Source organism: Electrophorus electricus, chromosome 14, assembly GCF_013358815.1.
Source record: "Electrophorus electricus isolate fEleEle1 chromosome 14, fEleEle1.pri, whole genome shotgun sequence".
NCBI classification, from domain to species: Eukaryota; Metazoa; Chordata; class Actinopteri; order Gymnotiformes; family Gymnotidae; genus Electrophorus; species Electrophorus electricus.
Genome location: NC_049548.1, coordinates 17753836 through 17898014, shown reverse-complemented (window position 1 = coordinate 17898014; position 144179 = coordinate 17753836). Strand labels below are relative to the sequence as shown.

At 41.9% G+C, this 144179-nt stretch overlaps 6 protein-coding genes and 8 non-coding genes across 22 annotated transcripts in view; 10 read left to right on the top strand and 4 right to left on the bottom strand.

The window, feature by feature from the left end:
* Nucleotides 1–4094: 4094 nt before the first annotated feature.
* trnal-caa lies at nt 4095–4205 on the top strand. Its single transcript has 2 exons — nt 4095–4132; nt 4160–4205. It is a non-coding gene; the product is annotated as a tRNA-Leu (tRNA).
* Nucleotides 4206–8616: 4411 nt separating this feature from the next.
* On the top strand, nt 8617–8727 carry trnal-caa. Its single transcript has 2 exons — nt 8617–8654; nt 8682–8727. It is a non-coding gene; the product is annotated as a tRNA-Leu (tRNA).
* A 4999-nt stretch (nt 8728–13726) lies between these two features.
* trnal-caa lies at nt 13727–13837 on the top strand. The gene is made up of 2 exons: nt 13727–13764; nt 13792–13837. It is a non-coding gene; the product is annotated as a tRNA-Leu (tRNA).
* A 4681-nt stretch (nt 13838–18518) lies between these two features.
* trnal-caa lies at nt 18519–18629 on the top strand. The gene is made up of 2 exons: nt 18519–18556; nt 18584–18629. It is a non-coding gene; the product is annotated as a tRNA-Leu (tRNA).
* Nucleotides 18630–21188: 2559 nt separating this feature from the next.
* On the top strand, nt 21189–21299 carry trnal-caa. Its single transcript has 2 exons — nt 21189–21226; nt 21254–21299. It is a non-coding gene; the product is annotated as a tRNA-Leu (tRNA).
* Nucleotides 21300–23460: 2161 nt separating this feature from the next.
* trnal-caa lies at nt 23461–23571 on the top strand. The gene is made up of 2 exons: nt 23461–23498; nt 23526–23571. It is a non-coding gene; the product is annotated as a tRNA-Leu (tRNA).
* Nucleotides 23572–28095: 4524 nt separating this feature from the next.
* trnal-caa lies at nt 28096–28205 on the top strand. The gene is made up of 2 exons: nt 28096–28133; nt 28160–28205. It is a non-coding gene; the product is annotated as a tRNA-Leu (tRNA).
* Nucleotides 28206–43403: 15198 nt separating this feature from the next.
* On the top strand, nt 43404–43514 carry trnal-caa. The gene is made up of 2 exons: nt 43404–43441; nt 43469–43514. It is a non-coding gene; the product is annotated as a tRNA-Leu (tRNA).
* Nucleotides 43515–50773: 7259 nt separating this feature from the next.
* Nucleotides 50774–67525, top strand: vps35l (VPS35 endosomal protein sorting factor like). 2 transcript variants are annotated; one of them, XM_035533228.1, is made up of 30 exons: nt 50774–52159; nt 52432–52531; nt 53493–53678; nt 54317–54433; nt 54534–54558; nt 54860–54936; nt 55109–55237; nt 55348–55432; nt 57213–57269; nt 57572–57668; nt 57785–57832; nt 57998–58091; nt 58181–58381; nt 58498–58544; nt 59165–59321; nt 59614–59730; nt 59838–59891; nt 60008–60088; nt 60340–60402; nt 60605–60690; nt 60929–61009; nt 61148–61211; nt 61314–61412; nt 61707–61784; nt 62032–62146; nt 62322–62461; nt 62569–62734; nt 65732–65850; nt 66112–66258; nt 66444–67525. In XM_035533228.1, the coding sequence occupies exons 1-30, from the start codon at nt 52143–52145 to the stop codon at nt 66540–66542; spliced, it is 2946 nt and encodes a 981-aa protein (XP_035389121.1). In that variant the 5' UTR covers nt 50774–52142; the 3' UTR covers nt 66543–67525. The 2 variants fall into 2 exon arrangements, with proteins under 2 accessions (XP_035389121.1, XP_035389122.1); XM_035533229.1 differs by having other exon boundaries at nt 50844–52159; nt 59210–59321.
* On the bottom strand, nt 67409–72470 carry get4 (guided entry of tail-anchored proteins factor 4). 2 transcript variants are annotated; one of them, XM_027018642.2, is made up of 9 exons: nt 72281–72470; nt 71508–71586; nt 70765–70846; nt 70406–70570; nt 70140–70278; nt 69716–69856; nt 69450–69525; nt 68818–68890; nt 67409–68524 (listed from the first exon to the last, which is right to left on the bottom strand). In XM_027018642.2, exons 1-9 carry the CDS (start codon nt 72421–72423, stop codon nt 68436–68438), a joined length of 987 nt encoding a protein of 328 aa, XP_026874443.1. In that variant the 5' UTR covers nt 72424–72470; the 3' UTR covers nt 67409–68435. The 2 variants fall into 2 exon arrangements, with proteins under 2 accessions (XP_026874443.1, XP_026874444.1); XM_027018643.2 differs by having other exon boundaries at nt 70406–70555.
* Nucleotides 72471–73285: 815 nt separating this feature from the next.
* On the bottom strand, nt 73286–86449 carry zgc:174164 (uncharacterized protein LOC570656 homolog). The gene is made up of 22 exons (XM_027018645.2): nt 86355–86449; nt 85011–85120; nt 84841–84917; nt 84662–84740; nt 83972–84048; nt 83561–83750; nt 83405–83467; nt 83241–83312; nt 82818–82987; nt 82400–82490; nt 82046–82179; nt 79379–79550; nt 79088–79177; nt 78218–78413; nt 77612–77717; nt 76839–77022; nt 76369–76455; nt 75631–75736; nt 75127–75268; nt 74789–74888; nt 74151–74188; nt 73286–73824 (listed from the first exon to the last, which is right to left on the bottom strand). Exons 1-22 carry the CDS (start codon nt 86443–86445, stop codon nt 73713–73715), a joined length of 2487 nt encoding a protein of 828 aa, XP_026874446.2. The 5' UTR covers nt 86446–86449; the 3' UTR covers nt 73286–73712.
* Nucleotides 86450–87379: 930 nt separating this feature from the next.
* Nucleotides 87380–92644, top strand: c14h10orf88 (chromosome 14 C10orf88 homolog). Of its 3 annotated transcripts, none has more exons than XM_027018647.2 (6): nt 87380–87854; nt 88017–88214; nt 88444–88516; nt 88995–89186; nt 90896–91233; nt 91702–92644. In XM_027018647.2, the coding sequence occupies exons 1-6, from the start codon at nt 87709–87711 to the stop codon at nt 91877–91879; spliced, it is 1125 nt and encodes a 374-aa protein (XP_026874448.2). In that variant the 5' UTR covers nt 87380–87708; the 3' UTR covers nt 91880–92644. The 3 variants fall into 3 exon arrangements, with proteins under 3 accessions (XP_026874448.2, XP_026874447.2, XP_026874449.2); XM_027018646.2 differs by having other exon boundaries at nt 88992–89186; XM_027018648.2 differs by lacking the exon at nt 88995–89186.
* Nucleotides 92645–97285: 4641 nt separating this feature from the next.
* htra1b (HtrA serine peptidase 1b) lies at nt 97286–117047 on the bottom strand. 2 transcript variants are annotated; one of them, XM_027018635.2, is made up of 9 exons: nt 116395–117046; nt 111748–111850; nt 110492–110696; nt 99743–99937; nt 99623–99655; nt 99166–99280; nt 98920–98977; nt 98679–98774; nt 97286–97861 (listed from the first exon to the last, which is right to left on the bottom strand). In XM_027018635.2, the coding sequence occupies exons 1-9, from the start codon at nt 116852–116854 to the stop codon at nt 97693–97695; spliced, it is 1434 nt and encodes a 477-aa protein (XP_026874436.1). In that variant the 5' UTR covers nt 116855–117046; the 3' UTR covers nt 97286–97692. The 2 variants fall into 2 exon arrangements, with proteins under 2 accessions (XP_026874436.1, XP_026874435.1); XM_027018634.2 differs by having other exon boundaries at nt 99623–99937; nt 116395–117047.
* Nucleotides 117048–125947: 8900 nt separating this feature from the next.
* Nucleotides 125948–144179, bottom strand: part of plekha1b (pleckstrin homology domain containing, family A (phosphoinositide binding specific) member 1b) — an 18976-nt gene continuing 744 nt past the window's right edge. The window contains exons 2-13 of one of the 4 annotated variants that reach the window (XM_035533740.1): nt 137539–137699; nt 136314–136370; nt 136110–136155; nt 135239–135336; nt 133755–133883; nt 133220–133360; nt 133026–133094; nt 130239–130303; nt 129953–130016; nt 129698–129787; nt 128911–128951; nt 125948–127090 (exon numbers count right to left, since the gene is read on the bottom strand). In XM_035533740.1, the coding sequence (XP_035389633.1) occupies nt 126883–127090; nt 128911–128951; nt 129698–129787; nt 129953–130016; nt 130239–130303; nt 133026–133094; nt 133220–133360; nt 133755–133883; nt 135239–135336; nt 136110–136155; nt 136314–136370; nt 137539–137679 (1149 nt within the window). In that variant the 5' untranslated portion in view covers nt 137680–137699 and the 3' untranslated portion in view covers nt 125948–126882. The remainder of the gene's footprint in view (nt 127091–128910; nt 128952–129697; nt 129788–129952; nt 130017–130238; nt 130304–133025; nt 133095–133219; nt 133361–133754; nt 133884–135238; nt 135337–136109; nt 136156–136313; nt 136371–137538; nt 137700–144179) is intronic. The other 3 variants (XM_035533741.1, XM_035533742.1, XM_035533743.1) reach the window with 3 other exon arrangements.

The window sequence follows — 144179 nt, the reverse complement described above, 5'->3', positions numbered from 1 at the left end:
GTATCAAGTAGTATTTAAATTTGCGAAAAGATCATCCAAATGCTCCTTAAAGAAGATGCTAGTTGGATAGACAAAATAATCTCTTGGAACGTATTAATTTTAGGAGTATTTCTGGTCACTTGACAGAAGTATTTCATCATATTCCACTTCTTCACATGACATATATAACTGAAAAAAGAGCATGATCACATGTGTATGCTGTATTGTCTTGGGAACAATCTTTTAAGGATTACGTTAACACCACAAAAAAAATTATGTTCCCGAGAAAAAATACAATATCTATAATGTTGGAATTGATGCATCTATAACGACATGAGAAAGAAGATGCTAGTTAGAAAGACAAAAAAATCTCTTGGAATGTATTAACTTCATGAGTATTTAGAGTCACTAGAGAGAGGTGTGTAATCACATAGCACTTCTTCACATGACATTTATGAGTGAGAAAATAACATGATCAGATTTGTATGCTGTATTGTCTTGGGAACAATCTTTTATGCCCTATGTTTACACCACAAAAACTTGAAATTGGAAAGTAACTCACTATGTCCCCCTTAAGAAGTACAATATCTATAATGTTGGAATTGATGCATTAATAACTACATGAGAAAAAGAATATTTGAGTAGAAAGATCAATTCTCTACCTTTCCAAGCATGTAACACGTGTAGAATTTATAAACTATACTGGTTGACAGACATATTTGACATAATGCCTTGATGATAATAAAAAAGGTCTACAATAGTTAAAAAGCAGTAAATGTGGTGCAGAACAGTCAAACAGACTAATCTGCCAAGCTCAAAAGCAACAACAAATCTCTACAACAGATAAAAAGAAGTTAATTTGGTTCTGAACATTGGAGGAATCAGACGAGCTAATCTCAAAATGTACTTACAAGAAGGTATGTAAAGTTTTGAAATAAAGGACTATTCTCTCAATTTAACATAGGACCCGTCAGACAGTTGCTTTTCAAAGACAAAATGTATCAAGTAGCATTTAATTTTGCGAAAAGATCATCCAAATGCTACTTAAAGAAGATGCTAGTTAGATACACAAAATAATCGCTTGGAACATATTAACTTTAGGAGTATTTCTGGTCACTTGACAGAGGTGTTTCATCATATTCCACTTCTTCACATGACATATATAACTGAAAAAAGAGCATGATCACATGTGTATGCTGTATTGTCTTGGGAACAATCTTTTAAGGATTATGTTAACACCACAAAAAAAATTATGTTCCCCAGAAAAAATACAATATCTATAATGTTGGAATTGATGCATCTATAACGACATGAGAAAGAAGATGCTAGTTAGAAAGACAAAAAAATCTCTTGGAATGTATTAACTTCATGAGTATTTAGAGTCACTAGAGAGAGGTGTGTAATCACATAGCACTTCTTCACATGACATTTATGAGTGAGAAAATAACATGATCAGATTTGTATGCTGTATTGTCTTGGGAACAATTTTTTATGTCCTACGTTTACACCACAAAAACTTGAAATTGGAAAGTAACCCACTATGTCCCCCTTAAGAAGTACAATATCTATAATATTGGAATTGATGCAACTATAACAACATGAGAAAAAAGAATATTTGAGTAGAAAGATCAATTCTCTACCTTTCCAACCATGTAAAAAGTGCAGAATTTATAAACTATATTGGTTGAGAGTCATACTTGACATAATGCCTTGATGATAATAAAAAAGGTCTACAATAGTTAAAAAGTAGTTAATGTGGTGCAGAACAGTCAAACAGACTAATCTGCCAAGCTCAAAAGCAACAACAAATCCCTACAACAGATAAAAAGAAGTTAATTTGGTTCTGAACATTGGAGGAATCAGACAAGCTAATCTCAAAATGTACTTACAACAAGGTAGGTAAAGTTTTGAAATAAAGGACTATTCCCTCAATTTAACATAGGACCCTTCAGAGAGTTGCTTTTCAAAGACAAAATGTATCAAGTAGTATTTAAATTTGGGAAAAGATCATCCAAATGCTCCTTAAAGAAGATGCTAGTTGGATAGACAAAATAATCTCTTGGAACGTATTAATTTTAGGAGTATTTCTGGTCACTTGACAGAGGTGTTTCATCATATTCCACTTCTTCACATGACATATATAACTGAAAAAAGAGCATGATCACATGTGTATGCTGTATTGTCTTGGGAACAATCTTTTAAGGATTACGTTAACACCACAAAAAAAATTATGTTCCCCAGAAAAAATACAATATCTATAATGTTGGAATTGATGCATCTATAACGACATGAGAAAGAAGATGCTAGTTAGAAAGACAAAAAAATCTCTTGGAATGTATTAACTTCATGAGTATTTAGAGTCACTAGAGAGAGGTGTGTAATCACATAGCACTTCTTCACATGACATTTATGAGTGAGAAAATAACATGATCAGATTTGTATGCTGTATTGTCTTGGGAACAATTTTTTATGTCCTACGTTTACACCACAAAAACTTGAAATTGGAAAGTAACCCACTATGTCCCCCTTAAGAAGTACAATATCTATAATGTTGGAATTGATGCATCTATAACAACATGAGAAAAAAGAATATTTGAGTAGAAAGATCAATTCTCTACCTTTCCAACCATGTAAAAAGTGCAGAATTTATAAACTATATTGGTTGAGAGTCATAATTGACATAATGCCTTGATGATAATAAAAAAGGTCTGCAATAGTTAAAAAGTAGTTAATGTGGTGCAGAACAGTCAAACAGACTAATCTGCCAAGCTCAAAAGCAACAACAAATCTACAACAGATAAAAAGAAGTTAATTTGGTTCTGAACATTGGAGGAATCAGACAAGCTAATCTCAAAATGTACTTACAACAAGGTAGGTAAAGTTTTGAAATAAAGGACTATTCCCTCAATTTAACATAGGACGCTTCAGAGAGTTGCTTTTCAAAGACAAAATGTATCAAGTAGTATTTAAATTTGGGAAAAGATCATACAAATGCTCCTTAAGTAGGATGCTGTATTGTCTTGAGAACAATCTTTTATGCCCTACGTTTACACCACAAACACTTGAAATTGGAAAATAACTCACTATGTCCCCCTTAAGAAGCACAATATCTATAATGTTGGAATTGATGCATCTATAACTACATGAGAAAAAGAATATTTGAGTAGAAAGATAAATTCTCTACCTTTCCAAGCATGTAAAACGTGTAGAATTTATAAACTATACTGGTTGACAGACATATTTGACATAATGCCTTGATGATAATAAAAAAGGTCTACAATAGTTAAAAAGCAGTAAATGTGGTGCAGAACAGTCAAACAGACTAATCTGCCAAGCTCAAAAGCAACAACAAATCTCTACAACAGATAAAAAGAAGTTAATTTGGTTCTGAACATTGGAGGAATCAGACGAGCTAATCTCAAAATGTACTTACAAGAAGGTATGTAAAGTTTTGAAATAAAGGACTATTCTCTCAATTTAACATAGGACCCTTCAGACAGTTGCTTTTCAAAGACAAAATGTATCAAGTAGTATTTAAATTTGGGAAAAGATCATCCAAATGCTACTTAAAGAAGATGCTAGTTAGATAGACAAAATAATCGCTTGGAACGTATTAACTTTAGGAGTATTTCTGGTCACTTGACAGAGGTGTTTCATCATATTCCACTTCTTCACATGACATATATAACTGAAAAAAGAGCATGATCAGATGTGTATGCTGTATTGTCTTGGGAACAATCTTTTATGTCCTACGTTTACACCACAAAAACTTGAAATTGGAAAGTAACTCACTATGTCCCCCTTAAAAAATACAATATCTATAATGTTGGAATTCATGCATCTATAACAACATGAGAAAGAAGACTATTTGAGTAGAAAGATCAATTCTATACCTTTGCAACCATGTGTCAAATGTCTATAACATATAAAAAGAAGGTAATTTGGTTCTGAACAATCGAAAAATCAGACGAGCTAATCTCAAAATGTAGTCCCTGCAATTAATGCAAAGCTTTGAAATAAAGGACTGTTCTCTCAATTTCTTCATGAAAAACTTTTGCTTTGAATTATTAATGATAATTAGTCTGGCTGGTTTTAAACTATAACCGTGAGCTCCAGTCAGAATGGCCGAGCGGTCTAAGGCGCCAGACTCAAGAGGATTATTCTTCCCTATAGTGGAGCTTTCTGGTCTCCAAATGGAGGCGTGGGTTCAAATCCCACTTCTGACAGTTGCTTTTCAAAGACAAAATGTATCAAGTAGTATTTAAATTTGCGAAAAGATCATCCAAATGCTCCTTAAAGAAGATGCTAGTTGGATAGACAAAATAATCTCTTGGAACGTATTAATTTTAGGAGTATTTCTGGTCACTTGACAGAAGTGTTTCATCATATTCCACTTCTTCACATGACATATATAACTGAAAAAAGAGCATGATCACATGTGTATGCTGTATTGTCTTGGGAACAATCTTTTAAGGATTACGTTAACACCACAAAAAAAATTAGGTTCCCCAGAAAAAATACAATATCTATAATGTTGGAATTGACGCATCTATAACGACATGAGAAAGAAGATGCTAGTCAGAAAGACAAAAAAATCTCTTGGAATGTATTAACTTCATGAGTATTTAGAGTCACTAGAGAGAGGTGTGTAATCACATAGCACTTCTTCACATGACATTTATGAGTGAGAAAATAACATGATCAGATTTGTATGCTGTATTGTCTTGGGAACAATTTTTTATGTCCTACGTTTACACCACAAAAACTTGAAATTGGAAGGTAACCCACTATGTCCCCCTTAAGAAGTACAATATCTATAATGTTGGAATTGATGCATCTATAACAACATGAGAAAAAAGAATATTTGAGTAGAAAGATCAATTCTCTACCTTTCCAACCATGTAAAAAGTGCCGAATTTATAAACTATATTGGTTGAGAGTCATACTTGACATAATGCCTTGATGATAATAAAAAAGGTCTACAATAGTTAAAAAGCAGTTAATGTGGTGCAGAACAGTCAAACAGACTAATCTGCCAAGCTCAAAAGCAACAACAAATCTCTACAACAGATAAAAAGAAGTTAATTTGGTTCTGAACATTGGAGGAATCAGACAAGCTAATCTCAAAATGTACTTAAAACATGGTAGGTAAAGTTTTGAAATAAAGGACTACTCCCTCAATTTAACATAGGACCCTTCAGACAGTTGCTTTTCAAAGACAAAATGTATCAAGTAGTATTTAAATTTGGGAAAAGATCATCCAAATGCTACTTAAAGAAGATGCTAGTTAGATAGACAAAATAATCGCTTGGAATGTATTAACTTTAGGAGTATTTCTGGTCACTTGACAGAGGTGTTTCATCATATTCCACTTCTTCACATGACATATATAACTGAAAAAAGAGCATGATCACATGTGTATGCTGTATTGTCTTGGGAACAATCTTTTAAGGATTACGTTAACACCACAAAAAAAATTAGGTTCCCCAGAAAAAATACAATATCTATAATGTTGGAATTGACGCATCTATAACGACATGAGAAAGAAGATGCTAGTTAGAAAGACAAAAAAATCTCTTGGAATGTATTAACTACATGAGTATTTAGAGTCACTAGAGAGAGGTGTGTAATCACATAGCACTTCTTCACATGACATTTATGAGTGAGAAAATAACATGATCAGATTTGTATGCTGTATTGTCTTGGGAACAATTTTTTATGTCCTACGTTTACACCACAAAAACTTGAAATTGGAAGGTAACCCACTATGTCCCCCTTAAGAAGTGCAATATCTATAATGTTGGAATTGATGCATCTATAACAACATGAGAAAAAAGAATATTTGAGTAGAAAGATCAATTCTCTACCTTTCCAACCATGTAAAAAGTGCCGAATTTATAAACTATATTGGTTGAGAGTCATACTTGACATGATGCCTTGATGATAATAAAAAAGGTCTACAATAGTTAAAAAGCAGTTAATGTGGTGCAGAACAGTCAAACAGACTAATCTGCCAAGCTCAAAAGCAACAGCAAATCTCTACAACAGATAAAATGAAGTTAATTTGGTTCTGAACATTGGAGGAATCAGACAAGCTAATCTCAAAATGTACTTACAACAAGGTAGGTAAAGTTTTGAAATAAAGGACTACTCCCTCAATTTAACATAGGACCCTTCAGACAGTTGCTTTTCAAAGACAAAATGTATCAAGTAGTATTTAAATTTGGGAAAAGATCATACAAATGCTCCTTAAGTAGGATGCTGTATTGTCTTGGGAACAATCTTTTATGCCCTACGTTTACACCACAAAAACTTGAAATTGGAAAATAACTCACTATGTCCCCCTTAAGAAGTACAATATCTATAATGTTGGAATTGATGCATCTATAACTACATGAGAAAAAGAATATTTGAGTAGAAAGATCAATTCTCTACCTTTCCAAGCATGTAACACGTGTAGAATTTATAAACTATACTGGTTGACAGACATATTTGACATAATGCCTTGATGATAATAAAAAAGGTCTACAATAGTTAAAAAGCAGTAAATGTGGTGCAGAACAGTCAAACAGACTAATCTGCCAAGCTCAAAAGCAACAACAAATCTCTACAACAGATAAAAAGAAGTTAATTTGGTTCTGAACATTGGAGGAATCAGACGAGCTAATCTCAAAATGTACTTACAAGAAGGTATGTAAAGTTTTGAAATAAAGGGCTATTCTCTCAATTTAACATAGGACCCTTCAGACAGTTGCTTTTCAAAGACAAAATGTATCAAGTAGTATTTAAATTTGGGAAAAGATCATCCAAATGCTACTTAAAGAAGATGCTAGTTAGATAGACAAAATAATCGCTTGGAATGTATTAACTTTAGGAGTATTTCTGGTCACTTGATAGAGGTGTTTCATCATATTCCACTTCACATGACATATATAACTGAAAAAAGAGCATGGTCAGATTTGTATGCTGTATTGTCTTGGGAACAATTTTTTATGTCCTACGTTTACACCACAAAAACTTGAAATTGGAAAGTAACCCACTATGTCCCCCTTAAGAAGTACAATATCTATAATGTTGGAATTGATGCATCTATAACAACATGAGAAAAAAGAATATTTGAGTAGAAAGATCAATTCTCTACCTTTCCAACCATGTAAAAAGTGCCGAATTTATAAACTATATTGGTTGAGAGTCATACTTGACATAATGCCTTGATGATAATAAAAAAGGTCTACAATAGTTAAAAAGCAGTTAATGTGGTGTAGAACAGTCAAACAGACTAATCTGCCAAGCTCAAAAGCAACAACAAATCTCTACAACAGATAAAAAGAAGTTAATTTGGTTCTGAACATTGGAGGAATCAGACAAGCTAATCTCAAAATGTACTTACAACAAGGTAGGTAAAGTTTTGAAATAAAGGACTATTCCCTCAATTTAACATAGGACCCTTCAGACAGTTGCTTTTCAAAGATAAAATGTATCAAGTAGTATTTAAATTTGGGAAAAGATCATACAAATACTACTTAAGTAGGATGCTGTATTGTCTTGGGAACAATCTTTTATGCCCTACGTTTACACAACAAAAACTTGAAATTGGAAAGTAACTCACTATGTCCCCCTTAAGAAGTACAATATCTATAATGTTGGAATTGATGCATCTATAACTACATGAGAAAAAGAATATTTGAGTAGAAAGATCAATTCTCTACCTTTCCAAGCATATAACACGTGTAGAATTTATAAACTATACTGGTTGACAGACATATTTGACATAATGCCTTGATGATAATAAAAAAGGTCTACAATAGTTAAAAAGCAGTAAATGTGGTGCAGAACAGTCAAACAGACTAATCTGCCAAGCTCAAAAGCAACAACAAATCTCTACAACAGATAAAAAGAAGTTAATTTGGTTTTGAATATTGGAGGAATCAGACGAGCTAATCTCAAAATGTACTTACAAGAAGGTATGTAAAGTTTTGAAATAAAGGACTATTCTGTCAATTTAACATAGGACCCTTCAGACAGTTGCTTTTCAAAGACAAAATGTATCAATTAGTTTTTAAATTTGGGAAAAGATCATCCAAATGCTACTTAAAGAAGATGCTAGTTAGATAGACAAAATAATCGCTTGGAACGTATTAACTTTAGGAGTATTTCTGGTCACTTGACAGAGGTGTTTTATCATATTCCACTTCACATGACATAGATAACTGAAAAAAGAGCATGATCAGATGTGTATGCTGTATTGTCTTGGGAACAATCTTTTATGTCCTACGTTTACACCACAAAAACTTGAAATTGGAAAGTAACTCACTATGTCCCCCTTAAAAAATACAATATCTATAATGTTGGAATTCATGCATCTATAACAACATGAGAAAGAAGACTATTTGAGTAGAAAGATCAATTCTATACCTTTGCAACCATGTGTCAAATGTCTATAACATATAAAAAGAAGGCAATTTGGTTCTGAACAATCGAAAAATCAGACGAGCTAATCTCAAAATGTAGTCCCTGCAATTAATGCAAAGCTTTGAAATAAAGGACTGTTCTCTCAATTTCTTCATGAAAAAGCTTTTGCTTTGATTTATTAATGATAATTAGTCTGGCTGGTTTTAACTGTAACCATGCGCTCCTGTCAGAATGGCCGAGTGGTCTAAGGCGCCAGACTCAAGAGGATCATTCTTCCCTCTAGTGGGGCTTTCTGGTCTCCAAATGGAGGCGTGGGTTCAAATCCCACTTCTGACAGTTGCTTTTCAAAGAAAAAATGTATCAAGTAGTATTTAAATTTGCGAAAAGATCATCCAAATGCTCCTTAAAGAAGATGCTAGTTGGATAGACAAAATAATCTCTAGGAATGTATTAATTTTAGGAGTATTTCTGGTCACTTGACAGAGGTGTTTCATCATATTCCACTTCTTCACATGACATATATAACTGAAAAAAGAGCATGATCACATGTGTATGCTGTATTGTCTTGGGAACAATCTTTTAAGGATTACGTTAACACCACAAAAAAAATTATGTTCCCCAGAAAAAATACAATATCTATAATGTTGGAATTGATGCATCTATAACGACATGAGAAAGAAGATGCTAGTTAGAAAGACAAAAAAATCTCTTGGAATGTATTAACTTCATGAGTATTTAGAGTCACTAGAGAGAGGTGTGTAATCACATAGCACTTCTTCACATGACATTTATGAGTGAGAAAATAACATGATCAGATTTGTATGCTGTATTGTCTTGGGAACAATTTTTTATGTCCTACGTTTACACCACAAAAACTTGAAATTGGAAAGTAACCCACTATGTCCCCCTTAAGAAGTACAATATCTATAATGTTGGAATTGATGCATCTATAACAACATGAGAAAAAAGAATATTTGAGTAGAAAGATCAATTCTCTACCTTTCCAACCATGTAAAAAGTGCAGAATTTATAAACTATATTGGTTGACAGACATATTTGACATAATGCCTTGATGATAATAAAAAAGGTCTACAATAGTTAAAAAGCAGTTAATGTGGTGCAGAACAGTCAAACAGACTAATCTGCCAAGCTCAAAAGCAACAACAAATCTCTACAACAGATAAAAAGAAGTTAATTTGGTTCTGAACATTGGAGGAATCAGACAAGCTAATCTCAAAATGTACTTACAACAAGGTAGGTAAAGTTTTGAAATAAAGGACTACTCCCTCAATTTAACATAGGACCCTTCAGACAGTTGCTTTTCAAAGACAAAATGTATCAAGTAGTATTTAAATTTGGGAAAAGATCATACAAATGCTCCTTAAGTAGGATGCTGTATTGTCTTGGGAACAATCTTTTATGCCCTACGTTTACACAACAAAAACTTGAAATTGGAAAGTAACTCACTATGTCCCCCTTAAGAAGTACAATATCTATAATGTTCGAATTGATGCATCTATAACTACATGAGAAAAAGAATATTTGAGTAGAAAGATCAATTCTCTACCTTTCCAAGCATGTAACACGTGTAGAATTTATAAACTATACTGGTTGACAGACATATTTGACATAATGCCTTGATGATAATAAAAAAGGTCTACAATAGTTAAAAAGCAGTAAATGTGGTGCAGAACAGTCAAACAGACTAATCTGCCAAGCTCAAAAGCAACAACAAATCTCTACAACAGATAAAAAGAAGTTAATTTGGTTCTGAACATTGGAGGAATCAGACGAGCTAATCTCAAAATGTACTTACAAGAAGGTATGTAAAGTTTTGAAATAAAGGGCTATTCTCTCAATTTAACATAGGACCCTTCAGACAGTTGCTTTTCAAAGACAAAATGTATCAAGTAGTATTTAAATTTGGGAAAAGATCATCCAAATGCTACTTAAAGAAGATGCTAGTTAGATAGACAAAATAATCGCTTGGAATGTATTAACTTTAGGAGTATTTCTGGTCACTTGATAGAGGTGTTTCATCATATTCCACTTCACATGACATATATAACTGAAAAAAGAGCATGATCAGATGTGTATGCTGTATTGTCTTGGGAACAATCTTTTATGTCCTACGTTTACACCACAAAAACTTGAAATTGGAAAGTAACTCACTATGTCCCCCTTAAAAAAGACAATATCTATAATGTTGGAATTCATGCATCTATAACAACATGAGAAAGAAGACTATTTGAGTAGAAAGATCAATTCTCTACCTTTGCAACCATGTAAAAAGTGCAGAATTTATAAACTATATTGGTTGACAGACATATTTGACATAATGCCTTGATGATAATAAAAAAGGTCTACAATAGTTAAAAAGCAGTTAATGTGGTGCAGAACAGTCAAACAGACTAATCTGCCAAGCTCAAAAGCAACAACAAATCTCTACAACAGATAAAAAGAAGTTAATTTGGTTCTGAACATTGGAGGAATCAGACAAGCTAATCTCAAAATGTACTTACAACAAGGTAGGTAAAGTTTTGAAATAAAGGACTATTCCCTCAATTTAACATAGGACCCTTCAGACAGTTGCTTTTCAAAGACAAAATGTATCAAGTAGTATTAAAATTTGGGAAAAGATCATACAAATGCTCCTTAAGTAGGATGCTGTATTGTCTTGAGAACAATCTTTTATGCCCTACGTTTACACCACAAAAACTTGAAATTGGAAAATAACTCACTATTTCCCCCTTAAGAAGCACAATATCTATAATGTTGGAATTGATGCATCTATAACTACATGAGAAAAAGAATATTTGAGTAGAAAGATCAATTCTCTACCTTTCCAAGCATGTAACACGTGTAGAATTTATAAACTATACTGGTTGACAGACATATTTGACATAATGCCTTGATGATAATAAAAAAGGTCTACAATAGTTAAAAAGCAGTAAATGTGGTGCAGAACAGTCAAACAGACTAATCTGCCAAGCTCAAAAGCAACAACAAATCTCTACAACAGATAAAAAGAAGTTAATTTGGTTCTGAACATTGGAGGAATCAGACGATCTAATCTCAAAATGTACTTACAAGAAGGTATGTAAAGTTTTGAAATAAAGGACTATTCTCTCAATTTAACATAGGACCCTTCAGACAGTTGCTTTTCAAAGACAAAATGTATCAAGTAGTATTTAAATTTGGGAAAAGATCATCCAAATGCTACTTAAAGAAGAAGCTAGTTAGATAGACAAAATAATCGCTTGGAACGTATTAACTTTAGGAGTATTTCTGGTCACTTGACAGAGGTGTTTCATCATATTCCACTTCTTCACATGACATATATAACTGAAAAAAGAGCATGATCAGATGTGTATGCTGTATTGTCTTGGGAACAATCTTTTGTGTCCTACGTTTACACCACAAAAACTTGAAATTGGAAAGTAACTCACTATGTCCCCCTTAAAAAATACAATATCTATAATGTTGGAATTGACACATCTATAACGACATGAGAAAAAAGATGCTAGTTAGAAAGACAAAAAAATCTCTTGGAATGTATTAACTTCATGAGTATTTAGAGTCACTAGAGAGAGGTGTGTAATCACATAGCACTTCTTCACATGACATTTATGAGTGAGAAAATAACATGATCAGATTTGTATGCTGTATTGTCTTGGGAACAATTTTTTATGTCCTACGTTTACACCACAAAAACTTGAAATTGGAAAGTAACCCACTATGTCCCCCTTAAGAAGTACAATATCTATAATGTTGGAATTGATGCATCTATAACAACATGAGAAAAAAGAATATTTGAGTAGAAAGATCAATTCTCTACCTTTCCAACCATGTAAAAAGTGCCGAATTTATAAACTATATTGGTTGAGAGTCATACTTGACATAATGCCTTGATGATAATAAAAAAGGTCTACAATAGTTAAAAAGCAGTTAATGTGGTGTAGAACAGTCAAACAGACTAATCTGCCAAGCTCAAAAGCAACAACAAATCTCTACAACAGATAAAAAGAAGTTAATTTGGTTCTGAACATTGGAGGAATCAGACAAGCTAATCTCAAAATGTACTTACAACAAGGTAGGTAAAGTTTTGAAATAAAGGACTATTCCCTCAATTTAACATAGGACCCTTCAGACAGTTGCTTTTCAAAGATAAAATGTATCAAGTAGTATTTAAATTTGGGAAAAGATCATACAAATACTCCTTAAGTAGGATGCTGTATTGTCTTGGGAACAATCTTTTATGCCCTACGTTTACACAACAAAAACTTGAAATTGGAAAGTAACTCACTATGTCCCCCTTAAGAAGTACAATATCTATAATGTTGGAATTAATGCATCTATAACTACATGAGAAAAAGAATATTTGAGTAGAAAGATCAATTCTCTACCTTTCCAAGCATGTAACACGTGTAGAATTTATAAACTATACTGGTTGACAGACATATTTGACATAATGCCTTGATGATAATAAAAAAGGTCTACAATAGTTAAAAAGCAGTTAATGTGGTGCAGAACAGTCAAACAGACTAATCTGCCAAGCTCAAAAGCAACAACAAATCTCTACAACAGATAAAAAGAAGTTAATTTGGTTCTGAACATTGGAGGAATCAGACAAGCTAATCTCAAAATGTACTTACAACAAGGTAGGTAAAGTATTGAAATAAATGACTATTCCCTCAATTTAACATAGGACCCTTCAGACAGTTGCTTTTCAAAGACAAAATGTATCAAGTAGTATTTAAATTTGGGAAAAGATCATCCAAATGCTACTTAAAGAAGATGCTAGTTAGATAGACAAAATAATCGCTTGGAACGTATTAACTTTAGGAGTATTTCTGGTCACTTGACAGAGGTGTTTCATCATATTCCACTTCACATGACATATATAACTGAAAAAAGAGCATGATCAGATGTGTATGCTGTATTGTCTTGGGAACAATCTTTTATGTCCTACGTTTACACCACAAAAACTTGAAATTGGAAAGTAACTCACTATGTCCCCCTTAAAAAATACAATATCTATAATGTTGGAATTCATGCATCTATAACAGCATGAGAAAGAAGACTATTTAAGTAGAAAGATCAATTCTATACCTTTGCAACCATGTGTCAAATGTCTATAACATATAAAAAGAAGGTAATTTGGTTCTGAACAATCGAAAAATCAGACGAGCTAATCTCAAAATGTAGTCCCTGCAATTAATGCAAAGCTTTGAAATAAAGGACTGTTCTCTCAATTTCTTCATGAAAAAGCTTTTGCTTTGATTTATTAATGATAATGAGTCTGGCTGGTTTTAAACTATAAGCATCAGCTCCAGTCAGAATGGCCGTGCGGTCTAAGGCGCCAGACTCAAGAGGATCATTCTTCCCTATAGTGGAGCTTTCTGGTCTCCAAATGGAGGCGTGGGTTCAAATCCCACTTCTGACAGTTGCTTTTCAAAGACAAAATGTATCAAGTAGTATTTAAATTTGCGAAAAGATCATCCAAATGCTCCTTAAAGAAGATGCTAGTTGGATAGACAAAATAATCTCTTGGAATGTATTAATTTTAGGAGTATTTCTGGTCACTTGACAGAAGTGTTTCATCATATTCCACTTCTTCACATGACATATATAACTGAAAAAAGAGCATGATCACATGTGTATGCTGTATTGTCTTGGGAACAATCTTTTAAGGATTACGTTAACACCACAAAAAAAATTATGTTCCCGAGAAAAAATACAATATCTATAATGTTGGAATTGATGCATCTATAACGACATGAGAAAGAAGATGCTAGTTAGAAAGACAAAAAAATCTCTTGGAATGTATTAACTTCATGAGTATTTAGAGTCACTAGAGAGAGGTGTGTAATCACATAGCACTTCTTCACATGACATTTATGAGTGAGAAAATAACATGATCAGATTTGTATGCTGTATTGTCTTGGGAACAATCTTTTATGCCCTATGTTTACACCACAAAAACTTGAAATTGGAAAGTAACTCACTATGTCCCCCTTAAGAAGTACAATATCTATAATGTTGGAATTGATGCATTAATAACTACATGAGAAAAAGAATATTTGAGTAGAAAGATCAATTCTCTACCTTTCCAAGCATGTAACACGTGTAGAATTTATAAACTATACTGGTTGACAGACATATTTGACATAATGCCTTGATGATAATAAAAAAGGTCTACAATAGTTAAAAAGCAGTAAATGTGGTGCAGAACAGTCAAACAGACTAATCTGCCAAGCTCAAAAGCAACAACAAATCTCTACAACAGATAAAAAGAAGTTAATTTGGTTCTGAACATTGGAGGAATCAGACGAGCTAATCTCAAAATGTACTTACAAGAAGGTATGTAAAGTTTAGAAATAAAGGACTATTCTCTCAATTTAACATAGGACCCTTCAGACAGTTGCTTTTCAAAGACAAAATGTATCAAGTAGTATTTAAATTTTGCGAAAAGATCATCCAAATGCTACTTAAAGAAGATGCTAGTTAGATACACAAAATAATCGCTTGGAACATATTAACTTTAGGAGTATTTCTGGTCACTTGACAGAGGTGTTTCATCATATTCCACTTCTTCACATGACATATATAACTGAAAAAAGAGCATGATCAGATGTGTATGCTGTATTGTCTTGGGAACAATCTTTTAAGGATTATGTTAACACCACAAAAAAAATTATGTTCCCCAGAAAAAATACAATATCTATAATGTTGGAATTGATGCATCTATAACGACATGAGAAAGAAGATGCTAGTTAGAAAGACAAAAAAATCTCTTGGAATGTATTAACTTCATGAGTATTTAGAGTCACTAGAGAGAGGTGTGTAATCACATAGCACTTCTTCACATGACATTTATGAGTGAGAAAATAACATGATCAGATTTGTATGCTGTATTGTCTTGGGAACAATTTTTTATGTCCTACGTTTACACCACAAAAACTTGAAATTGGAAAGTAACCCACTATGTCCCCCTTAAGAAGTACAATATCTATAATGTTGGAATTGATGCATCTATAACAACATGAGAAAAAAGAATATTTGAGTAGAAAGATCAATTCTCTACCTTTCCAACCATGTAAAAAGTGCAGAATTTATAAACTATATTGGTTGAGAGTCATACTTGACATAATGCCTTGATGATAATAAAAAAGGTCTACAATAGTTAAAAAGTAGTTAATGTGGTGCAGAACAGTCAAACAGACTAATCTGCCAAGCTCAAAAGCAACAACAAATCTCTACAACAGATAAAAAGAAGTTAATTTGGTTCTGAACATTGGAGGAATCAGACAAGCTAATCTCAAAATGTACTTACAACAAGGTAGGTAAAGTTTTGAAATAAAGGACTATTCCCTCAATTTAACATAGGACCCTTCAGAGAGTTGCTTTTCAAAGACAAAATGTATCAAGTAGTATTTAAATTTGGGAAAAGATCATACAAATGCTCCTTAAGTAGGATGCTGTATTGTCTTGAGAACAATCTTTTATGCCCTACGTTTACACCACAAAAACTTGAAATTGGAAAGTAACCCACTATGTCCCCCTTAAGAAGCACAATATCTATAATGTTGGAACTGATGCATCTATAACTACATGAGAAAAAGAATATTTGAGTAGAAAGATAAATTCTCTACCTTTCCAAGCATGTAACACGTGTAGAATTTATAAACTATACTGGTTGACAGACATATTTGACATAATGCCTTGATGATAATAAAAAAGGTCTACAATAGTTAAAAAGCAGTAAATGTGGTGCAGAACAGTCAAACAGACTAATCTGCCAAGCTCAAAAGCAACAACAAATCTCTACAACAGATAAAAAGAAGTTAATTTGGTTCTGAACATTGGAGGAATCAGACGAGCTAATCTCAAAATGTACTTACAAGAAGGTATGTAAAGTTTTGAAATAAAGGACTATTCTCTCAATTTAACATAGGACCCTTCAGATAGTTGCTTTTCAAAGACAAAATGTATCAAGTAGTATTTAAATTTGGGAAAAGATCATCCAAATGCTACTTAAAGAAGATGCTAGTTAGATAGACAAAATAATCGCTTGGAACGTATTAACTTTAGGAGTATTTCTGGTCACTTGACAGAGGTATTTCATCATATTCCACTTCTTCACATGACATATATAACTGAAAAAAGAGCATGATCAGATGTGTATGCTGTATTGTCTTGGGAACAATCTTTTAAGGATTACGTTAACACCACAAAAAAAATTATGTTCCCCAGAAAAAATACAATATCTATAATGTTGGAATTGATGCATCTATAACGACATGAGAAAGAAGATGCTAGTTAGAAAGACAAAAAATCTCTTGGAATGTATTAACTTCATGAGTATTTAGAGTCACTAGAGAGAGGTGTGTAATCACATAGCACTTCTTCACATGACATTTATGAGTGAGAAAATAACATGATCAGATTTGTATGCTGTATTGTCTTGGGAACAATTTTTATGTCCTACGTTTACACCACAAAAACTTGAAATTGGAAAGTAACCCACTATGTCCCCCTTAAGAAGTACAATATCTATAATGTTGGAATTGATGCATCTATAACAACATGAGAAAAAGAATATTTGAGTAGAAAGATCAATTCTCTACCTTTCCAAGCATGTAAAAAGTGCAGAATTTATAAACTATATTGGTTGAGAGTCATACTTGACATAATGCCTTGATGATAATAAAAAAGGTCTACAATAGTTAAAAAGTAGTTAATGTGGTGCAGAACAGTCAAACAGACTAATCTGCCAAGCTCAAAAGCAACAACAAATCTCTACAACAGATAAAAAGAAGTTAATTTGGTTCTGAACATTGGAGGAATCAGACAAGCTAATCTCAAAATGTACTTACAACAAGGTAGGTAAAGTTTTGAAATAAAGGACTATTCCCTCAATTTAACATAGGACCCTTCAGAGAGTTGCTTTTCAAAGACAAAATGTATCAAGTAGTATTTAAATTTGGGAAAAGATCATACAAATGCTCCTTAAGTAGAATGCAGTATTGTCTTGAGAACAATCTTTTATGCCCTACGTTTACACCACAAAAACTTGAAATTGGAAAGTAACCCACTATGTCCCCCTTAAGAAGCACAATATCTATAATGTTCGAACTGATGCATCTATAACTACATGAGAAAAAGAATATTTGAGTAGAAAGATAAATTCTCTACCTTTCCAAGCATGTAACACGTGTAGAATTTATAAACTATACTGGTTGACAGACATATTTGACATAATGCCTTGATGATAATAAAAAAGGTCTACAATAGTTAAAAAGCAGTAAATGTGGTGCAGAACAGTCAAACAGACTAATCTGCCAAGCTCAAAAGCAACAACAAATCTCTACAACAGATAAAAAGAAGTTAATTTGGTTCTGAACATTGGAGGAATCAGACGAGCTAATCTCAAAATGTACTTACAAGAAGGTATGTAAAGTTTTGAAATAAAGGACTATTCTCTCAATTTAACATAGGACCCTTCAGATAGTTGCTTTTCAAAGACAAAATGTATCAAGTAGTATTTAAATTTGGGAAAAGATCATCCAAATGCTACTTAAAGAAGATGCTAGTTAGATAGACAAAATAATCGCTTGGAACGTATTAACTTTAGGAGTATTTCTGGTCACTTGACAGAGGTGTTTCATCATATTCCACTTCACATGATATATATAACTGAAAAAAGAGCATGATCAGATGTGTATGCTGTATTGTCTTGGGAACAATCTTTTATGTCCTACGTTTACACCACAAAAACTTGAAATTGGAAAGTAACTCACTATGTCCCCCTTAAAAAATACAATATCTATAATGTTGGAATTCATGCATCTATAACAACATGAGAAAGAAGACTATTTGAGTAGAAAGATCAATTCTATACCTTTGCAACCATGTGTCAAATGTCTATAACATATAAAAAGAAGGTAATTTGGTTCTGAACAATCGAAAAATCAGACGAGCTAATCTCAAAATGTAGTCCCTGCAATTAATGCAAAGCTTTGAAATAAAGGACTGTTCTCTCAATTTCTTCATGAAAAAGCTTTTGCTTTGATTTATTAATGATAATTAGTCTGGCTGGTTTTAAACTATAATCATGAGCTCCAGTCAGAATGGCCGAGCGGTCTAAGGCGCCAGACTCAAGAGGATCATTCTTCCCTATAGTGGAGCTTTCTGGTCTCCAAATGGAGGCGTGGGTTCAAATCCCACTTCTGACAGTTGCTTTTCAAAGACAAAATGTATCAAGTAGTATTTAAATTTGCGAAAAGATCATCCAAATGCTCCTTAAAGAAGATGCTAGTTGGATAGACAAAATAATCTCTTGGAACGTATTAATTTTAGGAGTATTTCTGGTCACTTGACAGAAGTGTTTCATCATATTCCACTTCTTCACATGACATATATAACTGAAAAAAGAGCATGATCACATGTGTATGCTGTATTGTCTTGGGAACAATCTTTTAAGGATTACGTTAACACCACAAAAAAATTATGTTCCCGAGAAAAAATACAATATCTATAATGTTGGAATTGATGCATCTATAACGACATGAGAAAGAAGATGCTAGTTAGAAAGACAAAAAAATCTCTTGGAATGTATTAACTTCATGAGTATTTAGAGTCACTAGAGAGAGGTGTGTAATCACATAGCACTTCTTCACATGACATTTATGAGTGAGAAAATAACATGATCAGATTTGTATGCTGTATTGTCTTGGGAACAATCTTTTATGCCCTATGTTTACACCACAAAAACTTGAAATTGGAAAGTAACTCACTATGTCCCCCTTAAGAAGTACAATATCTATAATGTTGGAATTGATGCATTAATAACTACATGAGAAAAAGAATATTTGAGTAGAAAGATCAATTCTCTACCTTTCCAAGCATGTAACACGTGTAGAATTTATAAACTATACTGGTTGACAGACATATTTGACATAATGCCTTGATGATAATAAAAAAGGTCTACAATAGTTAAAAAGCAGTAAATGTGGTGCAGAACAGTCAAACAGACTAATCTGCCAAGCTCAAAAGCAACAACAAATCTCTACAACAGATAAAAAGAAGTTAATTTGGTTCTGAACATTGGAGGAATCAGACGAGCTAATCTCAAAATGTACTTACAAGAAGGTATGTAAAGTTTTGAAATAAAGGACTATTCTCTCAATTTAACATAGGACCCTTCAGACAGTTGCTTTTCAAAGACAAAATGTATCAAGTAGTATTTAAATTTGGGAAAAGATCATCCAAATGCTACTTAAAGAAGATGCTAGTTAGATACACAAAATAATCGCTTGGAACATATTAACTTTAGGAGTATTTCTGGTCACTTGACAGAGGTGTTTCATCATATTCCACTTCTTCACATGACATATATAACTGAAAAAAGAGCATGATCAGATGTGTATGCTGTATTGTCTTGGGAACAATCTTTTAAGGATTACGTTAACACCACAAAAAAAATTATGTTCCCCAGAAAAAATACAATATCTATAATGTTGGAATTGATGCATCTATAACGACATGAGAAAGAAGATGCTAGTTAGAAAAACAAAAAAATCTCTTGGAATGTATTAACTTCATGAGTATTTAGAGTCACTAGAGAGAGGTGTGTAATCACATAGCACTTCTTCACATGACATTTATGAGTGAGAAAATAACATGATCAGATTTGTATGCTGTATTGTCTTGGGAACAATTTTTTATGTCCTACGTTTACACCACAAAAACTTGAAATTGGAAAGTAACCCACTATGTCCCCCTTAAGAAGTACAATATCTATAATGTTGGAATTGATGCATCTATAACAACATGAGAAAAAAGAATATTTGAGTAGAAAGATCAATTCTCTACCTTTCCAACCATGTAAAAAGTGCAGAATTTATAAACTATATTGGTTGAGAGTCATACTTGACATAATGCCTTGATGATAATAAAAAAGGTCTACAATAGTTAAAAAGCAGTTAATGTGGTGCAGAACAGTCAAACAGACTAATCTGCCAAGCTCAAAAGCAACAACAAATCTCTACAACAGATAAAAAGAAGTTAATTTGGTTCTGAACATTGGAGGAATCAGACAAGCTAATCTCAAAATGTACTTACAACAAGGTAGGTAAAGTTTTGAAATAAAGGACTATTCCCTCAATTTAACATAGGACCCTTCAGACAGTTGCTTTTCAAAGACAAAATGTATCAAGTAGTATTTAAATTTGGGAAAAGATCATCCAAATGCTAATTTAAAAAGATGCTAGTTAGATAGACAAAATAATCGCTTGGAACGTATTAACTTTAGGAGTATTTCTGGTCACTTGACAGAGGTGTTTCATCATATTCCACTTCACATGACATATATAACTGAAAAAAGAGCATGATCAGATGTGTATGCTGTATTGTCTTGGGAACAATCTTTTATGTCCTACGTTTACACCACAAAAACTTGAAATTGGAAAGTAACTCACTATGTCCCCCTTAAAAAATACAATATCTATAATGTTGGAATTCATGCATCTATAACAACATGAGAAAGAAGACTATTTGAGTAGAAAGATCAATTCTATACCTTTGCAACCATGTGTCAAATGTCTATAACATATAAAAAGAAGGTAATTTGGTTCTGAACAATCGAAAAATCAGACGAGCTAATCTCAAAATGTAGTCCCTGCAATTAATGCAAATAAAGGACTGTTCTCTCAATTTCTTCATGAAAAAGCTTTTGCTTTGATTTATTAATGATAATTAGTCTGGCTGGTTTTAAACTATAATCATGAGCTCCAGTCAGAATGGCCGAGCGGTCTAAGGCGCCAGACTCAAGAGGATCATTCTTCCCTATAGTGGAGCTTTCTGGTCTCCAAATGGAGGCGTGGGTTCAAATCCCACTTCTGACAGTTGCTTTTCAAAGACAAAATGTATCAAGTAGTATTTAAATTTGCGAAAAGATCATCCAAATGCTCCTTAAAGAAGATGCTAGTTGGATAGACAAAATAATCTCTTGGAACGTATTAATTTTAGGAGTATTTCTGGTCACTTGACAGAAGTGTTTCATCATATTCCACTTCTTCACATGACATATATAACTGAAAAAAGAGCATGATCACATGTGTATGCTGTATTGTCTTGGGAACAATCTTTTAAGGATTACGTTAACACCACAAAAAAAATTATGTTCCCGAGAAAAAATACAATATCTATAATGTTGGAATTGATGCATCTATAACGACATGAGAAAGAAGATGCTAGTTAGAAAGACAAAAAAATCTCTTGGAATGTATTAACTTCATGAGTATTTAGAGTCACTAGAGAGAGGTGTGTAATCACATAGCACTTCTTCACATGACATTTATGAGTGAGAAAATAACATGATCAGATTTGTATGCTGTATTGTCTTGGGAACAATCTTTTATGCCCTATGTTTACACCACAAAAACTTGAAATTGGAAAGTAACTCACTATGTCCCCCTTAAGAAGTACAATATCTATAATGTTGGAATTGATGCATCTATAACAACATGAGAAAAAAGAATATTTGAGTAGAAAGATCAATTCTCTACCTTTCCAAGCCATGTAAAAAGTGCAGAATTTATAAACTATATTGGTTGAGAGTCATACTTGACATAATGCCTTGATGATAATAAAAAAGGTCTACAATAGTTAAAAAGCAGTAAATGTGGTGCAGAACAGTCAAACAGACTAATCTGCCAAGCTCAAAAGCAACAACAAATCTCTACAACAGATAAAAAGAAGTTAATTTGGTTCTGAACATTGGAGGAATCAGACAAGCTAATCTCAAAATGTACTTACAACAAGGTATGTAAAGTTTTGAAATAAAGGACTATTCCCTCAATTTAACATAGGACCCTTCAGAGAGTTGCTTTTCAAAGACAAAATGTATCAAGTAGTATTTAAATTTGGGAAAAGATCATACAAATGCTCCTTAAGTAGGATGCTGTATTGTCTTGAGAACAATCTTTTATGCCCTACGTTTACACCACAAAAACTTGAAATTGGAAAGTAACCCACTATGTCCCCCTTAAGAAGCACAATATCTATAATGTTGGAACTGATGCATCTATAACTACATGAGAAAAAGAATATTTGAGTAGAAAGATAAATTCTCTACCTTTCCAAGCATGTAACACGTGTAGAATTTATAAACTATACTGGTTGACAGACATATTTGACATAATGCCTTGATGATAATAAAAAAGGTCTACAATAGTTAAAAAGCAGTAAATGTGGTGCAGAACAGTCAAACAGACTAATCTGCCAAGCTCAAAAGCAACAACAAATCTCTACAACAGATAAAAAGAAGTTAATTTGGTTCTGAACATTGGAGGAATCAGACAAGCTAATCTCAAAATGTACTTACAACAAGGTAGGTAAAGTTTTGAAATAAAGGACTATTCCCTCAATTTAACATAGGACCCTTCAGACAGTTGCTTTTCAAAGACAAAATGTATCAAGTAGTATTTAAATTTGGGAAAAGATCATCCAAATGCTAATTTAAAAAGATGCTAGTTAGATAGACAAAATAATCGCTTGGAACGTATTAACTTTAGGAGTATTTCTGGTCACTTGACAGAGGTGTTTCATCATATTCCACTTCACATGACATATATAACTGAAAAAAGAGCATGATCAGATGTGTATGCTGTATTGTCTTGGGAACAATCTTTTATGTCCTACGTTTACACCACAAAAACTTGAAATTGGAAAGTAACTCACTATGTCCCCCTTAAAAAATACAATATCTATAATGTTGGAATTCATGCATCTATAACAACATGAGAAAGAAGACTATTTGAGTAGAAAGATCAATTCTATACCTTTGCAACCATGTGTCAAATGTCTATAACATATAAAAAGAAGGTAATTTGGTTCTGAACAATCGAAAAATCAGACGAGCTAATCTCAAAATGTAGTCCCTGCAATTAATGCAAAGCTTTGAAATAAAGGACTGTTCTCTCAATTTCTTCATGAAAAAGCTTTTGCTTTGATTTATTAATGATAATTAGTCTGGCTGGTTTTAAACTATAATCATGAGCTCCAGTCAGAATGGCCGAGCGGTCTAAGGCGCCAGACTCAAGAGGATCATTCTTCCCTATAGTGGAGCTTTCTGGTCTCCAAATGGAGGCGTGGGTTCAAATCCCACTTCTGACAGTTGCTTTTCAAAGACAAAATGTATCAAGTAGTATTTAAATTTGCGAAAAGATCATCCAAATGCTCCTTAAAGAAGATGCTAGTTGGATAGACAAAATAATCTCTTGGAACGTATTAATTTTAGGAGTATTTCTGGTCACTTGACAGAAGTGTTTCATCATATTCCACTTCTTCACATGACATATATAACTGAAAAAAGAGCATGATCACATGTGTATGCTGTATTGTCTTGGGAACAATCTTTTAAGGATTACGTTAACACCACAAAAAAAATTATGTTCCCCAGAAAAAATACAATATCTATAATGTTGGAATTGATGCATCTATAACGACATGAGAAAGAAGATGCTAGTTAGAAAGACAAAAAAATCTCTTGGAATGTATTAACTTCATGAGTATTTAGAGTCACTAGAGAGAGGTGTGTAATCACATAGCACTTCTTCACATGACATTTATGAGTGAGAAAATAACATGATCAGATTTGTATGCTGTATTGTCTTGGGAACAATCTTTTATGCCCTATGTTTACACCACAAAAACTTGAAATTGGAAAGTAACTCACTATGTCCCCCTTAAGAAGTACAATATCTATAATGTTGGAATTGATGCATTAATAACTACATGAGAAAAAGAATATTTGAGTAGAAAGATCAATTCTCTACCTTTCCAAGCATGTAACACGTGTAGAATTTATAAACTATACTGGTTGACAGACATATTTGACATAATGCCTTGATGATAATAAAAAAGGTCTACAATAGTTAAAAAGCAGTAAATGTGGTGCAGAACAGTCAAACAGACTAATCTGCCAAGCTCAAAAGCAACAACAAATCTCTACAACAGATAAAAAGAAGTTAATTTGGTTCTGAACATTGGAGGAATCAGACGAGCTAATCTCAAAATGTACTTACAAGAAGGTATGTAAAGTTTTGAAATAAAGGACTATTCTCTCAATTTAACATAGGACCCTTCAGACAGTTGCTTTTCAAAGACAAAATGTATCAAGTAGTATTTAAATTTGGGAAAAGATCATCCAAATGCTACTTAAAGAAGATGCTAGTTAGATACACAAAATAATCGCTTGGAACATATTAACTTTAGGAGTATTTCTGGTCACTTGACAGAGGTGTTTCATCATATTCCACTTCTTCACATGACATATATAACTGAAAAAAGAGCATGATCAGATGTGTATGCTGTATTGTCTTGGGAACAATCTTTTAAGGATTACGTTAACACCACAAAAAAAATTATGTTCCCCAGAAAAAATACAATATCTATAATGTTGGAATTGATGCATCTATAACGACATGAGAAAGAAGATGCTAGTTAGAAAAACAAAAAAATCTCTTGGAATGTATTAACTTCATGAGTATTTAGAGTCACTAGAGAGAGGTGTGTAATCACATAGCACTTCTTCACATGACATTTATGAGTGAGAAAATAACATGATCAGATTTGTATGCTGTATTGTCTTGGGAACAATTTTTTATGTCCTACGTTTACACCACAAAAACTTGAAATTGGAAAGTAACCCACTATGTCCCCCTTAAGAAGTACAATATCTATAATGTTGGAATTGATGCATCTATAACAACATGAGAAAAAAGAATATTTGAGTAGAAAGATCAATTCTCTACCTTTCCAACCATGTAAAAAGTGCAGAATTTATAAACTATATTGGTTGAGAGTCATACTTGACATAATGCCTTGATGATAATAAAAAAGGTCTACAATAGTTAAAAAGTAGTTAATGTGGTGCAGAACAGTCAAACAGACTAATCTGCCAAGCTCAAAAGCAACAACAAATCTCTACAACAGATAAAAAGAAGTTAATTTGGTTCTGAACATTGGAGGAATCAGACTAGCTAATCTCAAAATGTACTTACAACAAGGTAGGTAAAGTTTTGAAATAAAGGACTATTCCCTCAATTTAACATAGGACCCTTCAGACAGTTGCTTTTCAAAGACAAAATGTATCAAGTAGTATTTAAATTTGGGAAAAGATCATCCAAATGCTACTTAAAGAAGATGCTAGTTAGATAGACAAAATAATCGCTTGGAACGTATTAACTTTAGGAGTATTTCTGGTCACTTGACAGAGGTGTTTCATCATATTCCACTTCTTCACATGACATATATAACTGAAAAAAGAGCATGATCAGATGTGTATGCTGTATTGTCTTGGGAACAATCTTTTAAGGATTACGTTAACACCACAAAAAAAATTATGTTCCCGAGAAAAAATACAATATCTATAATGTTGGAATTGATGCATCTATAACGACATGAGAAAGAAGATGCTAGTTAGAAAGACAAAAAAATCTCTTGGAATGTATTAACTTCATGAGTATTTAGAGTCACTAGAGAGAGGTGTGTAATCACATAGCACTTCTTCACATGACATTTATGAGTGAGAAAATAACATGATCAGATTTGTATGCTGTATTGTCTTGGGAACAATCTTTTATGCCCTATGTTTACACCACAAAAACTTGAAATTGGAAAGTAACTCACTATGTCCCCCTTAAGAAGTACAATATCTATAATGTTGGAATTGATGCATCTATAACAACATGAGAAAAAGAATATTTGAGTAGAAAGATCAATTCTCTACCTTTCCAAGCATGTAACACGTGTAGAATTTATAAACTATATTGGTTGAGAGTCATACTTGACATAATGCCTTGATGATAATAAAAAAGGTCTACAATAGTTAAAAAGCAGTAAATGTGGTGCAGAACAGTCAAACAGACTAATCTGCCAAGCTCAAAAGCAACAACAAATCTCTACAACAGATAAAAAGAAGTTAATTTGGTTCTGAACATTGGAGGAATCAGACGAGCTAATCTCAAAATGTACTTACAAGAAGGTATGTAAAGTTTTGAAATAAAGGACTATTCTCTCAATTTAACATAGGACCCTTCAGACAGTTGCTTTTCAAAGACAAAATGTATCAAGTAGTATTTAAATTTGGGAAAAGATCATCCAAATGCTACTTAAAGAAGATGCTAGTTAGATACACAAAATAATCGCTTGGAACATATTAACTTTAGGAGTATTTCTGGTCACTTGACAGAGGTGTTTCATCATATTCCACTTCTTCACATGACATATATAACTGAAAAAAGAGCATGATCAGATGTGTATGCTGTATTGTCTTGGGAACAATCTTTTAAGGATTACGTTAACACCACAAAAAAAATTATGTTCCCCAGAAAAAATACAATATCTATAATGTTGGAATTGATGCATCTATAACGACATGAGAAAGAAGATGCTAGTTAGAAAAACAAAAAAATCTCTTGGAATGTATTAACTTCATGAGTATTTAGAGTCACTAGAGAGAGGTGTGTAATCACATAGCACTTCTTCACATGACATTTATGAGTGAGAAAATAACATGATCAGATTTGTATGCTGTATTGTCTTGGGAACAATTTTTTATGTCCTACGTTTACACCACAAAAACTTGAAATTGGAAAGTAACCCACTATGTCCCCCTTAAGAAGTACAATATCTATAATGTTGGAATTGATGCATCTATAACAACATGAGAAAAAAGAATATTTGAGTAGAAAGATCAATTCTCTACCTTTCCAACCATGTAAAAAGTGCAGAATTTATAAACTATATTGGTTGAGAGTCATACTTGACATAATGCCTTGATGATAATAAAAAAGGTCTACAATAGTTAAAAAGCAGTTAATGTGGTGCAGAACAGTCAAACAGACTAATCTGCCAAGCTCAAAAGCAACAACAAATCTCTACAACAGATAAAAAGAAGTTAATTTGGTTCTGAACATTGGAGGAATCAGACAAGCTAATCTCAAAATGTACTTACAACAAGGTAGGTAAAGTTTTGAAATAAAGGACTATTCCCTCAATTTAACATAGGACCCTTCAGACAGTTGCTTTTCAAAGACAAAATGTATCAAGTAGTATTTAAATTTGGGAAAAGATCATCCAAATGCTAATTTAAAAAGATGCTAGTTAGATAGACAAAATAATCGCTTGGAACGTATTAACTTTAGGAGTATTTCTGGTCACTTGACAGAGGTGTTTCATCATATTCCACTTCACATGACATATATAACTGAAAAAAGAGCATGATCAGATGTGTATGCTGTATTGTCTTGGGAACAATCTTTTATGTCCTACGTTTACACCACAAAAACTTGAAATTGGAAAGTAACTCACTATGTCCCCCTTAAAAAATACAATATCTATAATGTTGGAATTCATGCATCTATAACAACATGAGAAAGAAGACTATTTGAGTAGAAAGATCAATTCTATACCTTTGCAACCATGTGTCAAATGTCTATAACATATAAAAAGAAGGTAATTTGGTTCTGAACAATCGAAAAATCAGACGAGCTAATCTCAAAATGTAGTCCCTGCAATTAATGCAAAGCTTTGAAATAAAGGACTGTTCTCTCAATTTCTTCATGAAAAAGCTTTTGCTTTGATTTATTAATGATAATTAGTCTGGCTGGTTTTAAACTATAATCATGAGCTCCAGTCAGAATGGCCGAGCGGTCTAAGGCGCCAGACTCAAGAGGATCATTCTTCCTATAGTGGAGCTTTCTGGTCTCCAAATGGAGGCGTGGGTTCAAATCCCACTTCTGACAGTTGCTTTTCAAAGACAAAATGTATCAAGTAGTATTTAAATTTGCGAAAAGATCATCCAAATGCTCCTTAAAGAAGATGCTAGTTGGATAGACAAAATAATCTCTTGGAACGTATTAATTTTAGGAGTATTTCTGGTCACTTGACAGAAGTGTTTCATCATATTCCACTTCTTCACATGACATATATAACTGAAAAAAGAGCATGATCACATGTGTATGCTGTATTGTCTTGGGAACAATCTTTTAAGGATTACGTTAACACCACAAAAAAAATTATGTTCCCCAGAAAAAATACAATATCTATAATGTTGGAATTGATGCATCTATAACGACATGAGAAAGAAGATGCTAGTTAGAAAGACAAAAAAATCTCTTGGAATGTATTAACTTCATGAGTATTTAGAGTCACTAGAGAGAGTTGTGTAATCACATAGCACTTCTTCACATGACATTTCTGAGTGAGAAAATAACATGATCAGATTTGTATGCTGTATTGTCTTGGGAACAATCTTTTATGCCCTATGTTTACACCACAAAAACTTGAAATTGGAAAGTAACTCACTATGTCCCCCTTAAGAAGTACAATATCTATAATGTTGGAATTGATGCATTAATAACTACATGAGAAAAAGAATATTTGAGTAGAAAGATCAATTCTCTACCTTTCCAAGCATGTAACACGTGTAGAATTTATAAACTATACTGGTTGACAGACATATTTGACATAATGCCTTGATGATAATAAAAAAGGTCTACAATAGTTAAAAAGCAGTAAATGTGGTGCAGAACAGTCAAACAGACTAATCTGCCAAGCTCAAAAGCAACAACAAATCTCTACAACAGATAAAAAGAAGTTAATTTGGTTCTGAACATTGGAGGAATCAGACGAGCTAATCTCAAAATGTACTTACAAGAAGGTATGTAAAGTTTTGAAATAAAGGACTATTCTCTCAATTTAACATAGGACCCGTCAGACAAGTTGCTTTTCAAAGACAAAATGTATCAAGTAGTATTTAATTTTGCGAAAAGATCATCCAAATGCTACTTAAAGAAGATGCTAGTTAGATAGACAAAATAATCGCTTGGAACATATTAACTTTAGGAGTATTTCTGGTCACTTGACAGAGGTATTTCATCATATTCCACTTCTTCACATGACATATATAACTGAAAAAAGAGCATGATCAGATGTGTATGCTGTATTGTCTTGGGAACAATCTTTTAAGGATTACGTTAACACCACAAAAAAAATTATGTTCCCCAGAAAAAATACAATATCTATAATGTTGGAATTGATGCATCTATAACGACATGAGAAAGAAGATGCTAGTTAGAAAGACAAAAAAATCTCTTGGAATGTATTAACTTCATGAGTATTTAGAGTCACTAGAGAGAGGTGTGTAATCACATAGCACTTCTTCACATGACATTTATGAGTGAGAAAATAACATGATCAGATTTGTATGCTGTATTGTCTTGGGAACAATTTTTTATGTCCTACGTTTACACCACAAAAACTTGAAATTGGAAAGTAACCCACTATGTCCCCCTTAAGAAGTACAATATCTATAATGTTGGAATTGATGCATCTATAACAACATGAGAAAAAAGAATATTTGAGTAGAAAGATCAATTCTCTACCTTTCCAACCATGTAAAAAGTGCAGAATTTATAAACTATATTGGTTGAGAGTCATACTTGACATAATGCCTTGATGATAATAAAAAAGGTCTACAATAGTTAAAAAGTAGTTAATGTGGTGCAGAACAGTCAAACAGACTAATCTGCCAAGCTCAAAAGCAACAACAAATCTCTACAACAGATAAAAAGAAGTTAATTTGGTTCTGAACATTGGAGGAATCAGACTAGCTAATCTCAAAATGTACTTACAACAAGGTAGGTAAAGTTTTGAAATAAAGGACTATTCCCTCAATTTAACATAGGACCCTTCAGACAGTTGCTTTTCAAAGACAAAATGTATCAAGTAGTATTTAAATTTGCGAAAAGATCATCCAAATGCTCCTTAAAGAAGATGCTAGTTGGATAGACAAAATAATCTCTTGGAACGTATTAATTTTAGGAGTATTTCTGGTCACTTGACAGAAGTGTTTCATCATATTCCACTTCTTCACATGACATATATAACTGAAAAAAGAGCATGATCACATGTGTATGCTGTATTGTCTTGGGAACAATCTTTTAAGGATTACGTTAACACCACAAAAAAAATTATGTTCCCGAGAAAAAATACAATATCTATAATGTTGGAATTGATGCATCTATAACGACATTAGAAATAAGATGCTAGTTAGAAAGACAAAAAAATCTCTTGGAATGTATTAACTTCATGAGTATTTAGAGTCACTAGAGAGAGGTGTGTAATCACATAGCACTTCTTCACATGACATTTATGAGTGAGAAAATAACATGATCAGATTTGTATGCTGTATTGTCTTGGGAACAATCTTTTATGCCCTATGTTTACACCACAAAAACTTGAAATTGGAAAGTAACTCACTATGTCCCCCTTAAGAAGTACAATATCTATAATGTTGGAACTGATGCATCTATAACTACATGAGAAAAAGAATATTTGAGTAGAAAGATCAATTCTCTACCTTTCCAAGCATGTAACACGTGTAGAATTTATAAACTATACTGGTTGAGAGTCATACTTGACATAATGCCTTGATGATAATAAAAAAGGTCTACAATAGTTAAAAAGCAGTAATGTGGTGCAGAACAGTCAAACAGACTAATCTGCCAAGCTCAAAAGCAACAACAAATCTCTACAACAGATAAAAAGAAGTTAATTTGGTTCTGAACATTGGAGGAATCAGACGAGCTAATCTCAAAATGTACTTACAAGAAGGTATGTAAAGTTTTGAAATAAAGGACTATTCTCTCAATTTAACATAGGACCCGTCAGACAGTTGCTTTTCAAAGACAAAATGTATCAAGTAGTATTTAATTTTGCGAAAAGATCATCCAAATGCTACTTAAAGAAGATGCTAGTTAGATACACAAAATAATCGCTTGGAACATATTAACTTTAGGAGTATTTCTGGTCACTTGACAGAGGTGTTTCATCATATTCCACTTCTTCACATGACATATATAACTGAAAAAAGAGCATGATCAGATGTGTATGCTGTATTGTCTTGGGAACAATCTTTTAAGGATTACGTTAACACCACAAAAAAAATTATGTTCCCCAGAAAAAATACAATATCTATAATGTTGGAATTGATGCATCTATAACGACATGAGAAAGAAGATGCTAGTTAGAAAGACAAAAAAATCTCTTGGAATGTATTAACTTCATGAGTATTTAGAGTCACTAGAGAGAGGTGTGTAATCACATAGCACTTCTTCACATGACATTTATGAGTGAGAAAATAACATGATCAGATTTGTATGCTGTATTGTCTTGGGAACAATTTTTTATGTCCTACGTTTACACCACAAAAACTTGAAATTGGAAAGTAACCCACTATGTCCCCCTTAAGAAGTACAATATCTATAATGTTGGAATTGATGCATCTATAACAACATGAGAAAAAAGAATATTTGAGTAGAAAGATCAATTCTCTACCTTTCCAACCATGTAAAAAGTGCAGAATTTATAAACTATATTGGTTGAGAGTCATACTTGACATAATGCCTTGATGATAATAAAAAAGGTCTACAATAGTTAAAAAGTAGTTAATGTGGTGCAGAACAGTCAAACAGACTAATCTGCCAAGCTCAAAAGCAACAACAAATCTCTACAACAGATAAAAAGAAGTTAATTTGGTTCTGAACATTGGAGGAATCAGACTAGCTAATCTCAAAATGTACTTACAACAAGGTAGGTAAAGTTTTGAAATAAAGGACTATTCCCTCAATTTAACATAGGACCCTTCAGAGAGTTGCTTTTCAAAGACAAAATGTATCAAGTAGTATTTAATTTTGCGAAAAGATCATCCAAATGCTACTTAAAGAAGATGCTAGTTAGATACACAAAATAATCGCTTGGAACAGTATTAACTTTAGGAGTATTTCTGGTCACTTGACAGAAGGTGTTTCATCATATTCCACTTCTTCACATGACATATATAACTGAAAAAAGAGCATGATCACATGTGTATGCTGTATTGTCTTGGGAACAATCTTTTAAGGATTACGTTAACACCACAAAAAAAATTATGTTCCCCGAGAAAAAATACAATATCTATAATGTTGGAATTGATGCATCTATAACGACATGAGAAAGAAGATGCTAGTTAGAAAGACAAAAAAATCTCTTGGAATGTATTAACTTCATGAGTATTTAGAGTCACTAGAGAGAGGTGTGTAATCACATAGCACTTCTTCACATGACATTTATGAGTGAGAAAATAACATGATCAGATTTGTATGCTGTATTGTCTTGGGAACAATTTTTTATGTCCTACGTTTACACCACAAAAACTTGAAATTGGAAAGTAACCCACTATGTCCCCCTTAAGAAGTACAATATCTATAATGTTGGAATTGATGCATCTATAACAACATGAGAAAAAAGAATATTTGAGTAGAAAGATCAATTCTCTACCTTTCCAACCATGTAAAAAGTGCAGAATTTATAAACTATATTGGTTGAGAGTCATACTTGACATAATGCCTTGATGATAATAAAAAAGGTCTACAATAGTTAAAAAGTAGTTAATGTGGTGCAGAACAGTCAAACAGACTAATCTGCCAAGCTCAAAAGCAACAACAAATCTCTACAACAGATAAAAAGAAGTTAATTTGGTTCTGAACATTGGAGGAATCAGACTAGCTAATCTCAAAATGTACTTACAACAAGGTAGGTAAAGTTTTGAAATAAAGGACTATTCCCTCAATTTAACATAGGACCCTTCAGAGAGTTGCTTTTCAAAGACAAAATGTATCAAGTAGTATTTAAATTTGCGAAAAGATCATCCAAATGCTCCTTAAAGAAGATGCTAGTTGGATAGACAAAATAATCTCTTGGAACGTATTAATTTTAGGAGTATTTCTGGTCACTTGACAGAAGTGTTTCATCATATTCCACTTCTTCACATGACATATATAACTGAAAAAAGAGCATGATCACATGTGTATGCTGTATTGTCTTGGGAACAATCTTTTAAGGATTACGTTAACACCACAAAAAAAATTATGTTCCCGAGAAAAAATACAATATCTATAATGTTGGAATTGATGCATCTATAACAACATGAGAAAGAAGATGCTAGTTAGAAAGACAAAAAAATCTCTTGGAATGTATTAACTTCATGAGTATTTAGAGTCACTAGAGAGAGGTGTGTAATCACATAGCACTTCTTCACATGACATTTATGAGTGAGAAAATAACATGATCAGATTTGTATGCTGTATTGTCTTGGGAACAATCTTTTATGCCCTATGTTTACACCACAAAAACTTGAAATTGGAAAGTAACTCACTATGTCCCCCTTAAGAAGTACAATATCTATAATGTTGGAATTGATGCATTAATAACTACATGAGAAAAAGAATATTTGAGTAGAAAGATCAATTCTCTACCTTTCCAAGCATGTAACACGTGTAGAATTTATAAACTATACTGGTTGACAGACATATTTGACATAATGCCTTGATGATAATAAAAAAGGTCTACAATAGTTAAAAAGCAGTAAATGTGGTGCAGAACAGTCAAACAGACTAATCTGCCAAGCTCAAAAGCAACAACAAATCTCTACAACAGATAAAAAGAAGTTAATTTGGTTCTGAACATTGGAGGAATCAGACTAGCTAATCTCAAAATGTACTTACAAGAAGGTATGTAAAGTTTTGAAATAAAGGACTATTCTCTCAATTTAACATAGGACCCGTCAGACAGTTGCTTTTCAAAGACAAAATGTATCAAGTAGTATTTAATTTTGCGAAAAGATCATCCAAATGCTACTTAAAGAAGATGCTAGTTAGATACACAAAATAATCGCTTGGAACATATTAACTTTAGGAGTATTTCTGGTCACTTGACAGAGGTGTTTCATCATATTCCACTTCTTCACATGACATATATAACTGAAAAAAGAGCATGATCAGATGTGTATGCTGTATTGTCTTGGGAACAATCTTTTAAGGATTACGTTAACACCACAAAAAAAATTATGTTCCCCAGAAAAAATACAATATCTATAATGTTGGAATTGATGCATCTATAACGACATGAGAAAGAAGATGCTAGTTAGAAAGACAAAAAAATCTCTTGGAATGTATTAACTTCATGAGTATTTAGAGTCACTAGAGAGAGGTGTGTAATCACATAGCACTTCTTCACATGACATTTATGAGTGAGAAAATAACATGATCAGATTTGTATGCTGTATTGTCTTGGGAACAATTTTTTATGTCCTACGTTTACACCACAAAAACTTGAAATTGGAAAGTAACCCACTATGTCCCCCTTAAGAAGTACAATATCTATAATGTTGGAATTGATGCATCTATAACAACATGAGAAAAAAGAATATTTGAGTAGAAAGATCAATTCTCTACCTTTCCAACCATGTAAAAAGTGCAGAATTTATAAACTATATTGGTTGAGAGTCATACTTGACATAATGCCTTGATGATAATAAAAAAGGTCTACAATAGTTAAAAAGTAGTTAATGTGGTGCAGAACAGTCAAACAGACTAATCTGCCAAGCTCAAAAGCAACAACAAATCTCTACAACAGATAAAAAGAAGTTAATTTGGTTCTGAACATTGGAGGAATCAGACAAGCTAATCTCAAAATGTACTTACAACAAGGTAGGTAAAGTTTTGAAATAAAGGACTATTCCCTCAATTTAACATAGGACCCTTCAGAGAGTTGCTTTTCAAAGACAAAATGTATCAAGTAGTATTTAAATTTGCGAAAAGATCATCCAAATGCTCCTTAAAGAAGATGCTAGTTGGATAGACAAAATAATCTCTTGGAACGTATTAATTTTAGGAGTATTTCTGGTCACTTGACAGAAGGTGTTTCATCATATTCCACTTCTTCACATGACATATATAACTGAAAAAAGAGCATGATCACATGTGTATGCTGTATTGTCTTGGGAACAATCTTTTAAGGATTACGTTAACACCACAAAAAAAATTATGTTCCCGAGAAAAAATACAATATCTATAATGTTGGAATTGATGCATCTATAACGACATGAGAAAGAAGATGCTAGTTAGAAAGACAAAAAAATCTCTTGGAATGTATTAACTTCATGAGTATTTAGAGTCACTAGAGAGAGGTGTGTAATCACATAGCACTTCTTCACATGACATTTATGAGTGAGAAAATAACATGATCAGATTTGTATGCTGTATTGTCTTGGGAACAATTTTTTATGTCCTACGTTTACACCACAAAAACTTGAAATTGGAAAGTAACCCACTATGTCCCCCTTAAGAAGTACAATATCTATAATGTTGGAATTGATGCATCTATAACAACATGAGAAAAAAGAATATTTGAGTAGAAAGATCAATTCTCTACCTTTCCAACCATGTAAAAAGTGCAGAATTTATAAACTATATTGGTTGAGAGTCATACTTGACATAATGCCTTGATGATAATAAAAAAGGTCTACAATAGTTAAAAAGCAGTTAATGTGGTGCAGAACAGTCAAACAGACTAATCTGCCAAGCTCAAAAGCAACAACAAATCTCTACAACAGATAAAAAGAAGTTAATTTGGTTCTGAACATTGGAGGAATCAGACAAGCTAATCTCAAAATGTACTTACAACAAGGTAGGTAAAGTTTTGAAATAAAGGACTATTCCCTCAATTTAACATAGGACCCTTCAGAGAGTTGCTTTTCAAAGACAAAATGTATCAAGTAGTATTTAAATTTGGGAAAAGATCATACAAATGCTCCTTAAGTAGGATGCTGTATTGTCTTGAGAACAATCTTTTATGCCCTACGTTTACACCACAAAAACTTGAAATTGGAAAGTAACCCACTATGTCCCCCTTAAGAAGCACAATATCTATAATGTTGGAACTGATGCATCTATAACTACATGAGAAAAAGAATATTTGAGTAGAAAGATCAATTCTCTACCTTTCCAAGCATGTAACACGTGTAGAATTTATAAACTATAATGGTTGACAGACATATTTGACATAATGCCTTGATGATAATAAAAAAGGTCTACAATAGTTAAAAAGCAGTAAATGTGGTGCAGAACAGTCAAACAGACTAATCTGCCAAGCTCAAAAGCAACAACAAATCTCTACAACAGATAAAAAGAAGTTAATTTGGTTCTGAACATTGGAGGAATCAGACGAGCTAATCTCAAAATGTACTTACAAGAATGTATGTAAAGTTTTGAAATAAAGGACTATTCTCTCAATTTAACATAGGACCCTTCAGACAGTTGCTTTTCAAAGACAAAATGTATCAAGTAGTATTTAAATTTGGGAAAAAATCATCCAAATGCTACTTAAAGAAGATGCTAGTTAGATAGACAAAATAATCGCTTGGAACGTATTAACTTTAGGAGTATTTCTGGTCACTTGACAGAGGTGTTTCATCATATTCCACTTCTTCACATGACATATATAACTGAAAAAAGAGCATGATCAGATGTGTATGCTGTATTGTCTTGGGAACAATCTTTTATGTCATAAGTTTACACCACAAAAACTTGAAATTGGAAAGTAACCCACTATGTCCCCCTTAAGAAGTACAATATCTATAATATTGGAATTGATGCAACTATAACAACATGAGAAAAAAGAATATTTGAGTAGAAAGATCAATTCTCTACCTTTCCAACCATGTAAAAAGTGCAGAATTTATAAACTATACTGGTTGACAGACATATTTGACATAATGCCTTGATGATAATAAAAAAGGTCTACAATAGTTAAAAAGCAGTAAATGTGGTGCAGAACAGTCAAACAGACTAATCTGCCAAGCTCAAAAGCAACAACAAATCTCTACAACAGATAAAAAGAAGTTAATTTGGTTCTGAACATTGGAGGAATCAGACGAGCTAATCTCAAAATGTACTTACAAGAAGGTATGTAAAGTTTTGAAATAAAGGACTATTCTCTCAATTTAACATAGGACCCGTCAGACAGTTGCTTTTCAAAGACAAAATGTATCAAGTAGTATTTAATTTTGCGAAAAGATCATCCAAATGCTACTTAAAGAAGATGCTAGTTAGATACACAAAATAATCGCTTGGAACATATTAACTTTAGGAGTATTTCTGGTCACTTGACAGAGGTGTTTCATCATATTCCACTTCTTCACATGACATATATAACTGAAAAAAGAGCATGATCAGATGTGTATGCTGTATTGTCTTGGGAACAATCTTTTAAGGATTATGTTAACACCACAAAAAAATTTATGTTCCCCAGAAAAAATACAATATCTATAATGTTGGAATTGATGCATCTATAACGACATGAGAAAGAAGATGCTAGTTAGAAAGACAAAAAAATCTCTTGGAATGTATTAACTTCATGAGTATTTAGAGTCACTAGAGAGAGGTGTGTAATCACATAGCACTTCTTCACATGACATTTATGAGTGAGAAAATAACATGATCAGATTTGTATGCTGTATTGTCTTGGGAACAATTTTTTATGTCCTACGTTTACACCACAAAAACTTGAAATTGGAAAGTAACCCACTATGTCCCCCTTAAGAAGTACAATATCTATAATGTTGGAATTGATGCATCTATAACAACATGAGAAAAAAGAATATTTGAGTAGAAAGATCAATTCTCTACCTTTCCAACCATGTAAAAAGTGCAGAATTTATAAACTATATTGGTTGAGAGTCATACTTGACATAATGCCTTGATGATAATAAAAAAGGTCTACAATAGTTAAAAAGTAGTTAATGTGGTGCAGAACAGTCAAACAGACTAATCTGCCAAGCTCAAAAGCAACAACAAATCTCTACAACAGATAAAAAGAAGTTAATTTGGTTCTGAACATTGGAGGAATCAGACTAGCTAATCTCAAAATGTACTTACAACAAGGTAGGTAAAGTTTTGAAATAAAGGACTATTCCCTCAATTTAACATAGGACCCTTCAGAGAGTTGCTTTTCAAAGACAAAATGTATCAAGTAGTATTTAAATTTGCGAAAAGATCATCCAAATGCTCCTTAAAGAAGATGCTAGTTGGATAGACAAAATAATCTCTTGGAACGTATTAATTTTAGGAGTATTTCTGGTCACTTGACAGAAGTGTTTCATCATATTCCACTTCTTCACATGACATATATAACTGAAAAAAGAGCATGATCACATGTGTATGCTGTATTGTCTTGGGAACAATCTTTTAAGGATTACGTTAACACCACAAAAAAAATTAGGTTCCCCAGAAAAAATACAATATCTATAATGTTGGAATTGACGCATCTATAACGACATGAGAAAGAAGATGCTAGTTAGAAAGACAAAAAAATCTCTTGGAATGTATTAACTTCATGAGTATTTAGAGTCACTAGAGAGAGGTGTGTAATCACATAGCACTTCTTCACATGACATTTATGAGTGAGAAAATAACATGATCAGATTTGTATGCTGTATTGTCTTGGGAACAATTTTTTATGTCCTACGTTTACACCACAAAAACTTGAAATTGGAAGGTAACCCACTATGTCCCCCTTAAGAAGTACAATATCTATAATGTTGGAATTGATGCATCTATAACAACATGAGAAAAAAGAATATTTGAGTAGAAAGATCAATTCTCTACCTTTCCAACCATGTAAAAAGTGCCGAATTTATAAACTATATTGGTTGAGAGTCATACTTGACATAATGCCTTGATGATAATAAAAAAGGTCTACAATAGTTAAAAAGCAGTTAATGTGGTGCAGAACAGTCAAACAGACTAATCTGCCAAGCTCAAAAGCAACAACAAATCTCTACAACAGATAAAAAGAAGTTAATTTGGTTCTGAACATTGGAGGAATCAGACAAGCTAATCTCAAAATGTACTTAAAACATGGTAGGTAAAGTTTTGAAATAAAGGACTACTCCCTCAATTTAACATAGGACCCTTCAGACAGTTGCTTTTCAAAGACAAAATGTATCAAGTAGTATTTAAATTTGGGAAAAGATCATCCAAATGCTACTTAAAGAAGATGCTAGTTAGATAGACAAAATAATCGCTTGGAATGTATTAACTTTAGGAGTATTTCTGGTCACTTGATAGAGGTGTTTCATCATATTCCACTTCACATGACATATATAACTGAAAAAAGAGCATGATCAGATGTGTATGCTGTATTGTCTTGGGAACAATCTTTTATGTCCTACGTTTACACCACAAAAACTTGAAATTGGAAAGTAACTCACTATGTCCCCCTTAAAAAAGACAATATCTATAATGTTGGAATTCATGCATCTATAACAACATGAGAAAGAAGACTATTTGAGTAGAAAGATCAATTCTCTACCTTTGCAACCATGTAAAAAGTGCAGAATTTATAAACTATATTGGTTGACAGACATATTTGACATAATGCCTTGATGATAATAAAAAAGGTCTACAATAGTTAAAAAGCAGTTAATGTGGTGCAGAACAGTCAAACAGACTAATCTGCCAAGCTCAAAAGCAACAACAAATCTCTACAACAGATAAAAAGAAGTTAATTTGGTTCTGAACATTGGAGGAATTAGACAAGCTAATCTCAAAATGTACTTACAACAAGGTAGGTAAAGTTTTGAAATAAAGGACTATTCCCTCAATTTAACATTGGACCCTTCAGACAGTTGCTTTTCAAAGACAAAATGTATCAAGTAGTATTAAAATTTGGGAAAAGATCATACAAATGCTCCTTAAGTAGGATGCTGTATTGTCTTGAGAACAATCTTTTATGCCCTACGTTTACACCACAAAAACTTGAAATTGGAAAATAACTCACTATTTCCCCCTTAAGAAGCACAATATCTATAATGTTGGAATTGATGCATCTATAACTACATGAGAAAAAGAATATTTGAGTAGAAAGATCAATTCTCTACCTTTCCAAGCATGTAACACGTGTAGAATTTATAAACTATACTGGTTGACAGACATATTTGACATAATGCCTTGATGATAATAAAAAAGGTCTACAATAGTTAAAAAGCAGTAAATGTGGTGCAGAACAGTCAAACAGACTAATCTGCCAAGCTCAAAAGCAACAACAAATCTCTACAACAGATAAAAAGAAGTTAATTTGGTTCTGAACATTGGAGGAATCAGACGATCTAATCTCAAAATGTACTTACAAGAAGGTATGTAAAGTTTTGAAATAAAGGACTATTCTCTCAATTTAACATAGGACCCTTCAGACAGTTGCTTTTCAAAGACAAAATGTATCAAGTAGTATTTAAATTTGGGAAAAGATCATCCAAATGCTACTTAAAGAAGATGCTAGTTAGATAGACAAAATAATCGCTTGGAATGTATTAACTTTAGGAGTATTTCTGGTCACTTGACAGAGGTGTTTCATCATATTCCACTTCTTCACATGACATATATAACTGAAAAAAGAGCATGATCACATGTGTATGCTGTATTGTCTTGGGAACAATCTTTTAAGGATTACGTTAACACCACAAAAAAAATTAGGTTCCCCAGAAAAAATACAATATCTATAATGTTGGAATTGACGCATCTATAACGACATGAGAAAGAAGATGCTAGTTAGAAAGACAAAAAAATCTCTTGGAATGTATTAACTTCATGAGTATTTAGAGTCACTAGAGAGAGGTGTGTAATCACATAGCACTTCTTCACATGACATTTATGAGTGAGAAAATAACATGATCAGATTTGTATGCTGTATTGTCTTGGGAACAATTTTTTATGTCCTACGTTTACACCACAAAAACTTGAAATTGGAAGGTAACCCACTATGTCCCCCTTAAGAAGTGCAATATCTATAATGTTGGAATTGATGCATCTATAACAACATGAGAAAAAAGAATATTTGAGTAGAAAGATCAATTCTCTACCTTTCCAACCATGTAAAAAGTGCCGAATTTATAAACTATATTGGTTGAGAGTCATACTTGACATGATGCCTTGATGATAATAAAAAAGGTCTACAATAGTTAAAAAGCAGTTAATGTGGTGCAGAACAGTCAAACAGACTAATCTGCCAAGCTCAAAAGCAACAACAAATCTCTACAACAGATAAAAAGAAGTTAATTTGGTTCTGAACATTGGAGGAATCAGACAAGCTAATCTCAAAATGTATTTACAACAAGGTAGGTAAAGTTTTGAAATAAAGGACTACTCCCTCAATTTAACATAGGACCCTTCAGACAGTTGCTTTTCAAAGACAAAATGTATCAAGTAGTATTTAAATTTGGGAAAAGATCATACAAATGCTCCTTAAGTAGGATGCTGTATTGTCTTGGGAACAATCTTTTATGCCCTACGTTTACACCACAAAAACTTGAAATTGGAAAGTAACTCACTATGTCCCCCTTAAGAAGTACAATATCTATAATGTTGGAATTGATGCATCTATAACTACATGAGAAAAAGAATATTTGAGTAGAAAGATCAATTCTCTACCTTTCCAAGCATGTAACACGTGTAGAATTTATAAACTATACTGGTTGACAGACATATTTGACATAATGCCTTGATGATAATAAAAAAGGTCTACAATAGTTAAAAAGCAGTAAATGTGGTGCAGAACAGTCAAACAGACTAATCTGCCAAGCTCAAAAGCAACAACAAATCTCTACAACAGATAAAAAGAAGTTAATTTGGTTCTGAACATTGGAGGAATCAGACGAGCTAATCTCAAAATGTACTTACAAGAAGGGATGTAAAGTTTTGAAATAAAGGGCTATTCTCTCAATTTAACATAGGACCCTTCAGACAGTTGCTTTTCAAAGACCAAATGTATCAAGTAGTATTTAAATTTGGGAAAAGATCATCCAAATGCTACTTAAAGAAGATGCTAGTTAGATAGACAAAATAATCGCTTGGAATGTATTAACTTTAGGAGTATTTCTGGTCACTTGATAGAGGTGTTTCATCATATTCCACTTCACATGACATATATAACTGAAAAAAGAGCATGATCAGATGTGTATGCTGTATTGTCTTGGGAACAATCTTTTATGTCCTACGTTTACACCACAAAAACTTGAAATTGGAAAGTAACTCACTATGTCCCCCTTAAAAAAGACAATATCTATAATGTTGGAATTCATGCATCTATAACAACATGAGAAAGAAGACTATTTGAGTAGAAAGATCAATTCTCTACCTTTGCAACCATGTAAAAAGTGCAGAATTTATAAACTATATTGGTTGACAGACATATTTGACATAATGCCTTGATGATAATAAAAAAGGTCTACAATAGTTAAAAAGCAGTTAATGTGGTGCAGAACAGTCAAACAGACTAATCTGCCAAGCTCAAAAGCAACAACAAATCTCTACAACAGATAAAAAGAAGTTAATTTGGTTCTGAACATTGGAGGAATCAGACAAGCTAATCTCAAAATGTATTTACAACAAGGTAGGTAAAGTATTGAAATAAAGGACTATTCCCTCAATTTAACATAGGACCCTTCAGACAGTTGCTTTTCAAAGACAAAATGTATCAAGTAGTATTTAAATTTGGGAAAAGATCATCCAAATGCTACTTAAAGAAGATGCTAGTTAGATAGACAAAATAATCGCTTGGAACGTATTAACTTTAGGAGTATTTCTGGTCACTTGACAGAGGTGTTTCATCATATTCCACTTCACATGACATAGATAACTGAAAAAAGAGCATGATCAGATGTGTATGCTGTATTGTCTTGGGAACAATCTTTTATGTCCTACGTTTACACCACAAAAACTTGAAATTGGAAAGTAACTCACTATGTCCCCCTTAAAAAATACAATATCTATAATGTTGGAATTCATGCATCTATAACAGCATGAGAAAGAAGACTATTTGAGTAGAAAGATCAATTCTATACCTTTGCAACCATGTGTCAAATGTCTATAACATATAAAAAGAAGGTAATTTGGTTCTGAACAATCGAAAAATCAGACGAGCTAATCTCAAAATCTAGTCCCTGCAATTAATGCAAAGCTTTGAAATAAAGGACTGTTTTCTCAATTTCTTCATGAAAAAGCTTTTGCTTTGATTTATTAATGATAATGAGTCTGGCTGGTTTTAAACTATAACCATCAGCTCCAGTCAGAATGGCCGAGCAGTCTAAGGCGCCAGACTCAAGAGGATCATTCTTCCCTATAGTGGGGCTTTCTGGTCTCCAAATGGAGGCGTGGGTTCAAATCCCACTTCTGACAGTTGCTTTTCAAAGACAAAATGTATCAAGTAGTATTTAAATTTGCGAAAAGATCATCCAAATGCTCCTTAAAGAAGATGCTAGTTGGATAGACAAAATAATCTCTTGGAACGTATTAATTTTAGGAGTATTTCTGGTCACTTGACAGAGGTGTTTCATCATATTCCACTTCTTCACATGACATATATAACTGAAAAAAGAGCATGATCACATGTGTATGCTGTATTGTCTTGGGAACAATCTTTTAAGGATTACGTTAACACCGCAAAAAAAATTATGTTCCCGAGAAAAAATACAATATCTATAATGTTGGAATTGATGCATCTATAACGACATGAGAAAGAAGATGCTAGTTAGAAAGACAAAAAAATCTCTTGGAATGTATTAACTTCATGAGTATTTAGAGTCACTAGAGAGAGGTGTGTAATCACATAGCACTTCTTCACATGACATTTATGAGTGAGAAAATAACATGATCAGATTTGTATGCTGTATTGTCTTGGGAACAATTTTTTATGTCCTACGTTTACACCACAAAAACTTGAAATTGGAAAGTAACCCACTATGTCCCCCTTAAGAAGTACAATATCTATAATGTTGGAATTGATGCATCTATAACAACATGAGAAAAAAGAATATTTGAGTGGAAAGATCAATTCTCTACCTTTCCAACCATGTAAAAAGTGCAGAATTTAAAACTATATTGGTTGAGAGTCATACTTGACATAATGCCTTGATGATAATAAAAAAGGTCTACAATAGTTAAAAAGCAGTTAATGTGGTGCAGAACAGTCAAACAGACTAATCTGCCAAGCTCAAAAGCAACAACAAATCTCTACAACAGATAAAAAGAAGTTAATTTGGTTCTGAACATTGGAGGAATCAGACAAGCTAATCTCAAAATGTACTTACAACAAAGTAGGTAAAGTTTTGAAATAAAGGACTATTCCCTCAATTTAACATAGGACCCTTCAGACAGTTGCTTTTCCAAGATAAAATGTATCAAGTAGTATTTAAATTTTGGAAAAGATCATCCAAATGCTACTTAAAGAAGATGCTAGTTAGATAGACAAAATAATCGCTTGGAACTTATTAACTTTAGGAGTATTTCTGGACCACAAAAACTTGAAATTGGAAAGTAACTCACTATGTCCCCCTTAAAAAATACAATATCTATAATGTTGGAATTCATGCATCTATAACAACATGAGAAAGAAGACTATTTGAGTAGAAAGATCAATTATATACCTTTGCAACCATGTGTCAAATGTCTATAACATATAAAAAGAAGGTAATTTGGTTCTGAACAATCGAAAAATCAGACGAGCTAATTTCAAAATGTAGTCCCTGCAATTAATGCAAAGCTTTGAAATAAAGGACTGTTCTCTCAATTTCTTCATGAAAAAGCTTTTGCTTTGATTTATTAATGATAATTAGTCTGGCTGGTTTTAAACTATCACCATGCATTCCAGTCAGAATGGCCGAGTGGTCTAAGGCTCTAGATGCAGGAGGATCATTCTTTCCTATAGTGGGGCTTTCTGGTTTCCAAATGGAGGTGTGGGTTCAAATCCCACTTTTGACAATCTCTTTTCAAAAACAAAATGTATCAAGTAGTATTTAAATTTGGGAAAAGATCATCCAAATGCTCCTTAAAGAAGATGCTAGTTAGATAGACCAAATAATCTCTTGGAACGTATTAATTTTAGGAGTATTTCTGGTCACTTGACAGAGGTGTTTCATCATATTCCACTTCTTCACATGACATATATAACTGAAAAAAGAGCATGATCACATGTGTATGCTGTATTGTCTTGGGAATAATCTTTTATGTGCTACGTTAACACCACAATTCCTAAAATTGGAAAGTAACTCACTATGTACTCTTTAAGATAAGATCCCTTATAGAAAGAAAATCTGCAGATACTATGCCATTTTCATTTTGTTTAATTCTGTTTATGTGTTGCTGTTCATATCCATGGATTTCTGTTGTTCCCAAATGCCCAATCAGATAAACAGGATTATTTTTCTCTTCTGTCCCGAGCTTGATTGTGAGATATTTTACACCGAAGTCTGCTGAAGCCTACCTATAATCCTTTGTAGACACCTGCAAAGGCCTCTACAGAGGCCTCTGCTCTCTACACAAATCAGTGTGAAAGGACTCAGAATCTCTGTATTACCTTTTGTTTTGTTTTATTAATATTTCAAACTCAATGTTTAAACCTTTTTCCTGTAAACACTTTTTATTATCTCAGTATATTTCTCAGACTGTCAAGTCCCTTTGAATGTTATTAATATCTGCCTTTGATATTTCTATGCTTGATATGCAGAACACTATGCAGCGTGAACATAAGACCCAGACGCTGAGAGGAGCAAGATTTATTATTGGTAAATTCAAAGTCAGGGTCATTTAGGCAGTCCATAGTCATAGAACCGACTCGAATAGATCCAGGATACATTGTACACAGAAAACAAAAAAACCCACAAAAACTACAAACACTCATAATGAAAGAAACACAACTGATAATGTACAAAACAGGCTAGGAAAGGCAAGCTAGGGCAAATAGTCGCTACATACAGTGACCTGCAACAAGACTAGGGAAACACAGGGTATAATTACACAGCATGTGCTTTGTTTGCTTTGGTTTGTCTCTTTGGATTATCATCTGGTTGGTTAAGGTAGGCTCCAAGTTCACTTACTTTTGCCTTAGATTCTGTGAAATTCAAGGCTTGTTGTCTAAACCTAGTTGTTAGTTGCTTGGTAGCAGTAATTACTCAATACAGGTATAGTTTCGCCCTGACCTTAGGTGTGAATTGAGGGGTGGGCTCAGCACTTATTGAACTGACTTAAATTAGGACGACTCCGCTATGTCTGTAGCGGTAATCAACATCTGGAGGAGGTTTGGTGGTGTTCTCAATCAGTTCATCTACATCTCACCTACAGGACTTCACAAACTCAGCTAAGTATCTTCTCATATTATCTCAATCCTTTATCTCATACATCCACAAATCGAGCATCTGAAATGTGCTTCACAATTCCTGTCCACATATCCCACAGATCTCCTCGACACAATCATAGACGTTGCAATCTCAGCAACCTCACTGACTCACAACGCTTCACACCATCACATATCGTGGTGGCAGGAGGGCTCTGGAACTGCCAATCTGCTGTCCAGAAATCTGACTTCATCTCAGCATTAGCATCCCTCCACTTCCTACACTTCCTGGCTCTAGCAGAAACATGGATCACCCCTGAGAACTCGGCGACTCCGGCTGCCCTGTCCTCTGCCTTTTCATTTACCCATTCTCCGAGGCGTCTCGGCAGGGGTGGTGGCACAGGTTTACTAATGTCTCGAGAGTGCCGTTTCACTCCAGTTTCCTTCTCTACACTTTCCATCTCTTCTTTTTTTTCCATCTCTTCTTTTGAATTTCATGCCATTAGTGTCTTTCCCCACTAAACGTCTTATCCTTGTGCCTAGATCACTTTCAAGTTTCAAGTTTGGTTTATTTGTCACATACATAGTCATACACAGTATAACTCACAGTGAAATGCTGCTAAAGCTGCCAAACAGTCATCTGTTTTGATTCTTCTAGACCTTTCAGCAGCCTTTGACACAGTGAACCACAACATTCTTCTCTCTGTTCTTTCCAGGCTTGGTGTGACTGGCTCTGCTTGGAGATGGTTTCAGTCCTATCTGGTTGGCAATCCTATCAGGTGACATGGAGAGGATCCACATCCAAACCGTGTAGACTCTCCACTGATGTTCCACAAGGCTCAGTATTGGGCCTCCTTCTCTTCTCTTTGTATACTCGTTCTCTTGGTGATGTAATATCTTCTCATGGTTTCTCCTACCATTGCTATGTCCATGACAATCAATTATTTATTTCTTTTCCACCCCGACACGCAGGTCTCCAGACGTATCTTGGCATGCTTGACTGACATCGTGTCATGGATGACAGCCCACCACTTGAAGCTTAACCCCAGTAAAACTGAGCTTCTGTTCATCCCAGGTACTCCCAACCCTTACTACGACCTTACTGTTTCCTTTGAGAACTCCCTGGTATCACCATCCGAAGCTGCCCGTAGCCTGGGCGTAACTTTGGACAACCAGTTGTTGTTCTCAACTCATGATTCTAATCTAACCCAGTCTAGCAGATTCCTCCTTTGTAACATACGAAGGATTCGACCCTTTCTTTCGCAAGAAGCTACCCAGGTGCTTGTGCAGTCTCTTGTTATCTCAAAGCTAGACTACTGCAACTCGCTACTTGCTGGTCTTCCTCTAAGAGCCATCAAACCTCTACAACTTGTCCAGAATGCAGCAGCACGACAGGTCTTCAATCTTCCAAAGTTCACACGTTACTCCACTGCTGCGCTCCCTTCATTGGCTCCCTGTAGCTGCACGCATCAGATTCAAAACCTTGATGCTTGCCTACAAAGCCAAAAATGGACCAACCCCTTCATACATGAGGTCAATGGTCAAAGCCCGATCTGTACCTCGAGTACTTCGAACCTCAAGAACCTTGGCTTGAAATACCTTGCTTCAGGTCTCATGGACGACAAGCATCGAGACTATTTTCTGTCCTGGCTCCAAGATAGTGGAAAGAACTCCATCTTGCTGTCCGGACAGCAGAGTGACTTGCAGTCTTCAAACGCAGACTGAAGACCCATCTATTTGCACAATATTTAAAGGACAACTGACACTGCTCCCTTATTGACTGACTAATTTAGTAGTTATTGTATGGCATTATTTATACTTTTTAACAAACGCTAGTACTTATTGTTTATAGCACTTATCATTGCTTAAGATAGACCTTATATATTTTGCACTTCTAGGTATCAGCATTCATCCCTGTATTCTAGTGTTCTAGTTCATTGGTATGTTTAATTCTAACCTACTGTACTGTGCTTGGATATAGTCTATGAATAAATGACAAAGCACTTTTGTAAGTCGCGTTGGATAAGAGCGTCTGCTAAATGCCGTAAAGGTAAATGTAAATGTAAGCATAACAAGGGATAACTAGAGGGAAACTAGAAACAGATTAAACTAATGACACAGCAAAAACCAGAACAACAACATACAACATGAAACAAGAGTGGAGACAGAGACGGGTCAACCATTACAACAAAAAATGAGAGGGCTTTCTTTAGTGCTGACAAAAAGCAATCTAAGAACTCTTCGATCAACATGCAGAAAATGAACGAAGTCAATAAAATTCAACGTCTGGTAAATAATAAAATACAATCATGTACAGGTGTATAATGTTCACCTATATTTGGCCTTGGGAACATCCCTGTTCAGTGTTCAGTGATGGTCAGCCAATAGAGAAGCTCCACTTTCCTTGGTACTGATTAGGCCTATTATACACAATGATATGCAAGTATAATCAGTTGTAGATAGTGAACATATTTGTGCTAACTAAGTAGTCAGCACTTTCCTAAGTCACGTACTCGCTACTTGCGTACACGTGCTATTTACATGGAGATGTAAAAATACTGGGGGAAAGTATTCTAAGTAGCCAAATTCTAGATAAAAATATTGTATTTTAGAGCATTTTTTAATGAAAATGACTAATGGTCAAAATAACAAAACAGTTACAGAAATTTCAGACCACAAATAATGCGAAGAAAACAAGCTCATATTCATTTATAAACAATACAATACTAATATCTCAACTTAGGATGAGTCAAGAAATCAATATTTGGGGGAATAACCTTTATTTTTCATCACAGCTTTCATGCCTCTTGGCATGTTTTCCACCAGTCTTTCACATTGCTCTTGGGTAACTTTATGCCACTCCTGGCACAGAAATTCCAGGAGGTCAGCTTTGTTTGATGGCTTTTGACCATCCATCTGCCTCTTGATCACATTCCAGAGGTTTTCAGTGGGGTTCAGGTTTAGAGATTGGCCTGGCCATGATAGGGTCTTGAGCTGGTGGTCCCTCATCCACACTTTGATTGACCTGGCTGTGAGAAATGGAGCATTGTCCTGTTGAAAAACCAATACTCAGAGTTGGGGAACATTGTCAGTGCATAAGGAAACAAGTTTTCTTCCAGCACAGTTTTGTAAGTGGCTTAATTCATGCGTGCTCCACAAAGACAAATCTACCCAATTCCAGCCCAAACACCCCCAGATCATCACCGATCCTGCACCAAATTTCACAGTGGGTGCGAGACACTCGCTTGTAGGCCTCTACAGGTCTCCATCTAACTATTACACGACCAGGTGTTGGCCAAAGCTGAAAATTGCACTCATCAGAGAAGATGACCTTACTCCAGTCCTCTACAGTCTAATCCTTATGGTCTTTCGCAAACTTCAATCTGGCTCTTCTTTACTAATCATTGATGAAGGGTGTTTTTCTAGCTTTGCACAACTTCACCCCTGCCTCCAGAAGCCCGTTTCAAACCGTCCTCGCTGTGCAATTCACCCAGTTGCTGCATGCCATTCTTTTTCTAGGTCACTTGTTGTCATCTTATGGTTGTTAAGTGACATTTGAACGAGGTGGCGATCGTCACGGTCGGTCGTTTTCGACCTCTGCCAGTCTGTAGCTGTTGTTGTCCCATGCGTTTGCTGCTTGACCTTGTTCTTATGAACCGTCGTTTTTTTAATTGTCAAGATAGAAGCAACCCGACGCTCACTGTATCCCTCTGCCACTAAAGCTACACCTGAACCCTTCTTTTCCTCATTAAGAACTTCTCTTTTCATCTCTTTCGGCATGGTCTGGAGCTGTATTTTGACTACACAAACCTTTTGGGTAGTGCCAGCGCTGCTTTTCCCATCCGGCTGGTTCTATAACAAGAGAATTGTGATGACAGCAGCAGTGGTTTTTTTGAACTTGCAAAAGTACCCTCTTTCAAAACAATTCTTAAAATTACAATTAGTTTACAAAGTAAATGTAACCGAGTATATGTCACGTGTTACTACCCAAATCTGGTTCCTACATTGTTTGGTCAGAACCACTACATGATACTGTATTTTCAATTTTAAAAGCTATGCTATCGTAGTCTCACCACTGCTAGAATGCTAATACACACCTTGTTGCCCAGTGTATTCTCCATGCTGGTCAGGACACACAAACACGCAGTAAGCCATAATCAAAACAGTTCATTGGCTAGGCTACGTTTAAATATGCTTGAAGTTATATAAATCCATCCGAACTATCCCTGTGGAGTATGAGGTAGGCTAGGCTAGTTATATGTTCATGACAAGTTAGGCTGTATCTTCCCAAACTCACCATTTTCTAGACTACATGTGGTCCTACATTCATCTGTTTTTGAAATAACGCTATTTGAAATTAATACTTATTTCAAATCTAAATTGCTGTAATTAACATGTTATCTATTATATGTGTTAGCCACTGTAAGAAACATCAGCCAGAAAGGACAAATATTGAGCAAACTAGCTTTTCAGCTGCAAGGCAAAGATGTTCATAACTTTACATTCACAAATATACTGTCAAAGTGCATTGCTTTGAAATGATAAATGTAATTAAAGTAACGTGATATCAAGACATGATTATTTAGGCCAAAACCTACCAAATTTTGATGACATTTCAGATACAACAAAAACTGTTGTAAAAAAACAAAAACAAAAAACCTCATTAGATATCTACACAACAAACACCCATTAGATAGCTACACACCCAACACCCATTAGATAGCTACACACCCAACACCCATTAGATAGCTACACACCCAACACCCATTAGATAGCTACACACCCAACACCCATTAGATAGCTACACACCCAACACCCATTAGATATCTACACAACCAACACATATTAGATATCTACACAATAAACACCCATTAGATATCTACACAACCAACACCTATCAGATATTTATACAATAAACACCCATTAGATATCTACACAACCAACACCTATCAGATATCTACACACTAAACACATATCAGATATCTACACACTAAACACACATCAGATATCTACACACTAAACACACATCAGATATCTGCACAATAAACCCACCTCAGCAGGCCCATGTAAACCCAGATAGTTTAAAGATAGTTTTATAGGTAGAACAAGCAGTGCCCAAACACAGCCCATGTAACCATGCCAACTGGAGATCAACTGTTGCCCTGCCCAGTAAACCCAGATAAATCCCACATGGGGCCTACTCACACATGCTGACTGGGTCAATTGTAATCCAGATGAATCTGATGACTTTTAAGGATGTTGAATACTTTTGCAGCCTCATGTATAGTTTCACTGTCTATCATGTATATTTGATGAATTCCATAAACTTTATTCACTTTCCAATTCAGGCCTGATGTCCTGCACGTGTGCAGTACAAGGATCCCTGGTCATGCAGCCAGTCTTCTCCAGCCTATCTACAAAGTTAAATACAACTTTGGTTGTATTTAAGTATGTAGTTAGGCTGCCAGATTAATTGTATGAACAATGCGCATGCGCATAGGTCAGCTCATGTGAAATCTTTATGCGTCAATTTCTTTGACAACGTCAACTATTTTACATACATTAGAAGCTGGCCCTTTACGAACATTGCTAATTTGGACGATTTGAAAAGACTTTTATTGTGGTAGGTAATCTTGCTTCCCCCTCCCCCACCCTATTTGGGATTTCCGTGTTGCTCATATGACACTGATTTGAAGATGGTTTCTGTTCCATGGTGAGAAATGTTTTTTCCTTGTCGTGATGAGTTCCTTTAAATCACATTCTTTGCAATAACTTTGTCTTTTTTTGTGGTACTATCAGCTGACACACAAATTTAACGCGAGCGATTAGTGACACTTCTCACGACTATTGTAGCCTCTGCTTTGGCGGTTAAAGAAAAGCTAGCTGGGATACTTATCAAATGGTAAAACGCAAAGTGCAGAAATGGTAAAAGTCACACTATAAGTCGGTGGTCCTCTTTTCTCATGTCCTCGTCCTGCCTTGCAGGCATTCCCGTGTGCGCCACTACGAGGCCGAGCTGCGGAGCTGCCGTGCGGCAGTCGCGTCCGTGGACTTCGGCGACTACCATCCCCTCAAACCGATCACGGTCCGTCCGGGTTGTCGCTTCGCACACACGCCTTCGCAAAGTTGCTGAAGTCTGCCCTGCAGGAGGGGAACAAATCGTTCAAGTCTTTCAGAATCTCAGCTGTCTGCAGACGCGTACTCAAACTGGTCTTTGACGGAGCAAAAAATGTATTTCAAACCCAACCCAGCACGTTACATGGCGTTTGAGAAAATGCCTTTGTACTAAAAGTCAACTTTTAAGCTCAGCTCCTCTTTTTTTTATAGTGGTTGTGGTTGTTTCTTTAAATGTGATTTTTTATTTATTTATTTAATTTATTTATGTTCTTCTGTTGGTTTTTGTAGCACGGACAGATGGAAATGGATGAGTCAAGCCAGGCTTGTCTTGTCTGTCCTCCATGTAGTTTGCATCTTGGAATTAGATGATGAGGATTTTGTTTCCTGGTCCATGGTGCCAAACGTCAGCAGCACAGTGCATAAGTGTAAATACAGAGCACCACAGTGTGAGTCGAGAGGAGAAAAGGCATAAAAATAAATAGACATGACATTAAACACAATGGACAGTGCCAGTCACACAGGCCGGAGCAGAGGGGGAGGCAGGTTGCGAGTCTGCCGTGTCAGTCCGCCAGGGGATCACCTGCTTTGTAGTGCAGGCGAGCTGTGGAGTGAAAAAGGTTCATGATTATTTAGGTTGGGTGACGTGATGAGTTGCTTAACGGTGAGGAGGACCCTCTTGATTAATTCAGTTGGGTGATGGCTGTATTGTGTTAAGGAGCCTGAATCTAAGCCGTTTGGTCTGCTAGGCATGAACTAAAAACGATGCAAATGATTGAAAGGGATTGTTTTGTTCTATAAAATAGTAGTGGAGTTGACAAACGAGATGCCCAAACTAAAATCATTTGAAACCGTTTAATTTCCTTCTCTTTTGGACTTGCTCTGGATAAGAAGTGATTCGATCTCTTACCTTCCCTCCCACCTGCTTATAGGTGCTGGATTCCAGGAGCCGGCGCGGAGGGCGTAAAGGCAGCACATCCTCCTCTTCCTCCTCCTCCAGCTCGGTGGCCCCCGACCCCCTGAGCTCCTTGCTGGAGGGGACGGACCCTCTGTCCCTCTTCGCCGCGGCCGCCGAGGCCGCCGAGGCCCCCACCCTGCCCCACAGTGCTTCTGCCATGGTGAGTCCCCAGCACGGATGCGGTCGCCTGTAGAAACACAGTTTAAGGCTGCTCTCAGCATTTGGTCAGTGCTGTCCTGCACTTATTCATGGTATGCTTAGAGCATGGCAGGGTGCAAGAGAAACATCAACCCAGACACACAGACATGCACTACTAGGCTTTGACGGGAAAATTGTGAACTTATGATTGTGAAACCACGAACAGTCAGGTGATTTAAGGATTTGCCCAGTGTCAAGTAGCATTAAAGTATTGATTATAATCAGAATCAGGGATTACTTAGGGTTTGATTTATGGAAACAGATCACATGAGTTTTGTTGCATATTCATTTTACAGTAGTATTCTTCTGCATCTAGATGTGGTCAGTTCACCAGTTCAACACTAAGTAAGATGAACAAGTGAATTCCCTGACTAAGTGAGTCCTGTAACAGTACCAGATCTCAATAATCATGGTGATTCTTAATTTTTGAGCTTTAAGAAATTCACAAAGTGCTTACTTTAAAAATGAATAGACATGAGGGACCCACTTTAGACTTGGCAACGTCTGTGTCAGCAGACTTTTTGGCGGACTTTCGGTGAGTTCTAGCGCTCATCCAGACTATGGGTGATCCATGCACTCCCTTGGTTCTGCTTTTCCCAGGAGCTGGGGAGGAGAAGGAGGGAGCGAGAGGAGGAGGTGGGCTTGGATTTCGAACCCTGGGCAGCCAAACGTGGGGAGATCCTTGCCAGGTTCACCACCACAGAGAAGCTCTCCATAGTAAGTGGCTCACCAAACGTCATTGATGAAGTGTCCTTGTGCTCAGAAACCTCCCGCTCCTGAATCTACTGTCTTTTTTTTTTTTTTTCCCTTCCTGCAGAACCTCTTCATGGGATCTGACAAAAGTAAGTCCTGCTTTCGGCATAGGTTGTGTTTTCCGTCTGCAAATGGTGATCCCTTACAGTGCATCTGGACCACACTAACAATTCTTCAGTCACCTTATTGTGTCATAACTGCTCTGACTCCATGGTGCAAGTTTCATTACTGAAATCGTTCAGAGGCAGCAGGGTAACAGATGTGGCGCAATTTTGTCCAACTACTTTGTCATTTCAAGGACAGAAATTTGCAAATAATTATTTACAAATTTCTGTCCTTGAAATGTGTGTGTGTGTGTGTGTGTGTGTGTGTGTTTGTGTGGGGCGTAAGGCAAGGCCTCCAGCCCCTCCTCTGCAGTCTCAGAGAAGGTGCGCACTCGTCTGGAGGAGCTGGATGACCTGGAGGAGGTGAGTCCCCTCTGTGCTTCACATTCTCTGCCTCACTCCTTAGGTGTGAAGTGTTGGAGAAGAGTATCCAAAACTGTCTTTGAAAATGGGTATAAATGTCTCTGCCTGCTTTTTTTGGTGTGTGTGTGTGTGTGTGTGTGTGTGTGTGTGTGTGTTTATTTCTGTGTGTCAGGGCTCTCAGAGGGAGATGATGAACCTGTCTCAGCAGGACTATGTAAACCGGATTGAGGATCTTAATCAGTCTCTGAAGGAGGCGTGGTCTTCAGATCAGAAAGTTAAAGCCCTCAAAATTGTTATCCAGGTCAGCTAATGTGGGTTTGCATACACTCATCAGCACAGAAGAAAGTATATCCAGCAGCATGTTTGAGACCACACACCCATGTCACTTGAACGTTTTGCCTGTTTTCACAGTGCTCCAAGCTGCTTTCAGACACATCTGTGATCCAGTTCTATCCCAGCAAGTTTGTTCTCATCACCGACATCCTGGACACCTTTGGTAAGGGTTCAGATAATGGCCTGTGTCCTGCACGTTTGCAATCCGCTTCTTCCATTTGGTTTCGGCGAGTGTTTTGCAAAAGGAATGCGGCAGGTGCTTGGCCGAGATGTAGCTGAGCTGTAACTGAGGTCGGAGCTGCTTTAAGGGTGTGTCAGTATGTTGCTAGTATTCCCAGTGCAGACTTCTGAGTTGTAGGGTATTTCAGTCTACTGTCAACTTGGATCATATTATGTATATTCAAGTGATTGTTTAGATATAGTTCAGGGTATTTATTATTTCAAGTTGCCTTGGAAAGCTTGCAAGTCCACAGAACGTAGCTGTATTTTACTGTGCATAGTTAGTTATTCCTTTAGGGACACGGTTAGCAAGATGCAGATTTTAAAAACGTTTTTCTGCTTTTCAAGAGGCAAAATCCTTCATGCACCATGAACTATAGATGTCAGGATGCTTGGTGGACTGGGCTGATGTTTCTGGTGAATTTTTAAAAAGCCCTGAACCTCTCGGAGTGAGCGCTGTCTCAGTAGAGCTCTGGTCTGCGAAGCCTTCCCGCTGGACCTCATCGGCTGCTGGCGATGTTACTTGCTACGGAATTTACGGCGGAAATGGTTCAGGTGCCGTGCGAAATGTAGACAGCTGTAAAGCGGGAATTTGGGCCGGTGTACTGGACCTCTGTTATTCGTGTGGCTTATAACTGCTGCCTACCTCCCAAACCGCAAACGTTTGCTGTTGTGAGTAGAAAGCAGCTGGAAGTGTTGTGACCAAAAGTATCCCAGCTTGTTAGATCGTGTAACTGCGATGACTAGGCTTCCGAAAAATATTTAAAACGATCGGTAGTCGTGCACTTGTTAAGTGTCAGTAATTACACTTGAGATGTGTTTTATCTCCTCTGTATTGTGTATCTAGATACCAACACAGACTCTTGTTTTGGGCAGTATTTGAAAGTGTTGTTTTTAGCCTCAAACATATATATATACTAGTTAAGGCTGTGTTTTCTGTGGACATGGGAGGCCCTTTTGTAAGTCAGTCTGTTTAGAACATCTGCTCAATGCCATAGATGTAATCAGAACACCCACAGAACAGCAGCCTAGACCACGAGAAGGTCCTCACACCACATAATTAATCTCATAATTTGTTAGTGGGCCGGTTCTCATATTGCAGCCTTCTGCAATATTAGCATTGCAAAAGTCCAGCTGTACCATAACGAGCCAATTGTGCACTGAGCCACCCTAATTTGCAGTGTTCAAAATGGCACACTACATACTACCCGCGTACTGATCCGGCTGTGAACCTGCATGGCTTATGCAGCATGAGATCAAAAAAAGTCAATTCCAGTATGCGAAAGATACCCAGATGACGTTACTCCAGCCAAATATTCCAGTACACGACCAGAGCTGTCTTCATGGTGTACCACACGCACCGCTGCAGTGCTGGAAAATCTTTCCCAAGTTGACAGAGTCGTCAAAGTCAAAATTTATTTCTAAGAAATAAAGAAGAAACCTTGAGAGGAACCAAGACTGGCCGACAATGGTCACAATAATAACGTTCATAGCATTCAATAATGCGTTATGTGATCTTATAGCATGGTTTGCGTTTGTTACTTACTGGATATTATACTGCATACTATTATGGGGACTAGTATACAGTATATACTGATTGCAGTTTGCAGGATACAATATGTCTTAGGCTATTTTGAACACAGCCCTGGGCTTTAGGGTTCAGAGACACTCAAATGCTTTCCCTGCTCTGTTTGTTGATGACAGCGATGTCCCCCCCCCTGCAGGTCAACTGGTGTATGACCGCATCTGGTCCATGTGTTCAGACCCTCATTCCCTTCCAGGTAAGACGAACAGAAGGATTCATCTGTCTGAATTACTACTCTGCTGCTACAGGATTGTACAGTCTCGCTCCGCAGTCTCACTGCGGAAACCAGGGAACGAGGGGCGTTTTAATGTGTGTAATCGGTTAGGGCTTCAAACGAAGATGACAGGTTTGTTTTTGCCTGTCGTCAAAAGCCGGCTCGCCTACTTGGTTTACGAACGGCACGTGTTCACTCGCTAACTCTGTCACGCCCAGTTTAATGGGAATCGGCGTGCTCGGTTCGGCTTGTTTGTTTTTACGTGCTCGCTTCTGTCCCCTTAGACACCTTCTCCGCGGAGGATGTGAACGACACGGCCAAGGAGACCTGCCTCAACTGGTTCTTCAAAATCGCCTCCATCAGGGAGCTGATTCCTCGGCTGTATCCCTGCACCCTCCCCGGGCACAGCTGCCGTGCCGCCAGGGGCTGGAAAACGGGTCAGGGCTTGTGCTTGCGCGCATCCCGCGTGTGCTTTGAATCCTTGACTCTTGCTGTAGATATGTGGAGGCCGCCATACTGAAGTGCAATCGCTTCCTGAACAACTCGTGAGTGACTCGACTGACTCCTTCAGTAGGCTTGAGGATGAGGGCTTGGTTTGTTCATTACAGGGTCATGTGCGCTCTCTCTCGCGCTCTCTCTCTCTCTCACTCGCGCGCTCTCTCTCTCTCCCCCCTTCCATTGCATCCTCCTCTCCTCCCTCTCTCCCTCAGTGGGATTCAGGAGACGGTTCCTCGTCTCACAGCTATGGTTCGGGGCATTGGCGACCCCTTGGTGGCTGTGTACGCTCGGGCCTATCTGTGCAGGGTACGTCTCCTTGCTCCTGTGTCTCTTCCTCCTCCTCCTCCTCCTCCTCTCCTGCTCAGCAACCCTTCTCCTCTCCCGCCTCCCCCCAGGTGGGCATGGAGGTGACGCCCCACCTGAAGGACAGCCTGAACAAGAACTTCTTCGACCTGCTGGCGTCCTTCCGCCAGATCCACGGCGACGCTGTCCAGAACCAGCTGGTGCTCCAGAGGGTGGAGGTGCCTGTCTACCTCACCCTCTACTCCCCTGCCATCCACTGGATCCTGCAGTGTGTGGCCTACAGGGCGTCAGATGTAAGCGGGTGAACGCACGCACACCCTCTGTGCCCAATTCCAAAACCATTACGTGGTTTGAAGTGCGATACGTCATACTGATCTGGGATCTGCCTCTTTCTGCTGCTCTTCACCAGGTGCTGCTAACGGAAATGATGGAGAGGTGCAAGAAGCTGGGTAACAAGTAAGACCTTTCACCCCTGGGCGGGGAGCTTTCACACTGGCTAACCACTCATGGGATCCCTTTTTTGTTTTTCATGGGTATCCTATTACAAGTGTTATCACACGGTGAACCTGTTTGAATGGGGTCACATTTAGAGTCAGTTTTTAGCTTGTTGGAACAAGGCCATCTGATAATTGCGTCTCCATTTCACTATCCATCTTCAAAAAGCTTTTAAAAACGTTTCTATTTCAGACTGCTTTTCCTGCTCTGTAAATCTTTTCTTCTTATTGCCTCACAGCTTTATTTGATCATAATTGTTTTGTCTTGCCATTCCCTTACTGTAACTCTTACCATGTTTTAATCTGTAATTTTCTCTTTTTATTTCCCCTCTGTGTTGTCATTTTATTATTCGTTTTACCCTGCTATTCCGCTATACTCTTATGTTTTCATTGGCTCTTGTATGTAGTGTCTTTGAGTATCCCGAAAGGTGCTTATAAAGAAGTTATTATAAGGGTGCAAAACCTCAGACTGCAGTGCCTTCCAGAACTGATGGTCATCTTACTTCCTGTGTCCTAATGCTCATTTGTTTTTGTTTTTATTTTGGATGCACTGTGACTGTAGTGTGTGTGTGTGTGTGTGTGTGTGTGTGTGTGTGTGTGTGTGTGTGTGTGTTTTTTTACTCATAGTGCTCTCCTGCTGAATTCCGTGATGTGGGCCTTCCGAGCTGAGTTTGTAGCTGCAAGAGCCACCGACTTCATCAGCATGATCAAGGACTGTGATGAGACTGGATTTCCCAAGGTGCAGAAAAAAGGCCTCCCTACACACTCACCTGGTCCACACACGGAATCTCCTAGCCCTGTGTGGTATTTCCCTACTAGGGTTAGGTTTAGCTGGTACACACACACACACACACACACACACACACACACAATGTCCTATCCCATAAGCTCTTTCCATTAACTTGTGTGCTGTATGTTGCCAACCTAAATGATGCCCACAAAGAGCTAAATACATAAACACTCACACACACCTGCTCACGCTGTACCCACACTGCAGCTGTGTCGATTGTGTGTCCCCTGCCCCCGCATAGCACCTGTTGTTCGGTTCTCTGGGCCGTAGCCTTGCGTGCGCTGACCCCCCTGAGAGTGAGAGACTGCCCATCCTCAACGAGGCCTGGAAGGTGATCACTAAAGTGCGCAATGCCCAGGTATATGCGCCACCCCCCCCCCCCCCCCCCCCACGCTCGCCTCGTTCGGCTGATGTCTGACCTACATCTGACACATGACTTAAAATGTGTGGATGATGTGTTTTCAGGATTACATCACCTGTGCGGAAATTTGGGTTGAGTTCACCTGTCGGCATTTTACGGTGAGTCGCTGTGTGTGTGTGTGTGTGTGTGTGTGTGTGTGTGTGTGTGTGTCTTTCCATCCCCCACAAAAAGATTTTTCTCATTTTTATTACCATTTTTCTAAATCTTCTCACAGAAACGAGAGGTCAACACAGTGCTGGCTGACATTATCAAGCACATGACCCCTGACCGTGCGTTTGAGGATGCTTACACAGAGGTTCACTCCGTAACCTTTACTGATATGCAACATCTATTGATCTGCAACTTCTTTTGATCTTGCTAAAGAAATAGGTGTCTAAGATCCACGCATGTGTAGCCATAGCAGCTCTGTCGAAGCTCAAGGTTTAACACACTTCATCAGATGACTCGAGTGTCAGAGTGGACACTACCTAGGGTCTCCAAGAATGCTGCTTGATGATCATCATCATCATCATGATCATGATCATGATTGTGCTCTGTTGCTTTCAGCTACACTCTGTGATGATGAAGATCCTCACCTATTTCCACAACTTCTCTGTGCTCTTCTCCATGGTAAGAGTCAAAAGGAGATGCTGCTTTTTTAAGTGCTGTTCAGAACACCAACACACCATCTCATGTCATAACGTAACGCAGAGTGAGCACTGGCTCCTCTGGGCTCAGAAACTAGGGGTGTTTTTTTTTTTTCTAGTCAGTGTGGAAGGTGGCACGAGCTTCCTTCATCTAATTTATGTGCTGGCGTGCTGTAACACTGCAGGAGAAGTTCCTGCCCTTCCTGGACATGTTCCAGAAAGACAGTGTTAGGGTGGAGGTTTGCAAATCTATCATGGAAGTCTTCATCAAGTAAGTATACTAAGTTACCGGCATACCAAAAACACTGAAAGCTGTTTTCATGTTGTTTGGATCTATTTAATAGGTCGTACTGAATAGCGTGAAGGTTGTACCGTGTACAACCATAAATGTTCTTCTAATAGGAAAGGTGCTGGTTGGTTTAGAGGACCATAGATGTTCTCCTAATAGAAAGGGTTGGTTTAGAGGACCATAGACGATCTCCTAATGGAAAGGGTGCTGGTTGGTTTAGGCACCAGCAGGAGTCAACTCGTGATCCTGTCATCCTCAATGCCCTCCTACACGTCTGCAAGACCATGCACGACTCCGTCAAGTAAGTGTGTGTGTGCGCGTGCGTTAGTTCAAATGGCTTCCATTCTGCTTGATGGTGTGTGAAATGTTTTCTGTGAAGGCTCCTCAGGGGCCATGCAATGATCATGATCGATCGAACCTCATCTTTTTTGTCCTTCAGCGCTCTGACTGTGGAGGATGAGAAAAGGTCGGTCTCTCTGCTGATCAACGGCTTCATCCGCATGGTAAGCTAATGCATCAATGTCTGAGCTCTCATGCTGCTGAATCTAAGCTTTCGCTGGACAAGAGCCAAGTGACTGTTTTTGATTGCTTCGGTCTGTGCTCAGGTATCGTTTGGCCGGGACTTTGAGCAGCAGTTGAGCTTCTGTGTGGAGGCCAGAGCCACATTCTGCAACCTGGAGCCAGTTATAATTCAGCTTATTCATGTGAGTGTGTCTCTTCTGCATTCATGTGCGTGTGTGTGGCCTGAGGAGCAGAGGCTCTCTCCCACTGAAGGGCATTACCAAGGCGTTCATATCTGAAGATGAAGACTTGCGCTCATCACTCTGGCCTGCTTTCCTACTGCCTCCAGTGGATCGCAGGATGCTTTTTTTTTTTGGATCATGAAAGGTTATTTTTGCAGGTAGTGGAGGTGGGAGGCTATAGATAACTACATTTGTTGAAACTTTCAAAGGATTTTAGTTTCCTGCTTCAGCTGATTTATTTCACGTTTTTTGCAGACGGTTAATCAGCTGGCCATAGAGACCAGGAGAGTGATGGGAGGAAGCCACTCACGCAAAACGGCCGCGTTTGTCAGAGTGAGTGTCGCAGCCTCGCAGTGTGCCCTGCTACATCTGCGCGGGTGTTTAACTGTTCCCCAGGAGCGATCCTAGGGTTCAGGATTCTTGTTGACACTCAGATGGTTTGGAATTGTTGCAGACTCATGGTTGCATTGGTTTTTGGTTCTTGCTGACTCATAACTGTGCTGGTTCTGGGTTCTTGCTGACTCATGGTTGTGCTGGTTCTGGGTTCTTGCTGGCTCGCGGTTGCACTGATTGGATGCAGGCATGTGCGGCCTACTGCTTCATCACCATCCCCTCCATCAGCAACATCTTTAGCCGCCTCCACCTCTACCTGCTCTCAGGGAAGGTAGCACTGGCCAACCAGTGTCTGTCCCAGGGTGAGTGGACTATGGCTGACGAGACACAATTAATTATGCTTAATTATAATAATTATACAATTAAATTCATTCTAATTATGAATGACCTTAATTACATAATTACCATGTACACCTCTCTCTCTCTCTCTCTCTCTCTCTCTCTCTCTCTCTCTCTCTCTCTCTCTCTCTCTCTCAGCCGACGCCTTTATGAAGGCGGCGGTGAGTGTTCTGCCTGAGGTACCCCGCACCATCGTTGTGGAGGGCAAACAGCGCTCCTCAGAGTCCTTCCTCCTCGAGTTCATCAGCAGCTTCCTTTCCACACTGCTGGTAGTGCCGGTACAGACCTGCTGAAACCCGCACAGACTCTACACACACTCAGCCTGCCTCTCTGCACAGACTCAGACTTTCAGACTCAGAATATTGTTTGTGTGTGTGTGTGTCAGGACCACCCTGAGCAGGGTGTGTTGTACCTGGTGAGAGGGCTGTTGAACATGGTGCAGGACTACACCTGGGAGGACAGCAGTGATGCTAAAGTGCGTGTGTACATCAGCGCCCTGCCCCTGCTGGCAGCCATGAGCCAGGAGAGCTACCTCTATACCATCCTTAACGGTACACACACACACACACACACACACACACACACACACACACACACACACACACACACACACACACACACACACACCCTAAAGTAGAGCTACCTCTATACCATCCTTAACGGTACACACACACACACACACACACACACACACCCCCTAAAGTAGAGCTACCTCTATACCATCCTTAACGGTACACACACACACACACACACACCCTAAAGTAGAGCTACCTCTATACCATCCTTAACGGTACACACACACACACACACACACACACACACACACACCCCCTAAAGTAGAGCTACCTCTATACCATCCTTAACGGTACACACACACACACACCCTAAAGTAGAGCTACCTCTATACCATCCTTAACGGTACACACACACACACACACACACACCCCCTAAAGTAGAGCTACCTCTATACCATCCTTAACGGTACACACACACACACACACACACACACACCCTAAAGCAGAGCTACCTCTATACCATCCTTAACGGTATACAAACACACACACACACACACACACACCCCCTAAAGTAGAGCTACCTCTATACCATCCCTAACGGTATACACACACACACACACACACACACACCCTAAAGTAGAGCTACCTCTATACCATCCCTAACGGTACACAAACACACCCTAAAGTAGAGCTACCTCTATGCCATCCCTAACGGTACACACACACCCACGCACGCACGCGCGCACACACACACACACCCCCTAAAGTAGAGCTACCTCTATACCATCCCTAACGGTATACACACACACACACACACACACACACACACACACCCTAAAGTAGAGCTACCTCTATACCATCCCTAACGGTATACACACACACACACACACACACACACCCTAAAGTAGAGCTACCTCTATACCATCCCTAACGGTATACACACACACACACACACACACACACACACACACACACACACACCCTAAAGTAGAGCTACCTCTATACCATCCCTAACAGTACACACACACACACACACACACACACCCTAAAGTAGAGCTACCTCTATGCCATCCCTAACGGTACACACACACCCACGCACGCACGCGCGCACACACACACACCCCCCCTAAAGTAGAGCTACCTCTATGCCATCCCTAACGGTACACACACACACCCCCCCCCCCCCTAAAGTAGAGCTACCTCTATACCATCCCTAACGGTACACACACACACACACACACACACACACACACACACACACACACCCTAAAGTAGAGCTACCTCTATACCATCCCTAACGGTACACACACACACACACACACACACACACACACCCTAAAGTAGAGCTACCTCTATACCATCCCTAAGGGTACACACACACACCCTAAAGTAGAGCTACCTCTATGCCATCCCTAACGGTACACACACACGCACGCACGCACGCACACACACACACACACACACACCCTAAAGTAGAGCTACCTCTATACCATCCCTAAGGGTACACACACACACACCCACCCACCCTAAAGTAGAGCTACCTCTATACCATCCCTAACGGTACACCCAACCTAAAGTAGAGCTACCTCTATACCATCCCTAAGGGTACACACACACACACACCCACACACCCACCCACCCTAAAGTAGAGCTACCTCTATACCATCCCTAACGGTACACCCAACCTAAAGTAGAGCTACCTCTATACCATCCCTAAGGGTACACACACACACACACCCACACACCCACCCACCCTAAAGTAGAGCTACCTCTATACCATCCCTAACGGTACACACACACACACACACACATACACACACACCCCCTAAAGTAGAGCTACCGCTATACCATCCCTAACGGTACACACACACACCCTAAAGTAGAGCTACCTCTATGCCATCCCTAACGGTACACACACACGCACGCACACACACACACACACACACACACACCCTAAAGTAGAGCTACCTCTATACCATCCCTAAGGGTACACACACACACACCCACCCACCCTAAAGTAGAGCTACCTCTATACCATCCCTAACGGTACACCCAACCTAAAGTAGAGCTACCTCTATACCATCCCTAAGGGTACACACACACACACACACACACACACACACACCCACCCTAAAGTAGAGCTACCTCTATACCATCCCTAAGGGTACACCCAACATAAAGTAGAGCTACCTCTATACCATCCCTAACGGTACACACACACACACACACACACCCTAAAGTAGAGCTACCTCTATGCCATCCCTAACGGTACACACACACACACACACACACCCTAAAGTAGAGCTACCTCTATACCATCCCTAACGGTACACACACACACACACACACACACACACACACACACACACCCTAAAGTAGAGCTACCTCTATGCCATCCCTAACGGTACACACACACCCACGCACGCACGCACACGCACGCGCACACACACACACACCCTAAAGTAGAGCTACCTCTATACCATCCCTAAGGGTACACACACACACCCACCCTAAAGTAGAGCTACCTCTATACCATCCCTAAGGGTACACCCAACATAAAGTAGAGCTACCTCTATACCATCCCTAACGGTACACACACACACACACACACACACACACACACACACCCTAAAGTAGAGCTACCTCTATACCATCCCTAAGGGTACACACACACACCCACCCTAAAGTAGAGCTACCTCTATACCATCCCTAAGGGTACACCCAACATAAAGTAGAGCTACCTCTATACCATCCCTAACGGTACACACACACACACACACACACACACACACACACACACACACACACACACACACACACACACACCCTAAAGTAGAGCTACCTCTATACCATCCCTAAGGGTACACACACACACCCACCCTAAAGTAGAGCTACCTCTATACCATCCCTAAGGGTACACCCAACATAAAGTAGAGCTACCTCTATACCATCCCTAACGGTACACACACACACACTGTGTGAAGATTAATCATAAAAGATGTAAACCCCCCCCCCCCCCCCCACCACACCCAGTGGACTCCAATGAGACGCTTTACGGAGGAGACCCCAAGTTTGTGGCTGAGATCAGCCGGCTGTGTGAGACACTGATTGGACAGGTGCTTGACCATCTGAAGACCCTGGGCCGAGAGGAGGTGAGCAGGCACCGCCCACCCTACGTGATCCAGCAGTCTGCTTTGGCTATGGGGAGTGAAACCATAGCCCTGCCACACTTAAGACTTGTTACTTCCATTAAATGCAGTTTTCATGTGATAACCAAATGAATGCACTTGCCTTTTTTTTCTGAGGTTAAAGTTAGGGTTTGGTGGCAGTATTTTAATCCCGTTAAGTAGTAATTCAATGGAAAAACCCCATATGGGTAAGTAAGTCGTGTGTGTGTGTGTGTGTGTGTGCAGGGAGTGCACAGACAGGGCAGTTTGGCCTTTTCACTCTTCAGCTGTCTGCTGGCTCACGCAGACCTGCGCAACAACAAACTCAACCAGCTGGCTGTCAACCTGTGGAACCTCAGTCATAAGAATGGCCAATGCGACACTCGCATCTCGGTTAGACACACTTGTGTGCGTGCGCTTCTATGTCTCTGAGAGGCACGCGAGCGCACACACCTTGGTGGACATGCTCATGTTCCTTGTTGAGAGAGTTTGATGACAGAAATCTGCTGTACTTGTATAGTCTGTTTGTTTCACCTGTGTGTGTGTGTGTGTGTGTGTGTGTGTGTGTGTGTATATAGGTTCGCACCCTAGAACATATCAAGAGCCAGGCCCAGCACTCCGAGCTGTCTCATCTCTCCGACATGCTACTGCGTCTTTCTCTGCAGTCGCGAGCCTGAGAGACTACCTGTGACCTCCCTTTGACCTTCACGTGTCCGTATGAGCTAGAGCCAAGCCTCGCCCCGTACAAGCTTGGGGTGGAGAGCTTTGCTGGAAGAGCCAAACAGGGCAGTATGTGTGGAGTGGTGTGGTTCTAAGATGGAGGTGAATTTAGGACTTTTAGAACGCTCTGCTCTTCCTGTCATCATTCATGGATGGATGCCAACACCACCCATCTACTCTTGTGATCATGTTAAGTCTCAGCATTAGACGCAGATGAAGCCTAACGGTTTTCTGTTCATGCACTTCGTTTTGTATATTTGTATGTGTACTCTTGCATAATATAAATGATTAACACCCTGATCTCTCTTTACCTTAACAAGGTAGAGTCCTGTGTCAGCAACAATGAACGCAGTTAAACTCGGGCATCAACCTACAACAAAAAAAATCTGTTGTGAGACATTTCACTTGTGTGTACACAGCTCAGTGCTAGATTACTTTATGCAAAACATTCTCTAAGTATGTATTCCTATAAGCCCCCCTGCTGTGGGTAGTCACACCCATTCAATCAGCCAATCGTATACTAACTACAGGCAGGGGCTACAGGCAATAGTCTCTCTGTTAATGTGATTGGCTGTTTGATGCCTTTGTCTGTTGAATCTGCACATAACATAAAATGATTCCTCGTTTTGCACGGTCTGTATCTGGCGTAGTAAGTCCTAAAAGTGTGATTGAGCTCCATAGCAGAGTTACAAGGAAGTTCATTTTATCATCTGACAGCAGTGTTATTTAGCAAATGCAAAAAAAAAAAAAGGAGAAAGTTTAAGGTTTATTTAAACCTTAAATGTTAAATGCCAGAAAAAGAACCATAGACCTGCAGTAATCGTTAGAGGGGGGAGAAGGGTTGGTCTTTATTAATACAGCTGAAGTGGCAGTTGATATTTTTTCCCTAAACCAGACAGCAGTTATAATCAATCAAAATCGCACATCAGTCCACACACCAGAATGCTCACTCTGTGGACAGAGAAAACCTTTTTTTTTTAAAAACTGTTCCTATTTGTGTCTTGTTTATTGAGCTTTTCCAAAAATCAGCAGACGAAAAACAAACAAAACTTTATATATATGCACCTGCTTATGACTGTTAAGATGACCAGCATACTAAGGACAGCAAGCTGCAGTTTTGATATCCCACGCCTACTCAGACATGTGTGGGTGGTAAAAACAGGAATAGTGGCAAAGTAAATTCCAAACCTAAAAGACAGTAAATACCGCTCTGGTAAGACAGACACAGACATGCACAGCCACGCTGCTCCCAAACTTTGTCTAGTATACTGAGACACATCAAAGCACATGAGCATTTTTAAGGGGTTTAAGTAATTCACCTTCAATATAATTAACACCCTCGACGGTCTGTGGCTGTTTAGGAACGATTCTGGCTTGGGTGCCCTTGCAAACAAGGAACTCTCAACCACAAAACTGAGTAGGGGTGCAGTCAGAGTGTTGCTGTGATTATGACTGAAATACATGTCTTAAAATGTGAGGGGTTTTTCTGGGTCCTCCCATTACATTTTTATTAATGGTTCGACAGGAGCAGAAGCAAAGTGCTCCAGGATGACTGATGAAGCCACCTCAACTTAGAACTACAAGTAGTGAGGGGAGAAACAAAACCAACAACAAATCGGGAAAACGAACTAAAATGTGGAGAGAAGTGATGGCTCACTCCAGGGTGCCCCCATCTGCCTGAAAGGAAACGCATTCCATCGTTCGCTTCAGTCCCGAGTGGGCTGAGAATGAAGGTTGTGTTGGGGGTTTTTTTGCGCCCTCTTTTTGTTTTGGTGTTGACGAGGACTCTGGTATGGTGTCTTGTTGAGCGTGGAGGGGGTTGTGAAGTTGGTTCTGCGTGTCAGACAGTTTCAGTCCAGCTCGATGGGACTGCTGTCCTCGTGAGCCTCCTCTCCCTCCTCGTCCTCACCCGAACCCATCAGACTGTTCAAAAGGTTCCCTACAACGTTCAACGACGTCAGAATTAGTCAACGCTCGCTGTTCAGACCTTTCAGACCCAAGAGACTAACAGCATTTGGCATCCGCTCTTACTGAGAATTCAGTATGACAGTACTTGTGTGCCCAGGGAATCAAACCCCTGACCTTGGTGTTGCTACCAGATGAGCTAGAGAAGGTCAACAGATGCTACATTGACTGACCTGCCCTATCACATATTGCATTTCAGAGGCAAAGGTGGATTACGTTAGCATCAGTAAGAGTGAAGCTTGGGTTGAAGAAGCTCTGAGAATGTACCTAGCAGGCCACCGTATGAGGAGGACTGTTTTGGTGGCACTCCGAAGAACAGCTGTCCTATCCTGTCCAAGTACTGAAGAGACACACAGCAAGATGTCAGTTAAACAGAACAACAACCACAAACCTCTTCACTAAGCTGTAGGCCTGAGGGTTACAGTTAGATGTGCTGAAGTGTTGCTTGGACACACATTTTGAAAGACACTTGTATGCAAAACAACCTGTTTAAAGAGGTGCAATTTGTTCACAATTTAGTACTTAGAAATATGAATCAATAGTCAGACACCATCACAAGCGTCTCCCTGAGCCAGTGTTTTTCTAAGGAAAATGAGCAACATAAAAATGCTTGGATCAGACTGCAGCAAATAAGCGCAGGTCCAAATTAGCAGAGTTAGTCTTTGTAGTGAGTCACCATGCTTAGTTGACTGCTCTAGGTTTTTTCTAAACGTCGCTCCGTTACACACTAACAGACAGAGCATATCCACTGCTGAGAGTACACAATGTTCTTCTCACAAAACACTTTAGGGGAAAAAAATTAGGCAAGATAGTAAGCTCTCTGGGCCACAAAGTTAGATATCAAAGTTTAAGAAAAGTTCTGCGTGCACGCACGCACGCACACACACACACACACTCACCTCATTATACATGGGATCCCTTTTCAGCGACGGCTGATATTGTTCACATAACACTGTAAAGACTGCCAGCTTCCCTCTGTAAACAGAAAAGAAAAACCCCGCCGGAGAGGTGGGAAGGCACGTGAGAACTGGCCACCATGTGGCACTCACACTCAGCCAGAGCACACGCGCACGTGCCTTACTGCTCGGTGCTCAGACTGTTAGCAAATGCTTCGAAACAGATGCAATTCGAGAACCGACCAATCAGAGAGCAGAACAGCTCGTACCCTTCCACTGCTAAGAGCAGGAACCAGAGGAAGTTGAGCAGAGGCTGTACGAACGGAGGGCCTTTCTCTATGGATGGGTGCTTCTGCGTGTACGTGGTGAAGACCACTAACGCGCTGCTCTTGTTCTTCAGACAGAGGAACCTGCGGACATGTCGGCAGAGGGTCGAGGTTTGGAAAAGCAACTAAAAGAACAAAGGTGAGGGGAAACAATGCCAACATTCTTGGCCTCTAACGATTTCCCCGCTTTGCATTTAATCAGTATAAGATTTCCAAGCTAAACAGAACGACACCTGTACAGACGTCTTCCTGTCCCTTCTGGTAGCTTAGCTCAATGTAAAGTGCAGTTGTAATAATGCTTATTGTGGAGAGGCTCGGCGTGCCTATAGCGTTAGCGTGAACGGCACAAATCCGCCAGCGCACTCACTGTAACACGGCCTGAGCGACGAACATGTCGACCTCGGCGCGGAAGCCGCGGGCTGCCGAGTACTCCACCAGCATCTGCGCACAGCCCTCCCCATCTGAGGAGTGGAGGAAGTGGTAGCGCGACTCGCTGTAGTTCTGCTCTGGGGGGAGGGGGGGGACATGCGGCTTAGATACATATGCATAAACACACGTGTCTTTTTAAAAAAAAGACACAGACTGATTGGATACGTAGCTGTGACCGTTCCTGAGTGCAAGAGCCTGAAGTACCTTTCCACAGTATGACTGCCAGTAGCTGGTGCAGTCTGGGGTGACCCAGCTTCCCTGAGCCCCCCGTGGACCACTTGAGCGCCCGGGAGACAAACACCACCCGCTCAGGTGAGTTCGGGTCCATCAGGCTAAACATCTTAACCAAATTCTCTAGAGAAACAGATTCTGTTTGTAATTCCGATATGACAAAATTGGAATGGTGTCATTATAACACACAACCAACTAACAGAGTAAGCTCTCTCCCTAACACGTAATAAACAAAAAAAACTTTGTAAAAACAAGACCTGTTGGATATCCTATGCAAGCACACACACCCTTCTAACATATAGTCTTTGATGTCAAAACAACTCACAGCTTACCTAATATGTCCTCTTCAACCTTGGCTTCAGACTTCTCCAACACCTCGAGCACCAGCATAGAGAGATCCGCTGCACTGTTTTGCTGTTAATAACACACAGACAGGGACACTTCCAAACTGTGTTCAGGGTTCCCCCAAAAGGATCTTATCTGAGCAACAATGAATTAGAGCTCTGGACAATACAGTTACCTTTGTTATAAAGTTGTGATACACCCTATGACATATTAAGCATAATTAGTGCAACAGTGACAGCACCTGTCAATTTCCTTGTGCAACTTCAAACCTTTTTTCCTTTCCTCACGCTTTACTCGACCCATGACAGGGCTTTATTTAGGCCATCACATGGTGGTGTGATAAGTTAAGGTGCTTGACTGGTACTTGGAAGGATGCCAGTTGAAGTTCCACCACCACCAAGTTTCCACTGCTGTGCCCCTGAACAAGGCCGGCAGTGGACTTCAGACTGCTGTGTACTGGAGGGGAACAACTGCAGAATATCTGAAGGTTCTGTATGACAAGTCCACCAGCTGGACAGCTCACTCATTGGGCCTCTAATTGCTCAAGTTGTATTCAGGAAGAACCAGGTCTTTTTTTTTAGATAAGAGCATCAGCTAAATGTAAATCACACAATAAGACACAACAAATGAGAAGGCAAAGTTGTCTACGTGTACAATGAAATGTTCAAACATACAACAGAAAAGTAGGAACCCTTTAAGCCAATGAAAAGAAGCATGGGCCACATCATACCTGGTTATAACTGAAGAAAAGCAGTGCTCCGTTGTACATCAGTTCTCTGGCTTCTGCATGCTTTGACTGCGACATATACCTGCCACCAGCAGACAGAAGACATCTAGGTTAAAGAAGTTATTGGGACTGCTGTGTCCATGAGGGGGGTAGCTGCAGAGCATATGAAAGACCAGTCCGTAAAGTCTGCTAGCTAGATAGTTCACTCAGTGGCACAACAAATCTGTGCGAGTCAGTGTTGACTTTTATTTTTGCTTCTTTTGCGGAAACATTACGCTTGACAAGCTAGATGTCGTTAATATTTTGGGTCATAATCCGAAGACAAGCAAGTGGGTAGCTAGCCAAGCGTAGCCAAACTAGCTCGGGTCACACCTGGACTTCACCAACTGCTCCTGTCGTCCGTATTATTGGAACACAGTTTGCACCGAAATTGTTGGGTGTAATGTTCATTCATAACACCGAGCAACTGACAAGGTTTTCAAACGGCGAATAATACGGCTAGGTCTATATTTTGCGCTAGCTAGCTAGCTAGCTAGCTCACTAGCCTCCATTATTGAGACGCTAGTTCACTAGCTAGCCAACAACCGTGCAATACCGAGTGAGTGACATTTACACGGACCAACCACCAAACGGATCTGGTTAGAGAGGCGGGACTCTACGAAAAAAAACAGCCAATCATGTAAGACGAACGGTGCGTCGCTGACGGAGAAAGATCTCGAAAATCCAGGCCAGGGAGCCGTCGGCCGCGGCAGCACTTCGACACGAATAAGTCAGACCTGAAGAATAAAGTGCGGTACATCTGGTGGGCCTCGTAGTAATCCCCCCTCTCCACGCTGGCGCGCAGCTTGCCCTCCACACGCTGCACTCCTCCGCGGTTCCTGGCGCTGGAGCTCTTCAGAGCCTCCTGCTCCGACATCATTGTTCCCGTCTGGCGACTCGCTCCGCCCGAACGCTGCCGATGGCGTTGCTATGTACGGGAATGAGCCTGCCGACTCGCCGTAGATGTCGGACAGGGAAAATAAACAAAAATAAATAAATAAAACAAACAAGAAATCTACGAATCACCTAAATGTACGAGCCTGCATACATTAGTGTTATACTTTTTCGTTTTCAGCTGTTTTTCTAAATATCGGTTTCTTTGAATGTGATTGATATTCTAGTCATGTTCTACACCATGCCACCAGATGGCAGCATAGTCACGCACCATGTAAATACACCCCACGCAAAATGGTGAATTAAGTTGTTTTTCAATTTATACTGTATCAAAATATAATCACATATCAGAAACGTGACATTGCACAATTTATAAACAATTAAATAAGTTGAAAATAATCTAAAATAAATACCAGTGACGACACGAAAAAGAATAGGTTAAAGTTGGATTTTAAATCAATTTGAAGTTTAATTTAACAGTGTTGTAAACAGTGTTTGGCTGTTTATCTGGGAATTTAGATTGGACAAAATAGAGAGGTAGTTGAATAATAAGTATGTACAAAGGATATATATATATATATATATATATATATATATATATATATATATATATATATATATGAGGGTATCTTCCTATCAAAATGTAGACATGTATATGAAATTTAGTGATTATTAAATTTATTATATAGCATTCATCTGGATTAAACAAAGGGTTATCAAATAGAAGAATGTAATGGCTTCTGAGCAGAATGGCTTGTCTTCTCTTTCAAATCCATAACATCAATCCAAAAGGAATAAAGTATCTATTTATTTATGTATTTAAAAGAAAACACAAAAGTCATTGTTTATAAAATATGACTTTATTGTTTATATATATTTTTCTTTTATTAAAAATAAATCATTTGTTCTTGAATGAGATTATATATTACAATTTCAGTACAAATGCTATTTTTGTAAAAAAAGAAAAAACATTCATTGGTTTAATTACATATGGTTACATCATAAGTGTGTAACATCATAAAACAATCCACATGTGCAAAATCACCTTCATACAGATAGGCATGGAAATTTATTTCTTTATTTTTTACACACACTTGTTGCTAACATTCTGCAGCCATAAAAACCAAACCACTAATCATTTATGTGGAATGTGGCAAAAAAAAAGTGTGTTCAAAATGATAGTATGTAAAACCATAGAACTGCAGGGCAATTCTTCAGTGGTAACTGCCGTCACAGATTTTGTGCAAAGCCACAAATTTGCTTTCATGATTTTGCTCAGGTAACAACCTGTTTGGGTGGAATGGGCTTGGGGACTCCAGGTCCTTGAATGGGTGTTGGTGAAGTAGAAACTGTAATCTGTGTGTCATCACCGCTCCAGTTCCCATAGCTGTTAGAACACACAGAACAGGGAAAAGGAAATTGAAAGAGCAAATTCCACACAAAAACTCACACACTACAACATTTGGCCGACGCTCTTATTTAGACCAACTTACACATATATCAGTGTAACACCAATTGTGCTTCCTTGGAATGGAACCCATGACTTGTGTTTAGCACTATGCTGTGTAACTATGCTAAGTAAATATACTGTGTAATTAAGCCTTACCTGCTCTATACAGGTGAATCACAGGGTACCCAAACAGGACACCACCCACCCCCACCCAGAGAGAAGATATAATGGAGAATGTGGAGAATGCGAGTGGTGTGCATTACCTTGCATAGCCTCCAGGGGCAGCAGTGAATTGTGGGGGCTGAAGACACACAACAACAAAGAACACCGTGGTTACCAGAGAAAACCCATTACCTTATTTGCAAGGCTAGTTCCAGTAGTCTATACCAGTGGTCCTGAACCCTGCTCAGCAAGTTGGAGTTTAGCTCCCTCTGTCTCCAACTCTCACCTACCCCCCTCGACCTCGCAGGACTAGACACACTGCTACAGACGCCCCACCCTGGCCAAAGCCCCACCCGGGCTGAAATCACTGACTTGACCCTGCACAGCTTCTGTCTCCCTAGGGTACACATGAACATCAAGCATGCAGGTAAAAGAAAGTACAGAAGTGGAAAAGCAAGTTCCTTTTGCACCATGCTGGTTCAGCCCCAGACGTGTAGGGCATCTCTGGAGCAGAGTTCACGTGAATGCACGCAGTGCGATTCACATGCACTCCATTCACAAGCTGCTGCATTAAGGCACCTGAATGAAGACAAGAAGGAGCTGAACGCATGCGACACCACATGGGCATCTGTTTCGGCATCAGCCATCGAGGTGCACAAGGACTCCGGTGCCACTGTGAGACGGTATAAACGTGGGGCCCAAAGATGCCTTTGGCTGAGGTGTTTCGGCTGGAATTTACCTGCGGTCTAGTGGGAGGAGTCCTGACTGTTGCGGGCAGGGCTGAGGCACTTTGCACATTGCTGCTCGGCTGGCTGCTTCTCTGAGGCATACTGTTTGACCTATACAGTAAGTTGGCACAGATGACAGAATATCAGTGAATGGCTGCCTACTTGTACAGCCACATAACTATGCCCCAAGGGTATATTTTATTTTAGCTCATAGTTCACAACAAAGGTTAAACTTGATTACTTTAGTTAGAAATGACCCATTAAGACAATTACAATGAAGAACTACAATTTCATGAGCTTTTTGATTAGTTGGTTGGTTGGTTGGTTTGTTTTGGTGGGAGCATTTCACCCATGTGTGTTGTCGCCATGGCAATTCAGACATCGGCGGAGCATGTCCCGCCTGAACACGAAGAGGAGAAGAAGGACCAGCCCGGCCAGCAGGGGTACCACCAGCAGGAAGAAGATCAACAGGCCGTTCCTCAGCGAGTAGTCTGTGGGGACACAGGAGAGAGGAGAAGAGAGGAGAAAGGGAGGAGAAGAGAGGGAGGTGTTAGGAGAGAGGAGGTTCATATGTGGAGGAACAGCAGTTTCACATATTGGAGGCACTGGTTTTCCTACACAGTTAGGACAATTTCCCAATTTTGACAAAAATGACACAGAGAGGATAAAGTGCTTTGTACAAAATGTATATATAATTTTGTAAAAAAACAACTAAAACGATAACCTTTTTCTTAGTAAGGTCAAGGTTATGATGAGGTGTATGGTAAAGCTTCCATATATAAAAAGATGTGTAACATAAATATCAGTACACGTTCTGAAACAACCTTGTGTTTGTTTGTGCGTGTACGTGTACCTATTTCAGCAGGTCCACTATCCACGCTGCCTCCTCTTCCTGGTACATTGCAGTTTGGAGGACCCCAGCCATCGTTGCAGAAGCAGTGGCCCAAGTTATTACATACCTGCAGGATAGTATGCTTGTGTTACACTGCAATCAGCTCAACCTACATTACAAATACATTCATGTTACACAGCATTCTGTTCATTGTAAAGTGCATTCCACTCACTTTACACTGTGTTCTGCTCAGGTTATACTACAATACATTCATGTTACCCTGCAATCGGCTCACATCCAGCATGTATACACAGTCAACACATACACAGTCCAAGTCAGAATGTCCTTGAATAGCTGGATTATATTTATGGTAAATATATATATATCATCATCATGCTCTCTGTTAGTGAACTCAAGGAAGGCCACACTGTGGACAGACCACGGACAGAGACTACATCACGATCGCTCCTTCCTTCTCATCGGTTGTCGTTCGTCCTGCTCTCGTTTGTGTTAGCATTTGCGTTTTCTAGTTTACCTCTCCAGTGCTCCGTGTCGCCTCGCATTTCATTCGTATTATGTTTTTTGTTTGTACAGGGTTTCAGTTTGATTAGAGTCCCTGTGCATTTGCATCCATTTCCTTGTTTCGTTCAACTCCTGCCACTGCAGATGTTATGGATCACACGCACCAAAATGTCACGTGTGCTGAATTATTTCTCAGTACCAGTAACTTGATACCTACCCAGGAACTAAGGTACATACCCCATTACCATGGCAGTCGCTTCCGGCATTACAAGTCCCTGTTTGTGTCAGCTCGGACGAATTCACACACTGGAACTTTATGCATACCTGCAGACCGTAAAGATCACAACCGACATTTTCAGTCTCCTTTAGAAATATCAAAATCAAGTACAACATGGAGTCTGCAGTCTTTAAATAAATCGCATTACACAGCACCATAATATAGGATGAACGGAACATCAAAATGAAACATGAAGAAACTTAATGAACTTATAATAGAATTTATAATAATCCATCTGCCTGATCTTATTATATTGTTGTTTAAAGATGTTTTGTACAAAACATCAACAAAAACCACCATCATCACTAAGTATATGAGTAAACTGTTCGAAGAATGTTGTTCTAATATGTTTTCTAGTTAAGAATAGTTACACGGTCATTTGCATACATTCCCAGAAGTGCTGACCTCACGGGCAGTTACGCAAACCCACTTTGCCAGTATCGCAGACGGTCCCCGTTTGGACATAGGTCGGGTCCATCACGTCCGGGCCCAGGTTGAAGTTGGCGTTGCGGCAGGAGATGTTCTGACCGATGTTCTGCACACTGATGACCGCTCCAGCTGGAGGGTAGTTGGAGTCAAAGTTCGTGCACTGGATCTTCCCACACATGATGTTACTGTAGAGAGAGTTCCAATTCCACTTGTAGTTCATTGTTTTGGCCACAGTTGTTTTGGCACTTTTAGTGAGACCTATGTGCCTTAATCCGGGTTCACACTGTGCAAAAATCGACCCGATTTTGCTAATGTAGGCCAAATTGCACATCGTAAACAAATATCTTCAGTTGTGAGTAAAGTTAGGTGGATGTAGAATACACAATGTGATCTATTATGTGGATGCCAATTTAGTGCCACTGTGACCAAAGACACGACTTTTGAGCTCCGGCAGTGTCAGAAAATTGAGATCAAAATGCAAAAAACAATTGCATTGTCAGACATAGAATTCTGATGAGATTTTCTGGTTTATAAGACCACTGAAATCTCACAGTGCAAGCCCGGCATATGAAGGTAAAACAAAAAAATGGAGCAGCATTCTTTCTGATGCTGTGGCCTGACCCACAGAATTTGGCTAAATAACCACACAAATCAATTGAAGTAACAATCCAACTGAAGTATTATCATTACACTTTCACTATTGCTCAAGCAGTATGGAGCTGTCTACACAGCCACCACTGGAGATGAATGTGTGTAGGAGGTTTGAGGTCTTACGCCGAAGAACATGGCACCAGTGTGGAGCCGGAGTATCCACAGTTCCCAAACATGGTGCCCTGCATGTTGATATAGCGGAAGCACTGGTTGTCCGCTTTCGTTGCCGCTGCCAAGTTGATGGAATAAGAGAAAATAGAACAAGAGTTAATTAACAGCTTCCAAAATTCATCTGGTTCAAAACAGGCAGAAGCATCTATTTTTCCCATTGGACAAAGTGGTAGTAGGTGGAGCTAAATTAGCATTGACACGCTGCAGCTGTCTGAACTGCTGCACAAACAAGCAGCTGAAACCCTTTCAAACATGACGTGAGCTCATTAAACATCAACCTGGCAGCCCATAAAGGACCAGAACAAGTCACACTACAACCAGAACAAGTCACACTACAGTTAAGGGAGGCTACAGTGATGCTGCCTCAGATGTATTCAAATCTGGATCCTAAAGATTTCCCACACTCCCTTTTCCACAGGAGTCAGGGGTGCTGGAAGGAGTGGCATACCAGTCACACCAACTCAATCAACTACAAGCATCTGCGGAAAACCAGGAATTGGAGCAGGAATTCGACCGCCCCTTGGCTAACGGATACGTGAAGCGAGCGTGGAGCCATACTGGAGCCGAACAGCTGCTTGCACTGGTAGTCCAAAGTCTGGCAGCGGCCTTCGTAGCAGTAAGCCGTATTGGCCGCACACTGAATCCCATCCATGAGGTAGGTGTCCCGTGGGCAGAACCCAGACGAACCGAGACAGAACTCGGGCAGGTCGCACTCGTTCACAGAGCTTCTGCACAGAGTCCCAGACACCAAGAGCTGCAGACAAGGGGTTGGGGAACAGGGAGAGAGAGAGAGAGAGAGAGAGAGAGAGAGAGAGCCCTCATTAACAGCCAAGACCCAGAACTGCTGTCAACTAGGCAACAGAGAAGCCGCCATCATATAAGATCCAAACAGAGTCTGACTATAGGACCATGGGAGCCCACAGCACAAATGTTCATGCAACAGCAAAATGAAGCAAGACAAAGAGTTAAAAATCTACAGCAAAAAATGCTTCCACTCCGTGCTAAGTGAAATAAAGCCTGACACCTGATGTAACATATAACAAAACACGGACATACAGATCACATCAGGTCCCCATAACAGTAAAGATGTTCACTGCAATTAAATTAATCAACAATAGAAGATCAAACTTCCCAATAGTTGGCCTTTCTGTTCTCCAACGGGAGGCATGGGTTCAAATCCCACTTATGACAGTCTCTATACAGGTCAGTGGTAGCTCTGCAGTTAAGGTAGTTGAGTTGTAACTGGAAGGTTGCTGGTTCATGGCCAAGCTGCCACTGTTGGGCACCTCAGAAGGCCTTTGACCCTCAAGTTCTATTCAGTCATAGTTGATTTGGATAAACGTGTCAGATGTACATTAAGCACTGCATATTTGTATTCACCTGTAACTGAACTGCAGTTTGTTTCTCTGTGTAAGTATTCTGACATACCTGACAATTTTTGCAGCAGCTGCCAGCTGCACAGGTAGAGCCCCTGGTGAATGTACACGTTGCTGCATCGCAGCATGGGTTTGTGCAGTTCTGCAACACAACTCACAAAATCAGAAATGTATACGTCATCATTTTCATTACTGTTTAACCCACCTCTCCAAGTGCTGAGCTAGTAGTTACAATTCTTATTTTATGACTTCATCTGATATGGAGCTTTAAATGAGTGCCTGTTTGATTAGGCTGATGAAAGCGATTGGCCCTGCCCAGTGGCCATGTCATCTCTATGCTTACCCCCGGTAGGCCACAGTCGCATTGCTCCTCTGGGTCCAAGATGCCATTGCCGCACTCAGCCACGCTGATGAAGCTGCCGTTCAGGGGCTGGTTCTTCAGACATACCCCGCCCCCACGTGAGATCAGGGTCGCAAAGTCGTTCCCACTACACTCACTGAACAGAGTCGACCCACTGCAAGGACACACACACACACACACTTTTTGAGTGTTAGAACTGGAGAGTAAATGATTGAAAAAACAACGGTCTTCCATTTAAAAAAGATGTCCCAGGATGGTGCAGTTCTCCCAGTTTGCAGATCACAGCTCCTAGTGCTCTGATTGCTACAGGAAGCACCGTTTCCTTCACCTTTATTTGCGGCTCTTCTTTTAGCTCTTGGTATTTCTCAAGCTTTTCATGTTCCTTGTTCCTGACGTTGTGGTGGTCATTTTCCACCACCTTTGGGGGTATATCCAGCCTGTACGTAGCACAGGTGTTTCTGTACACTATGCCAGCTACTTCATTATGGCCTTCCATGTACTCCCTGCCTGCTAGCATCTTGCATCCAACTGTTATGTGTTGGATTGTCTCAAGAGCATCTTTTCCCAGCCTACATCCGGGGTACTGCTTGGTGTAGATCCCAGCCTCTACTGATCTCGTGTTTAGCACTTGTTCCTGTGCTGCTATGACTAGTGCCTCATTGCTGTCTGTCAATCTGGCCTTTTCCAGCCATTTGTAGGATTTCTCCATATCAGCCACTCCCACTATCTGGTGCATCCCATGATGGTCTCTGTTCCTCCTCGTTTCCATCCTCCTCGGGTTTCTGCTGTCTGAGGTACTTACTAAGAACTTGTCACTTGGGGCTATAATCCTTGTGCATTCCTGGATCTTGGTTGGTTCATCCTGGATAGTGGCTCTGACACTCACCAGTCCACGGTCTCCCTCCTTCCACTTAGCATACAGTCTCAGAGTGCTGGATTTGGGATGAAACCCTCCATGTATTATAAGGAGTTTCCTTGTCTTGATGTCACTGGCTTCTATCTCCTCCTTAGGCCAGCTTATTATGCCAGAGGGGTACATGACGACCGGCGGGGCATAAATGTTGACAGCTCGGCTCTTGTTTCTCCAGCTGACTTTGCAGGAATTGCCTCACTCTTGGTTGGTATTTGGCTGCAGCTGCTTTGCCATTTGCCTGTGGGATTCCAAGGTACATGTAGCTGCCCTCAACATCTGTTATATCACCTACGGGTAGTGTGATCCCATCTGTTCTCGCCAACTTCACTCTGCTTGTAACCATCGAGCACATTTATCCAGTCCAAATGCTGTATATCCTGGTGAGATGGATTAATGAGTCGATGTCTCATTCACCTCTGACATACAGCTTGATGTCATCCATGTAGAGGAGGTGACCAATGGTTACTCTGTTCTGTAGCCGATATCTATAGCCACTCTTGGTGATGATCTCACTGAGGGGGTTCATCCCTATGTAGAACAGCAATGAGGATAGCCCCATTGAGTTCTTGATGAAGACATGCATGGATGAGAGTGGAGAATAGAGGACTGTTAGAATGCTATTATGCAAGGAATCCAAGTGTGAGGGGGTATATTCAGAGGATGTGGGAAGTATGGATGCTTCAAAACCAAACATCTAGAGTAACTCTGAAACAACTAATAGCGCAGTGTTCCAGCATCCTCAAGCGGCAGCTGATATTTAATTTACAAGGCAACTTGATTGATGAGGTACAACACATATGCTATGGCAAGGGGGAGCCAGGAAGACAGGTCAGAGGGGAGATATCATCATCCCCACAGCTCAAACTTAGGAACCAAGACCTAATGAGTTGATGTGCCAAGCTCAGTACCAGAGCTGATGACCTGTGACTTGTGAGAGTGAAAATCCTGGCTAATCTGGACAGACATCCAAGCCGTAACAGACTACCAAAACCAAGTGAAGAATCTGAAAGGCTGATGGAAGATGTGAATGCAGCCCTACAGACAATATGTACTGAGACCATCAATGAAACCAACAAGCTGATGATGAAGACTGATACACTGTCACTGGCCAGGTCCTCAAGCAAGTTCCACAATTGCCAATCTTTGTCCCCACATTGATTTAAAAAAAAATGGATGCTAGAACATGCCTCAAAGGCAACTAAATTCAACTGATTTGAAACTCTTAATGAAAATATGTATTGCTGTATGAATGCTAATATTAGATTGACACATTTAATAACTTGTTTCAAGAAGTTACACAGTTCTAAAGGGATGAGAACTAATTTGGAGTTTTTTGAGTGGAATTTCTATACTGTACTTTGGACACTTCTGAGAACACTGCATTTTGTGCTCTGTACTTTTTGCTGGCATGGTGGAGTTGGCAGGAATATCCCAAAAACTGCTGTTTATTCGTAGTGCTGCACTCAGTCCCACTCTGGTTTCCTGGTTTTAGGCAGCGTACCGCATATACATCAGTGGAAACATCATCTCAAAACCTCCCTTTATCACCAGCACCTTTCTGAGCAGACTGCACCTTCACCGCTAGCCCGAGCCCAAGTTTAAATAGCAAAGAAAATGAGATGAGCCTGCTCAGTACGAGCGCCCTTCCAGAGGATGCTGCTGCGACCCAGATGCTACGTGTGCATGCCTCAGTGTTAACGCCAGCTGGCGGACCCGAGCTGTGGTACTGTACTGACGTGGCTGTGGAGTCCATGACGCAGTAGCCGTTGGTCCCGCACTGGCAGCGTGTGTCGTCGTGGTACATGCCCAGGTTGTGACCCATCTCGTGAGCCAACACCGTGGAATAGTACTGCAGCTGGTTGTCACTGTACTGCACAGAGAAAAGTGTGGCAGTGGAAAAACCTTATTTTTTTTCCAGATATTGGTTTTAACACACAATAATATGAACGAAGTGTGACTTAAAACACACACACACTCATACAATAATACAATGTTTATTGCATGAAGAACACGATCACACACTTAATACGAAAGGTGGAGCATATGGCCCTCCATTATGAACATATAAGACCCAATAATGTCTCTCTAACCACACTGATTCCTCCGGCAGTGCTCACTGAGCACACAGATCCCACAAAGGCCATGCCCAGAATTCCACCACTGTATGCTCCTGCTTGCCCCCTTCAGAGAAATGAGAAAACGGGAGCCAAGGGTAAGACAATGAGTGCAGAGCAGGCAGAGGGTCATAGCTCAATAATGTTTGTTAAATGTTTAACAGCATTGCAAATATAACATTTGAAAAGCATTTGAAAATGACAGTCATCACCCACTACGTACTTTGCATATATCTTATACAGTGAATTTAATGATGACGTATTCCCCCACACCCACCCACCCTCAAACTCCCTCTTAAGCATTTCACCTGATCGGGCTACCCGGAACATCTCCGGTACAGTTTTATGCGTCAAATATCCCAGAGGAAGTGGGCATGGCTGTCCTCGTACTCACACAATGAGCTGAGCCATGTCGTTCTGGATGCGTGGCACCAGGTTCGTCTTCCTCCAGTCGACGAAGTTCCCGAGGACGGCTCCTGCGCTGCCGCTTACACTGAACGGGTTCTGGGCCTCAAAAATCTCCAAACCCACCAGGATTATGCGGATGTTCAGCTGCTGATAGTACTAGAATGGACACAAAGATGGCAGCTCTAGTCATGGATGTTCAGCGCATCACCCGCTGGTCTAGCCAAGTCCAGCAAGTTATCAGAACTTCACAAAATGAGTAAAACAGCTTAAACCCTAGACAGTTTAGTAAACAAGATTAGTAAACAAGTTTGGATGCCCTCGTGTGAATTCCAGGGGAAATGACTAGGTCCCACTATGACATGAGAGCCTGATTGAGCATGTATGTGGTGTCTGAACCGGACATTCTCACCGTGTCCACCAGGTTAGTCAGCTGCACCATCTCATTCTTCACTGCCGTGACGTTTCTCTTCTTAAATATGAACTGTGCCAGCAACCAAACAGAGTAGTGGTCAGTAAAATGAAACTTCCCATGAGGCACTGTTAATGCTCTGAGTGTAAATGTAAAGCACCCACCCTTTGGTTGTCCACCACCAACACCAGCTCCACGTATCTGGTCTGAGGTAAGTTTCGTTTTCTCTGTCATGGATAAAGGTAGAAGAATGAGAAAGGTGAATGAGCATTTACATAGCCAAATGTGAATTATGGTTTAGAACGGTGCGGTTTTCTGACCCGTAAAAATTTGATCATAGACAAGCCAGCCTCGTGAGAGCCGTCATTGCTGTGAGATATGTCATTGGCCAGTCCACACACAAACGGCTCTGTTTGGACGTGCTTCAATGGGAATAGGAGGTGTTCATTGGTCGAAGAATTCACGGCAGGCTCAAGTCCGTAACTTTCGTTGCCAAGGAAAATAACACCCCTTATGCACATACAAAAAAGTGATTAAATATATATACACGGTTAGGTCAAAGGAACTGGACTGATTAATTGAATTCTCTTTTACTATAGCATCAATAAGTCAAACACATTTAAACACAGCATGTTTGATCACTAAACCACTCAAAGTCTTTGCCTAATACAAACATAAAAACATCTGAGTCTAGATCTTCCTCATCCACCTCAATGGCATAAAACTCATACCTGAGACCATTACAGGTACTGAGAGCGACCAGGGAGTCCTCACGACCCTCCACGTGGCCGTTGTAATGGCACGATGCCTGTAACGGACAAAGGGTGATGTCATAAACCAGCGTCAAAGCCCACCCACGTAAGCTTCAAACCCTTCAACACCTCACTACTCTAAAAGGCTGGAGGTCTCAAGAACCAGTCATACCGAACCTGGAATGACCGGAATGCCGACGTTCAAGTTTCAGGTGCAAATTGTATGAATCACGTAACTGAGAAACACTGATAATCATCATCAGTTTTCTGCTATATGGTGCTGGATTATTTAACTATCAGATAAACTTTACACATAACCACCAGTGATATCTTCAGGACAGGGTCTTCAGTAGTCTTCAGTAGATACCCACCTTATCTACCTGTCTGTCTAATCTTGCTTCCCATTGCAGTAAGGTCAGTACCCAAATTTGTACATCCTTTCCCTCGCACACAAATGCAGGAGCAAACATCCCCCCAAAGGGGGAATCTTTTGCCACATCTCTACAAAATCATCATACAAAACCACTACCCCATCCGACTGGCCGGTGTGGCATACAACCCTGCACCTCAAAGCAAAACCATCAGTTCACGATGAGGCCCAGGACGGAGAACCTAACAGGGATTTTTTCATTGACCTTTTATGATGGGGAGAAGCAAAAGGAGGCTTACGGGTTTTTTTGTGTCAATTTTCATCGGGCTCTTATTTGTGCCATGAGAAACCACCGTGAATCTGGGTGATAAAAAGTCTCTGTGGAAAAAAAGGACAGAAACAGACATGGATTAGAAGATGTCATGCCCTTGAAAGCAGTAATGGCCTAACCTTAACCTTAGTGACAGACATGTCCTACTTGTTTTTTGTCAGGCTGATGTAGTGAATGGTGTCCGCTATCTTAATCATGTAGGTTAGCCCTTCAGAGTGGAGTGTCTACAAATGGAAATACAGTGAGATGAATCAGCGGCTGGATGCCATAACTATACACAAAGCATGACAATAGCACAGTCACACTCCTCTGTGCACCTGATTGGTAGCTTGTTTAACGTCGTCATGCCTTCTCTTTCGATCACGCACAAGCTGAGGTGTGACAATCTGGAAACTTTTCAGTTTTGATATCTGTTCACGGAACAGACCTGTAAACGTATGAATATGAATTAAATGCACAACATCTCAAAGCAATAAAATGATGTTCCAAATAATAAATAATAAAATTACATTTTTTAAAGGCTCAGTATAATTATGTTCCATTTTTTAAGGCACACAGTTTAAATACAGTGAAGAAAAAAAATCAGCATGAATCAAGAAGAGCTGCAGGAATCAGAAATAGTTTTAACACACATAGAGTGAAGTAGTGAAGTATGTACATAGTAATGAAACAGGATGTTTCAGTCAGAAGTCAGTTTATAAATGGATTGCTCCTCCTAGAACTTTAAAAGCGTTTTGCTTGCATAGACAACGAAGACCTCTGTCCAAAACATCGACTTTCTCTGAAATTCTTGTGTACTTCCCTACAGTTTTGAATATTTTATATAGTATCGCCTGACTTTCTTCTGTGTCTCACACACACACACACACACACACACACACACACACACACACACACACTATATATATATATATATCTATATCTATCTATCTATCTATCTATCTATCTATATCTATATCTATATATATATATCTATATCTATATCTATATATATATATATATATATATATATATATATATATATATATATATGATAACAGCTGATAATAGACCTCTGTCCTGTTTTTCTGGAAAATCTACTATACTAATTCCCCCTCCCCCGTGGATTGATAGTTGTATTCATGGACAATCTCTGTAAAAAAGATTGCTCTTTCACTCAACAATACCTCAGTAGTCTTTATTAATAAATGTATTTGTTTAATTCATATGCATTCTCTCGTTTCGTTCCGACTCCACTCTTTAAGTATCCCTAAGGCTAATTTACATTTCAGAAGTAGACCCAACAAACTTTACCTTACGTTTAAGGTGTGTAGGCTAGTTACTGAGCAGGTAAGCCCAAATCGCTCCTATAAGGGTTTATTTTGCGCTTTTCCCGACAAGCTATTTTAAATAAGACTGCAATGAGCAGAAGACGGGCAGAGTTGATCGGAGTGAGCCAGATAGCCACGTTAATTAACAACAATTAGCAAAATGCAATATTAATGAAATGAAACCTACAGCCTATAATATGAGCTATAAACCTAGAACAGATATCGACATCCGTGATGCTTCATCCATCAGACTTCCTCGTGGGTATACTGACAGGTCTACTGATAAAGTAATCCTGAGTTATAAAAGTTTTAGTTTTACACTGCATGGTCCGCATGTCCAAAACGACTTACCTTCCCTGCGGATGGCATCAGTATAACGAAATAAAACTGCGAGTATTATGAGAAATTGTCCACAAGTTCTTCGCGTCCCCTGTCCAGCCATTCTGTCTGCTTGACGTGCTCATTGAGTGTGACAGGTGAGTGTAGCTGTGCGGGGAACGAGAGTTGTTGGACGGGTAGAGTAAGATGTTGGGCTACACCTTATTCCTGATATTTATTTTACAGTAAGGGTTCAAGGGCTCCTCGCTTCTCCGGAGCTCGTTGTTTAAGAGCGCTCATTTTCGCCATAAAAACGGCAATTCCTTTTGCTTTACGTGTAATCTCAGTTTGGGGTGCGGGCACTACTTTTTTTTTTTTTTTTCTTTTCTTCTTTGTTGTTTTTAACTTACTAAGCCCATTACATTTCTCAGTGATCTAGACAAGACTAGTTAGGAAAGATTAAATCAAATGTTCTTTTGATTTGTGCTATAAAATGACCCGTTTTTGTTTTGTTTAGTTGTCATTCTGGAGGGTGGTTAAGACAGTGAAGAAATAGGATCACATATAACATAAATAGGATAAACAGGACAACATAAATAGGATAGCTTAATACATCAAATACAAAGATGAATTTCATAAATCCTTCCAATTCACTTCAGCTGAGTGGAATATACTAAATGTCTACGCTCTTCTTTACAGAGCTTAAATTCTAAAGATAAATTGATAATGTATAAGCTATAGCTATATGACATATAGCTGTGCTATCATAAATAGGCCATTTATCCGTGTTGACTGTATGCGTTGAGCAACGCAAATAAGCAGCTGCATCTTAAACTACACATTTCCGAGAATCCGGTGATTATTTGCGCCATATCAATGATCTGAACAACAGCAAATGTGCGCGTCGCTGCTTTAAGAGCCCAGAGTAGTCGCGCTGGATATAAAATGTCACTAGTCCCGTAATGTGCAAACGCTGATGAGTTTAGGCTGCGCGTCCTTTAAACTCGGTTTTTGGTTCAGGCAGTAGCAAGCGTACCTCGTGGGTCCTAGAGGACGCGGCGTCGCAGTCTGGGTTGTAGTGAATCACAACCGTGGGACGATAGCTATTCTAGCTATGTTTGTTCATCACGGAGGTTGGCGTTTTCAGTTGAGATAAAACTCTTGGAATAAAGAAAGCTCTGTGATCACTTCGACTACGGTGTCGGCAGCGTTAGACAGTGTGAGCATGGATCTGAGTTTTGAGGAGATGGCCACCTACATGAGTGAATTCTTGAATCCCACCTTCTGCTCCTGCTTCTGATCACCTTCTGGTCAGACACTCAGATGTAACGAGCAAGTACTCCACAAATGTTAGTTCGCAGCTGTGTGTATTTCCATCGACATCATTATGAATTTCAGTAAAGATGGTCTCGTATCTGGACACACGTCCTGGGTGTGCAGCTCTAAGACTGAACTCTCTGATGTTCTGATCACAAACCAAGAGGATGAGGGGAGCGATCGTTCAAAGGATGTTGGCCCGCCTGCTTCTGGCAAGTGAGTTATTTTCACAGACGTTTATCACGTACTTATTCTGGGTGACAGGAACTTCAGCGCAGTGGTAACCGTCACAGTACTGATGTATCATTTTGTGTGTGGGTTAACCAGTAACTTGAGTATTAAGTAAAGGAATACATTTATTATTAACCCCTATCCTAGGTGTGTACCTATGCGCCTGGAGCAGACAGAGGAACGGTCCCCGTGTGTCATCACGTTTCTGTGTACGCCTCAGTCCGGGGTCGGCATCACCAGCGTCTTGGTCGTGAGCGAGGCCCGCACCATTGAGGTGTATTCCCTGTCTGGCGACTACTGTGGCACTAGCCGTGGTGAGGAGGATCCAAGATGGCACGCTGACGGGTATTTGGCCAGTGCCACACTTCCCACGTGGCAGGTTTTGCTTGAAAGAGAAGTCATAAAGTCTATAGAAAGTGAATGATGTTTCTTTCTTAGCTATATGTAGCAGTGGCTTGATGGCGCATGGTCTCGTTTTGATGGTACGTGATCTCGTTCTTTTGTTGGTACGTGGTCTCGTTTTGTTCTGTGAACTCATGCTCTTTGTGAATGTCTGTTTGATGTCTCCTGGTAGAGCTGAGGAGAACACCACCTTCTATCGGTGTCGCCTGGTGTTGGAATGCCCTGTTGCATCGTGTGAAGTGAAGGTGAGTACAGCGATTCCCATCGTTCGTTTGACGTAATCTCGGGATTCTAAAGACTAACGTGAAGAGAACCGCAAGCTTTTGAAATAGATACCTAGAAGGGATCGTTTCCATCCACCAGTAACTTTGAGTTCGCTTTGGAACTTCTCTGGTCTTTGTGCTGGTGAAGAAGTAGTTCATCGCAGCACAACAAAACTATAGTTGGTAATGAGTGAAATGGCATTACAGCTCCCCTGGGAATAACTCCAGGTTTACTGACAGAAAACTTGACGAGAGCCTGGCAGTCGCTCTACTTTTTGTTCGTGGCCGTAATACACATATCGTTATACCTGGATAAATTTGTCACTTTAAACTGACCAAACGGAGTCCGTGACACTCTGATCATGGCCATCAGTGTTTGGGCAGGTTGAGGTGGTTCAGCATCAGCAGTGAGAAGCAGCAGAGTGTTGGATGTCCTCAGTAGCTCTGTGTCTCGTAGCAGCTGCTCTCTCTGGGCGGGCGTGCGGCGGTGGGTGTCGGCCTGCTGGGAGTTGGCCTGGGGAAGCTTCAGGCTGATCAGTGCGCAGGTCTGGGCGTCGACCTCCAGCGTGTCCAGGCCATGATGGAGGAGATGGGGACCACCCTCTCGCCAGGAGCGCAGAACCTCATGGAGATGGTGCAGTTTCAGCAAAAGGTCCAGACCAGTCTGTCTTTAGCCTGAAAGGCGGTTCAACCACTGCTTATATAACGCACTATTTATAACTGCTTATAAGATATTGTTATTATATAACTTATTATATAATTTATAGCTCATGAGAGTTTAAGAGAATGCATAATGTTTTTATTGCTGAGTGTCCATCTTGCGTTTATATTTTTTTACTGGTATGAAAGATACACTGCCTGGCCAAAAAAAAAGGTCACCACCTGAATTTTACTAAGCAAATTGGTAAGAGCCTCCCATTGGATAATTACTGCATGGGTGATTGTTTCAGCTGGCAACAAGTTATTTAACCCTAACTGATGCAGTGAGTAGCTTCTCATTTGTTAAACAACCATGTCGAAAGACACATCCTGTGGTCGTAGAAAAGATGTTAATCTGTTTCAGAGGGGTCAAATTATTGGCATGCATCAAGCAGAGAAAACATCTAAGGAGATTGCTGAAGCTACTAAAATCGGCTTAAGAACTGTCCAACGCATTATTAAAAAGTGGAAGGACAGTGGGGAAACATCATCTTTCAGGAAGGAATGTGGTCGGGAAAAAAATCTTGAATGATCATGACTGGCGATTACTTAATCGTGTGATGAAATCAAATCGTAGAAAAACAACGGTAGAACTCAGGGATATGTTTAATAGTGAAAGTAAGAGCATTTCCACACGCAAAATGCGACTAAACAGCTGTGAAGCCTTAAGAAAAAACAGCTTCAATTTGCTAGGGAGAATAAAGATTGGACTCTGGAGCAATGGAAGGAGGTCATGTGGTCTGATGAGTCCAGATTTACCCTGTTCCAGAGTGATGGGCGCATCAGGGTAAGAAGAGAGGCGGCTGTAGTGATGCACCCATCATGCCTTGTGCCTACTGTACAAGCCTGTGGGGGCAGTGCTATGATCTGGGGTTGCTGTAGTTGGTCAGGTCTCGGTTCAGCAACGTTATGTGCCCAAAGAATGAGGTCAGCTGACTACCTCAATATACTGAACGACCAGGTTATTCCATCAATGGATTGTTTCTTCCCTGATGGCACGGGCATATTCCAAGATGACAATGCCAAGATTCATTGGGCTCAAATTGTGAAAGAGTGGTTCACCAGCAGGAGACATCATTTTCACACATGGATTGGCCACCACAGAGTCCAGACCTGAACCCCATTGAGAATCTTTGGGATGTGCTGGAGAAGACTTTGTGCAGTGGCCCAAATCTCCCATCATCAATACAAGATCGTGGGGGGGGGGCGATGTATGCAACTCTGGACAGAAATAAATGTTGTGACATTGCAGAAGCTTGTGGAAATGATGGCACAGTGAATGTGTGCTGTAATCAAAGCTAAAGGCGGTCCAACAAAATATTAGTGTGTGACCTTTTTTTTTTTTTGGGGCCAGGCAGAGGATGTTATTGTGTTATGTTTTGGAACTACATTGAGATTTAGCTTCTTACTAGTAAAGCAATCATGATTGATTTATTCTTTAACTTAATGTACTTTAAGTTGATATGTAAGTTGATTTTGTGCAGAGCCAAATGTCTGAAACCCTGCAGACTGTGAAGTGCTTTCCACAGCAGGAGCCCTGATCTTATGTGTCGCTTCGATTTCAAGATCAAATGAAGAAAAAATGTATATCCCAAATAGTTTTTTTTCCAAGATAAAGAAGCATTCTTCATGCTCACCTTCCCTCGCCTTTTCTGTCTTCAGAACAAAGCTGACGTCCTTGGTGGCTTACTGCCTCTGCTGATGGGTGGAGGTGCATTGGCCTGTCTGGCCAAAGGGCCCGCCCCTGTGGGACAGCTTGGCTCTGAGGAGGCGGGGCAGCTCGTGGGCCCGCCTCCGCAGTCTGGAACGCATCCTCTGCCATCAGCCGGTGGCCAGGGCAGGGCCCTGGACATCGCACCTGCCCCGGTGGCCTCTCTGGATGGGCAGCAGTGCCCGGTCAGCTCCGATCTGCTGCCCGTGCTCCAGAGTGTGTGCGGCCAGGTCAGTCAGCTCCGCCTACACGCGCTGACCTCGGCAGAGGCGAAGAGGAACGGAGAGCGGTAAGTCACCATTGATCCAGGAAAGAATGAGTAGGGACTAGAGGTTACGCTCAAATAGCCAGGTGTGCTATTTCTGGCAGGAAATGACGACTGCAGTTTCCTGTTCGTAGTTTAACTGCCTCCTACCTCAGCTGGACCTTAGGAAATATCTTTACATGTTCCTAGGAGTTTGTCCTACTATTCGATTGTTGTTTAAAACGTATTTAGACCTGATCGCCTGTTCCCACATTTGCTGTGTCATGAATGGAGCTCTGCAGTGGTTAAGGTACTTGATTAGTAATCAGAAGGTTGCTGGTTCAAGCCTCAACCACCACTGCCAAGTTGCCACTGTTGGGGCCCCTGAGCAAGACCCTTAGCCCTCAGCTGCTCGAATTGTATTCAGTCACTCCAAAGTGACTCCAAAAGTAAGTCACTTTTGGATAAAAGCATCAGCTAATTGCCATAAATGTAAATGCCCCTGCGTTTCAGGGAGTACCACCTGTGCTGTGGAGGGGTGGAAGAGGCTCTGGAGAAGGTGGTGGAGAGGCGCATGCAGGAGCTGGAGAGGCGGCTGAAGGAACACATGGACCTACGGCTGGACGCCCTCCAGCAGAGGCTGGAGCTGGCACTGCACCAGGCCATCACGCACGCGCCCCACCCGCAGTAACCGGGGGCACCGCTCACCCAGCGACGGGTCACCTGGCGCGAACAGCTGGCGCGGGGTCCGCTGGGACGACACTTTCCCAAGGGAGGACTTGTTTGAAAAACTCGCTGTAACTGTGTGGAGTGTTGCTAGCGTTTATGGTTTATGGTCCGTCGTGGTGTTGACGGAGAAAAATCGCTGTAGATGTTTTCAACAGGAGAAACCTTTTCTCCACAGCAACCTGTGGACCTTAAAAGTTTTCAACAAGGAGGAGAAAGGAGGTGTCAGTGATGTTGGGACAGGAGGCAGTGGATATGCTAATTAATGCTAATACCTGCTGACGCAAATGTTAAACAGCCTACAATACAGACCTAACTTGTCTTCTTTACGTGACTCAGAGATATGATCCACATTTTATTAACAATGCTGCTATGAGACCTCTCTCTTGTAATAGGCCATTCATCCTATTGATTCACTTCAGAGGCTAGCCTTGCAGAAGCCCTTGGGCCGCATGTCTGACTCCAGGGCCGGGAACCAGGGCCATCGGAGCACAATTAACACTCCCGTACGTTCTTGAGTGCAAAACCCCTGACTCAGTCGATCGTTTCCTGGTCGGGTGTAAGCAGCACGTGCCGTGGCAGGACGGAGCTCCCGCTGCTCGGTGGCTCTCGGCTCCAGCCTCCTTCTTTAAGTCATTTTTAATACCGTCATCGTTCTTTTTGGGTGATTGTTTGTTCATTGATATTCTTTAATGTTCTCAACATTAAACATTAAAAGTGTGTTGTGCTATGGTGTGTTTCTCTTGGATTCTGTCGACCTGCGTGAAGACTTAGGCAGCGAGAGCGGGTGTTCTCGGGCCTGGACGGGTACTGCCCTGCGGACTCTGGAATGCTTCTGTGCTGGTAAACGACCGGGCCCTGGGCGGCAGCCCCCCGGCGTCGTCGGGCCGAACGCGGCTGAGCAAACGCGCTCTACTCTAATTGTAATGTTAATTGTGAGCAGGATGCAAACTGCCATCACATTTAATCTGGCTGTCCCAGAGTGGGAAGATTAATGAACGTCTTTAATTAGTCTTTGGACTAAGCGGGGACACTGTTTTACTGTGGTGGTCAAACAAACCCCCTGATCCATGCCCTTGTTTTGGTCTCTTTACAAAGCAGGCCAGCCAGGCCTTATAGGGGCACTATCCTCATCTCTTCACCATACTTTTGGCGTCTGGGCTGGTAAGTGTGTTTTCCTGCGGGCAGTGCGAGACGTGTGTAGGGGGCAAAAATGCACCGTGTGAGCAGATTTTGTCAAAACGCCCACAGGATCAGGGTCAGACTGCAGCTGAGGAAATCCAACCGTATCAACAAAGATGCAACCACCACTGCAGTCTGCACAAACCACACAAGCGCCGCTCTATGGAGGGGGAACTTTCGCCTCAAGTGACCTAAAATGTTTGTTCGGTTTGTGGCCTGGGGCTTGGGACTATGATGGTATGAAAGTATATATGGCTGAAACTTGGTTTGAGTGGAGTTTTGGACTTGATGTAAAGAACATGTTTGGCTTACATATGTGTACTCTGGAATTACTAATAGCTATCTGGAATTATTAAGCAAAAAGTTAAGCAAAAAACAGACCACAAAAACAGCTCTTTATCTTCCAATCAAAATAAAGGGGAAAAAAATTATAGCTTCTTCCCATGTGTTTTGATTCATTTTTAAAAAATTATCCAAGTTTTTGGGATAAGTAGTGATTCAACTTTCTGGTTGACTGCTGTATAAACACCGGTGATGCATGCCAAATGTGCTTACTCATCTCTTACTAGGATGAGTGAGAATACAAGGGAACCAAAAAGAGAATCCCCATAGTTCTCACCAGAGCAGCTCAGGTGTTGGATGCACCTCGTGGTCAGCAGGTCTCCTAGGCGAGCTGAGATGCTCGCCCACGCCTGCAGACTGATCAAAAGGTCTGTGGGTGGAAAAAAGGCCCTACTCTTGGCAAAGTGCAAATTTATACAAGGCGTTCTGCTAAACACTGCTGTGCAAATTGCCTGGCACGAAGCTCTGAGAAAGTACTGGGAAACTTGCAGTTCAAATCCGGAAAGCTGCACAGAGGCCGAAACTGGGTCATCACCGGATCATCCAGCAGGACAAAGAGCCACGTTTTTTTTTTTCAGGATCCACACAGAACACTGGCTAAATTCAAGCTAATTGTGTCTCTTAAAGGTTAAATGTAACGCTGTATATTTGTTTGGTTCGGTGCTGGATGTTTGCGAGCAACTGGGAACCAGGAAGGTCTCCTGGCACCTGGATAACTGGCAGAATCTTTGCCCACGCTGGTTACTTTGCCAGCTGGTGGTTGGCATATCACCCCCCCCCCCCCCCCCCCCCCCCCCCCCCCGACTGTGAGAGATTTTCCGATTCACTAAGCAGAAACCAATAGGCTACCGTAGGATGATCGGAGCCACTGTCGCTGTCGCCCTGGCGACCGGGAGCAACAAGGCCATTCACAATGGGACATCTGAGAACCAATGAACCAATTACAAACCTACAACGGAGCTTCTATGAACCTACAGCTGTGCTCAAAATAATAGCAGGGTGTTTAAAAAAGTGAGTAAAGCTGAAAATGCTTATAATAGCTTTTATTTTCATACACACAAATGCATTGAGAACACCGCACATTCTATTCCAAATCAAAACACGAGTTCAAATTCATCAAATGTGTTACTACAGAAAGTGGAGAAAAGGGAATATTAGGCTCTTCAAAAAAATAGCAATGTCTGCATTTTTCTTTACACCTCACGTTTACTGTATAAACTGAAAAATGTTTGAATATTGAGCTTTCCTGTGAATCACTAAACTAATATTTAGTTGTATAACCACGGTTTCTGAGAACTGCTTCACATCTGTGTTGCATGGAATCACCCAGCTTCTGGCCCCTGTGAGCAGCCCAGGACGACTGGACTACATTCCAGAATTCCTCTGCATTTCTTGGTTTTGCCAAGCATTTTTGATGTCACCCCACAAGTTTTTTATTGGATTAAGGTCCAGAGATTGATCTGTCCATTCCCTAAAGTTAATCTTTTTGGTCTGGAGCCAAGATTTTGCTCGCTTACTGGTGTGTTTGTGGTCACTGTCTTGTAGAAACACCCATTTCATGGCCTTTTATATTTGGCACAATTCAATATGACCTCTACAAGCATTTTGATGCATTCAAACTGATCCATGATCCCTGTTATGCAATAAATAGGCCCGACACCATAGTATGAGGAACACCTGCGTTTCATGATGTCTTCACAGTGTACTGTGGCTCATGTGACAAACTGTCTGCAGCCTCTAGACCCGAACAATCTTTCTTTCATTAGTCTCCAAAATGTTGCACCATTTCTCTTTAGGCCAGTTGGTGTGTTCTTTGGCAAATTGTAACCTCTTCAGCACGTTGCTTTTGCAGCAATGGGACTTTGCGGGTCTTCTTGCCGATAGCTTGGCTTCACATAGGCATCTTCTAATTGTTTCAAATCAACTTTTTAATCAAAGTACACTGTTCTTCTGAATAATGTCTGGAACGGCCTGTTTTACTCAGTTTTTTAGAGAGAAATGCACTATAACCAGTATGCACAACATCTGCTGCTTTCATCCTATAATAGGGGCCACCTGTTTGACACCTGTTTTTTCATAGAATGAACGACCTCACTAATTGAACTTCACACTGCTATTATTTGGAACACGCCCCTTTTAGTTAATTATTCAGTTACACAGAATCAGCAGCATACATGTCATGACTGCTGGGTCTGTTGGTATTTTCTTACTGAACCACACCTACTAGTAAATTTTTTTGCCATGTAGAAATATAATTTCTAGCAAAAACAGTGATTGATCTAGTTAGTGATGTTGGACTGCTATTATTTTGAACACAACTGTATTATGAACTAACTATAAACCTTCTATGAACCTATTCCGAATCTACTACAAACTCAGATTAAACACTGTTAAGGTTAGGTTATTCACCATTAAGGTTAGGTTAAACACTCAGGTTAAACCCTGTTAAGGTTAGGTTAAACACTCAGATTAAACTCTGTTAAGGTTAGGTTAATCACCATTAAGATTAGGTTAAACACTCAGAATGAACACTGTTAAGGTTAGGTTAAATACTTGGGTTAAACACTGTTAAGGTTAGCTTATTCACCATTAAAGTTAGGTTAAACACTCAGGTTAAACACCATCAAGGTCAGGTTAAACACCATTAATGTTAGGTTAAACACTGTTCCCTCTGAAACTGTGGCACTGCCCTTTTAACTTTTAAGCACTACAGTACATTTTTATTTCTTGTCATTCCTCATTTGCTGTTGACATATTCAGTTTGTTTTTATGCACTTCATATTTTTTATTAATCATATTTCAATCTTCAATCATTCAGATTCTGTCTATTAAGGGAAAGGATTCATTAAGCCCAAGATGACCAGCTGCCTAGATTGTGCGGAACGTGTTTTTAGTTTGCGTGTCCTTCTGCACACCCGCTGTTTTTAATGTATTTATCTGTTTAAAAATGGTCATTTCAGAAGAACAACACAAGAGGGCAGCAAATTCCCAAGAAAACCTTTCTAACTGGACTCACTCAAATAACATTTTCACAATGGCGACTCATTGTACCAGTGGCATCTGAGTGGGTTTCAGTAGTTGGATATAGTATCTTTTTTGTTATTTCTATTCGTAATGGCCAATAACGTTATGTACTCTGTTTCGTGATATTACTCATATAAAAACATGGGTCATAGTTATAACCCCATACGTGTTATAATCTATTAACAGCAGGCAATCATGAATGTGATCTAATCAATAAATCAACATGAATAATCGACACGAATAATCAGTAAACTTGGTAGTTATGAAGTGATGTGAGATCATCTCGGTGGAGAACATTTTTCCCCTGTTATTTATTTGAAAAACAACCCTGGTTTAAGGTGGTGCTTGTTTGGTTGACATTATCAACAGACAAACACGATCGTCTTAATGGTAGACGTGCACCCGCGTCAGCTGCATGAAGTGCAGAATACCGGAAAGGCTGAAAAATGTATTATTTATTATTCCCTTAATGAAGTGGGAGTCAGACATGGGGGGGGGGGGGGGGGGGGGTGCTAAAAATGGGAAAAGCACACGCAGGCATCGGGCCGTTACCGTGATGCAATCCCCGCGCAGACCGGCGGGGTTCGATACTCTCGCAATCATCTGCAGAATGTGTCTTCACAGGACAGACCATCCTTTAACGAACTCATTCAATTTAAGACACTTAAGACATTTAATTGTAAAGAACAAAGACTTTTTTTGTATTAAAAAACTAACTATATATATATATATATATATATATATATATATAAAGCTGTTAATGAAAGAATCACATCCTGATGGTGTCTAGGGAGACGACAGAGCAAAGACAAACCTTCATTGACTTTCTGATGTACACACAAAGAAGAAAAACAAACACGCCTAGAGTTGATATGTTCCACTCCAAAGCCCAGACACTATTTTTAGCTGTTGCATGCATCTGCAATCGAGTGGTTTCACTTCAGACATAATAACAATTGATTAATGACAGGCTGCAACTAACAGTGAACTATTGAAAGCAAGAAGACATGGAACAGGGGAAGGAGGAGTGTTTTAGAGGGCAGAACAGTTTAGAACGGTAGTCTTTAAAGTTTAAAGACGGAGAGATTCGTGCTACTACAAGAGCTATAACCAGTGTGCCTTCAGTCACACACTGTAAAAGTCTGTGTTCTTTTAAGAACTAGCTCATGGTTAAGCAGGAGGTCAGGGGTGTGTGTGTGTTTGGGGGTGGGGTAGGGTGGGGTAGGGTGGTCAAGGGTCGATTTCCTCAGGGACAATGGTGAGGATGATGTCCTCGTTTCCCCGGCGGACCACGGTCCGAAGCGTGTCATCCTTCTTTATGGTCGCGCTGACGTCACTCGCTGAGGTGATTCGCTGGCTGTTGATACTGATGATGACATCACTCTCCTTGAGCCCGGCTCTGTACAAAGAAAGGATGCTGATTTTGCTAACGTTCATCAACTGCAGAATTAAGGGTTAAAGCTTATGTAACTTACACAAACAGTGGTTGCTATAGATTCCAAAACTGGACATTTGCAGTTAGCCTTTGCACCGTATACTTCTAGGAATGTGTGGAAAAGATTAATCCCATTGTAATGAGAAATAATGTTAACCACAGAAAATGAGCCACTTTATTATATTTAGGATTTGCCCTGAAGTCTTTCGTGCCATTTTTAGCATAAGCAATGACTTTATCTTGTTACTAAACACATGTAATCTCTAGCAGTTAGGTGATGTAACAGATACACACTGCTGTGTCATGTACCCGCTTTTAAACTCCATAGCAGTAAGCAACCACGAATTTCCTGCGAGACGTGGTCAGGCCCACAGCACTGGGGTGCTCAGCGCTTGGGCCGCGGGTCCGACCACTTCCGACCGGTTCCTGTGTGTCATCACCTCTACGGCCGAGTGGCGGGCACGGGGCAAGTCCCGTGCTTTTACCCCCATCCCCACGGAGATGCTGCTCCCCGGGAAAGTACGGCCGCTGCCTCTGTGAGATCGGGCTACCGCGCGAGGAGGAAGTAGGCAGGGGCAGGAAGTGCCCAGGTGGGACAATAACATCATGGGACAAACTGCCTACACCGCTAACATCAAGACTGAACAAATAGGGTTCAAGCTCATGGACTCATTCTGACAAAGCTCTCAGACCAACCACAACATAGATCACCCATAAAGTCACGATGGGTCTTGGAGAGCAGGTTACGGGTGCGTCTGCGGTCCTTCTGGAAGGTACTCACACTTCGGCCGGAGTTTTGGGAATGACCTCGATGATGTATGCGCCGGAGGTGACATCTGGGAAGTCAGGATCCCTTTCCTTGAGCTCCTTAGCCAGGCTGTGACAGAGGCAGAAGATCCAGACAATAACAACAGCTCTCTCTGCTCTCAGAAGCACATGCTACGGTGTACACTTTATTATTACTGCTGCGGTCATGGACGGAGCTTAGGAAGAGGAGAGGTTTGGCAGGAAAGGTCACTCACGTTGTGGTGAGGGACATCATTCTCACGCCAATGTACTTCTTTTTTGGAGCCATTTTTCCTGCAGAAGTAAAATGTCTGTCTGCTGAGTTTCTTTCAGTTTTATCTGTAATCCTTATTACATCATGCACAGTACAGAGTCAGAGAACAGCACAGAGCCTGCTGAGAATATTGCATTACAGACAAACTGCAAACATCACCGATGATCACGATATTCTGGGGGAAAACGGCAAAAATCGTGTCTCTCACCTTTGGCCTGTCGCTCGTGAGACTCGGTGAGGAACTGGCGGATCTTGTCAGAAGGAATGGCAAAGGAGATCCCAGCTGTCACCTTCAGAGTGTTGATTCCTATAACCTCTCCATCCTACACACACACACACACACACACACACACACACACACACACACACCCTAATGTCACCAATCTGGCTGTTTCCCCACCACCCATGTCTAGACAAGTCCCAAACAATTTGACACCACACCAACTCAACATCATCTCCATCTGTCAACGTGTGAGATCTTCAATGGGGCTGGCAGATGCGCACAAGTGCTCCATGGCTGTCGACCTCCTGCCATCAAACCAGCACCATAGCAGCCGATCCTCACGCAATCCGAACCCACCGCCCGCAACGAGCTGTCTCCTGGCCTATGACAAGCCGTCAGCCTAGCGCCTCGAGCCATGAAAGGGAATCAGCTGCTATCTTACCAGGTTCACCAGAGGCCCTCCGGAGTTCCCATACTGAAAGGAGAAAAGAAGAAATATCATTTTTGCCAGTACATAGCTGCAGTAAATGGGGCGGTTTGGCTGGCGAGGCTCATGTCTCACATTGATGATGGCGTCTGTCTGGATGTAGTCCATGTCGGAATTGCGAAGGCCGAGTTCCTTGCCGCCACGTTGGGTTGTGCTGACGATGCCCGTGGTCACGGTGTTCTGCAGGGAGAACGGACTGCCGATGGCCACCACGAATTCGCCAGGCCGTAGGTCGGCGGAGTTGCCCAGCAACAGCACGGGGAGCTTCATCTGCCGGGCAGAGAACAGTTTCACTAAGCTCGGTGGTTCTCGCTAACTTCTGGCAGATCCCCCCCCGAGCCCCCTACATTGCAACATGACCCCAAAGCCCCTCCCACTGTCAAGATGTGAAGACAGTTTCGCTAGAGTGATCTTAAAATGACTTACTTACACCAGCTTTAATGGTGCTTGACCGGGGTGATGTACTTGGACGAGATTAGCGCTGCACAGCTTGACCCTGCACCAGTCTCGAACCACTGGGTCTCTCTCCTTCCCGACCCCAGGGTTCTGGGTTCTGGCCCCTTTGGCCAGGTGTTAAACCACTCGGATTTCCACCGAGCCATACTGGCCTCGTAAACACTGGCCCTGGATTTCCCTGCTCAAACATATCTTAAAAACTTAAGAGCTAGGTAGCCCTCCACTAACGCATTCATTTATGTGAGAATATGACAAGCTACAGTTCGTCTGCTTGCAATCAACAGAGTCGACGGTAAAATCCCATTCACAAAATATTCACAAGTCTCGGGTTAGCTCGAGGCAGGGATGCTTACTGAACCATTCTGGAACACTGTTCTCACGTTTCATGAAGCCCCTTTCAAAATAAAAGCTTAAAGGCACCTGTATGTTAAATATGCCAAATCTGTGTGTGTGTGTGTGTGCGTGCGTGTCTGTCTACGTAAGTGAATTATACAGAAGTAGCCTACAGCATAAAGGTTAGCAGTAATCGTGCTACCAGATGGCGGATGTAAGGGAGGGTGATGTCTTTTCAAGGGGAAAGATGTGACCGGGCGAGGAGGCGAGCCTGGACAAGACCCTGCAGCCCGTCACGAGCCCGCCACTGACTCTGGAACAGCACCGGCCACGATACTACGGGTGGTAACGTAATGTCACCCTTTTGGCTTGATCCAGTGCAGGTCTCAGATACAGCAGGCTGGGACACACAGCACAGCAAATCTGTTAAACATATTCAACTGATTGGCTGAGTGGCTGTGGGAAAAATGGTTTCCTTAGTTATACATATAGAGATACTTTCTTTTAAAGGATAATGATGAAGACAGCTGTCTCTTCCTCTTGCCTAAACACGCGCGCGCACACACACACACACACACACACACACACACATGCATGCACACACTCGCACAGACCAACCAACCAACCCATCATGCAAAACCATTAAATCCCATTTTTGGAATATGAATCCAAGTATGTTAACCCTCAGCTGTCATCAGAAGTGTGCTTCACTCTGTTAACAGCTATTACATACAGGATTGGAATGCTTCACACGCGAGAGCACAAACATTCACAACGCTGATCGTCAGCAAATCAGCAAATAAACAGCACTTTCTTCCCATTTTTATGTGGCCCTTGGCCAAAGTGTCTCTACCCTCAGCGATACAGTGAGGTCATTTTCAAATCCACTAATGGAAGACAGAATTTCCCTCCAGCAGTTGCTGGATCGCTCGGGCCGGCTGGCGGGGTGGCAAAGGCCCGAGAGACAACTGAGAGAAAGTTGCTCCTGATGGCTCTCCGGGGGCCGAGGGGGCATAGTCCAGCCAAGCTTTTTTACTGGTTATTGTGCCCCTTCCTGCAGATTATAGTGACAGGGTGGGTCACTGCTCTCAACGTCCGCAAAGCTTAGCTTATGGACTGCAATCTTGACACCACACATTTCTCTAAGGTCTTTCCACTTTCCCAAAACTGGGCGCGGAAGCCCCTTTTCATTGTTCGGCATGCTTCCTTCATGAAGTGCCAAGGACACGGAGTTTCCTCGACACGCCTGAAACTCGCCACCCAACTCCGTTCCGGAGCTGTAAACGCTAATCGTGCCTGTCAGCGGAAAATGATCAGGCCAATGAAAAGTTAAAACGTGAGCAGACAAGGGCTCAGGGTGGGAAGGGAGAGGCGTCCTACAGCGACCCCCGCCGAGCGAACTATGACAGCCCGATGTCGGCTGTTTGCTTTAACACGTTCGAAGAAGCGGCGAGCTAAACGAACTGGTGTGAAAAGGGAGAAGGTTCTGGAGACTTTCGCCGCCCGCCAAGAACCTGTTCGCGCCAAGCGAGTGATCCGAGTTTGTTAGTCTTTGCTGAGGAATGTTTGGTCGTGTGCCCTGCAGTTAGCGTGGCAGCAATCCAGCTGTCCTACTCAGAGGGGAGGCGCGTGTTGCCTCGTACTCTGCAGGCTGACGAGGGCCTGTCCTGGCAGGTTGCTCCAGCGTGTTGTTGCATGTGTTCCAGCCATGGATGGCATGGATGGAGCTCAGGAAGGAGCAAAGTCATACTAGGGCTCTGTTTGGACTCCAAACACGGGCAGTGGTAGCTTAGTGGTTAAGGTACTTGACTTATAATTGGAGGGTTGCTCATTAAAGCCCCACCACTGCCAAGTTGTCACTGTTGGGCTGCTGAGCACGACCCTTAACCCTCAATTGTTCAAGTTGCTCTCAGTCATAATTGTAAGTTGCTTTGGATAAAAGTATCAGATAAATGTTGTAAATGTCAAACAGCCCTGATAGGTGGCAAGGTACAGGTGTCAACATGCACAAGCCTGGGTTATTTGTGATGTTGCTTTCCTGTTACCTCACACAAAATGCTAAGGTATTAGATTCTGCCTGAATATAGCATCATAGTCTATACAGCATCAATCATTTATTTCACAAACAGTAATTAACCATAATAATTTTCAGCTAGCATAATAGTTTTAGCAGCGCAGTTGATTTGGAACAGCAACACTACAAGACTGGAAACGCTAAAAACATTAAAGTGTGTTTACTGCACTTTCTGTTACACTCAAGCAAATCAATAAAATCATCATGTGCTGGAAGACATGCCCACAGCTAAGCGGTAAATGAACATATGTATTAAGGTAACTCACATGTTGTTTGGACAAAGTGATGCACAACTTTTGGACTGAATTTTAGCTGCGGTCTGGGATCACCCCGAATGCCGCAACCCACTTGGTCTCTGGAGCCTTAAGATGAGTCACTGAAGGCCTATCCATCATACCCCCTCTCCCTCTTCATGAGACATGAGAAAAGACTCTATACACTCCAAAAATGCTTGGAAAAAAACCTGTCCATCTGTTCATCTGTCAGCCCCTAAAAGGCTGTTCTCAACAAAACAAAGCACACTTGAAGAAATCAGTCCAGGGGAAATTGATGAAAAGGTGTATTGGATTACATTTCAAAACCGATAGGCGTGTCGAGAAACATATGCAAGGGTGCACATGTGAAAGAGACCTTTTCAAATCCAGGCCTCTGTTTTCCTAGGAGACCAGAAGGTTTTGGCAAGGACTTCCTAGAGTGTGGCTCTGTGACATATTTCCTGCAGATGCTTTTAACACAATGAGCATTCTAGTCCCACCGGGCCTACTCTGTTCTGGCTTGGACACACTAATAATGTACAAAACAGAACAAAAGGAAAGCAAAGAAGCAAAGAAACAGAAATGTGGCTTATAATCTTTTACACATTGAAATAACCTCCATTTGACTGAAGACAACTTCAGAGACAAAGCATTCTGATAAGAATATTTACCATGAAATCATGTCTTCCCCTGACTCTTAATTGTCTTATGCTTCACACTGAAATACCCTTGAACAGAGTAACTTAACTGAAATTTAAACTTTTTCCATTTTCATTTAAAAATTAAAATCCTGAATAACTTAGAATTGCCTAACAGCAAAACACTAAGTAATTATGAACTGGCTTCTTTAGTTTAAAGCACAGTTTATCATGAAAATCTGGATGCATAAACCAAAGTTTCACAAAAAGGTTTCACAAGTGTTGAGTAGTATTGCTCATCTATTCAGCACTGGTTTCATTTTTTTTTTTTTTTTTGTTGCTGTGATGTAGTTTGATCCATAACAGCAGATTTGTGGAGGAGATGCTGTGTAAGACCTCCCAGTGCATGATGAGACAAGCAGGTATCCACCTTCCTCCTGCAGGAATTATACCTTCATCCATCTGACGGCAGCATGACTCGGGATGGTTGCGTTTCCTAACTTGTGCAACCGCTGACGAAGAAGCCGGCCAGTACGGAGGAAGAGCGAAGACACCCGAGCCGGGCGACTTGTGTGAGTGTGTGTTTGCCTTGGCTGCTCCGCTGAAGTTGAGAAGGTCCAGATCTTGACCAGTTGGCCAGCTGTCCGTGAACATGGGACGGGAGTCCTGCTACACTGATGAGCTGAGGTGTTGGGTTAGCTGAAAGACAGGAGCACACTTTGCTGCGTAAGTGCTCAATAAAAAAAGGAAACGGATCATCTGGGAAGCTCAAAAATGCTATGTTTTGCCAAAAAGGAGCAGAGGAGCTATCTATGACCTCAGCTGTTTCCCTGAAAAACTGTAAATCAGGCTGAGGTTGAGATTTTGCTTCCAAAGTCACAATCACCCTGGCTGGGGTCCAGCCATCCATCCTGAAGGCTCTGAGATTCATGCGTACGGATGACCACACATGAGAAACTTTCCATCAAGTCTGCCAGGTCAAAGGACATGTTCTACTTTTAAGTCATGAGTCATGGAGAAAGGACACAGGAAAAATATGGTGGAAAACCCCATGCTCCTGCAAATTTGCCATAACAGCCCTCTTCTGATTGGCTCGATCTTTAGCAACCTTCTTCTAATTGGCTCCATCTTTAGCAACCTTCTTCTAATTGGCTCCATCTTTAGCAGCCTTCTTCTGATTGGCCCCATCTTTAGTTACCTTCTTCTGATTGGCTCCATCTTTAGCAGCCTTCTTTAGGTCCTGCAGTCCTGCTGGATGCCGTGGACCAGAATGTCATTCTCCTGCCATTCTCCCGCTTGAGGCGAAGGCCTGCCTGCCTTTATCTGCATTCACGTGACCGAGCACTAGCATGACATGGCCAAGCTCTGTCAGGCAGGAAACTGCTATCAAGGCTTATGTGCAGATTTAACACCAAAATAGTAATGTGTGTGTTTAGCTGACTTTTGTTTAGTCTTAATAACCCTGCATGTTTATTAAGCTTGACTATCTAACATAAATTTTCAATTTATCATTTTTATTTGACTATATTTGAATCAATGATAACTAATTCCTAATTCACTAAAAAATATGATTTGTGTTGGAAATATCTGCTAAATATAGATAAATCCTAGTTAAGTATGCCTAGCAGAAAATTGCAGGCATTTCACCATACAAAAAAAACCCCAAAAACACAAAAACATATAAATATTTTTATATTTAAAGATATTGTAATAACGCTCCTTGTCAGTTCTACAAACAGCAGGCCATGGTGACCAGGCCACGGTGTGGCCATGCCGGAGGTGGATAAGGCCCCTTGGCAGGAACGTTTCCCACATAACAGAAGGAGGGTGGCAGGCAGCCTCTGGCGTGTGCCGCACAGTACACAGGCTCAGAAATCTGCCTGTGTCGCACAGTACGTGGGCTCAGAGATCTGCGTGTGCTGCACAGCATGCAGGCTCAGAGATCTGCGTGTGCCTCACAGTACGCGGGCTCAGAGATCTGCGTGTGCCGCACAGTACGCGGGCTCAGAGATCTGCGTGTGCCGCACAGTCTGCGGGCTCAGAGATCAGCGTGTGCCTCAGAGATCTGCGTGTGCCGCACAGTACGCGGGCTCAGAGATCTGAGTGTGCCTCAGAGATCTGCGTGTGCCGCACAGTACGCGGGCTCAGAGATCTGAGTGTGCCTCAGAGATCTGCGTGTGCCGCACAATACGCGGGCTCAGAGATCTGCGTGTGCCGCACAGTCTGCGGGCTCAGAGATCGGCGTGTGCCTCACAGTATGCGGGCTCAGAGATCGGCGTGTGCCTCAGAGATCTGCGTGTGCCGTACGGTCCGCGGACTCAGAAATCTGCGTGTGCCGCACAGCATGTGGGCTCAGAGATCTGTGTGTGCCACACAGTACGCGAGCTCAGAGATCTGCGTGTGCCGCATAGTATGCGGGCTCAGAGATCTGCGTGTGCCGCACAGTCTGCGGGCTCAGAGATCTGTGTGTACTGTACAGCATGCAGGCTCAGAGATCTGAGTGTACTGCACAGCACGCGGGCTCAGAGATCTGCGTGTGCCGCACATCACGCGGACTCAGAGATCTGCGTGTACCTCAGAGATCTGAGTGTGCCTCAGAGATCTGAGTGTGCCGCACAGTCTGCGGGCTCAGAGATCTGCGTGTGCCGCACAGTACGCGGGCTCAGAGATCTGCGTGTGCCGCGCAGTACGCGGGCTCAGAGATCTGCGTGTGCTGTACAGTACGCGGGCTCAGATATCTGAGTGTGCCTTAGAGATCTGCATGTGCCGCACAGTACGCGGGCTCAGAGATCTGCATGTGCCGTACAGTACGCGAGCTCAGAGATCTGCATCTACCTCAGAGATCTGTGTGTGTCGCACAGTATGCGGGCTCAGAGATCTGCGTGTACCTCAGAGATCTGCGTGTGCCGCACAGTATGCGGGCTCAGAGATCTGCCTGTGCCGCACAGTACGCGGGCTCAGAGATCTGCGTGCGCCTAAGAGATCTGGGTGTGCCGCGCAGTACGCGGGCTCAGAGATCTGAGTGTGCCGCACAGTACGCAAGCTCAGAGATCTGCGTGTGCTGTACAGTACGCGGGCTCAGATATCTGAGTGTGCCTCAGAGATCTGCATGTGCCGCACAGTACGCGGGCTCAGATATTTGCGTGTGCTGCACAGTACGCGGGCTCAGAGATCTGCGTGTGCCGCACAGTACGCGTGCTCAGAGATCTGCGTGTGCTGCACAGTACGAAGGCTCAGAGATCTGAGTGTGGCTCAGAGTACACGGCTTCGCACGCGGCTGATCAGGAAAGCTGTGCAGGACCAAGGCCATGTCCCAGGATAAAGAGCCCTTGTGATAGAGGAGTAGGCTCTTGTGACTAGATAGTAAGGGATTATGGTCGAAGTGTGACACGTCCGCACTCGCAAGCGAATATAGATAAATCCTAGTTAAGTATGCCTAGCAGAAAATTGCAGGCATTTCACCATACAAAAAAAACCCCAAAAACACAAAAACATATAAATATTTTTATATTTAAAGATATTGTAATAACGCTCCTTGTCAGTTCTCAGAGATCTGCATGTGCCGCACAGTACGCAAGCTCAGAGATCTGCATCTACCTCAGAGATCTGCGTGTGTCGCACAGTATGCGGGCTCAGAGATCTGCGTGTACCTCAGAGATCTGCGTGCGCCGCACAGTATGCGGGCTCAGAGATCTGCCTGTGCCGCACAGTACGCGGGCTCAGAGATCTGCGTGCGCCTAAGAGATCTGGGTGTGCCGCACAGTACGCGGGCTCAGAGATCTGCGTGTGCTGCACAGTACGAAGGCTCAGCGATCTGAGTGTGGCTCAGAGTACACGGCTTCGCACGCGGCTGATCAGGAAAGCTGTGCAGGACCAAGGCCATGTCCCAGGATAAAGAGCCCTTGTGATAGAGGAGTAGGCTCTTGTGACTAGATAGTAAGGGATTATGGTCAAAGTGTGACACGTCCGCACTCGCAAGCGAATATAGATAAATCCTAGTTAAGTATGCCTAGCAGAAAATTGCAGGCATTTCACCATACAAAAAAACCCCCAAAAACACAAAAACATATAAATATTTTTATATTTAAAGATATTGTAATAACGCTCCTTGTCAGTTCTACAAACAGCAGGCCATGGTGACCAGGCCACGGTGTGGCCATGCCGGAGGTGGATAAGGCCCCTTGGCAGGAACGTTTCCCACATAACAGAAGGAGGGTGGCAGGCAGCCTCTGGCGTGTGCCGCACAGTACACAGGCTCAGAAATCTGAGTGTGGCTCAGAGTACACGGCTTCGCACGCGGCTGATCAGGAAAGCTGTGCAGGACCAAGGCCATGTCCCAGGATAAAGAGCCCTTGTGATAGAGGAGTAGGCTCTTGTGACTAGATAGTAAGGGATTATGGTCGAAGTGTGACACGTCCGCACTCGCAAGCGTCTCAAATCCGTGGGATTAGCATGACGAACATGCTGTCGCAGACGACAACCACGGCCCCCAAAAGATTTCCTTGGTGGTGGGTTCGAATCTTTGATCTTTGGACATGCGTGAGTGTAGCTGCTGCTGTATGTATGTCTAAGACAACCAAGAATTACGCACAATCTGTGCCCCAACTACAATTCTACAGCAGTATGAAAACAAAGTATATGGGACTCCAAATAAAAATGCTTTGTGGAATTGCAGCAGAAGAAAGAAGTGACATATGGATAACAAAAGTAGAATATCATAATTTTCTAGCGTTGCGAAATTATTGCCAGAAAAACTTATAGTGTGACTCTGATTCAATTTGGTCTTCATAGAGCACAGAATCTCATACAGTGTGAAATTCACCTAAGTGTAAGTATGTATAAGACCACAAATGAATAAAACCACATTGTAAATGTGGCTAAATGTTTGCCTCCAAATGTAACCTGTAGCACCTGATCCAATGAGGAAGCGTTCAGGATCAGGAATTTCAGATTCACGATGGACTCAATGCCAGAGATGGACTCTGTGCTAAATGCCAAAAATGTAAATGTAAATGTACGGCTGAGGCAGGGGTCTCAGCCCAGCACTTCACCCTAAGGGTCAGGCTAAATGCCGGAGCTTCTCAGACCCAGCAGAGCCCAGTGACAGAGCCCCACGGGAACACACGCTCCGGCTGAGTCCTGTATATGGCTTCCTGCTCTCTGACAGAGCCCGCCGTTTCTGGGGGGGGGGGGGGTTGCTTTCATCTGGGGGCCGTAGCCCAGAGCGAAACCCATTTGTGTTCAGCACTGTTCATCAAACATCCTAAGCCATCGTGCAACAAAGCTCCCCGAAGAACTGTCACCCGTCCACAACATGTTGATCAATATCGTCTATGTAAATATCAGCAGCCCCAGGGAGGCACACGCACACACACACGATGCCGTCTCCTGTAGTCCCAAACATGAGACTAGCAAATATTCAAGTTGTTACCTTTGCGGAGATGGCTAATAAAATAACATGAACTAGTAGCAACAGAAATTGAAATGATTATGCCATAATATTATATGCTGCCCCATAGTCAGATAGAAAAATAGAAAGAGCCATCATATTAAAAACTTGACTGCAAATGCCAGGGCTGACACACACACACACACACACACACACACACTCTGTTGTGTAGTGGCTCACCCCCCCCCCGATCTGCTCAGAGGCCTGCTGAGACCCATCCTCGGCTCTGACGCTATGGAAACCGGAGCTCAGGAGGCGCATGCTTTGGCATGCTCCGACTCCCTCTGCCTTTCCAGCTCGGAGACGCCTGGCAACCGCCGTTCCGCCATGGCATGGCAGGGTAACAGGGTTCAGCCTGGGAGCCCTGAGACGGAAGAGGCCGAGGGCCTCGCTACAATCTGAGGGTGCGGCTTATGCACTTAAGCCTCAATTTGCTAGGAATAAACAGGGCTCGTAGGGTCAGATTAAGATCTAGCAGCCTACCGAAGGGGCGGCAAAGATGTGGAGTCTGGAGTCTGTTTATCAAAGCGCAAATCAGCTGAAATGGGTCTGGAAACAAGCTTAAGTTAAAATGCCACGACCCCCAGGAAAAACAACAACAAAACAAGCAGGTGTTGTGGAATTCATTGGAGATGGGAGAGGAGGCTCGTGGCCGCTCGTTCTGAGGCGTTGTTATCGCCGAGGGGAAACGTCAAAAAGGCATTTCCAAGTCAGCACGCAAAGACGAAACCGTCGCTTAAACGCTTCAGCCTGCTCTGCAGATGAATCTTACTGAAGGGGGGAGGGAGGTTAGACGACATCAATAATTCAGAGCCTCTTAGTGACTACACAGCAAAGTGTGTATGTGTGTGAGAGACAGGGAGAGAGGGAGTCAGTGTCAGCTGGAGACAGAGAGGAAACGCAGAAACGTGGCACAGCTGTGTGCCAGAGCAGGAGGCCAGGCAGCCATAACACACACACAAACACAATCACACAAACACATATCCACACACACACTACAAAATCTGACTGAAGGTCAGAGAGTTTCAAATGAAACTTGTGCGACAGGGGGTTCTGAGGTCACAGCAGAGGGTTCAGAGGTCACAGCAGAGTGCCTAATACCCTGAGCGCTGTGGTTACCCTGCGTTAAGTGGAAATGCTTTTGTGAGTGTGCTACACAAACACGTTTATGAAGGCACCACAGGCGCCGTTCCCCGCTCATTCTTTCCGACGGGCTTGTGGTGTGTGGGGCTGGGGAGGATCCCCTTGCCTCGGCTTACGAAAGCCCCCAGGAATGCTGTCTAAGCCACAGGACGGGACGAAGCCACGCCCACTGGCGGTAGGATAAAAAACAACAACAACAACAACAAAAAACATCAATGAGTTTGGAAACAGTCCCAGTCCCCTGGGTGGGCTTACACATGCCATCTTTCCTCTTTATTTTCTACATAATATTCCAGTCTCTGACTTCCTCAATTAAAAAAACTCTGAATAAAACATGGGAAACAAACAAAGGACAGGACTTGGCTGTCCGTAAACCAAACGAGGTGAAATGAGGTGAGAAAAAGAAATCCAGGTTTGTTTGTTTTTTTCTCTCTCTCAGTGGACTAACCCTGCGGCGCGGCCTTGACGAGCACTCACCGGAGTGTCGATCTTGATGAGGGCGATGTCGGCCTTCTCGTCCACGTCTTTGATCTTGGCGTCGAAGGTGTCGCCAGGCTTGAGCTCCACCTTGACGCGGTGCTTGTTGGCGACCACGTGGGCGTTGGTGACGATGAGACCGTCCTCGGACACGATGAAGCCCGAGCCGCTGGCCACCGCCACCTCGCGCTTGGTGAACACCATCCTGTAGGAGGGGCGGAGGCGGGGCAATCGAGGGAGCGAGGAGGAAGAAGGCGGATTAGCGAAGCCTGAACAGCAAAGTGAGAAGAGTGCTGTCCGAAACGCTACTTTTAAGACGGCTGGGAAGAAAAGAGGAAGATGAGAAGATGGAGAGGGCTTCGTTTACCACAAGACAACTAGAAGAACGGCCATGGCAGCACAGGAAAACAGACAGCAGTGAACTGCTGCAGGGCACGGCCTGTAACCCAGCTCAGTAACCCTACTCTCAGTGGGCCTGCTTCCCTCTGATCTGGGACCTGCAAAGTACTGTTGATGTGAATAATCCAGACAGCGCGACACGCTGTAGGTTTATCCTGTTGCAATCGTTCCAAAATAAAGCGTGCACATTTTTGAAGAGCAAACTGATATTTCCTTAACTAAAACCATACACCATTACATTCTGAGCAAAACAAACTACAATTAAAAAATACAACTAAAATCTTTTGATCATAAGACTAAATAAAAAAGCTGTGAAGGTCAACGTCTATATTCGGCTTTGTGTAGCGCAGATGCAATAACTGCTGAGGCATCATGGGAGAGGAGTTTTCTTCTGGATACGAGTCGGCACAGAGAGCGGCCTTTATTTACCTCGTCTTACTAAACAGTTTACATTCCTTTTCAGTGCAGTGGAGACCTGTTTGATAGTTGATTGAATCTTTAAATATTGTGTCTTGCATCCGACACTGATGTTAGTAAACCTCGTGTTGCAGCAGGCGAAAGGCACTGACCGTGACTGGTAAGGTGGGTCAGAACACGGCCATTTCATTTAATAAAAGACCGAAGTGAGGAGGAAGTGGAACGTTTCCCTATAAGAACCATGCGAAGATCTCGCAACGCTCCACAACAGACGTCGGTGAGTAAGCAGGACATGTCAAGAAGAGCAAAGACAGATGTGTTCCAAAGAGAAAAGAAGACAACCGTCAGGAAGGAAAGGAAGAACTGGATCAGTGAGTCACGAGTCTGAGTCGGCGAGTCTGAGTCACTATGAGTCACTATGAGCCACTATGAGGTCGTACTTGCGGTAGAGCTCGATGTGGACCACGGCCGGGGCGATCTTCTCCACCACGTCGGCGATGAAGTTGTATTTGTGGCGCAGACTGTCCGGACTCCCCTCATGGCCTGTGAAAAGAGGCAGACACACGTGCGTCAGCTACACGAACCGCCCGGATATCACGCAGCAACCCGGGCGCGTGGGTCCCGCCAAGTCCCTGGACGAATGAGACATGACCCGCTAAGGCATTTTATTTTACCTGGTACCACCTGTATCCAATTAACTCCCCCATCTGTCTCGTCGGTGATTTCGCTAAAAACAGAAAACCACTATACATACTTATATGCCTATACGAGTATGTGGTGCTTTAGATGTCACTTTAACAGAGTTATTTATCCTGTTCATGTACACTGTAGGACCCTGGAAAAAACACAAAATTATGTTCAAGTCTGTGCACTGTCTCCACCCCTCAGACACCCGCACACCCGCACACCCGTTACCCCCTCACACACCCTTCACTCTTCACCCCCTCACACCCAAAACACAACTTTCATGGTTTTGGAGTAGTTGTGCTCTAAGTAGTTACTTCAAATCAAGTGCATGTGAGCAGGTTTCTGCCTCACCCCCCGACCACCCCCACTTCTGTGTAACCCTCCACACGTGCGCCCTGGGGAAGCAGCGTACCACAAGGGCCAGTCTTTCTTTTTTCAATCGAGCTCTTAAAACGAATCTCGGCTAGGAGACCAAGACACAGCCCATACTCGGGCGAAAGAATGCCGCAGGTTCACGGAAATAGAAGTGAATATGAAGTTTTGGTGATTAAAAAGCACCGAATGACAGTAACCTCCCAAAGTGGACCACTAGTCTCTATGAGGCGTCTGCACAGTGGCATCTCTTCGGTGGAATCTGATCTGTTCTTCCTGGTTAATAGGCAAATGGCTCTGCACGAATTTAGACTGGAAGACTTGGTCTGCTTATGCCTCGGGCTGTACACGCACACCTTGTGTAAAAGAATTATTCCATCTGCTGCCAAAAGAGAAAAAAAAGAAAGAGATGAGCCTTAGTCCAGTTTGGTAACAAGTTGCTTCGGTTTTCATAAAATCTCACAGAATGTCTAGATAAGAAACTACTTTTCGTCACGAGCTCTCTCTCTCTCTCTCTGTCTCTGAATCTCTTTTTCACACACCCAAACCCAAACGCACACATATATATATACACTGAATAGCCATTTCATTAGAGACACCTGTCCTTTCACGGCTAGAGCTTCCCTGTATGAAAATTAGACACGTGACCCCGGAGTGCAGCATAGAAAATGGGTGAGCAGGCCTTCCTTGGAATTAGTCTCAGTGTGAGTCCACATTATAATGGGAAAATTGAGCGATGAAGCATGTTCATCTGTGCCAGACTGTGCCAACTTGTTCATCTGTGCCAGACTGTGCCAACTTGTCACTCTGTACCACAGATGGCCTGTAACAACAGATGACAAGTTCGAGTGCCATGGCTATCTAAAGGAAAGGTGGGATAAGAGTGCAGATATTGGTGGAAGAACACCAACTGGTCGGATGAATCCAGATTTCAGCTGGGCCACGCTGATGGTTCGAACACGGCATAGGCAGCACGATTCAACGAGGCCCTCCTGTCAGGTGGCCACAGTTCCGGCAGGTGGAGGTGGAATGATGGTGTGGGGAATGTTTTCGTAGCGCACCATGGGTCCTCTGATACTTGTGGATGGAAGTTTGGACACAATGCAGTCCAAAAATCCAGCGGGCAATCCGGTTTGGGCATACCTGAGCATCGCGGCTGACCGCGACCATCCCTTCATGGCAGCCGTTTTCTGTGAGTTTTCTTTGCTTCCTTGGTCCTCACAGTCCCCGGACGGGCTGTTCGGAACACGTTCAAGCTGTCTCGATTTACGGCAGCTACAGGAAGCTATATGGGCCGAGATCCCCATGGAACGATTTCAACACCTAGCGGAACCTGCGCTATGACAAATTGCTGCGGTTCTACGAGCCAAAGGAGGGCCAACGTGCTTCAAGATGGATGCCTCTAATAAAGTGGCCGTTCATTGTGTATACACCCACAATTCCTTAGCGAACATGGTTCGAGCTCCTGGACAGGCACATTCTTCCGGGTTAAAGGTCCTCGGCTGTGTCCTGCCCGCTGTGCTACTGTCTTTATTATTAACATAAAGCGACAAGACAATATTCCTCTTTGAATAAAGAGGGGACAGTCACCTGTGTAGTGCCATTATGGAGGGAGGGGCTTGTATGTTCAGGCCTAAAGGGATTGGATGCCGGGCTCTGAGTGCCTTCCTTATTGGCTGCTCTGAGCTGCAGAACACATCATTCACCCTTCACTCCATACAGCTCCAGGGTTCCCAGTCTTCAGCTGCCATAATTTGTATCATTTTGGATGTATGGCTTCTGTTTGTTGTTTTAAAGTTATATTAGGTGGACTAAGAACAAAAGTGGGATTAAAATGCAGGTTTCTTCCTTTGGCTGGGATAATGAAGTCACTCCATCCTCTGCAGGGAGAGCACAGTGTTTCCTGCACGCTGCAGCGAGCATGTGGCTAGATTTCATATTAAAAATAAAATTCTCAAAGCTTAGAAAATATGATTTTGCATTTATCTCCATTTTAAATGATGCAATCTGAAAAAAAAACAAAAAAAACAGTGGCGATAATGGAGCTGCCGTGGCGATAATGAGGAGCGGTATCCTGTCGATTACGAGGGAGAAGAGAAAAGTCACCTTATTGAGAGATCGTGTCACCTGCAGTACGATCTCTGAAGGCCGGTCCTGCCGGGAAGCGGGAACAAGCCCATCCTCTGGGACACACTCCCATCTAGGCCTTTACCTAAAGCTTCAGTGGCTGTCCCGCACCATAGCTTGCATACAAGGTCATACACGGTCACTGTCTCCAGGTGGCTAAAGCACACAGCGGTAGAAGGCCACACCATAGATGCCGACTTTGTACACAGGATGCTCTTGTTAATGTGTGTGTGTGTGTGTGTGTGCATTCCTGAGGTATGGAACCTGTGTACAGTGGTACATTACCCTCACGGCTGGTATACAGGCTGTCATCTACCATTAAACTACACAACATGTGTTCCTCTCCGACGCTGACTCAGCACGCCCCAAACCGTGTGTGTGTGTCTGCACGAGTGTGCGCGCGTGTTGGCCCCTTTACCGCACTGCTCACTCAGCACTTAAACTAATGTTTTTGAACACGGGAACCCTTTCAACCTTTCCATAGCAGAATGTTCAAACATGGAAACGCTGAAAGCTCACCTCTTTCATACTACTTGCTTCTTGACAAACATTTCCATCAAGAGGAGGCTCTGCCGCTATGTAAAATCACAAACCAAACCACGTCATCTTTGTGCTGCGAGAGGTTTCAGGGGACGACCTCTGACCCCTCCCACAAGCACACGATAAAAAAAAAATTTCTTTCTTCCGAGCACCTCTGCACTTCAAGGTCACAATGAAACTCGTCACCTCCTGAAACAAATAAATATCGACAGGCCCTCATGATTTGACCGAGCTGCCGGTCCACTGAGTATGAGTCTGTTATATAACACCCATGGCCAGAAGCCCAGAAAGAGACACGGTCAAGCGACAACCCATGTGACAGGGAGGGGTGCCGCAGCTTGATAAGAGCTGACGAGAACAGAGCTAGGGATCTGGGCTCAGGCGCTCAGAAAAGCTCCGGGTTGCACCGCTCGGCGAGACGGATGGACGCGCGGCTGCAAACCCTCAGGACCTCGCACGAGGAACGCCGATGCTCCGCAATGCCTACTACCCCCTGCTTGCCGGCCCTTTAGTGACTCGATTAGCATGTTCTGGGTGCGAGGTCATGTGGGAGGGGTGCCCTGTGTGAGTCCAGCTGTTTTGCGGGGCGTTTTCACATGAGGCGTCTGTGCAAAGGCCAAACCTCGACGCCCTCGGAGGTTCCCCCACGCCTCCACACGACCACCGCTCAGCGGGTCCCGCCTCGGATAGGACTGAAGTGTCAGCGTGGGGGGAAATAATCGCGATTGTGAAAATTTGCAAAACACGAGCTCCGGGCACCAGCCGTTGGCGCCCGGCCAGGCCCTGAGAGGGAAAGCAGAGGAGCATTAAGAAAACACCAGCCAGTCTGGAGAACACGTGAAACGCTGCAGACTCACAGCAGAGTCAGACCTTACTGGGGGGGGAGGGGGGATTAAATGCCTTCCTGTGGTCAGAGACCCCAGAGCACTCAGGAGAGCAGGCTAACCCGGCATCTTGTGAAGTTGCTGAGTGAGAGCTGCCTCTCTGTGGTAGTACAGAGCAGCCTCACACTTCAGCCTGAAGCATGAGCTCAACCCTGGAATTTTGAACACTCTGGCTCCTCCTGCGAGCAATTACAGCAACTCCGAAATATGTGCGACTAAAAACCATTCAGGCCCATGAAAAATAACTATAAGTGGCAGTTGGCATTGCTGAGCAACAAATCAAAAAATGTATATGAAAAATCTACATTAAAAATTGGATCCGTATGTGGCATCACAGTGTGAAATGCTCCTGAATAACAACACCACCACCACCACCACCAACAACAACAACAACAAAAAGTTTCAGTGTCAACAAATCCTGCACACGAAGCGCGAAGGCACTGCAATAACCACCATGCAGACTTTTTATAACAACACCTTTTCCGCAGGCTCCTCTCTGAATAAAGAGGATGGGCGGCTGCTGAAGTTTCTGGGCACGGCTGCTCACTCTCTTCAGCTCGCAGACGTCACGGTAGGACACGCCGTCACTGCCGCACACGGGCTCGGTGCTTTTGCACACACACACGCCGCTTTTCCCCCGTCTTCTCACGGTGGCGGTGTAGCCGACCCCGTCTGCAAACGAACACTCCAGCCCTTCGGCGCACTGCGGGTCACCGAGTCTTCCCGTACCGCCGCACGCCTCTCCCTCGCCGGAGGCGCACACCGGACAGCAGTCGCACTGGTCGAGGATGTCCCCGGCGAGGCAGTCTGCGGGTATCGGAGGACACAGCGATTTGTCGCATCGCTCAGGACATCCGATGACATACTGCGTACTGATTCTAGCATCGCACAGCCAAGGAATAAGAACGAACGACGCACAGACCACGGACACAAGCATTATTCTGTTCTGTTCGGCACTTGACACTTGAATGACAGCTATTATTGCTATTATTGTTTTTCGGAAAGCCGATCTGCATTAAATGCACGCTTCAGAACGCCGGCTGCGAGGTCCGCTTGGCTGGGATGTCCGCGAGCGCTCACGCACCTCTCGCTGCGCCTTTCGCAGACTTAAAGAGAGCGTGCCTCGAGCCGAGCAATATAAACACGCGCTTCGATTGGCCGAACCGCGTGACGAGTGGATTAATAACCTTACAGCCAACACTCAAATGATTCATCTAAAGTTCATTACTATACAGTCAGTCAAGCGCATATGTCAGAGAGGCTGAAGTTCGCCACGTTACAGAATGAAGTTCCACTTTACAGAATGATTTCCCATACAAAAAAAGTTCAGGATTAATTTAAAATTGGTTTATTAAAGGGTAAATTTGTCTTTGTCATAATCACCATCATCATTACTGTTGTTATTATTATTATATTTGATTAAATATTAGGCCTTAATCACCTTAAAAAATAATGAACAATTATAACACATAAATGTGTTGATGTGGTGACTGCCAAATAGTGAGTAGACATTCATCTATACTGTAAAGTCTCAGATTCTGCCGGTTATTTAACTTTTTTTTTTCTATCAGGTCATGAGACATATGTTAAATTACTACAAGTTCATCACCAATCATTAATACAGAATTAACACATACATTAAAAGAGCCGAATGACCTTTTGACCTGTAGAATATCAATTACAGAATGTCACGAATGATAATTTATCCTACATTAACATGTGGAATTGCTAAATCATGGTCGCATTCGTTCTTCTTCAGTGTGCAGAGTGCAACATATTTATCTATTCTTTGTCCGTTGTCAGCGACAGTTTTATCTGTGAGAAGTGTTGATTAATTGCTAGTCTGAAGGAGAAGATTCTAGCAACCTTAGAAAGTGTTAGACCCATCAAGGTACTAGAAGTACAAGCTCTGGATGCCTTAGACGAACTAAACAAGCCTTCAAATCTGGCACGACAGCCCTCGTAGCAGGACGAATGGGTGACGCTGGGGCAAAATAGCTGAGCTTTGGCTTGACCACAGGAGCACCACACCTCCCTCATTTGCGTGTCCAATAGGTTTGCCCCATTCAGCGAGGCACCCGCCGAGAAGCCTGTTGAAAGAGCTCTGGTTAGACGGGACTCTATGTAGCGACATGTGAAAATTGCTAGGCCTTTAGGGTTGCCAGCAGCAGTAGTTAGCTGTATACCAGGGGCCAGCGTGCCAGACATTGCATGTAATCTTAAGGTCTTATGGAAGAATAGGTTCTCTAAGATAGTCATTCAAGTAAGAGCTTATGATATATGCCTTCACCAGTCAGAGATTACTAGAAATAATATTGTAGCGGTGTATCAATTAGGGAAGGTGATGTCCGATGCTGTAGTATCCCAATGCGTTTCAACGATATAACAGCCGGTTATCTTCGCCGAACTGCTGGGTGTCCAAGTGGTGCTCACAAAACAATGTGGGGTTTATAGACAATTGGAACACATTCGAGGGCAAGCCCGGCTTTTTAGAGCAGGATGGTATCCATCCTACCAGAGAGGGCGCTGCTCTCCTTTCCTGTAACTTAAGCCACAGTCTTATTACAGACCTACTTAATCTATGACAGTCCAGAGTGGAGTGCAGGCAGCAGACAAAGAGGCTAAACCAACCATCTGCTGGTCGCTACGTGACATCACCCGAGGTTCACCATATTGACACTGTGTCTATTCCCCGAGCTAAACAGAAGTGCAGAAAACAAAGAAAAACATGTCTGAATAACCTAATTAGAATTAGAGTAACCGATTCACAGAACACTGCCTACACCTGTTAGAGCCCCAACACCTAAGGTGCTTACAAGGTTAGCATACAACAAGGTTAGCTATGGTGTCCCACAAGGTGTAAAGAATCGTCAGGACACAGGTAGGTGTGGATCCAAATGCAAGAGTAAACACAGGTAGAAAGGAGTTGTGAGGTGAATTAGAAGGACAGTCGTAAACGTGAAGAGAACGGTGAAGAGGAGAGTCGGGGTCACAGTCCACCGTCAAAACCAGTAGGCAGAATCCGAGATCATCCGAAGGGCTAAGAGAGAGGTGTCGTCTAGGGGGAAAACAGGGGTCAAAATCCAGAAAAGCCAAGAGGAACAAGGAATGCTCGGAATGCATGAGGATACAATACTTCACGAATATGTTATGGGAACCGGGAGGCTATAAAAGAAACTGAAACGAGAGACAGGTGCAGTCAATCAGTATTCAGGCGAGGGTCATCTATGTCTGGGCAGAGGAAGGCTAGTAGGCTGTACTGATGCTGTTACACAAGGATCTGCAAGGATCTGTTCTAGGGCTTTTGTTTTTTCCTGTATATATACTACCGCTAGGTTACATTATACGTGCCAGTTTCCACTGCTGTGCTGATAATACTCAGCTAGTTAATTTATGTTTTAATGGGGAGGGGGACACAATCACGTTTTCGCACAGGGCCATGTAGGTTTGTATTTTTTTTCCCCCCCTTAATAATAAATATCTTCATTTAAAAACTGCATTTTGTGTTTACTTGTGTTATCTTTGTCTAATATTTACATTTATTTGATGAGCTGAAACATTTAAGTATGACAAACATGCAAAAAAATAAGATATCAGGAAGGGGGTAAACACTTTTTCACACCACTGTACATGTCTCAGCCAAACTAGAGGACATACATCTCAGTATTATTGACGAATGCATAAAAGACGTCAGACACTGTATGTTGAGGAACTTTCTCTCACTTAATCCTGACAAAACAGAGGCGCTTCTATAAGGCCCAGAGACAGCTAGGTCCTCGCTCTCTAATTACTCAGTGAACCTCAATGGTCTCACAGTCACATCTTCTCTAACAGTTAATGAACTTGGAGTAATAATGTATCCCAGTCTATCATTTGAAACTCATGTAAATAATATTTCTAGGACCGTCTTTTTCTCACCTCAGGAACGTTGAAATTAGGAACATACTCTACTCATATGACGCGGAAAAACTAGTCCATGCAGATTGGGATGTTAAGATGCTGTCACTTCACTTCTCTTTTGTCATTCGCGTTTGTTGACTGAGAGCGGCGGAGTGCTGATGTTCCAGGGCGCCCTCATGCCTGTGGTTCCTTCTGGCTCTTTCCTTTTAGCTGTGCTGCCATAGCTCGATCTGCCGGAGTCGTTGTTGGCTAGAGGAGGATGGGCCCCCCTTCGAGTCTCTCAAGGTTTCTTCCTCGTACTCTAGGGAGTTTTTCCTCGCCATTGTCACCTGCTCCCTGGGGGCTTGGACCCGGAAATTTGTAAAGCTGCTTTGTGACATCTGTTGTAAAAAGCATGACTAAAATTCATACTCCACAGGTCAAAAGGTCATTCTGCCATTTTTATGTATGTGTTAATTCCTTATTAATTATTTTAAAGTTGTTTGTGATTTCATTACTAATGATTAATAAAACCATTTTAAACCATTTATAAACCCTTTATAACACTTGTTGTAAAGTGTTACCATTTTCAATGTATTCTTGAGGCTTTTCCTTTTAACTGTGATTTTTCCAGTGACGCTCATGACTGCACAACACTTTTTATTCCCACACTTGTCAAAGCTTGGTAATCATAAGGCTGTTTGCTGCAATATCGTACTCTATTTTGGGGAATTAAGGCAGGAGATGACTCAGGTGTCATATAATTTAGCCTTACACGGTGAGGCAAGTTGTGCAGTGACTGTCATCTTAGCAACACAAACAAAGAATCACACAAATACCTCCCACCCCAAAACAGTGCACAGGGTTTCATCAGAGGCCTGTACTGTGGCGATGACAGCCCTGGGAGTCTAGTGCAATTTTTCAGCTCAGCTAGTTCCCACTATAACTGCAAAAAGAGCTGAAGCACTCCAAACACCTGCCACCTGGGAAGACTTGGATGAACGCAGAGTGCCCCGAGACTCGGATGAAGCCGGAGTGCCCCCAGGCCAAGGAGTGACTTCAGGACACTAATTAGCAGGGTTGGGTCCTTTCCAGAAGCAATCCCATAGAGAAAACAGAACGACATTTTCAGTTCAAAGATGACATTCCCCCTGGTCACGTTCCTCCCGGTCACGTCTCCAACGTGCATAACGACAACAGGGCTGTGGCTAGAGTAACACAACAATATCCACAAAACTACACCCACTGCCAAATCCATCTAGATCCACAAAACTACACCCACTGCCATATCCATCTACATTCACAAAACTACACCCACTGCCAAATCCATCTACATCCACAAAACTACACCCAACTGCCATATCCATCTACATCCACAAAACTACACCCAACTGCCATATCCATCTACAGCCACAAAACTACACCCACTGCCATATTATCTACATTCACAAAACTACACCCACTGCCAAATCCATCTACATCCACAAAACTACACCCACTGCCAAATCCATCTACATCCACAAAACTACACCCAACTGCCATATCCATCTACATCCACAAAACTACACCCACTGCCAAATCCATCTATTCACAAAACTACACCCACTGCCAAATCCATCTACATCCACAAAACTACACCCACTGCCAAATCCATCTACATCCACAAAACTACACCCACTGCCAAATCCATCTACATCCACAAAACTACACCCAACTGCCATATTATCTACATTCACAAAACTACACCCAACTGCCATAATCTTCTTCATCCACAAAACTAAACACACTGCCATAACCATCTACATCAGTGATGCAGAATGCTATGTGTGTGTAATCACAACTATGTGTAATCGCATGTGTAACCTGTAGGAGTAGATACTAATAGAGACTAACAATTTTCCCTCGGCCACACACTGTGCTGGTTATCCGACCCTATGACAGCTTGACTGGGATGTGGCTCAGATCATGCATTGTATCCCCCAGACCTTGAGGCGGTTCCATGAATAAATAAGTTTGTTGCTCTGAATAAATACGAGGAAAGTTATTAATACTGAAGACCAGCGTTGCTGCTAAAGCCACAAGAGGTTATACAAACAACATTGAACAAGGAGGTTGCACAATACTATCATATGCAATACACAGGTGAGATGGTGTGACCAATTGTCGTGCAAGGCCGGAGGACCCGCCTACGGATAAAATTAGTATTGCTTTCCCTCGGAGACCTGAAGATGTGAATCCTGTCTCCAAGATCACTATTAACCACATGAGAATCCGAATATATATGCATAAAAAAAAAACAGACAGCATTTGAAAAATGTAATGCAGCCCCAAAAAAAAAAAAATTTTTTTGTATATATATATATATATATATATATATATATCAGTAACAATAGCAATACTGTGAGGATTACAGCTGCATTTAATCCAGTAAATATGTTGTCTTAGTAAAATAGTCCAATTACCATGAAACAGTGGGTTGCTGCCAACTGCAAGTGTTGCAGAACTCTTGTCGTTTGACGTGGTGATAAATAGCATTTCTGGAAGACATACACTGTCTCGAGGGAGACAAGCAGCTGTGCGCCGAGCCGATCCAATCCAGATCAGCTGTTATTTGACACCATCCTCACCAGAGACAATGCAAGATTTTTGCATACACTTGCTTTACACACACACACATACACATGTGCTCGCTATGAGGCATGTTTGTTCGTATGAGATAGCTCATGCCTCCCATAATCATTTGACGCAGGGTTAACGGAGGTCGCACTCCGCCTCATCGCTGATTTATGGCACGAAGAGAGAAGGCCGCGCACACGCGCACGCACCACTAGTCACCAGGAAACGGCGGTCGCCACCCTCTCCTGCATCCTCCTTTGGCAAATTCCAAATGGCCTTCAATACTAAGAACTGCATTTGGTGCTGTATGAGAAAGAAACAATCTGAAGAAACACGTTTTGCATACAAACGTATCCTGGGCAGAGCAAGCTTCACGTTACAAAACATTCTTGTTTGCTGTTGTTCAGACAAATCTAGGGTTTACCACAGCTTGCGGAATTACATCCAACTGAATCTTATCTGAACTGAACAAAAGGTCTGCTTGTTTAAAACGCTCGCATGATTTCACCACTTTCGTCTCATTTCTTTGATATGAATCACTGCATATTAGAGGGGGAGTTGTCGCTTAGAGGCAGTGAGACACCAGGCAACATTTGGAAGAGCCAAGGATCTAAGGTCATTTTGACATGTTTTGTCAGTACAACTCAGCTCATCAAAGTTGTCGATAAACAGCTGTCGAGTTGACTCACTGAAGTCTCAACCACCAACAACTTCTGGTTCTAGTCCTCCCTCCCAAATCCCATGTGAGGCGTTTAGATCACAGAGTGCTGGTACACAAAACAGTCATGCTAGTTAAACCGCAGCCGACGCTGCCGGTTGGAGAGCATGTGGCAACCAGCTGCGTCTGGGTCCGATGCCGATTATGAGCTCCGGCGGATCTCTGCTACAGCGTTTGTCGTGCGGGGTGCCGAAGGGCTCTGGCGGGCTGAAACGGCTTTTATGTCCCGGGGCGCTTGTTATTAGACCCTTGCCAGTCATGTTCGGTCATCAAGGACTGGTGTCTGTGCCGTTATTGACATATTTACGTGCTTCAGTACACTGTGGTAGTGTAGATCACCCTGACTAGCTGAGACACTGTATGCTAAAACCACACTGTAACCATTACTGGAATCCAGGGACTGCATGTGGAAACTCCCAGTATCTCAAAACAGCAATCAAAGACAGATCCGACTTGTGAGCCGCCTAGTCACTGTTTCTTCATGTTTTTACGGTAACGGCACCTTCCCAGTTGCACACCAAAGGCTGCCAAGGAGCCTTTGATGTCATCAAACCGGGTCACGGTCCAGTGCTTTGGCGGGCTGACCCGAATCTTTTCCCAGGGGCGGGGCAATGGGGAGGCGGATGGAGGGATCCAGCGGTCACCCGTCACCCCAGGCGTTCAGCAGTACAGCGAGAACACAGAGAGAGAGCAAACATCTGAGCAGAAATCTTCACGCACTACCATCTTTAATCTGTTTCAGATCCCGAGGGCCAGTGTCCTCCCCTGCCGACTTCCAATCGCTTGATTCCTATCAGGAAAACATTGGAGAACCTTCAAGTCTGATTGCTGATGGAAAAAAGAACAAAGCTGACCAATGCGATCACCAATCAACCCCATTCGGTGTCAAGAGGTTGCACGTTAGTTTGCAATGCCCATGAAATAGTGCTTAGAAAAACAGCCTCTTGAATTAAACAGTTAGGTCATTGTAACCAAGGAAATTGAGAGTGCACCACTCAAATCTAATTTGCTGTAAAGGCCAATTAAGACTGAAATGAGGCAGTCCAATGGGAAAACTGCAGTCAACACAACTCCCCTCAGCTTTTTTTTTTTTTGGCCAGACGCATTGCTGAGGGAACAGAGGCGAGACCTGGCGGAACAGCATGTTGAGGAGCGTCGACTTTTGTCGTCTCGTGTTTCGAATGATGGGTATCTCTGAAGGGCTGCACTTCGATGAGATTCTTAGGCTCGACGCCGAGTTTCAGAAGTTGTATATCATAACTTGCAGCACAGCAGGACACACCCAGAACCAGAACACATTTCAGCTGCGCTGAATAATAGATGTAGTACTCTAGCCCACAATCCATCTAGAGCAGCACACACACACACACGCACACACACATGCGCACGCACACACACACACATCCTGATGGCCTTACAGCAGACACAAACACAGACCTCATTTAAACAAGAAAAGCTCCCTTCCAGGTCTTCTCCAGCTAACTGCCATGTTCTGGTGAAGACAACCAGCGGTCAGTAGGGGGCAGTGTTTGCACATCATACCACACTTCAGAGGAATGTACCTGTGAGTACATTTGTAGGCACGTAAGAAAGGTCTGGCACAGACACAAATCATAGCAGAAAGGACTTTGGGTCTCAATCTACGATATTCACTATTTTCACAGACACAAATCATAGCAGAAAGGACTTTGGGTCTCAATCTACGATATTCACTATTTTCAGCATATTTACATTTCACAGCTGCTTACCAGAAGGACTTACCGAGCCCCGTTAGGCCTACTATGACGGTACTTGTGTTCCCTGGGGATCGAGCGCTCCCGTGGTGAATTTGGTGATCTTAGGGCCTTGTTCTACCAGATGCTGGGACAAAGGGTGGGAAAAGTTCACTGGCTATAACTTGTGATTAATACCATAACATTTATCACAGTCTTTCCTTATCCACACACAGTACACACAGATGAACCACACAACTTACAAAAGAGTACAGTCACACAAGAGTATTAAGGTCAATTTTAATCTTCAGTCGGTCATAATAAATATATTAACACGGTTTATGAATGTGAGGTACACGGTTTCAAGGGACCAAAAAGTATGCAGGCACTTAAGTGGAGGACTGTATGGGTAACGCTTGTGTTTCATCTCCACTATCTTGCTTTCGAACTTCAAACAGTTTTTTTTTTTTTTCCTTCTGTGTATAATCCGCCTGATTTAGAAAGCATTCTCTAAAGGCTTAGGAGGCTGGATTACATAAAGGTCTGTTGAAGACAATGGCTCATCAACAGAACAATACGACTACGCAAACAATGGAGCCCCTTGACCACTCCGACGAGACATTTGGAAACTTTTCTTCCCACACTTCCACTCTGGGGTCAAAAAGACGTGCTTCCGGCTGTGAGGTTGGAAGACCTGGAGGGGGGGGATTATACGCTAAGTATACCAGTGGAGTTTTCAGTGGCTATTCAGAGGTAATTTAAATGGACACTCCGTGGTTGCCAGACCTCATAAACCAACGCGGGGTCCAGACGCGTCCGTGATGCTGGAGGAAGGATAGTCGGTTCATTGCCAGGGCCAAATTGCTCAGTTAAGTTCTGTTTAGTCATGCAATCTGTCCTGACATGAAGACATGGTGGCCCTTTCAAGTTATTATAAGCACCTTGTACATTAATTTGATGAAATAATTTGTGTGTGTGTGTGTGTGTGTGTGCGCGTCTCTATCTCCATTGTAACCCTTGTTTGTGCATGTGTGTATCCAAGTGTTTAGGTGACGTGTATCCACCAAACCGTGGTGTGTTTAATCAGTCAGTAATGTTGGCCTTCTCATTTCAACCAAGTGTAATCATATTTTGATCATTTAATTATGCTCTGAAACAAACTCTGGCATTACAGTATGTGGACAGATCTTGAAATATAATGTAAACAACGAAAAAATAATTTAGATTTTTCTTGTACTGTAAGTAGTGGCAGCACCTCATCGGACTGTCCAGAATGCAATTCAGAACCTAAAAACAATTTTCACCGAACACTTAAGAATTTGACAAATCGCATAAAAGAACAAGGTAAAATGAGCTCAGTAAAAAGAAAGTCAGTATGCTGTTCAGCTCGAATGAATTCTATACACCATTTTTGGAAGGAAGAAGTTTATCACTGTAGGAGTCAAAGCCCTAATTCTACCACACAGAGGTAACGTACAGGAAAAAAAAAAAAGGAGCGAATTCATTCAATATATACACCAGCTCTTCAGTTCCACAACAAGCCTGTTCTGGTCGGACTGGTCATGGCTTTGTGTTTGAGAAAAGGACAAATGCCACTGGGAAACCAAGGTGTTCACTCAGACTGGTCATTCTTCATGCCACGTCCGAGCAGCAGTTATTCGTTCATGTCTCAGATGGATGACAGGACTCCACATCCCATAATCCTATGGGCAAATCCGTCTCCAAAGTGTACCAGTTCCCCTTGAGTCCACCTCAGTTCCGTTTACCTTTCTCCGTCCCGCTTTGTTTGGCTTAGACTTTGTACTGCACGGCCAGATGCCTGGTCAGACTGCCAATATCATGTCATTCCTGTGCTGTGTCTTTTCTCAGGGTGTTGGGGTGGGTGTTGGGGTGGGTGTGGGTTTGGGGCGGGGGTCAGAATGAGTGCTGCGGTCATTGCTCTTTACACCTCACTCGTTTTCGCATTGTCCACGTCATGAACGGCTGGCCTCGAAATCTCCAAGCTTCCCCTTCACTGCCATGGCGACGGGTTTTCCGCCGTCACTTGAACAGGAGGCGGGGGGCCTCCTGGAGCGACAGGCGGTTGCGCTGGCCACTCCGTTGTGGGCCGCTGGTGCCCGGACTGTCCCACGCCATGCTGAGGGCCCGGGAGGAAGTGGCATTCTGAGAAGTTGAGTTCCGCGGAGATGGGTGAGCGAGGAATCGGAGGCCTTTGCTCGCTGCAGTAGAAGGTTTGCTCCCTGCGTTCCTGTGGGTAACGGACAGGGACGGGACAAAGCGGGATGGGGGCGGGGGAGGAGAGACAGAAGAGCCCCACAGAGAAACAAATCAGTGAGCTGTCGCCGGGTGGATCCTTGAGCAACGCGAACAGAAGCAGGGATACAGTGGCAGCCAGAGCTGTAGAAGTGGCAGCTTCAAAACTGTGGCAGCTGAAGCTGTAGGCGAGGCAAGCGCTGGTGGCAGCGAAGAAAAAAACTTTAGGAGTGGTTGCTTCAGTACCAGTGGCAACAGGGGAGCATCGCCTCAGCCAGGCAGCAGGTGGCAGCGGCAAGAAATGTGGCAGCACCAGTGCGGATGGGGCCAAGCTGTTAATCACACTTTACTGTCTAATGTATTTATATGAGGTGACAGAGAGAGAGAGAGAGAGATCTCATCAGTCTTGGTTAATGTGTGATCACAGCGCAAATGCAGCACAACTGCAGCTCATGGAAAAAAGATGCATCACCGCAAAGTCGTTAAAGGTTAAAGGAGTGAATAAACCTAAAGAGAAGTAAGTTCTATTTTACAAAATGAGCCAGAGAACAAGAGCTTAATTAGCACAAAGATCACACTGGTATTAGAGGAAAGATACATAAAACTAATCGACAAGCAGTGAGTGATAAATGCCATGTGAACATTGGGATGAATGATACCAGCTCAAACGGGTGAAAAGGATGGGCCATGTGCCCGCTCGCCTGGTAGGGGTGGTGATCTATAAATGCTCCCGTCTCTGTATTTTTCGACTCGGGTGATCTCGATCCAGTTTTGGCAAAAGCCTGGCATGTAAATACTCAGGGCTCAGTACTGCAGCATAACGTTTAAAGTGACAGAAGTGCTAAAGCGCATTCGTTTAAACCTGAGAATCGGAAAAAACAAAAACAAAACAAAAAAAAAACCATTCGGTGCTTAAACACCCTGATGGTCCAGCCCTAACGACGCCCCTGCCCCAAAACTCAAGCCAGAGTTTTGGTCCATTCTCGCTCCTGAGACAACTCCGCCAGGTACCGACAGGCTTCAAAACCACCGGGTCAACGTCGGGCCCTTGTGTTTTAGGAAGCTGGGGTGGAATAATCATGTGGCGTTCATGAGAACTGGGTTGAGATGCTCCACCTAAGTCAATTATGAAGCCCTTCATGAAGACCTTTTGGCCTCCAGGATTATGTCTAAAAACCACTCAACTTTCATATTTTTGTCAAACTAATGCACTTCCATACAGAAATGAGGAATCAAGTCTGGTGTTGATGACAGCTGGTTCAGAAGTGTGGAGCGACGTGTAGGTGCTGGGTTCATGTATTACATACTGCCCACTTTTAAGATGTGTAATGCATTTTACAATGTAGTGTCTATGCAGTGCAATGTCTATCTAGTGTCTACGAACGTTGAAGTTAACATGAAACTCAGCGGATGCAGACTGTTGGCTATCAGCTATCTAGTACCTTTAACTACCACTGTTAAAATGCCTAAAACTAAACAGTCTGAAGCTTGGTTGGATTTGTACCAATACATTGTTCACTCTGAAGTTCAAATTTACCCTAGAAATTAAAAAAGGCATTATTTAAATGTTGTTGACATGTTTTTTTTTTTTTGTTTTTTTTTAAGGAATCAGCACTGTTTAAAAATCTGTTTAAAAATATGATTTTAGCATGATAAACAACACCTAACCCTATGGACCAATGGACGGCTGTACGAATGGTTGGATGAATAGACCGATGGATGGATGGATGGATGGATGGATGGATGATGTAGCAGAAACGAGAGCAGGTTTGGGCATCAGTATCAACACATACGTGCTGCATTCATCATGTATACCTCTGAACACAAGGGTTTGAGAACCTTCGGGTCTGACGCATCTGCAACAACACAGCACACAGCTAAATCAGGAGACACTGATAAAAGGGGAGGCAATAGAGGCAAGGAAGAGGCAGGGTAGGGCGGGGCTGGCAAACATGTCCATGAGTGCGTCACGAACGGAGTTCTTTTCCTTTTCTGCTCACCCTAAACTCTCACAAATGCATGCAAAGATGTAAGAGATTTATGGACTGTGTAACACCGTATGGCCATTAACCCCGGTCTGCAAACAAAAGGTTTGCAGACGACACGCAGACGACTTGCTGATGAAAGGTGTGTCTGCAATAGCCATCAATCGCTGGCCATTTCCAAGTGCTCTGACTGGACGCCACACTGCGTTTTAATGCAAGTGGACACCTTCTAAGGCGCCAACGCTGTGTGAAAGGCAAGAGGGCTCGGCTTGGACGTGCTAACAGATCCTGTCTTGCTCAGGCTCACTGCTAGCCTCCTTAGCATTTCTGGTGGCATTTTCCTTTACAAGGTTGGAAGTGTACCCTCCACTCATATATTAAACACAATGTGGAGCGGGATTGGGAAAGGTTACTGCGGGCTGCGCTACACCCAAACTAATGCTGGACCAAAACAAGTGACTGCTTCGGTTATTGGCTTCCCGAGGCCTCCGAGTAGGCGCGTGTCTGCAGAGTGGGAGCCGTGGATGGATCAGGCCTGGAGATGTTCTCTCTTTGAGGCCCTGCCACGAGCCCCGGTGAAATGGGGAAGGGGCAGGGTTACGGGGGCAATTACGCACCGTGGCGGCGGAGCGCCCAGGGCCACGCTGGGCCACAATTGCCCCAGAGATGGCCTTGATCCAGCTGTGCATGTCCTCTGGGCTGTCCGTCTGGAACGATAGAGGGGCACACACACACACAAAGAGAGAGAGAGAGAGAGAGAGAGAGAGAGAGAGAGAGAGAGAGAGAGAGAGCACGTAGAGGGGTAATAAAGTGAGTCACAAAAGCCCAGCCACACAGCAATGGAGAAATACAGTGAACTTGAAGTTTCTCACCTGGATGTAGAACGTTCTAGATGAAGTGACAAGTTCAAAGAGATTGTCCCTCATCATCAGCTCACTGAAAACACAGACCACTGATTAGCTGTGTAGGATGAGAGGGGAAATGGGAGGTGTGGCCTATAAGGTAAATGAGGTGGAAGATTTACTGGGGAACCTCCCCCAAACACACACACACACAAACATACACGTACCAGAAGGAACAAAAGCAAACTCTTCCTTTCAACAGTCGAACATGCACGCACGCACGCACACACAAACACGCAAATGCATTGTGACAAACCTTTGCTTACACTCCTGAACTCTATTAACCTCCTTCAGTGGAATCACACGCAGAGGCTCTCTTTCCTAAAGAGTGAAGGAGAGAGAGAGAGAGAGAGAGAGAGAGATGGATTTATGTATAGGGAGAGAGATATAAGGGAGAGAGAGAGGGAGAGAGCGAGACAGAAAAGGGGAACGAGATGGAGACAATCAGACAAAGAGAAAATGTGAAAAAATGCTTTATTTAGAAACATACAACAAATGTACTGCGACAAAAAAACTTGAAACATTAGAACAAACGAGTTCTCTGATCCATGTTGGAACTGTTGCTGCTGAGAGCTGTTGGGGGATCAGCTCGTGGTGGATCAGCTCAGGCCCACAGCAGGTCCCACCTCCAGGGATGAGGAGCTCATGAGGTCGTATTACAGCTCTACAGCAGTATATGGGGACGTATTACAGCTCTACAGCAGTATATGGGGACGTATTACAGCTCTACAGCAGTATATGGGGACGTATTACAGCTCTACAGCAGTACATGGGGTCGTATTACAGCTCTACAGCAGTATATGGGGTCGTATTACAGCTCTACAGCAGTACATGGGGTCGTATTACAGCTCTACAGCAGTACATGGGGACGTATTACAGCTCTACAGCAGTATATGGGGTCGTATTACAGCTCTACAGCAGTATATGGGGTCGTATTACAGCTCTACAGCAGTATATGGGGACGTATTACAGCTCTACAGCAGTATATGGGGACGTATTACAGCTCTACAGCAGTACATGGGGTCGTATTACAGCTCTACAGCAGTACATGGGGACGTATTACAGCTCTACAGCAGTACATGGGGACGTATTACAGCTCTACAGCAGTACATGGGGACGTATTACAGCTCTACAGCAGTATATGGGGTCGTATTACAGCTCTACAGCAGTATATGGGGTCGTATTACAGCTCTACAGCAGTATATGGGGACGTATTACAGCTCTACAGCAGTATATGGGGACGTATTACAGCTCTACAGCAGTATATGGGGTCGTATTACAGCTCTACAGCAGTATATGGGGTCGTATTACAGCTCTACAGCAGTATATGGGGTCGTATTACAGCTCTACAGCAGTATATGGGGTCGTATTACAGCTCTACAGCAGTATATGGGGACGTATTACAGCTCTACAGCAGTATATGGGGTCGTATTACAGCTCTACAGCAGTATATGGGGACGTATTACAGCTCTACAGCAGTATATGGGGTCGTATTACAGCTCTACAGCAGTATATGGGGTCGTATTACAGCTCTACAGCAGTATATGGGGTCGTATTACAGCTCTACAGCAGTATATGGGGTCGTATTACAGCTCTACAGCAGTATATGGGGTCGTATTACAGCTCTACAGCAGTATATGGGGACGTATTACAGCTCTACAGCAGTATATGGGGACGTATTACAGCTCTACAGCAGTATATGGGGACGTATTACAGCTCTACAGCAGTATATGGGGACGTATTACAGCTCTACAGCAGTATATGGGGTCGTATTACAGCTCTACAGCAGTATATGGGGTCGTATTAGAGCTCTATTCAGCTCTATGGCAGTACATAGGGTCGTATTAGAGCTCTGTATAGCTCAGGTCTGTACAGCCTCACCAAAGGTGCTTTCTGAGTGGGCACATGTGCACGCACACACACACACACAAGCTCCGACTTGTAAGCCATGGCATATCAACCTGTGATGCAGGGGGAACGGAATTTCGTGGCAATCTTTCGGACATGCTGGGGCAACGGGCCGTTAGAGCACAAATGCACGCCGACATGCGCGTGCACCACCTCCAGCCAGATGCACACGGACATACACACGCACACACCACAACCAGCCAAACACCCCCTCCTACGTTAATCATGTGTGGGTGTTCATGTGGGGTTTTTTTTTTTTTTTTTTTTAAATGCCATTCCTGAAAACAGAAATGTCATCATCACTTGCAAACTTGCCAGTGTTTGTCCAGTCCTGGAAGAAGACTGTGTGCAAGTGAACCACATGGAGGAACTGTGTATATTGCAGACCTTTTCACTTCCTGCTTTCTGCTGTCTGAATCCATCCTGCGGCTATAGCCGGTGCCTGTGTCATCAACCATGACCCTGTGATGCTCCCGCAATGCCACACCCCTCTGGGCCAATCCTGTGGCACCGCTGCGTGGCCATGCACCCCTGGGTCTCAGATGAGAAGATTTGCACTCTTGAGTGTCGTACCTCCCCGTTTCCCCTGATTTGTTACAACGCTGTCCTGAGATTCCGCCTGCTCTGTTCGCATGCACACCCATGTGGATGGTGAGCCAGTGGCCGGGAGGAAACGCAGGCCGCTGCTTTCTGGTGCACGGAGTCACGAAGCAGCCACATCCAACAGGCAGGCAGCCACACGGTCACTTAAAAGTCCTTAAAATGGGGTTGACCCCCAACAAAGCTTGGGGCTGCTATGAGGGTTACTCCCTACTGATGAAAATACTCAATTAATAACCATAATACTTACTGCCCTTAACACACACACACACACACTTTTGTAGCTGAGCCCAGGAAAACTGCTCTGCTCTGTGGAAGCATGGGATTCATGAGCATCAGAGAGGAGATATGCAGATTACTTTCTCAGCCCCGCTCCCAGGTGCTGTGCTCAAAGCACGCGAGTGGGCGGGTCTAAGAGCGCACCATATTCCGACTACAGTCTAGAGGGCGCTGAGCGGGTGAGGGTCTGGGCTAGAGAGGGAATGGCCAAGATGAGAGATGAGAGGGAAGAGCAAGAGAGAGAGCGATCACTCACCATGTCTGACTTAAAGTAACTGATTGCATTATCGTCGAGCATGAAGTATCTCCTCTTCCAGTTCTTCATCTGCAGAGAGATAGGAGGAGATGAGGCCCACACACTGCGAACCAGCCACAGCTGTTCCTCACCATGCTGGCCAGGACCCACTGGGGGTGGGGGGTGGGGGGGGGTCTGGGGGTGGAAGTACTCACCACAGCACCCTGCTTGACACAGAAGCCTGCCTTCACCACCGCCTGGTCCTGGGAGGCGCGGCTCAGGTAGTAGGGGATGGCAGCGTGCGGCTTGCGCGGGGCACCTCGCTCGGCTCCGTTTGGCCCGTCTCCCTTCTCCTGCTCGCAAACACGCACACACACAAACACATGTGCACGGGGAGACACACACAGAGGGCAGAGCAGTGAAACCTTCGACAGCTGGTGCAACAGTGTGACGGAACGTTCCAATGAACATTTACGTTTATAAAAAAAAGAGAGACGCGTTCTTATAACACACTACTGGAATAACCCACTTCTACAAAACAAACCAACCAACCAACATTTTTAATAGGGTACTGAAACATTTGTTCCTGGTTAATTATTCAACTATGTATATAAATCATTTGTAACTGACAGACTAATTTGTATGTGGCAGGATGTGTACAGTGAGCTGAGGGATTCCTGCTCGTGGCTATATTAACGTTTGGCTTAGATTCAACATCGGAATGCATCAGAACAACCTTCGTCAGCGCACCTGCGTGGTGGTGATGATGGGAACGCCGCCGATGATCTCCGTCTTGTAGGACACCTGCTTCATGGTTCCCAGGACATCCAGGCAGGCCTCCACTGGGTTGGGCCCGCTGTGCTCGCCCAACTTCGGCACCTGCGAACGGCCCATGGGGCTTAGTGTCCAGCCAGCGGAAAGGACGGTCAGTTTATGCAGTGGGGTTTGCCCAAGTGCTTTAGGCTCGTGTCAGTGGAACGGGAAGGTATGGGGTCAGCTGGGGCAGACGTGACACTGGCGCTCTGGAGGAAAGGTCCGCGAGCGCGCGCGCACACACCCACACACACACACACACACACACACACACACACACACACACACACACACACACACACGGTCGCCAGGCTCACAGGTCAGGTATGACAAACCTGCTGCCAACTGGGGAGGGGAAAAAAAAAGAAGCTCTTTTTTGAGCTTAACATGCCCATCAAACGTCCACAGTACAGGCTGGCAGTCAGAGATGGGCTCCATTGTCCATGAGGTGCACTGGTGAGGTAAATTAACTGTCTGTCTGCTTTTGAGCAGTAAAATGAAGAGGGGGGGGGCAGAGAGAGAGAGAGAGAGAGAGAGAGAGAGAGAGAGAGATGGGAGTGTGGTGAACTGGTGAGAAACTCTCAGAGGAGCAAAGGTAAAGAAGCCATGACAGAGCAGTGGCACCAAAGCATGTGGGTCAGAGCATGTGTTCTCTCCCTTTTTTCCTGCCAGTGGCACAGAACTGTGTGTGTGTGTAATATTATATATATACATTATATATATATATATATATATATATATATATATATATATATATATATATATATATATATATATATATATATATATAAGTGTGTGTGTGTATTTGTATGTGTATATATATACATACACACACACACATATATATGGGTGTCTATATATATATATATATATATATATATATATATATATATATATATATATATATATATATATATATATATATGTATATATATATATATATATGTATATATATATATATATATATATGTGTGTGTGTGTGTATGTGTGTGTCTATATATATATACTGCATGGCAAACCTGTAACTCATTCCTTCCATGTAACAATTAAAGAATAATGAGTGAATAATGAAGCCAATTGTCCTATAATTGCCAGTGTGTGTGTGTGTGTGTGTGTGTGTGTGTGTACGTCTGCTGACCTGCCTTTGCGTCTTAGGGCGCCCCCCCCCCCTCCCCGAGTAACCCAAGACACATGCCCAGACGCGCACGCACAGACAAACTGCCTCTGGTTTTTACAGAAGGTCTGGCAAGTGCTGCAGCTGGTGTCAGTGGCACTTAAACCAGAGCTTTTATTCACACGAAACATTGGGCTGAAGTCCTCGGGCGCAGGCAAGCCGTCGTGCACAGTTCACTCGTACAGCGCTGGCAGAACGCTGACGGCATGCTAGCAGCAGGGCGGCGAAGGTTACATGGGTGACTCACCGTGATTTTGGTGGCATTGTTGAGCACGGCGATCCATTCAACCAGGTCCTGTTTGTCATTGGCCTGCAGGTAGAACTTCCTCATCCCAGCATTGATGACTTGAGGGAAGAGAGAGGGGGAGTCAGGGTGAAAGAGAGAGAGAGAGAGAGAGGGGGGGGGGGGGGGGGGCTTAAGGACTGTTAAATGTTCTTGCCAATTACCTCTGAGGGATGTGTGTGGATGCATACTGGTTTAACCAAACCTCCGCCACAAACAAGTGCACGCACACACATACACAATCCATATTATCCTTTATTCACGTTTTGCACATTCATGCAGGCATGGTTGTGTGTTTAAGTCACTGACAATCACTGGATTCCACTAGCGCATAGCTCTCTAGTCAGTGCCACTCACACAACTGTGTAGCTTTATCATATGAAGAACAACGCTTGGACCAGGGAGATGAAGTCTCTGTCCAGCGTATGTAGAGTGCGTGTAGAGTGAGTTTGAGTGTGTGTGCGTACGTGCATGCATGTCTTGGACACCCTCTCTGGTGCACTCTACTTTCTCAGGGAAACTTTTTCCATGTTTCTCTGCCAGGATTCTGAATACAAAGGCATAACACTCACGCACGAGCATGAAGGAACGCACGCACGCACACACACGCACGCAGACATGCACACACGAGCACCGTGTTGCACCGTGTGGGAAGCTAAACAGGAATAGAAGGGTCAGGAGAGCATTTTAGTTTGTGTGAGTCATTGAATGAATAAGTGACAGAGTGCTTGTGTTTGTGTGTGTGTGTGTGTGCACACGCATGTGAGTAACTGCAAGCGTATGTATACAAGTGTGCGTGTGTGTGGGGAAGGCAGGGAAATGACTGCAAACTTACCAAAGCAAAACTCCGCCTTTGGTCGTAGTTTGGTAGCATCGCTAACCTATAACCACAAGAATTATCCATTAATTGACAGATACATTGGCAGACAGGCAGACAGACAGCTACATAGATTCCGAACAGGTCACAGCATGCGTTATAAGAAGCCATACTGTCGTATCAACGATCAGACAAATTAAGGGAAGACAATCTACCACCGACCTTAGAAATGTACGTGAGCTTGAGGGAGCCGACATTGGGAGTGCCTTCCGGAAGGTTCTGTGGAGGGGAAGGCCAGGGTTATCAAGCTAAGGTCACAGGTGAGTCACACACAGAGTCTCAGGAGGTACATACTACACACTTATAATGCAGTCACACCAAGCAATAACGAGGAAAGTCATACAGGAAAGTGTGTGTGGGTGTGCGAGAGAGTACGAGAGAGAGAGAGAGTATGAGTATGTGCTGAAGGATAGGTTTTACATGGGGTGGGGGTGGGGTATTAAGCACAGACTACTGTTTATCAAGTTAAGGCTGGTAGCACCCTGAGAAGGGCTAGCCAATCAGAACGGCGGACGCAAAATCAGGCGGCGAGCCTAAAATGCGGTTTACAGGCTAAACCGAAAGTGCGTGCCAGGGTACGGCCAGTCAGTGCGTACAGGTGGGTGGAGGGCAGAGGTAGGCTCCCCGCAGATCGGTCAACCATACGTACACTGGGTGTAGACTAAGACCAAGCAGTGGCAAGGCCAGAGGTATGTGATTATGATGTGTCTGGATGTTTTGTCTTAGAGTGGACGAATGGCTGACTGCACTGTGGGATCACACACACACACACACACACACACACACACACACACACACACACACACACACACACACTTCTCAGTGTGCATCCATGGAAGTTAAAGCTGTGCTTCCTTTCCCATTATGGTGGTTCTTTGATCGCTCAAAACTTAAGCTTCAATCTTCCAGTCTGAGCAACGCGAGACCGTGCCAAGACCACGCCGAGACCACTCTTGGCTAGGACAGGTGAGTGTATTGGGTTTTGAGCAGTGTTATCATGTTTCTGTTCTGGAAACTGAAATTTAAACTGATTAGCTGCACACTCAATATAACGCTCTAGCTCAGTATAACGCACGTTTTTAATATTTTATAATAGTTCCAGACCGATCACTACACAGACCAAGAGGAGCAGAGCCGCATCCACCAAGTTACACTAAGAGTTCAAAATGGCCCAGGTATATTTTCAGTGGCATCTATATTGGGCTTTCGAAAGAACCAGCTAGTGCTCAGAAGCATGCAGAACTGACCGGCCATTGGCCAGAGTCGCATCTTCCTGGCTGATTGGCTATTGGGCAGAGCCACATTTACCATACCTCTGGTACTCTGTGTCATAAGTTAATGAGAAAAGGCCAGCAGGCCTAGGCTGCATGCGGAAGAGCTGTGGTACCTGCGGGTTGTCCATGTACCAGAGGAGCCGGCCCTCCAGCGCGTCCAGGACAAAGTAGCGGCGGAGGAACCTGCCGCTGTTCTCATTCTCCTCCACGTCCAGGAAGCCACAGATTCGGTTCTGCCGATCCACATAAGGCATCGCTGGGTCTGCGCATTACACTGGGGGAGGAGACAAAAATATGGTCACTGACTGCACTGAATGACAGGTGAGAGATTTATGCAGATGGACTAAATCACTACTCAAACATAAAAACCTCATTAAAAACACTGCCACCCAATAACACGCATTTTTCTGGAAGAAGGTCACCCAGCAAGCCTCCCCACTAAACATGCAGTAACACGTCACCTGAGAGACAGTGGGTAACAACCTCTCCACTCCTCCCACTCTACTAACCTGGACCTCCTAAATCTACCACTTCCAACCTACCACTCCTAATTCAGAACTCCTAACCTGGCACTGATTATGTCTCTCTCTGGCCTTCTGTCACATTATAGACTCTTTTCCTCTAAAAGGCTGAACTGTGATCAAGTGGAAACTGCTCAGTCCTACAGTGCAAAAGAGGACATTCTCCTCTGCAGATATGTCCAACATATTAGTAGTCTAGATACAATTAACATAACTGTTAGCTTTCACCTTTATTGTTATTAGAAACATTCTTAACATGCCTATTCTTGTTCATTTTTATAAATTGGCTCACAGTCAAATTTTATTGCCTATGCTTTGGCAATGGTGTCAGAGAGAGAGAGAGAGAGAGAGAGAGAGAGAGAGAGAGAGAGCGAGCGAGAAAGCAGTTAAAGGCAGCTAGCATTGTCTCACAAAATATGGCTCATGAGTCCATATGTCATCATATAGCAAAGGACTGCGATTGTTAATGCTAAGCAAGAAATCTACTTCATCAACACTGACTGGGCTGTCCTCACTTGCTTTGAATGCAATCCAATTCAACTACATTTTAAATAATTATGGAAATAAATGTACCAAATACACTGTGTGCACAAAAATTATTAGACAAGTTGTATTTTTGAGGATTCATTCCACTACAGTGCTCTCGGTCAATCCAAAATGTTGTTAAACCTCAAACCTGAATGTTTAAGAAAGGAAAAGTGAGGTTTTGGCTTTCCTGCGAGAATATCGGTGTGTGCATAATTACTGGGCAACTAGTAGGGTGCAGAATAAATTAAAACTAAATGAAAAACAGAAAATGTTCCAATCTCACTTATTTATTTGCATCTGTTAGGGTGAGAATAATGAACAAACAACTCAAAATTTACAAATAAACATTTCTGACATTTAAAAAAAATTAAATCAGTGACCAATATAGCCACCCTTCTTTTCCATAACAGTCATAAGCCTTCCATTCATGGAATCTCTCAGGTTCTTAATCTGTAGATGATCAATTTTTGTGCAGCAGCAACCACAGCCTCCCAGATGCTGTTCAGAGACCTGGACTGTTTTCCTTCACCGTAGGTCTCCCGTTTAAGAAGGGCCCACAAGTTCTCAGGTGAGGAAGGGGGCCATGTCATTATTCTTTCATCTTTAAGGCCTGTACTGGTTAGCCACGCAGTGGAGATGCATGCAATGGAGCATTGTCCTAAAGAAAAATCATGGCCTTCTTGAAAGATAAAGACTTTTTCCTGTACCACTGCTTGAATAAAGTATCTTCTAAAAACAGGCAGTAGGTTTGGGAGTTGATTTTGAATCCATCTTCAACCCAAAAAGGTCCAACTAGCTCATCTTTAATAATACCAGCCCATAGCGGTACCCCACCTCCACCTTGCTGGCGTGGAAGTGGAGCTCTGTGCCTGTTACAGATCCAGCCACTCTTGGCTCATCAGTCTATAAAATCTTTGACGTTTCAGCTTGTGTGTCTTGTTCAGTGGTGGTCGGGTTTCAGCCTTCCTTACCTTGGCCATGGCTCTGAGTGCTGAACACCTTGTACTTCTGAGCACTCCAGGTTCGTTGCAGTTCAGGAGTATGACAGCACTGGAGGATAATGGTTCCTGGTCACTTCATGTTTGATTCTTCTCAAATCTTTGGCAGTTAATTTGTATCTTTTTTCTCAACACATTTCTTGTGACCCTGTTGCCTATTTGCAACAAAATGTTTGATGGTTCTGTGATCACACCCCAATATCTGCAATTTTGTGATTGATGCATCCCTCTGAAAGACTTTTTAAAATTTTTGACTTTTCAGAGTCAGTTAAATCTTTTTTGGCCCATTTTGCCTGAGGAAACGAAGCATCCTAATAATTACACACACCTTGATATAGTGCATTGATCTCCTTAGGCCACACCCTCCCTTATTACACAAAAACACATTACCTGATATGCTTAAATCCAATAAGCATTCAAGTTTATACAGCTCGGAGTTGGAAAATATGCATAATGAGATGATATGGCCGAAATACTCTCTGGCCGAATTATCGTGCACAAAGTCTAAGTGTAAAATGTTGTAAAATGGAATTGTGGTTGTTAGGAACAACTCAGCCCTCTCAGCTACAGTGTCACATGCCCTGGCCGGTGTCCCGCGTCTCGTTCGCCCACAGCTTTAATGCCAAGCTCAGCAGGAACGAGTCGCCATGACGCCAGCTGGTTACCGAGGGTCTTGAGCTGCGGCCCGTCCATGTGGGCGGACCACAGGCGCATGGACATCTCGGCTTGGGATCTGCCGTGGTGCTTCCAAGGGCGCATCGGATTGGTCACGGGGATAAGGTGCTTGACCTTCAACCTCGACATTCCCACTGAAAGACGGCACTTGAGGAAGAGGGAAATGGACTAGAACCTCCGGCACGTCGGGAGGATCACGACGCCCGCTCACGACGGCTGTGTGTGTGTGTGTGTTTCGGAGTGTGTGCGTGCATGTGAGCCCCATGATCGATCTACCACTCTCAGCGCATCGCAGGAACATGGAGCCAGAACCTGTTCAAGCAAACTCGGTCAGTTCAACAATCCTAAACACTCAAAGTGAGCGAGGTTGCCCCACCCCGCCCAAACGCACGAGAGGCACAACTGTCAGCTGATTTAAGTTTGATTCGTCCTCGACAGAAGCCATTCACCAATAAAGTTTCACCCAAAAAAACAATAAAGGCAAAAAAACCAAAACAAAAACAAAAACAAAAACACAACAAAAAAAAAACAGTATTTGGACCTCTGGATTTAGGAAGAAAATGATTGATTTACCATACCAACTGTAGTAGCAACTGAATCACTTTTCACGTATGAACGCAAACCTGAAATTCAACTTACAAATCACACCCGTAACTTAAATCGCAAATCGTAATAGTGCTCAGAAAAAAGAAAAACACATCCCAATGCAGGCACTTCCCCCAAATCTTTGGGCCCGGCCCTGACCTCGATCTGTGTGGCAGTGTGAAGGGCCTTCTTAGGATGGCTGCACATGCCTTCCTTATTAACGTAGCGGCAAGTGTGTGCACACGTGTCACTCTCAGGACAAAAAGACCCGTTGGCTCGCGCCGGCAGCGCTGGAGTGACACCGATTTCAAGATCATTGGGAAATGTGGCTAGAATCTGCCCTGAACTGATTAACCTGCCACAATCACCTCATTTGCATATAGAACGTTCCTTTCATCTGCGAGCACAGAAGCTCCTTGGCACTTTCGTGAGGGCAGAGTTGTGCGGCAGCTCTGGAGCTCACTGTGTCAGTACGGGCCCGCACCTCGGAGATCAGCTCCCAGATTTCACTACTGCACGAGCACACGTCCTGCACGGAGCAGGCGTGCACGCTTTTGTGTGTGTGTGTGTGTGTGTGTGTGTATTGACCGACGGAACAATAGAGAGAAAGAAAGAGAAGATGGGGCAGAGGGAGAGAGAGAAAAACACACAGATGGTGGATCAGAGAGACAGAAAGAGAAAGACAGAGAGAGTGAAAGAGGGAGGGAGACAGAAAGTCTTAGAGAGGAAGTGGTGTGTATGACCTTTTGCATAGGCGCACACTCCCCACCTCTCACACACACAAACACACACAGTAGGTAGCCAAGTGAGTTCCATCTTATTTAAGCCGGTTGCATGGGCGTCTTGGCCCCAGTGTCTGCCAAAGCTTCAGCGAGATGCTGCCCTCATGCCTGAAAGGCCGCCAACCAGTGATGGCGGAGGTGCGTGGTATAAATCAGTGTGTCGTAATCCTGGCAGCTAAATGAACACTATCAGAGGTAACAAAGGAAACAGTAGAGCAGAGGACGGAGGCAGGTGTCCACCGCATCTGTTCACAAGTCGTGTTCCCTTGCGTAAAAAAAAAAAAAACCCACCATTTAGCAGTTCGCGAGAAACTCCCTCCAAGTTTTGAGAAGCAGAACCAGTGGCTGGGACTCATGTGTGTGCACAACATGAAAGTGTGTGGTGTTGCATTCAGGGCAGACTGTAGTTGTGGGGACTTTCGTGAATAACAAAGTTCAAGGAAAAAATAAATCAGCGAAAAACATCAATATGTGTTTTCAACATTGGTTAGGATTTTTAAAAATCCCGTAGGGCCAGTTATAACTGTCAGATTGTTACATTTCTCTAGCAGCTCTGACCTACATCTATAAAAAATGAGATAAAAAAAAAAAAACATCAGATGACTTTCTGGTCTCAAGACGGCCACGGATGGCGTTTTCCGCTGCACTTTTGCCCATTTTTGTACACAACAGAATTGCATAGGCACAAGAACCACACGAGAGTGCCCATTTGAGATTGCTTAACAGCTCAAGGTGGTTTGAGGAAGGTGCTTGATCATTTCAGCGTGGAGATCGCAAGATGCTAATTTGCGGGCACGAGCTTCCCTTGGCAGCAAAGTTAACCTTGCAGCTGCAGAAGATAGTTTAACTGCAAAACTAAATAAGCTAAATTTGGACACCTCGTCTTGGCTGATCAGCTACATTTGAAATAGATACACTATCGCATCACTGCGTCATGCCAGTAACCGTGCACGGGTCACTGCGTCACGCCGGTAACCGTGCGCGCGCGTCACTGCGTCACGCCAGTAACCGTGCGCGCGCGTCACGCCAGTAACCGTGCGCGCGCGTCACTGCGTCACGCCAGTAACCGTGCGCGCGCGTCACGCCAGTAACCGTGCGCGCGCGTCACGCCAGTAACCGTGCGCGCGCGTCACGCCAGTAACCGTGCGCGCGCGTCACGCCAGTAACCGTGCGCGCGCGTCACGCCAGTAACCGTGCGCGCGCGTCACGCCAGTAACCGTGCGCGCGCGTCACGCCAGTAACCGTGCGCGCGCGTCACGCCAGTAACCGTGCGCGCGCGTCACGCCAGTAACCGTGCGCGCGCGTCACGCCAGTAACCGTGCGCGCGCGTCACGCCAGTAACCGTGCGCGCGCGTCACGCCAGTAACCGTGCGCGCGCGTCACGCCAGTAACCGTGCGCGCGCGTCACGCCAGTAACCGTGCGCGCGCGTCACGCCAGTAACCGTGCGCGCGCGTCACGCCAGTAACCGTGCGCGCGCGTCACGCCAGTAACCGTGCGCGCGCGTCACGCCAGTAACCGTGCGCGCGCGTCACGCCAGTAACCGTGCGCGCGCGTCACGCCAGTAACCGTGCGCGCGCGTCACGCCAGTAACCGTGCGCGCGCGTCACGCCAGTAACCGTGCGCGCGCGTCACGCCAGTAACCGTGCGCGCGCGTCACGCCAGTAACCGTGCGCGCGCGTCACGCCAGTAACCGTGCGCGCGCGTCACTGCGTCACGCCAGTAACCGTGCGCGCGCGTCACTGCGTCACGCCAGTAACCGTGCGCGCGCGTCACTGCGTCACGCCAGTAACCGTGCGTGCGCGTCACTGCGTCATGCCAGTAACCGTGCCAGTCTCATTGCTTCATGCCGGTAACTGCTCGTCCAGTGAGAATCTCCTTCAACCCTCTGAAGTTCCAGTCTGGACACGGGACTTGCTGAAGCACCTGCAGCTTCTGTGAGTTCACCAAGAGAGAGGTTATTAAAGGTCAGACTGAAGGCCGTGGTAAATCACAACACCCACAAGCCTTGCAGACCAGCGTGACACACAGAGAACATTCGCAATCTCTGTGGGAACATTACTCACAGGCTTTCACAAAGGCAGGAGCAAGCCTTCTAAAAACATTCCCACAAGATCCCCACGACATTTTCGGAGCATCAGCTCACTAGCAGGGATGAGGTTATGGATCCATGCAGATCTAAAAACCTGACAGCCAAACCAGAGTGTTTGTAAAAGTGCTTGGGACCACTAGTCAATTAGACCTACTGGTGGCAGTGTCAAACTCCGGACCACGAATGCAACTTTCGGCCCTGGATTTTGAAGTGACTGGTAGCTAACCGTATGGTCCATGCAACTGATTGGCCACTTTCTGATCACACCTGGCTCCTGAATAAAGGGAGGATGGGAACACATGAAGGACCCAGAGGACGGCGAGATGTTCCACGACATGAACGAGCTGCCTGTGAACACAAGATCTGGGACTGAATTCCTCTCATCTAGTAGTTTTTCCTTCTCAACCCCCACAAGCTCCATCTCTTTAGTCAACAGACACAGCTTTAACCAAGAAAAGCTCCTAATACACACACACTCATGTGTGTGTTCACAATGGGCCTTGCTGGTCTCTTAATATTTAACTAAACGAAGAGAAGTAGAGCTTGAAAATGCCACCTATTCCCGTGTCAGCTAT

What these genes read in the sequence shown, in the direction of transcription:
- htra1b (XM_027018634.2), bottom strand. Translation starts at nt 116,854, where the DNA reads ATGCTTGTGTCCGTGGTCTGTGCGTCGTTCGTTCTTATTCCTTGGCTG. An exon ending in GAGAGGAGCCTGCGGAAAAG is followed by an intron (nt 111,851 to 116,394) that starts GTGTTGTTATAA and finishes CTCTTTTCACAG; the next exon opens with GCCATGAGGGGAGTCCGGAC. An exon ending in GAGGGCCTCTGGTGAACCTG is followed by an intron (nt 99,281 to 99,622) that starts GTAAGATAGCAG and finishes GTGTGTGTGTAG; the next exon opens with GATGGAGAGGTTATAGGAAT.
- zgc:174164 (XM_027018645.2), bottom strand. Translation starts at nt 86,445, where the DNA reads ATGGCTGGACAGGGGACGCGAAGAACTTGTGGACAATTTCTCATAATA. An exon ending in TGGTGGTGGACAACCAAAGG is followed by an intron (nt 83,313 to 83,404) that starts GTGGGTGCTTTA and finishes TTGCTGGCACAG; the next exon opens with TTCATATTTAAGAAGAGAAA. An exon ending in TGACTAACCTGGTGGACACG is followed by an intron (nt 82,988 to 83,240) that starts GTGAGAATGTCC and finishes TGTCCATTCTAG; the next exon opens with TACTATCAGCAGCTGAACAT.
- vps35l (XM_035533228.1), top strand. An exon ending in AGCTGGATGACCTGGAGGAG is followed by an intron (nt 54,937 to 55,108) that starts GTGAGTCCCCTC and finishes TCTGTGTGTCAG; the next exon opens with GGCTCTCAGAGGGAGATGAT. An exon ending in TCACCTGTCGGCATTTTACG is followed by an intron (nt 59,892 to 60,007) that starts GTGAGTCGCTGT and finishes ATCTTCTCACAG; the next exon opens with AAACGAGAGGTCAACACAGT.
- get4 (XM_027018642.2), bottom strand. Translation starts at nt 72,423, where the DNA reads ATGATGTCGGAGCAGGAGGCTCTGAAGAGCTCCAGCGCCAGGAACCGC. An exon ending in GGTTGAAGAGGACATATTAG is followed by an intron (nt 70,571 to 70,764) that starts GTAAGCTGTGAG and finishes AATTACAAACAG; the next exon opens with AATCTGTTTCTCTAGAGAAT. An exon ending in GTCGCTCAGGCCGTGTTACA is followed by an intron (nt 69,857 to 70,139) that starts GTGAGTGCGCTG and finishes ACATGTCCGCAG; the next exon opens with GTTCCTCTGTCTGAAGAACA.
- c14h10orf88 (XM_027018646.2), top strand. Translation starts at nt 87,709, where the DNA reads ATGAATTTCAGTAAAGATGGTCTCGTATCTGGACACACGTCCTGGGTG. An exon ending in GGCCCGCCTGCTTCTGGCAA is followed by an intron (nt 87,855 to 88,016) that starts GTGAGTTATTTT and finishes CCCCTATCCTAG; the next exon opens with GTGTGTACCTATGCGCCTGG. An exon ending in TTGCATCGTGTGAAGTGAAG is followed by an intron (nt 88,517 to 88,991) that starts GTGAGTACAGCG and finishes TGTGTCTCGTAG; the next exon opens with CAGCTGCTCTCTCTGGGCGG.